Source organism: Arvicanthis niloticus, chromosome 22 (genome assembly GCF_011762505.2).
Source record: "Arvicanthis niloticus isolate mArvNil1 chromosome 22, mArvNil1.pat.X, whole genome shotgun sequence".
NCBI lineage: Eukaryota > Metazoa > Chordata > Mammalia > Rodentia > Muridae > Arvicanthis > Arvicanthis niloticus.
This window is the reverse complement of record NC_133429.1, coordinates 33,023,749-33,167,927: the sequence shown is the minus strand read 5'-3', so window position 1 is coordinate 33,167,927 and position 144,179 is coordinate 33,023,749. Positions and strand designations below refer to the sequence as shown.

The following is a 144,179-nucleotide window of genomic DNA, read 5'->3' as shown; positions in this document are numbered from 1 at the left end:
GGAAAATGGCTTCACTCCATCCCTGGGCTACTCCCAAAGCCTTCATAGCCTCCTTAGGTTTGAGCATTCTTCCTTCTGGTGCTGGTGCTTCTCAGCTAAGGTCTGAGCATCCGATTGGTCCCAGGCTTGTGCAAGTAAGAGATTACCATGACCTTGGTAAAACTTGAAGGGGGCTGGAGAGATGGCTCAGTGGTTAAGAGCAGTAGTTGCTCTTCCAGAGGTCCTGAGTTCAATTCCCAGCAACCACATGGTGGCTCATAACCATCTGTAGTGGGATCTGATGCCCTCTTCTGATGTGCCTGAAGATAGCTATAGTGTACTCAAGTAAGTAAGTAAATAAATAAATCTTAAAAAACAACAACAACAAAAAAAAAGACTTGAAGATCCCAGAGTTTTCAACTGGAGTGCAGCCTGGATTACTTTAGCCTGTAGCTTGTGTTACCTGCCTAAGCTCTGGGAACCAGCCATGCTACTAGCCCCCACCCAGGATAAAACACACACACAGGTTGTTCATTTTCAATTTGCCTTCTTGGCACAATTGCTGGCTGATACTATTTCTCGCCTGGAAAAGTGTGCTCTTATCAATATTCTTATCTCCTTACCTCCCACCTGCCCTAAACTTTAGTGGCTCAGATACATCTAACCCCTGCTAAACATTCCCAACCTCCCGCCTATAGGAGGGGTCACAGGCCACCACTCCTCCTGGGATCTCACATGGCTGCTTGGTTTATCTTGCTCCAGAGTCTGGCAAACTCCCCTCTCTTCCATTGCATCTCTCACTTTCCCTCCAGGGACCCGAAAGTCCCGCCTATTCCTTCTGCCCAGCAATTGGCTCATGGCTTCTTTACTGACAGATCAAGAACCAATTGAGGAACAGGACCTTAGCATCAGAACCCGCCCTACAGATTATTTACTGGATGTAAAGGGTTAAAGATCACGCTGGGCTGAACAGGACTTCCACAGTCGTTTCTGAGCTCAGGACAACTCAATTTTTTTTTTTTTTTTTCCAGAAAATTTTCACCCACAGTGGGAGATTTTTACAGGTCAGATGTTTCCATTTTAAGTCCCGTACAACCAACCACTTTCCATCAAACGTGATGTTAGATGTGACCATGTGGCCTTTCTGATTATTTAGAGGTGAACTTTGTCCTTTTTTTTTTTTTTTTTTCTTTCAATAACTACTTATTAAGTTCTTCTGATGGGGTGGCTGTATCAAGGACCAAGGCAGAACTGCTTCTGTGTTCATGGAGTTTGGGCCTAGAAGGAAGAGGATGGAGAGAGCCAGGGTTTATAGGTGAATGAGTTTGAGCTGAGTCTCTCTTGCTGATTACTGCAGTGCTGTGTGATCACATTTCAACCTCACAGAAACCCTGCATGGGAGATTTTTTTTTTAACTCTCCACACTTTATAGATAAGAATCTGGATTTTAAAGGAAAATAAAACTTACTTCAGGATTGCAGAGATTCTAGTGGCAGAAGTAATGACTCAACCCCAATTTGCCCAAATCTGAACTTGGCTACATAACCAGAGACATCTCTAACAGATGCATATGACTACAGAACATATGTATATATTTTCATAATTATCTATACAATGGAGAAAATGGACAATGTGGATGTTGGTTAGTATTGTCAACTTGGCTGGCTCTAGATCATCTAGGAGACAAACGTCTAGACCTTTCTATAGGGGAGTTTTTAGATGTAGTTAATTGAGGTGGAAATACCCTAACTATGCACTGGACCATTCCACTGGTTGGGGTCTTGGACTGAATGGAAAGGAGAAGACAAGCTGAGTGCCACCACCGTTCGTTGTCCTCAGCTTCCAAACCGTGGGTACAACGTGACCATCTGCCTCATGCTTTTGCTTATATCCCTTTTGGGACAGGACGGACTTAACCTTTGAACTGTGAGCCAAACTAGATCCTGCTTTCCTCAAACGGCTTTTGTCATGCAACAAGAAGAGTAACTAATGACACAAGAAGTGGAAAAATTAAGCAGAGAGAAGGAAACTGATAAAATACTAGAAAGTTTTTTAAATGATTAAAAAAAATAAAAAGAATTTCTTATAAGCTTTGAAAAGTAGCCTTGCCCCAATAGTGCCAAGAATCACTTAGAGGGTGGAAGAAAGATCATCAAATTTGAAGAAATCAAATCAAACACAAAGAAGAAAGAGATTTTTTTTTAAAAAAGACCATGCCATCAATGGCCTTGGGGCCATACAAAGGCTTTAAAACATGAAACTAGAGCCCAACCAAACGGAGCGAGAAAGGAGAATGGGAGCTTGGCCAACCATAGGTAAAATAAAAACAAAAGAAGCATCATGCTTGTGCCTGTCACAGCCAAGCTGCAGCATGGGGGAGGGGGGTTGGGGTGGATGACATAACTGCAGGAGAATGCTCAGAAAAAATGTTGTCTACAAAACAATACAAAATAAAGACATTTTTAGGTAGGTAAGCAGAGAGACAATTTGTTGGCAGTTGAACTACACTACAAGACGGTCCAAGGGATTCTTCATTGTAAAAGGAAGTGACCTTTTTTTACAGGTGGACAAAGGTATTTAGGAATTTAAAGGCCCAAGAGACCCAACACACTTTTTTTAATACTCAGTTCATCATACCTACATATATATCACATGCGTTTATATATTCCATACATGAAAAAAAAAATATATATATATATTTATATTTATATATATATATATGCACATGTGAGATGTGTATTTATGCAGGTATATAATAAGGAAAGAGTGTGTTCTGGCCAGTAAAACTGTTGATAAACATAATATAAAATAAGGTCCAACTTTTTAGGGCAAAAAAATTCCACAGGGTACTTTGCATAATGATCCAGGAATATATGGAATCATTGTGAATTCAGCTGAAATATTAGCAGGGTCCTTTCCAGTCTGGAATCCTGACTTTCATATGGGAGGGGCCCCACCCCCACCCTCACCCCATTCCTACTTTCTGAATTCTGTGAATGGATCTGTTCTTTTTTCTCACATTAACACCATCCAGATCTTAGCCCATGCTTTGTTTCCTCCACTGTTTCAATAGGAGCCTTTATCTCAATTCAGAGAGACCTCCTGTCCATCTGTCTGTGTCTGTCTGTCTCAGTCCTTTGGTAGACACTGGCAGAACTTTCCTTTTGGTAACATCAGTAGGGCATCCTTCTCTTCAGTAGAGCATCATCTCCCTACCCTGCACCCCATATGGGTTTGTATGGAGCTGCCAATCATGCTACTCAAATCCCTTGGCCTACGGATTGAGTATAGGCTGGGCCAATCAGAGTAAACCACCACCCTCTTGACTGGTCTAGGGTTAAGTGATAACAAGTCACTCAGAATTCCCTGGGAGAATTTTAAAATCAAGTGAGAAATATGACATCTTCTAGAAGCTGCTAGAATGTTTTGGAATGCTAGAAGATCAAGCTTGCAAGCAGATGGGAAAGCCCATCTGTTCCAGGAGACAATGAGGCCAAGCAAAAGTAGAAAAGTGTGAGAGTTAAGATGAGAGACACATGTCTGCAGATGCTGAGTCCCAGATAGAATTTCCAAGCCCTTTGGAAAAAGAGAGGAAGGGCTGAAGAGAGGGCCCGGTGGTTAAGAGCATTGGCTGCTCTTCCGGAGGACAACGGTTAAATTCCCAGCACACACATATCAACTCACAACTGTCTGTAACTCCAGTTCCAGAGGATCCAACATCCTCACACAGACATACATGCAGACAAAACACCAATGTACATAAAATAAAAATAAAACCCTACTTAAAAAAAATTCCAAGATCTACAACCTTTCTGATCCACAGAAGTCTTCTCTCAATTCTGCTTCTCCAACATACTTACAATAGTATACAAATGGAACTGCAGATACGCAAATAACCGAAATGAAATTTCTATGTCCCTTCTGCTAATCCTTTTCTTGCTGCCTAGATGAGGAAAGAAAGAGGTGTCAACCCCATTTACTGCCTGATGATGTCACTTTTAGTTCATGGTCATGGTCATGGTAGTGACAAGAGAATCAGTATTTCTATAAGATTTCCTGTATTTGTGATAGACTCATCAACTGTAACTTCTGTGACTGGATGTCTGTCCCTCTAGGTGTGGGAAAAAAAAAAAAAAAAAAAAAAAAAAAAAAAAAAAAAAAAAAAAAAACCTTTGGGTATTCATGGCTCTGAGGTTGAGGGGGGGCTCAGTGATTCCGGAAAGCGGATGTTAGATGCTATGGGGGATATACAGTGAGAGATTCTGAGGCCAGGAATGACATTTTGTGCAAATTTTGAGGGAGTCTTACTCAAGGGAAAACATTTTATAGGCAAGTACTCTGTTATTAGAAATAACGGGATCCTTTCTTGTAGTGAGCCGCTGTTTCAGTGGCTACACATTTGCATTTCCAAGATGGCGCTGGCCGCATGTTTCCCCAGCAGTAAACATTCATTCTGCGCAGCTGCCAGGCAGAAAGAGCGCCAGGTCACTGGCCTATCCCGAGGCGTAATATTGGGTGGTGAGCGAGCAGCCATTCAGAAGTGAATACGTCACTCTAGGGTGTATTTAAGGGAGCCTCTTCCGGTTTCTTCGGTCTTTTCCGCTTTTGCTGTTACAAGAAGTAAAGCATCGTCTGTAGTGATACCCGATTACTGCCTCCGTGTCCTTATTCGCGGGCGAAGGGGACACAGAAGAGGTGTGCGTAACACTTTCTGATCTGGCTGTATGGTTTTAGTTGAGTGTGTATGGTGCTTTCCTTAGGTTATGCAAGGAAATGGGACTTCCCAAGTGAACCATGCTACAGAGTCCAGTCATTTTTTTCTTCTTCCCTTCTTCTCTTCCCTTCCCCTTCCCCTTCCCCTTCCCCTTCCCCTTCCCCTTCCCCTTCCCCTTCCCCTTCCCCTTCCCCTTCCCCTTCCCCTTCCCCTTCCCCTTCCCCTCCCCCTCCCCCTCCCCCTCCCCCTCCCCCTCCCCTCCCCCTCCCCCTTCCCCTCCCCCTCCCCCTCCCCCTCCCCCTCCCTTTACCTTCCTCCCTCCTCGTATTTCTTCCTGTTCCTCCTTCATTTTTCTTCTTCCTCCCCCTTCTGCTCCTGTTCCTCCTACTCCCCCTCCTCCCCCTCCCCTTTCTCCTCCTCCCCCTTCCCTTCCCCCTCCTCCCCCTCCTCTCCCTTCTCCGTTGCCTCCCAAGTCCTGACATGCTTTGGGGACCTGGGTACGTTTTCCTTCAAATCTCTTGGGACTCTTCCTTCTAACGTTCATTCTTGAGCCATTCATGTATTCGTATCTCTATTTAATGAACGCCCACCACATGGCAGTTGTCACAGGGCTAGCTGAATCTAATTAAGCAGACGTAAAAGCAAATAGCTACACAGTCCAGTTTCATGGAGCAGAGCCCTGATGTTTTGGGGCTATGCTTTTTTTTTTTTTTTTTTTTTTTTTTTTTTTTCCCCTCAGTATCTCAGTGTTTGCTGCTCTCTTCCTCATCCAATCTCCTACAGGTACACAGGGGGCAAAGTTCAGCCTCCCAACCAGAAGTATGGCCTAGTAGCATACGCCCTCCTTATCTCTGTTTACAATACACTTGCCCCCACCACATCATAGGATGCTTTCCTGTTCAGGGGCAGTATATTAGCTTATCCAGGGACAATAAAGACTCCAAATGACCTGACTTCTTTTAGGGTAAGGATAGGAACTGGGAAAAATTCCATGCACCTGATCTTGTAAAATAGTTTCTACTGGCATTAGTAGAACAATATGGTTAAGTCAAGTCTTGAAGCCAAGATATAGATGTAACCTCACCATTGACTACTAAAATTATAATTCCGTACAATTCACTGGATCACTTAATATAAAACAGAATTTTGTTACTTATTTAATACTCATAGTATGTATAAATAGAGTCAAAAGTGATTAACCTTTTCTTTTCTTGAAACAATCTCACTCTTTAGCCCAGGTTGGGATGGATTCCCTGTGTAGCTCAAGATGGCCTCAAATTCACAGTGATCCTGCTTCAGCTACTTGAATTTTGGAATTATAATCACGGGGCATCAACCTTGGTTCACATCACTCACCGAAATTACCCTATTACACATAGTGCTCTTCAATGTATCATTCTAAAATACCACCTACTGTAAGGGTAGATTGTAGATGTTTATTACTGGCTAAATTTACAGCAAAAAAAAATTCACTTGTATTTTTTTGTGTTTTTTTTATGCATGTGGCATATGTGTGTGTATGTGTTTATGTATACATACTCACATGCCTGCCTCTCTCTCTCTCTCTCTCTCTCTCTCTCTCTCTCTCTCTCTCTCTCTCTCTCTCTGTGTGTGTGTGTGTGTGTGTGTGTGTGTGTGTAGGCCAAGTGTAAGATGTCTTCTTCAATCATTTTTCTTGTTATTTTTTTGAAATACTAACTCTGGGACTCACTGATTTGGCTGGGTTGGCTGGTCAGTTATCTCCAAGGATCCACCTGTCTTTGCCTCCATAGTGCTGGGCTTACAGCTGTGCCCAGCTTTTATGTGGATCTGGGGATCCAAATGCATGGCTTCAGGCTTACATGGCAAAGACTTACCGACCATGTTGTCTCCTCAGCTTTAATGGTGTTTTCTATTGTAGTATGAGTTGGATAGTATTGCAACATTGAGATCAAACTGAACCTATATTTTGTTATAAAAGTAGCATGCATTTATGTCAATGTTGCTGCCAGTCGCCAAGCTGGAAGGGAAAATATGAGCCCTTTGACATCAGACATTGAGCAACAGGATTTGCAGTTTTTCCTGCTAGGTTTTCATCTTGTTTTGTTTCTGTATTTCCTCCCTTTGGGATGGCAGTGTACATATTGTGCCAATGTATGTTGGATGTATGTAATTTGATTTTTTGATTTTATAGGAAAGTGACTTGAGTCTTAGAAGATAATTTGACTTCTGACTCTTCTTTCCTTCCTTCCTCTTCCTCTCTCTCTCTCTCTCTCTCTCTCTCTCTCTCTCTCTCTCTCTCTCTCTCTTTTGTTTTATGAGCCAAGATTTCTCTGTAGAAAAACTTACTTTGTAGACCAGGCTGGCCTTGAACTCAAAGATCTACTTGTCCCTGCCTCCAGAATTCCGAGATTAAAGGCATATGCCACCATGCCTGGGTGGGGAACTTTTGAAGCAGGACTAAATGCATTTTGTGTTATAATATGGCCATGAGCGTCTGGGGAAATGGGTGGAATGTGGTGGATTGAATGAGAATCACCACGTAGGGTCACATGTTTGAATGCTTGGTCCTTAGTTGGTGGAATTGTTTGAGAAGGAATAGGAGGCAAGGCCTTGTTGGAGGAGATGTGTCAAAGGGGTGGGGGCTGGGGGATGAAGGTTAAGGGGGATAGAAATAGGAGGAGCTAAGGTGGGAGGAGTAAGGGAGGAAGAGGAGGAGCTAAGGGAGGAAGAGAAGGAGCTAAGGGAGGAGTCGAGAGAGGCAAACATGGAGGTGGATGTTCACATGTCTCCCCCGTCAAAGGTAGTTGGTATATCTATGTTGGGTATTGGGTCACACTTCTGATTGTATGGGCATCTTGTTCTTGATCATTATCAAATATATAAGCCTTTGATTAATCTTTAAGCATTAGAGTCTCATTTTTCTACCTGGCCTGCGTGGATGGCGGGATGGTCTGGGCGATGCCCAGCCTTGCAGAGACAGTGTGGAAGATTGGCAAAGCCATCTCCCACTCTGGCGTCTCAAGGGTGGCAGGGCTGGTGTTTTCGGCTGGCCGGTTCTAGCTGCTGCAAGCACGTGGCCTCATGGCCTCGGAACATGGCGTCTGATCTAGGCAGAGACGCTGCAGCCTAAACAGTCAGCTAGGATGGCGGCCGCTTTTAAAATAATTATTACAACAGATAGGAGGGTGGGCTTGAACTTCAGAAGATTGGTGGTGCCTTCACATTGGGCTCTCTGCCTTCCGCTTGTGGATCAAGATGTGAGTTCTCAGCCGCTACTTCAGACACTTGCCTCTGTCCCTCACTCCGACAGGATAAACTCTAACCCTCTTGAAACCATAGTCGAATTAAACTTTTTTTTTTTTAAGGTCATATTGTTTTACTACAACAATGAAAAAGTAACTAAGACAAATTATCCTTTTATCTCTTCTCATTTAAACTTCACTCTCCACATAGATTTGGTGGCTAACACCTGTAATCCTAGCACTAAGAAGGCTGAGGCACCCATGAGCTTCACCAGCAAGGGCTATAGAGTGCGTTCCAGGCCAGTCCTGGGTACACAGAGATACCATCTCACACAAAAGAGCAAGCAAGCAAAGTCGACAAAAAGTCTACTTTCAGAAGCCAATAGCATCTCTCTGTCATTTCGTCATGGTTAATCCTATTCAGAATTCAATCCCTCACACATAATCTTATACACAGCCTTCCCCACCTAACACTCTGCCTCTGCCACACACCTCTTTCACAACATAAATTTCTTATATTAAACTGTTTCCCTGCTGAAATACCATTAGGGTGATTTTAGATTATTACTGTGACAAGCTGCCATAATAAATAACTCTGTAATATAAGCTCTTTCATGCTTGTGTGATGAATCTGTATATTTCTAGAAATGGAATTTCTAGGTCAAAGAAACAGATGTGTTTGAAATTTAGATATATACTACAAAAATGCCTTCCAAAGAGCTTATGCTGACTTGAATTTTTACCAGCAATATGTATCTGAGAGGGTCTGTTAGTAAGATATTATATATATATATATATATATATATATATATATATATATATATGATATAGTATACTATTGTTGCTTTAATATACATTTCCACAATCCAGATAGATAAATCTAGTAATTTATCATTTATGCATAAACTGTTTATATTTCTTTTTCTCTGAAATATATATATATATATATATATATATATATATATATATATATTGCAGATCATTTCCAAGGAATACTATACATGTTTTTGAATTTTATACCGACTTCAGGAGTCTTTAAAGCATGCAATTGAATTTAGAATTAGATTGGCAGCAAGGTCATATATAATGGATTTTTCATATGAGAAAATATACTCAGTTCACATTGGTCCCCAGGGAGTCTTCTCTTTCCCACAATGCAAAGCTGTAATCTACGTGCCTCTTCACTGTTGTTCTTAATATCCAGGAACCGCGGTCCCAGATTCACATTCTTTTGAAATTTACCACCTCTCCAAAAATACTATATAACAATATGGTTTATCGTAGCCTTGATACTCAAAACTATGAGAATTATAGAGAATGGGTTGGCTGAATCCCAATGACATACAGCAGCTTGTGAGAGGTTATGTAAGAAAGAAGACTCGAAATGTGTTGCCACGTGTGTCAAACTGAAAAGCTGGGGTTGGTCCAGATCTTAAGCGCAACTGAGAAAGAAACAGCCAAGAGGAAAATCTCCAGTAGTGGGGGTGGGGTGGGGTGGGGCGGGGCGGGGGAGCCTGAACGCCGGAGAGCCTCGTGAGGATCAAAAGAAGGTCCTATTTAAAGTTTCTTTAAAAACCACGATGAATACATCTCCAACGTGTGTGTGACAAACCACCGGCTTCAGCTTTTGTGTGTGTTGGTGGTGACAGGTTTTGTAGCGATCTTAGAGGAGCCTGACTCAAACTAGCGGTGGCTAAAAAAAGGATTCCCTGGATTATGTAAAAGGAAGTTAGGGGATTAACCATGTTCAAGCATCTGTGACAGGGGCTGGGCTGGCTCCTTAGAGCTCTCTTGTGTCTTCCAATCTCACCTGCCGTTTTCTGAGTGTCAGTTCGTTCCCCTCTCAGCGGAAACTACTTGACAGCATTAAGACTTTGCTATAAAGTCACAAACAGATGTTACGTGACATCTTAAACACTTTGAACACAGTTTTAAAAAGTCAACGACATACTGTCTATATTCTTTCTTTTATTTAATAAAAAATTATTATTAAGTTTATTTCCAGAGAATTAAAACTCTTGTTGCCTTTACTTATACCAGGGATTCCTTCACTTTTGCCATGTGTTACCCTTGTCTACACCTGTGAAATTTTAACAGAACTCGAGATGTATAGTTATATAAGATAGATATACAAATCAAACACTGCTGATAATAAATCATAAAGAAATGTATTCAGAATCAATTCTTTGCCAGCTGTGGTGGCACACGCCTTTAATCTCAACACTTGGGAGACGAGAGGCAGGCAGATCTATGTGAGTTCAAGGCCAGCCTGGTCTACAGAATGAGTTTCAGGACAGCCAGGGATACACAGAGAAACCCTGTCTGGGAAAAACAACAAACTCCAATTCTTTGGTGTGTAAGCAATTTTCTTGTTCCTTAGAGATGAAAAAAGTTTCCATTCTAATGACATGTTTATCTAACGGAATCTGATCCAAATGCAGTCACATGACATGTGCTGGGGAAGGAGGTTACTGTTTCCATCACTAGAGCATTCTATGTCCATGAGCTTGGAGCAGTTGGCCTGTATGGAAACTGACAACACAGGCATCCTGAATCTGGGCTAAGCTGCTTTGAGCAGCACTTACCGACACTGCATAGTGGAGGAATGAACAGGGCATAGCTTGTGTGTTGAGGTTCATAACACTTGATTTTGAATTCATATTTGGTCACTGTGTGTTCAGAAACCTTTGACTCTTACCAAATTATGCCCAGCCACCACATTCAGTCACGTGATCCCACGTGGAGTTGAGATCCTCGGCGTGAGAAACTCACAGCTGAATGACTTTCTTGATGGATTTTCAGTCTCTTTCCAAATGGGAACACTATGATAAATTCCAGGATATGTAGAATTTTTTGACATTAAAAAATAATAATAATAATGCCTACCCATGTCTATGAACTCAGCCAATATTCATGATCCAAGTTCAGTTTTCTTTAGGAAAATACATGCCTCCGGGTGAAAGAACTCTTCTAAGCAGGGTGTCCTGAATTATCATGAAAAGAAAAGACAGTGCCAGACAGCTCAAAACCTGTCCTTGGTTTGTTCCCCTCTCAAACATACATATACTGTCTTCTATGTGACAGGAAGCCTTATGCTAGGTGCTTAAGATAGATATACAAAGAGTAATACATGCATACGTACATGTATGGCTTCATATTTGTATACATATCCGTGTGAATGTATGTTAAAGATTTAAGTTTCATTTGGACATAATTTCCCCGTATCTGTACAAAAAAAAAAAACAAACCTACAAAATATCTTTCATATCTTCATTTTTTTTTAAAGTTTTCTCAAATTTTACAAGTTTTACTGTCACTTTCTGTTGGAAATTTTCAGAGACGATGTTCTATAAGCCTAATATGCCATGGTATATTTTCATAAAAACAAGGACCTTCTCAAACTACCCGAAACATAATAGAACAAATCAGGAAATAAACATCAATTCAAAAATACGTTGTTTAACCTATAGATTAGACTCAGACTTTGCTCATTGTCCCAATAATGTTTGTTTTAACAAAACAGAACCCAGACTCAATATCACATTTGGTTTTTAGTTAGCTAATTCCCCAGAGTTTGTCTTTCAGAACAATCATATGTGGGGGAGGAGGAGCAGGAGGACAAGGTCCCTTAATTTGTTCGCACTTCTCTTCCTGCGTAGATTTGGGATCTGGCTTTTGGCAGGAGCACCACGGAAGTGCTGCTGTCTTCTCAGGGCTCACAACACCAATCTATCCTGTGTTTCTATTTTTAATGTGTTCAGCATCTAAGATAGGTGGCAGGCACAGAGGATGACAGCCAGGGTGTAGTCTGTTAATACAGTAAGAGAGGCAGGCAGGAGTGTCTGACTTCCTCATATTTTTGCCCCCCCCCCCTTTTGCTGTGCCCTTGGTGCCATAGCAATTGTGTTCCGACATCGTTTTGCCTCAAGTGGATGAAGCATCTCTTGCTTTTTACACTGTATCTTCTTTGACAGAACACAAAATGCCTGGCAAAACTTGTCTACTGCCTTTCCATGCAGGCATCCAGTGGGTGGGTGGAGAGTTAGCACTGTACCACCTCTCACGACAGCAGCGCGGAATTGGTCAGCCGGTGTGTCCTCTTCTGTGCCGCCTGCTTTATTCTGACACATGCGTTCAGAGGTTCCCAGCAGGACCCGGCTCTAGGTGCCCAGCGAATCACGTGCATTGGAGTCCTTTCTTGTCTTCTATTTATCTTTCTCTCCAATTGTTCCTTTCAATCATTTCCCAAAGGGAACCAATTGTATGAAAACCCGCGTATCAGAGGCTGGCTTTTGGAGGGACTAAGACATTTGATAGTAAAAGTAGACTCGAAAGCAGACTTCCCTACCCTGCTCAAGAAGGATTCTGGTACTAGTGTCTCACAGGTCAGAACTCCTTCTACTGCTGGTAGAAAACACGTGTGGGCAACCCTGTCTCAGTCACGGCACTAAGACTTTCATTGATAAATGATTGGGATACGGTATAGGTTCAAAAGTGTGGTGTTGCCGGGCGGTGGTGGTGCACGCCTTTAATCCCAGCACTTGGGAGGCAGAGGCAGGCGGATTTCTGAGTTCGAGGCCAGCCTGGTCTACAGAGTGAGTTCCAGGACAGCCAGGGCTACACAGAGAAACCCTGTCTCGAAAAACCAAAAAAAAAAAAAAAAAAAAAGTGTGGTGTTTGAGTCAGAATGGCCCCCATAGGCTGATATATTCCAATTCCTAGTCGTCATCAGGGAGTGGTGCTATTTAGATGGATTAAAAAGATTAGGAGGTGTGGCCTTGTAGAAACTTTGTGTGTGAGGGTGGGCTTTAAGGGTTCAAAATCCCATTACAAGCCCATAGTCTCTCTCTCTCTCTCTCTCTCTCTCTCTCTCCCTCCCCCACCCTATGGATCCAGATGCAGCTCTTAGTTACTGCTCCAGCACCTGTCTGCACGCTGCCATGCTCCCCGCCATGATAATGGAATAAACCTCTGAAACTGTAAGCCAGCCTCCAATTAAATGCTTTCTTTGAGAAGAGTTGTCTTGGTCATGGTGTCTCTACAGAGGAACAGAACAATGACTAAGACAAATAGAGACGTCTTTGAACTTTTGAAGGTACAGGTAATTGTGAGACCGATGGACTGGCTCGCTTTTGACAAGGAAGCATTTGGATTAAAAAGAAAAGATGGGCTCAAGTAGCCAATTTTCAGTTCTGGGCAGGCCATGTAAAAAACAGAAAACCCCTGTTTTAGTTGTATTTCTGTTATAAAAATATCTTGATAAAAAGCAACTTGGAAGAGTAAGGGATCTGCCATTACAGTTCCAGGTTACAGTCCATCATTGCTGGGAAATCACAGTGGTGGGAACTTGAAGCAGCTGACTATATCATATCTATAGTCAAGAGCAGGGGACAATAAATACATGCATGCTGCTTGCTTGCTTGTGCTAGCTTGAATTTCTAATTTTAGACAATTCAGGGTCCCCTGCTTAGAGAATGGTGCTGCCCATAATGGGCTAGGTCTCCTAAGGTCAATCAGCTTGAGATATTCCCCCGACCACTATGTCCACAGGCTAAACCAATGTAGACGATTTGTCTTTGAGACTCTCTTACCAGGAGAGTATAAGTTGTGTAAAGTTGGCATTTAAGGCTAGCCATTACAGCCTCTGGACAGCATTTAAAGAGATGCTTGTTTTCTGTTATCTATAGAGCAAATAGTGCTGGCAGTTAGACCCAAGACTGAACAACATGGTAACGGAACTATCAAGGAGACAGAATGGACAGCCCAGAGAAGTTATCTATAGTAAAGGCCATGGCAGAGAAAGAATGGGAGCCTGAGACCCAGCATGATAGCATTCAGCCTGTGACATTTCTACTCACACATTTCAACATACATGCTCTGTTTAGCTTAGCAGTTCTCTCTCTACTTTGCCTAGAGCAGTGGTTCTCAACCTTCCCAACCCTGTACCCCTTTCGTACAATTCCTCATGTTGTGGTGACCCCCAACCATAATTATTTTTGTTGCCACTTCATAACTGTAGTTTTGCTACTGCTATGAATTGTAATGTCAATATCTGTTTTCTGATGGTCTTAGGTGACCCCTGTGAAGGAGTCATTCAACCCCCACAGGGGTCTTAACCCATAGGTTAGACCCTATGGTCTAGAGAGAGAGCAGGCTTGGCTTCTCTTGCCTGGGGACCCTGCACTTATCTCTGATGAGGTGAGAAACAGTGTTACTTATTTGAACAAAGGTATAGAGGTGGATCTTGATAGTAATAAGCCACAGAGGGCTGGATATAAAAGTGGACAAAATTATCATAGGCAGCATAGATTTTTATGGTGAAGCAAGACCACCTGAGTCCATTTTAATATACGGTGGGGAAAGGTGCCTGAAGCACAGATGAAGGGAATGAAGGGGACATGACTGCCCCAATTTAAGGACAGCATCTCAAGGAAGTTAGATTGACAGGGAGAAGTAGAATATAAAGTCTAAGACTCACCTCCTAACTGTGTTTCTCCTAAGAGCCCATAGGACATATTAAATCCCTAAGACAGAAATCCCGTGATGAGGGTGCCATTGGCTTCTTTGGGATAGTCAATGGTGGCTGTCTGCTGTATTTCACAGTGTGTGGTGATTTGAATAGGTTTGTCTTTTATAGACTCATGTGTTTGAATGCTTGGCCCACAGGGAATGACACTATTAGGAGGCTTGGCCTTGTTGGAGTAGGTGTGGCCTTGTTGGAGTGGGTGTGGCCTTGTTGGAGTGGGTGTGGCCTTGTTGGAGGACATGTGTCATTGTGGGGTGGGCTGTGAGGTCTCCTATGCTTAAGCTCCACCCAGTGTGGAATTCCAGTTTCCTCCTTGCTGCCTGTTGAAGATAGTCTTCTCCTGGCTGCCTTTAGATTGAGATGTAGAACTCTCGGCTCCTCTAGCAATGCTTTCGACCATGAGGATGATGGACTGAACCTCCGGAAACTGTAAGCCAGCTCCAATTAAATAAACATTTGCCCTTATAAGAGTTGCCTGGTCATGGTATTTCTTCCCAGCAATGAAAACCTAACTAAAGACACAGTGAGAGCTTCTGCAATAGAACTGGATTTCTTCATTCAGTCAATCAATAAGCATCCAAAATAGCAGAGGCCAGATGGCAACAGCCCTTGTCAGAGAGAAGGAAAGTGGACATAATTACAATAACGAGCTGCAAGGCCAGAGCAGCAATCCGAGTGCCTTGCCTACAGGCTTCTGAGATAATGGCTATGAGAGCGAGAGCGGTGTTCCTGGGGGAAAGTTAAATGAGCATCCTGGAGTGCCATTTGACCTACATATGTCACTTAAGAAGTGGACAGCTGGTGAGCAGAAGGCCCAGTGCTAGCTGTCTCTGTGGAAAATCACAGCCCCTTACCCATTACACGGCTAAGAGAGCTCTAGACCCAGAGCTTATCAAGCAAAAGGGACACTGATTAAATAGCGTGCAGTTCTAGCACAGATATGTATCCTGCGTATTCTTCCAACAATCCCCAAATGCATCTATTTATAGAGACACTACACCAAGAGAAGGAAAGCTCGCAGACATTTCAAGGCCTGTGCGCTACACTTCTAAGCTGACACCATATTGGGAGACAATAAGTACCATCATAGCCTGAAGGTAGAGAGGACATTCATGGCGACCAGCTAGCCTAGCCTCACTTTAGGGGAATTAGAGATTCACCCCACATTTGTACTCACTCCTAAATGTCTAGTTGAAATGTATATGATGCAGATGTAGCAACTGGCAGAACTCTTGTATTGGTTTCCCTATTGTGTAGCAAAGAATTATTATGATAGAGAAAGAAAAGAAAGAAAAAGAAACAGTGGAAAACCCTGAAACCGCAAACCTACTCTGGGTAAAACAGTAAATCAAAATGACTACAGCAGCCTGAAAGAAAACATAGAAATTCTTATCTCTGTAAAAGACTAGCATGTAGATTTGTTGGTACTCATCATATTCTTTTGTTTTGTTTTTGTTTTTTGTTTTTTTTCAAGACAGGGTTTCTCTGTGTAGCCCTGACTGTCCTGGAACTCACTCTGTAAACCAGGCTGCCCTCAAGCTCAGAGATAGATGCCCCTACCTCTACCTCCGGAGTGCTGGGATTAAAGGGATGCAGGAGCACCCCTGGCTAGGTATTCATCATATTCTTGTTCAAGTCTGTTATTGAACCTGTTTGGCCGCTGCAAAAAAAAGCAAGCTCCATCAGAGAAGACCATGGTAAACTCCCGGAAACAACCTAACAACAGCTCCAATCTCTGCTGCTATGCTGGGTGTGTACTACTTACTATAAAAGAAATTGCCTGGCACTCGGTTAATGCCCTTGGGAATAGATTCTTCTCAGTCCTGCCAATAAAGAGGGACAAAAGCTGCCTTTCATGTCGGAGGCAGAGCAGTGCACATGCACTTTATTGCCACAGACGTAGGTTAACATTCCTGCTCTCTGGCACAGTATAAAATAGTTCACAGGTCCTGGAGCAACATGAAATTTGGTAGGTTACCTCGTGACAACAACATGACGCTAACTGGGATTCTCAGTGCGACCATGCTGAATGATAAGTGTAAATGGGAAAAGGTAACAACCATTACTCGGTAAGGCTAATTGTTCCATACCCTCCGAGACAAAGAGCAACGTAGCCAGGCAGTGCTGAAAGGAATACACACCAAGCCTTGAATGAAAACAGTCAAAGGTTGTGCCTGTTCCTCCAACACTACCAGACTTGCTCTCTCACGGACATGTTCACCCACCACCTTGAAGGCCCTGTGACAGACCTACGAAGGCTCCAGGCAAACTGAGTAAAACACACTGGGGAATGGACCAGACACCTTGTAGCCATTTAGTATCCATAGTAACCAGTTGAGCCAAGATGACACATGATTGCTGCAGCGGGTATCTTTTGTTTTCAGCCCAAAGGCTCCCTTTTCTATGCAAACATAAAGGCGTGATTGCTTAGACAAAGAAAAGTAAGGAAGTATCGCTTCTCCTTTGAGCAAATCTGAATTCTCTTTGCTTGGAATCTTTCCAGGAGGATGGAGCCTCCTTCCGGGTAACAGTAAATGTGTTCTGTAACCTGCTACCCATTTTTGCTTTCTTTCTACTGCTTTCTAACTTTTGATCTCTCGTTCCCAACTCGTGTCCCCTGGAATTATATCACAAAGCAAATAAACACGAAGAAGCTCTTGTCTCTGGCTTTCTTCCCTCCACTCCCCAGGGAAACCTGGAAAAGATAGCAAAGTAAGGTAGAATGTAAGGGATGTTCCCTATGGTTCTTTAAAGGCGCGACACCTGAGTTAGGCCTTAAAGTTTCATCTAAGAAGTTGGTAGGCAAGAGGAAAGTGTACTCCAGGTAGATGCAGCGACATGAACAGAGGTTAGGAAACGTCTTGGTGAGATTGGAGATTTGTGAACATTCTCCAGGAGAAGCAGCATTATCGAGTGTGTGGCTGAGATGTCAGGGGATGCCAAAGAGATAAGCAGGGATCAGGTACACAAAAACTACCCATGTGGCATATGACACCGTGAGGGATGTTCTCTTGCATGTTCTTGTCATTATCCTAATGTTACAGCTATTTTTGTCATTGTAGCACACTTTGTCCTGAGACTGAAGCAACCTGAGCCAACTCTCTTCCCAGCAGGGAGACATTTTAAGCTGAATCTGCTCTCCACCAATCGAAAGTTCTAGAGAAAATGTGTGGCAAAGTACTCAGACATTGCTGGTCCTTATCTGATCCATTTATTTCCCCTCTTTCCAGCCTTGCTGGGAAGAGCTCAATTTTGTTTGTCCTCACTGACCATACAGCTTCGTACAGGAACACTCTGTGTCCCTGGTTGATATTGTGAGTGAGGGACAAGTACACGTTTCCTGTAAGTAACCAGATTAGTGAATATTTTGGATTTGTGAGCCCCGTGGTTTCCTGTAACGATTCAGCTCTACTACTGCAGTATGGCAGCATCCTTTATGAACACCTATGCATTACTATGGACACTGAACTCACTTTTTAAAAAATCATTTTCCCATGTTACAGCGTGTGGCAACGGTACCTCGAAGACTTCTATGGATACAATTTTTAATTAAATTAAAAATCCATTTTACTCAAGTAAAATGGCACAGAACTTGCAATGTAACCTGCAGACATCCTCCAATAAGCTTTGCCGTCTCTAAGTTACTTGTAATGCACAATACAGTGTAAATTCTACCTAAGTAGTTATACATTGTTCCTTAAGCAATGGCAAGACAAGAGTGTACATGTTTAACACCGTTGTATTTTTTCCTTGGTACGTATTTCCAATCCTGGGTTAGTTTACTCCACAGATGTAGAACCTACGATATGGGCTGGTGTAGTCTTGAACAACTTTAGTCCCAGTGCTCAGGGAGTAGAGGCAGGCAGATCCCTGTGAGTTGGAGGCCAGCATAGTCTACATAGGAAGTTCCAGAACAACAGAGAGAAACTCGGTCTCAACAAACAAAACCAAAACAACACTTATGTAAGATGGACTATTTCTCATTCTCTCCCTCATTTAAAATATAAAACCTGAGGCTGCAGAGAAAGCTCAGAAGTTAGGTGCACTGGCTGCTCTTTCAGAGAACCTGGTTCCAGTTCCCAGATCCCACATGGTTGTTTGCAACCACCCAAAACTCCAAATCAAATAGCTTCTTCTGACCCCCCTGGGTACCAGGCATGCATTCAGTGCTCTTACATATATACAGACAAAATTATACACCTTATACACACATACACACACACACCACACAAAATTAAAAAGTCTTAAAAATAAAAATATAACACCCATAGTTCATGGACTATGGAAAAAAAAAAAGAGAGACATATATAGCTCAGAAACCTGTCTCCTGTTTGTTCAATGTGACTTTGGTTCCTTTGCCAAAGATTGGTTTAGTATACATGTGTATTTAAACCTTGAGGAATGAGATCTGACTCAAAAAAAAATGAGAAGGAACACTTTTTCTTGCCTGTCTATGCTGCTGTGTGGTGAGTAATAGCTACAGCTGCTAGAGTCGTGTTGAGAACATAAAATTTCTCACTGTTATCCAAGAAGAGCAAAGCAGAGAGGGGAATCTGACAGAATCTTCACGACAGCACTGAGCCGTTGAACTAACCTGAAAAACCCTGGAACTTCAAACGTCCTCAGACTGTTGCACCACATCGACTCTAGAGTGCTTGTAAGAAATAATAAAAGTTCCTACCATCTAAGCAACCTCAGACACATTTTCAGTTGCTTAAAAACCAATATTGATAAATGAGCAAAAGACCTAAGGCAGTCATTATATGTGAGTCATTGTAAACACTGAATTTGAATAATATCTTAGAATGAATAAAGCTGTGGCATGTTTCACACAGTTAAGACGCCGTATTTTCAGGACACAGAGGCAGAGCTATATATGTATTTCTCAGACTGAGAAATGTGTGGGGAGCGATTTCATCATTGTGTGAACATCAAAGGGTGCTTACACAAACCCTAGGCTGTACGGCTTATTATATAAGTAGGCTATATGGTATAGCCCACTGCTCCTGCGACACAGTGGATAAGAGGGAGAGTAAACTAAGACAATTGTTTAATAACAATCAAGTGCGGCATCTGGGAGATACAGGAGACAGCTGCTGCTGTGACTTGGCCTGCTATTTCAGTTATAATCCTTTTCCTTGTAAGTGGTATGAGCACGGTCTATGGACTTAGAGAGATGGCTCTGTGGTTAAGAGCCAACATCTGTCTTCAGATGAAAACTTGAGTTTGGTTTTCAGCACCACTGTTGGCAGCTAACAACCACCTGTAACTCTGGCTCCAGAGCATCCAGTGCCCAGTGCCCTCATATGAATACAGAGACACCCAGACATACAGATACACAGATATAGAGACAGAGACAGAATTTCACACACACACACACACACACACACACACACACACACACACACACACACACACACATATATATATATATATATATATATATATATATATATATTCCCTCCCTGACCAACACCTCTTTATGTGTTGCAAGGTTACAGATTTAAGGTTTTAGGAAGACTAGGATTAACCACAATGAACTCTGGGAACTGTTGCTGAGTAAGCAGGGAGGCAAAAGAGACTAAAGCTTACTTGTCTTCTCATTTTATTGTTTAAAGACGTTAATGTACATGCAATCATTGTAGACTTTAAACATTGGTTGACTGGGGCTGGAGAGATGATTTAATGCCTAATAGCACTTACTGCTCTTCCAGAGGACCTCGCTGGGTTGGGTTCTCAGTACCCAGAGCAGGTGACTCACAACCAGCTGTAACTCTAGTTTGCATTCCCTCTTCTGGCCTCTCTGGTCACCTGTACACGTGGCATATACTCACACATAAAACACATTTTAAGAAGATTTCCTAGAAGAAGAGCCAGTTTACAAAATTGAAGAGAAAGAATTGTCGACTTGGGCCGCCATTTTGAATCGGATTCCGTGGGAATCTAGGAATTAAATAATTCATTGATCAATTAACTTAGAGCCATGATCTCACTATGTAGCCTAGGCTAGCCTTGAACATCTTTGTGCCTCCATTCCTGAGGGCTGGGATTACAAGCATGCACTATCATACCTCGTTTTAGTTTATTCTCTTAATATGGTACCTTTAGCCAGTCTACCCGTTCTGTGAATGTATCCAGGAAGCATATAATCCAGTCCAAGAAAATGGGGATACTGGATAATACACCCGAAATACTAAAGTTTCTCATCTCCCCCAGAGACACAATATCTAATGGGAAGCCTTTGGACATTATTATTGGTACTTCTAGTGTGAGCAATTATCTAGAAATGGGGAAAACAGATTTTACCAATGGCAGTCTGGTAATTTTATTAAGACTAAGCCTGTCTTAGAAAGACTTAGGTATAAGAGATAAAACTGGGCTTGGTGTCGAAGGCCTATAATCACAGACACTTGGCAGGCTGAGGTCGGGATTGCAGGTTCAAAGCTAGCCTGGGCTACAGAATGTGTTCAATGCCAACCTGAGCAACTTAGTAAGACCTTGTCTCAAAAAAAGGGAGAGGGTTAAGAAGCATATTGAAAGGACTAATTAAAAAGAAGAAGACGACTCACAGAATAAGGAATTTAAGATAGGAAGAGGAGGGCTGGAGAGATGGCCCATCAGTTAAAAGCACTGGTTGCTCTTCCAGGGGACCTGGGTTCAATTCTCAGTACCTACATCGAAGCTCACAACTATCTGTAACTCCAGTGCCAGGGGATTGGACACCCTCACAGAGACATACATGCAGGCCAAACACTAATGCACACAAAAGTAAATAAATCTTAAAAAAAAAAAAAAATAGAAAGAAGAATGTTTTCTGAGAGCAAAACCCACATTAGAATAAAAGTTGGTTGCAGAAACCATGGGGATCTCGTTATGGAAGTTCGAAAGAGAACAATCTAGGATGGTTCTTCCAACTGTTAAATTCCCAGGCCTGAAAGGGACTCCAGAGAACGCCTTTCTCAAGCCCTTTATTTTACAGCTGACAAAACAGGCTGAGAAGTCAAGTCGAATGATGGAGGTCATACCGCTAATTAGCGTCCCAGCCAGAGCCAGCATCTTGTAATAGTCTGTCTTCCACATCACATTTGCTGAGGGTTACATGTCTGAAGACAATAGGAGAGATGACTTGCCAAAGTCCTGTCCAGGTTCAGTGCATTAGTCAAGAAGTAAAATTATAAGACATCACTTGGGGGAGGGGCTGAGACGGCTCAGCAGGGTAAAGGACCTGAGCTTCACTGTTGGACCGTGTGTGAATACCTTCAAGTTTTGGAGGAAAAAAAAAAAAACCTAATGCCTCTGCATTTTTTCATTCTCTTATTCTATAATATTAGAAAAGATCGCATGAAAGCCTGTTGAGTTTGGGGGCATGGGCTAGAGGGCTGACTCTGAGGAAAGTAGAGAGGCTCGAGAGATACTCAGTGAGACTGGGAGCAGGTGGCTGTGTGGGGATAGTTTTCTATGGAAAGGACATAGAAACTTCACCAATATAGAGCACACAAACCTCAGAACCCAGGCTTTCTTCCCCCCACCTCGTCTTTCTTTTCTTTTTTCTTTTCTTTCTTTCTTTCTTTCTTTCTTTTCTTTTTTTCTTTTTCTTTTTTTTTTTGACAGGGTTTCTCTGTATAACAGTTCTTACTGTCCTGGAACTCCAATCCCACCACTCAGGAGGCAGAGGCAGGCTGAACTCTGAGACAATGGACAGCCTGATCTACAAATGAAACTCCAAGCCAGTCAGGACTACACAGTGATACACTGCAAAATAATAATAATAATAATAATAATAATAATAATAATAATAATAATAATAATAAAATAGATTTCTGTTTTCTGATTCCCGTTTAATCTCAGGCAAAGAGGTTAATCTAAGAAGAGCCTGAGGTTCCTGATATAATAAGCTCCTCTAATAACAGAAACTTGGAGAAGGGGCGGTGCTGGAGAACTTTCCAGAAATGACCTGAGATCAGCTAACAATCTGCAACACTTTATCCTAATGAAGCCCTGAACATGAATACTAGCATGGCCAAATCTAGGTCCCCATTGGTTCTCTCTCTCTCTCTCTCTCTCTCTCTCTCTCTCTCTCTCTCTCTCTCCCATGGGTCAGAATATAGCTCTCAGCTACTTCTCCAGCGCTGGCATGCCACCATGATGAGAATGGACTAAGGCACTAAAACTGTAAGCCAGCCCCCAATTAAATGCTTCATTTTTTTAAAATAAGAGTTGCCTTGATCATGGTGTCTGTATTGGCTGGTTTTTTGTGTCAACTTAACACAAGCTGGAGTTATCACAGAGAAAGGAGCCCCCCCTTGAGGAAATGCCTCCATGAGATCCAGCTGTAAGGCATTTTCTCAATTAGTGATCAAGGGTGGGAGGGTCCATTGTGGGTGGTGCCATTCCTGGGTTGGTAGTCCTGGGTTCTATAAGAAAGCAAGCTGAGCAAGCCAAGGGAAGCAAGCCAGTAAGTAACATCCCTCCATGGCCTCTGCATCAGCTCCTGCTTCCTGACCTGCTTGAGTCTTGACTTCCTTTGTTGATGAACAGCAATGTGGAAGTGTAAGCTGAATAAACCCTTTCCTCCCCAACTTGCTTCTAGGTTTTGTGCAGGAATAGGAACCCTGATTAAGATAGTGTCTTTTCATAGTGACTAAGACAGAAGCGAAGAGAGTGAATGTCAGGTAGGTTGGGCAGATTCCTCCAAAGCAACCAATGTAAAAGCCCTTTGGCTCAGTGACAGTATATGGGCATTAGTTCTGTAGACCAGTAGTCACTGTGAGGGACACGAGTGACTGACTACATGGAAAAAAAAAAAAAAAAGAGCTGGGTACTAGATAGAGAAAGGATGTGGGGGAATACTTGGGAACACGTTGCTGATTTTTCCGCAAAGTTTAGTTATAATGTGTGTTTTGTTTCCTCTTTAATGGACTTCTTACGAGCTTGTCTTTAGACATACTCTGACTATGAGGGAAGAACGGTTCCCACTTCATTTAAAGCAGGATGGTTGGTCCATGTGGGCCCTCGCCTCTGCCTGGTTCTCGGCAGTGGTATATTTTAGTTCTCATGCTGGCAGTTCCACTGACACACAGGAATGTGCACAATGGCTTATGTAGAAGTCTTATCATCAGTATACTTGATAGAATTCAAAGTATTGTGATTACATAACAGAATTTTACCAGTCCAAATAATTTAAGGACTAGAATTCAACAATTTTAAGATGAAAAAATGTCTATGTTATGGTTACTATTTCCAATATTTGTGCAGAAAAAATGTCTAATTGTCATATGTTAGAATAAAAAATAAAGCTGCATGGTGCAAAAGCAGCATATGAAAATCACTTGTCAAGTTGGCTCTAGTGGCCCTTACCTGTAACTCTAGCAACTCAGGAAACTGAGGCAGGAGAATTGCTCTGAGTTCCAGGCTAGCCTTGGTTACAGAATAAGAGCCTGTCTTAAAACAAACAAACATCAGTATGTTTATATGCACTAACAGCAAACTATCCAAGAGGAAAATAAAGAAAACAATACCGCTTAATGACAGCCATCAAAAAGGAAAAAAATTCGAACACTAACTAAGGAAATCAAATTCTGGTACACTAAAAAATTCTTTAAAAATTGATGAAAGAAATTAAGAAAGACAATTAAATGGAAAGACATTCATGTGTTTATTTTGGAAAAAATTACTACTGCAAAAATGTCTATACTACTGAAAATGATGTACAGCTTTAATGCATTCCTTCAAAGCCCAAATGGCTTTCTTTACAAAGTAGATAGAAAGATCCTAAAACTCGTAATTCATATGGGACTACAGAACGTCTACATAGTCAAAATCACTCCAGAGAAAGAGAGAGAAAGAATGAGAGAGAGAAAGAGAGAGAGAAAGAGAGAGAGAGAGAGAGAGAACAAAAATGATTCTGGGAAGAGTGTATTCCACGTTCAAAAACAATGAAATTAGATTCACAGTTTGCAAAAAGGTCAATTCAAAATGAGATGGACATGCAATAACTCAAACTTTACAAACTTCTAGAGGAAATCCTCTATGTGAAATCTTCAGGATACTGGGCTTGGCAATGACTCCTCAGATACAACACAAAGCAGCAAGCAACAAAGATAAAACTAGACAAGGGAGGATTACACGGAGCTAAAAAGCCATCTACTCAGAGAAGCAGTCAACGAACAAAGCAAAAAAAAACCAAGCTGCAGAAATGGGAGAAACATTGCAGATCATACGGAGCCGACATCCAAAACAGGCCGTGAATTCCTCCTGTAACTCAGTGGCGAAACCCCAGACAATCCAGTAAAAATGGACCAAGGGATAAACGTTTCTCTAAAGATATGCAAATGGCCAACGGTTTTATGAAAGGTGCCCCAAACTGCTATTTTTTTTTTTAAGGAATATTCAGATGAAAACTTATACATGTGTTAGTGTGGACACTAACAGCAAAAACAGCTGGGTAGCACGCACCTGCAATCCCAGCACTTGAGAGGTGGACAGAGAGGGATCATGGGTTTAAGTCATCCTCAGATTCACAGCAGTTTGAGGACACCCTTGGCTACATTAGATGCTGCCTCAAAAACAAACAAACAAACAAAAACCAACTGTAAGTGGGTGAAGTCACTAATCAGTGTGGACACTTCTTAAAACACTCAACATAAAACTACCACGTGACCCAATTACTCTATCCCAAGCCTGCTCTCAAAAAGCTCTGTATCCTACCTCAGGCACCTGCACATCCATGTCTGTTGCTGCTCTATTCACAACGGCAAGGGAATGGCGAAAGCTTAGATATATACAAAACAGACGAATGAATGATGAAAACAGGGTATTTATACACAACCAAATGTAAATAGAGCTATTAAGAAACTGGAAATTACGAAATTTGCAAGAATACGTATGGAACTTGAAAGTCTTTTATGAAGGTAATCTAGGATCAGAGAGACAAGTCACATAAGTTCTCTACCATATGTGGATCCTGTAACAGCTTCTCATTGTTAAATGTGAATATGTGGGAGTGAATGTGGATGGAGGCCAGGAACCTAGAAGATGGGGAAAAGGAGGCTTTACGGAAGGGAGGGGAGAAAGCAACCGAGCACAGGAGGTATGAAAATGGAAGGAGTGGAAGGGTTCATCAGAGAGGCGGGAACAAGGAGCCGGGTAACAGGAAGAGGGTGGGAGGGAAATGCTAGAAGAAAACCTGCTACTTTGTAACCAAATAAATAAATAAATAAATAAATAAATAAACACACACACACAAAAAAAAAACCCCAAGTAAAAACCAACCAACCCACCAGACACAGAGACTGAAAAAGGGAACAGGTGTTTGCAAGGATATGGAGAAATGGGAGCCCTTGTTTGTCACGTTGATCACATCTGGAATTAGCAAAAGTCCAAGCAGCTGGGCACACCTACGAGTTTTTTTTTTTTTTTTTTTTTGCATTTGATGTGGGAAGACCCACTTTTAATCTGGACCTTTGGAGATGGGAAAATCTACCTTAAATCCGAGTCACACCTTCTGAGGGCAGTCTAAAAGACAGGGAAGAGGGAAGCTTGCTCTCTTTGCCTGCTTGCCCTTGCTCTTGCTGGCAAGTCCATTCCTTCGCTGACATTACAGCCTACTTCAGAATTCTGGTGTCTACCGAAGACCAGCTGAGACATCCAGCCTCGTGGACTGAACAACTAGTAGATTCTTGGACCTTCCATTGGGAGACAAGTCGTTATTGGAGTAGCTGGACCACAGCCTGCAAGCCATTCTAATAAATGCCGTGTGTGTGTGTGTATGTGTGTGTGTGTGTGTGTGTGTATGTGTATGTGTGTGTGTTGTGTTCTGTTTTCCATATTGACTGCACCATTTTTCATTTCAACCAACTTGGTTCACAGTAGCCAAGATATGACGAGCATGTAAACACTCTCTGAGGGGTGGACAGATAATGCCAATATACTGTACTGCTACCACATACGGCATAGATAAGCCTTGGGTTTACATTGTGTTAAGTAAAATAAGCCAGCCACAGAAGGAATACTGTGCGCTTCTGCTTATATAAGGAATATGAAGACAGTCAAGCTGATAGAATCACAGCAGGTGGTTGGCAGGAGCTAGGGGAGGGTACGGAGGGAGCTGCTGTTCAGTGTGTATAAATTGTATCAACTGCCAGATGAGATCAAGGGACCAGTTGCACAATGTTGTGCCTATAGTTTAACAGTGCTGTGTTATGCATTTGACACTTCAGATCTCATGTTAAATGCTATTACTGTGATTTTTTTTTTTTACACCACTTAATAGGGGCTAGAGAGATGGCTCAGTGGTTAAGAACATTTGCTGCTCTTGCAGAAGACTCAAGTTTGGCTCCTAGAACCAACATCTGGCAAACTGTCTGTAATTCCAGCTCCAGGGGCTCCAACGCCTTTGACCCTCATGGACAACTACACTCACGTGCACATATCCACATGCACACACATACCTACACATTTTTTTCAAATAACCTAATAAATCAAATAATTCATTGCGGATAGTTATGACAGAAGAAATGTGGGATGGTGGTGAAGGAGCTGACGGGGAAGATCAGGCGGATCCTGATGTGGTTATGTGACAGCCTGGTTCTGTGACTTTCAGCAGGTACCCCATTGTTTGCCCATTGTGAGGTAGTAAAACCAGAGTAGTAGTGGACGGTGGCTAAAGTTGTACTTAGCTTGAGTTGTCTCTCAGGTTCCCTATGAAGCCATGTCTATACCACAGAAGCTCATGCCTTCAAAGGTTCCTCAGTCTAAATTCACTTCCCTGTTCTTTCCTTAAAAAAAAAAATCGCTGGCTCTCTTTGAATTTGTTCTTTTTTTTTTTTTTTCTACGAATGCCATTCTTTCGTCATCCATGGGATCAATATACTTACCTGCTGTACTGACTGGCTCTGGAAACCACTATCAGATTTAGGCTGTGTAGATAAAGAACCCTGCAGTTCACAAGGCAGAGTCTGAATAGAGCCAACTGCTTTGTTTCCTTCCCAACTAAACCTGGTTCAGTTTGACGTGATTTCTCCGCTGCTCTTTTTTTTTTTGGTCTTTTAATTGTTTTGAGACAGTCAGGCGACAGGGTCCAGGCTGGCTTATAAACGCCACCTCTTGAGAGTGCCTCTATCCATGAAAATGGAAAAATGGACACGCTTGCCCCCGGATTGCCAGTTGTTACTTCAGTAATTATTTATTTCAGCTGTACTGCAGTGAGGACGGAAGACATGAGTTTTTCATGTCTTCACTCTCTGTGTTGTTTTCCCTGCAGCCACTTTTAACAGTCATGTTTTTCCTTTAGAAGCTCTAGGTTTCTCAGAAGTTACAAACACAAATGTCTCCAGTAGTCAGTTGGATATTGACAATGAGTAAGAAGTCTATGTCCGGCAGTGACAGAGCAAGAAGGCTCAGGTGCCCCAGGTTTTCTAGATAGAGACCTAGGCTTTTTTTTTTTTTTTTTTTTTTTTTCTTTTTTCTTTTTTTCCAGATGAGTAAGGATTAATTTCCATCTATGGTTTTGGAGATTTCAGTTAGTCTTCTTTGTCTTCATTGATTCTTGGCCTGAGTGAAGCCAAGCATCATGGTAGTGGGAGTATTATGGAGAAGGCAGGTTGGCTCATAGTGGACAGAAAGGAGTCGAAAAATAAAAAAAACTACATTAAAAAAATTGAAATCTCTTGATTTACTTAATTTTGTTTTCTAGTTAACCTACATTTTTTAAAATTACCAAACTACCAACCATGTGTCCTGAACCGTAGATTTTGCTGATCCAATTGACTTTTACCGTTCTACCAAAGTGCACTGTGAACTCAGGGTTCCCAGGTTGAACACCTATTTTATGAATATTCCCACCATATACCTGCACTAATAATACCTCGAATCCATGGGCACTCATAAAATTTTTTGTTTTTTTTTGTCCTCTATGCCTAGTTCTGTCGTTCACTTCATGTTTGTTTGAATACCACAACCTCTCAACTGTTTCTTACTCTTTTTTTTTTTCTACATTTAAGTAAATGCAAAAAGCCTAAGGGTAAGGAGATCGCACCGGCAATATCCCAGTAAAAAGGATTCTGTCCATGCTGACACGTGACTGAAAAAATTTTTGGTGCTGAGAATGGAGAACTAGGAAGTCTGTTTAGGTTTGCATGGTTTCTGGTTTCTGCCAGGACAAAAATAGGAAGAAAGAAAAAGAAAAGAAAAATCGGTCCGTGCCGGAAGGAAAAGCGTGCTGAGAGGATACACACAGATAGAGCCAGCTCCAAGGAGAACAGAGATCGCTTCTTTCCCCCCACCAGAAGCAGCTATAAAATAGCATATTCATCCTTTTCTGAGTGATTACTGCCCCTTTACCGACGAATATTAGGTCTGCTTTGCAATTTTCATTTGTTACTGGGAGAGCCCAGTATTGAACGGTCCTAGCCTCATGATCTCGTCCAATGCCTTGTCACTCCCGGTTTTTTTCCTCACCTCCTCAGAATCGATGATGTCCAATCCAGAACCGATCTCAGCTCTCCCTAGACCCTCCTCAGATTCTTTTGGCGGGAACATAAACCTTACAAAGGGGTTTCCTCTTTCATCCTTATTCTTTTTTTCCTCAGGTGTACCTTCCTCCCGATTTACTATTAAATCTGGTTTTGTCCGACTGCAGGTTTCCCCTCACCCTCATGGTGATCTTTGGCTGATTTGGCTTTGACAGGGGACTGGTTAGTATCAGAATCTCTTAATCAGTCGGGTTTCACCATCGCTCTCTGCTAAATGTGCCCTGGCGTTATAGAGATTTACAATCCCTAGTAGCCGGAAACCAGAAACAAATCCCTTCTGCGAGTGTTCCATCAGCCCCCTCCCAACCCCAATATCCTCTTAAAGACGGCTTTAATCATTTTTTTTTTAAAAAATCTAGGTCACACTCTAGAGCTTTCATTTTAAAAGGTTTCACTTTTGAATTCCTGGGTCCTATTAAAATGCAGCAGATGGGGGGAACGTGTGGGGCTTTGACCTTGTCCAAAAAAAAAAAAAAAAAAAAAAAAGCAAACAATGATTTAAAAATGTCCTAGCTCAATTTGCAAAGAGGGCATCACATAACACCAGCTTTTCCAGGAAGCCAGTTTTTGTCCTTTGCAACTCCCGGAGTCCCCCCACCCCCAACCCCCGAGGCGTCACACCCTAAGTCCTGGGAGGGGTCCCGACCCTGTCCTGCGCAGCTCTGGATCTCGATCTTGTCTCTGCTCGCGGCCTTTCCCCAGTGGCCCGAGGCGAGCAGCCTCAGCCTCCGACCGGGACCCGCCCCCGGGGCCGCGGCGCCCACGCCCAGCGCAGTCCGCTGCCCCGGCGCAGTGCAGCAGTGAGCACACACCCGCCCGGGCCCGGCCGGCGCACGCGCATCGGGACCCGCGCCCTCCGCGGCGGGAGGGGCTGAGGGGGCGTCCCGGGGGCTCGGGGGAAAGGGGAGGAGGAGGCGGCGGGCCGCGTCGCCCTCATCCGGGCTCGCGCTCGCGCTCGCCCTCCGCCTTGCCGAGCCCCGCGAGGCTGAAACGCTCTCTCCCGGCATGCAGCGGGAGGAGGGATTTAACACCAAGATGGCGGACGGCCCGGATGAGTACGATACCGAAACGGGCTGCGTGCCCCTTCTCCACCCGGAGGTGAGGGACCTCGCCGGGCGCCTTCCGGACCCTGGCGGCCCCGCTCCCTCAGCCTCGCCCGGGGCGGTGGCCGATGCGTCCGCGCGGTGACCTGTGCGGGACCCGGGGAGGCTGAAGGAGCGAGTCCAGGCCCGAGCGCGGCGGCGAGCGGATAACGGGGGAGGAGATAGCGGGGCGGGCCCGGCCGGGGCGGGCTCTGGGACGCTGTCCCTGGCGGTGCCTGGAGGACAGAGGTGGGGATGGCGATGGTCCTGTTTTGGTCGCTGCGCTGCCTGCGGGTGCAGGGGCGACGGGGGCCTGCTGACACTTTGGAACCTCGGCTGAAGCCCTTGGTCTCGCTCCAAGCCTCTCTCTCTCCAGAGAGAGAGGAGGAAGAAGCCAATCTGCTTTTGATTTTTTTTTTCTCCCCCTCTTCCCCTCTTTCTTGGTGGTGAATGACACTACCCTCCCCATTAGTTCACTCGTACCCGGGGGACAGTAGTTTCTTGGGCAAAGTGATGCCCTTCCAGGATATGCCATAGCGACCAGCTCGCCGCTGGGGACGGCGAATTTGGGTGTTTGAGTGTTTGCCCTTAAGCTATTAAAAAAAAACAGCAACAGCAACAACAACAACAAAAAAAAAACAAAACAAAAAAGAGAGCGGGTCAGAACTTTGGCGAATAAACCCACGCACCCATTAGCTTGTCACTAAGTAGCGCTGTTTGGGGACTGTTGGGGAGGGTAGACAGCGCAACACGTTTCCCACCGTTTCTGCTGTATCTTCTCATGAAAGTGAACAGTTTTCTGTGCCAGATCGGTCACGTCCTGTAGTTGTTTACCTCCCTGTTTGTATCTTGAGTTTGTGTGTAGTTAAGGCCTGGATGCAATTCTTTATGCATCCAGTTTTTTTTTTTGTTTGTTTGTTTTGTTTTTTTTTTTTTAACGGTGCGCGGTGAATTGCGGGGAGGGCAGGATAGAGTAGTGTAGCTTCCCGCAGAACTCGGGTTCTGTTATGAGGTTGAGGATTGTGCACAGATCCGTGGTGTTCACTACATTGTGAACAAACATGGTTACTTTGCGTTGGATTGATTTTGTTTCTTTCTGGCTTTTGTGTCTTGCTTTTTTTTTTTTTTTTTTTTAAGTTGTGAATAAAAAGGACCACCTTTGTAGTAATACTCCGTTATCTTTTAACTTGATTTTATACACACACACACAGAGAGATACATACAAATATACTACACACATACATATAGACACATACATACACAAAACGAGACAGTTTCTTAGAAATACATGCTTGGACAAGTCTCATTGGAGAGGGCTATTTTGGGTTTCTGACACAGCTATGCAGTAAGAAGAAACTTTGAAAAATTAAAATGGTAACAAACTTAGAATTGGCATTAGAGAGGTTTCTTTTGGTTTACACCTAGGCCCTACAAATATGTCCACAAAAGTTTTCAGATGTTGTGTTGTAATTGGGGTTAAGGGATATTTCTGTTCATCAGTTCCTGTGGGTATGTTTTAAGCACTTAAAGTGTTTTATGTATTTTAATATACTGGAACACTCAGTGGCAGTTTGGCAGTAGAGGGATTAGGAGTTCAAAGCTATCTTGAACTCGGTACAATGAGTTGGAGGCCAGCTTGTGGCCAAACTATACACAAAACAGAAAAGCTTTCCCCTTCGTAAAAGTGTATGTTGTTTGTTACCCTAAACATAATTTTGCAGGGTGTGGTCATTCGCACCCAGTACCTGGGAGTCAGGAATATCTCTGAGTTTGAATTCAGACCAGACCACATAACAAGTTCTAGGCCAGCCAGGGCTGCATAGTGACACTGTGTCTAACAACTTTTTTTTTAACCTACTAATAAATCTAGAGATTGCTTGGTATAATTGAGAGCTTAAGTTTAGATATCATCAGTCTGCTAACAGATGGTATGTTACTGGAAAATCAACTTCCCTATTGTTCAGAGGGAAATTGGTAAGATACAGATTTCTTTTACCAAGTAAGCACTAGGTCTAGTAAGTTTAAGTTGGGGAACTTTGGGGACTGACTGAAATCATCCTCATTTTCTGTGGTTAGTTTATTGCACCTGCGGTAGACCTGGTGCTGTTCCATTCCTTACAGTGTGTTAGGAGCAGAGCAGGGCACGCGGTTTGGCTAGAGTTTGTGAAATTGAACGGCGGCTGCTGCTGCTGCTGCTGCTGCTGCTGCTGCTGCTGCTGCTGCTGCTGCTGCTGATACTTAACTAATGGCCCATTAAGGAGATCATGGAGAACGCAGGCTTTTGTGTCAGATTGACTGGGATTACTGTTGGCTGCTTCTGTTTTGTCTCCATCTTTTCTTGCTCTTCTTCGTCCTCTTCCAGGCGTGGTGTCTTGTAGCCTTCCACTCCCTTTGTATCCTAGAATGACATTGAATTTCTAATTCTCATACCTTGGATCAGCTATGTGCCACAGTGCCCAGTTTATGCGTTGCTGGGGATTGAACCCAGAGCTTTGTGCATACTAGGCAAGCCCCTGTTCCCAGCACCTGGATTCTAATTTGGAATCCTCAGTAATGAACTGATTTGAAGTAAAAACTTCTTAAAGCTTCTATTTGTTCATCAGGAAATATTGATGTTTCCAGACTTTGTTTAACCGTACTGGAATATATGTCAAAGTTCATGAATGAACATATTTTAGGCGCTCTGGTAAGGTCATCATTCCACTCTCACTACCAGAAGAAGTGGTGCTTTCTTTTTGAGTGATTTAGAAATCTATGTGTGTTGAGGTTTATGTGTGCTGGGGGGTAGGGTGAGACAGGGTTTCTCTGTGTAGCTCTAGCTGTCAGGGAACTCACTTTGTCGACCAGGCTGGCCTTGAACTCACAAAGATCTGCCTGCCTCTGCCTCCCAAGTGCTGAGATTAAAGGTGTACACCCCCTCCCAATTTACTTGTTTTTAATTTATTGGATCTACATTTTATAGAAATGTTTCATTTTACTTTTTTCTTTTGATTTAATACTATCACAAAAATAGTTTCTAAGTATTTGTTAATTGGATAAGTTATTTGTAGGGTAGAGAGTTTAGCTGTTAGCAAACATGGCAGAATACACCTGTAATACACATAGCTGAGGAACTGAAACGAGGCTTACAGGCTCCCAGCTAGGGGGCTACACAGCAAGACTGTCCCTCCATGTTAGGTAGATACTCTAGGTAGGTGGTTAGAATCCGCTGTTGCTGATTCACCAATTTATATGCAAATTGTCCACTACTAAAATTCTTTTAGGATGGGTATGCAATTATATGGACAATGAAACATTTTTAGAGGTATTTTTGGTAAGAAAAATCTTACTTTTTAAATGAAATGCCATTCATTTAGTGAGTCATATAAATAATTGTTTATTGGATTTGGATCAGGTGTGGTACTGAACTCAGAAGTAAGTGTGTGTGTTGTGTTGTCAAGAAGCAGCACTGTAGATACTTTTTTAAATGTGGGTTTTGCTGTTTACTGTCATCGAGGTCAAATTCTGTTTCCTCCTTTGTAAAGTTGGATTGCTATTTACTAAGCTCGTAGAGTCCTTGTGAGTGGTAGTGTTAGATAAGACACAAGCCACCGTTGGGACTGACAGGCCCATGGCCTACAAGCAGTGAATGCTGAAAGGGAAGTTGATATTACCCTTCCTTTGTGGAAACCGGTGCTAATTCATTTTATCACAGAGGAAGAATTAAAGGCTATCTGGAAATAGATAAACTGGCCATGAGGGGATTAGGGTGATGTTCCTGGCTCTGTGACCCGGAGTTAGCAGATGCTACTTAGTTTCTTTGCTTTTTAGATAAAGAGGCTAGATTAGATGATCTCCAAGATTTCTTTGAACTCTGATGTTCTGATTGAAGTTGTGATTTATTTTTTGGGGGTGGGGTGGGGTAGAATAATCAACTTGAACATCTAGCTGCTATGCACACAATAATATTCTAGACTATCTAAGTAGCCTGATGGAACCAGTGCTGAACCGAGCAGTAGCCTGCTGGCCGTGTCAGGTTACTGTCACTTGGAATACCAGTTAGAAGACTGGGAGGAGGGATACAGACCATATGTTGGTTTGCAGTCCAGCAGCCTCTTGTTTTATAGTAGCCTTCAGTAGAAGGAAATCACAAACCCTCTGCCAGCTCATTGTTGGAGCTCCAGTGCAGGGATCTGACAGCGCTGGACTGGATTGCCTGGGATCTCACTTTTCTCTGCACTGCTTACCTCATTTTCAAAACCCAGCACTGCTTCTTCCCGCTTCCCCACCCCGACACCTACCACCACAGTGTGTGTGTGTGTGCGTGCTTTAATTGGTGTCGTTTTATTTTACATTCGTCTTTATCCATATTCTCTTCTCGTTATTGGGCTCTGTTGAATGTTTAACTGTACCTGCCGTCTCACAGGCTTTCTTCTTCAGGCTCTGATAGTGATGCCTTTTTTCTATTTGTGCTTTTTCATCCTATTAAGTATTTAGAGATAGATTTGTTTATGTGTATAAACTAATGTCTACAGACAGGATTTTCTTCTGTTAGGTTACTGGCAGCTGTCCCCAGTTTGCAGATGTTAGATTGCATGCCTTAGGGCGCCTTTTTTCTTTTTAGGATTTTCTAATTGGGTGTGGTAGTACACACCTTTAAATCCAGCACTTGGGAGTATAGGCAAATGAATCTCTTGAGTTTCAGGCCAGCCTGGTCTATGGAGTTCCAGAACAGCCAGAGTTGTGCAGAGATACCCTGTTTCAACCCCCCCCCCCCCCCCCCCCGAAAAAGATTTATTTATTTTTATTGTTTGTGTGAGTCTGTGTGGAGGCCAGATAAGGGGAACAGAGCTCCCTCGTGCTGGGCAGCCGTGAGCTAACCCATGTGGGTGCTTGGAACTGACAGTGGGGCCTCTGGAAGACCTGAAAGGATGCTCAACTGAGCTGCTTTTCCAACTTCCTTTTTTTTTTCTTCTTTTTTAATTGAAGCAAAAATGCTCTAAATCATAATTGTAGTTTAGCTTTTTAAAGACATGATATTGACTGAGTCTATATAAAATGAAAATAATATCGTTGACCTTATGGAGTATAATAAATCCAAAGTTGAAAAGTAGTAGAATGGAATTTTTAACTTTGAGGGGGACAATGTCATTTTTCTGTCCTGTATTTTTTTTTTTTTCAATCTTAATGTCTTGTGTAGTCCAGGCTGTAGTCTAATTTACTGTGTAGTGTTGAGTGACCTTGAGTTGTAGATTCTTCTACCTCTCCTTCCTAAAGTACCTGGTTTACAGGTCTGGGCCCCATGCCCAAGGCATGGTTTATTTAAGTTATCAACTTGACACATGTAGAGTCCCCTGAAAGATTGTCTCACTGAGGAACTGTCCAGCTTAGGTTGCCTTTGCAGGACTGTCTTGACTTGTTAATTGATTCAGGAAGACCCAGCCTAAAAGTGGGTGGCAGTGTTCCTGAGGGTCTGGGTCCTGGACCTATAAAGTAAGCTGAGTAGGAGGCAGGTATGTGTGCATCCATTCTCTGCTCTGACTGCGCATGTCACTAGTGGCTTCAAGTTCCTGATTTCCTGACTCCCCTGTTACGACTAACCGTTGCCTGGAATCACAAGCTACTATAAACCCTTTTCTCTCCTAAGTTGTGTTTTTGTCAGGGCAACAGAAATGAAACTAGAACACCCAAATTCTCATCATCATAATTTGTGGGAATTATTTTAAAAGTATTAAGAGTGAACTCTGGAGTATGTAGATAGAAAATCATATCTATGAGCAATGAGTGATCTTAGGGTGCTGGTATGCAGATCTCAGTTCTGTTTTAGATGTGTGACCTGGGCAAACTTCTAAACTCTTGTGTTCCAGCTGTCTAAGCCAACACCAAGTTATAATATTATGAGATTATTATAATAACTAAACGAGCTAATTTATGCAGAGTTCCATGTCCAGCCATTGACAAACACAGTAGATCTTAGCTATTAATGTAATAATAGACAGCATCTCAAATTGAGCAGTAGTTTGTGTGTGTTCGCTTAGAGATAACAGATTGAATGACCACAGTAAGTAATGCTGGTTGTCTCAAGGATGAGTAGAGGACTTTTATGATAAGCCTGTTTGCTTTACTTTATGGTCTTAAGCAGTGTTTGTAGAACACCAGAGTATTACTTTGCCACAGACTTGAAGCCACAAAGTGATGCAGTGTACGAAGTAACACATGGTGAAACAGAAGACTGTAGGTTTTGAGATATCTCAGGATGGACGAAGATGAGTGAGATTGTGTGACTTTGTGTGTGTGTGTTAAATTAATGGACTGTAGACTATTAAGAGTTTGTTGAGAGTGCTGTGGTGGGCCAGCTAGGGTGTGTTAAAAATGTAAGATGGCTGAGCAAGGCTCATATTACCAAGCCTGACGATCTGAGTTCAATCCCAGGGACCCGCATGGTGGAAGGAAAGAGCTAACTCCTGAAATTGCCCTGTACCTGAGGGCTGTGGCACCCTCCCCCCACCCCCCAAAAAAATACTGATTTTTTTTGTTTGTTTGTTTTGGTTTTGGTTTTTCGAGACAGGGTTTCTCTGTGTAGTCCTGGCTGTCCTGGAACTCACTCTGTAGACTGGGCTGGCCTCGAACTCAGAAATCCACCTGCCTCTGCCTCCCAAGCGCTGGGATTAAAGGCATGCACCACCACTGCCTGGCTCAAAATACTGAATTAATGTAACAAAAAATTTAAAGATATATTAAATGTAATGTGCTTTACACAGAACTCCAAATGATTTCAATGCCAGTCACAAAAGTAATTTACTGTTAAGATGCATAACTTCTCTCTAAAAGCGTTATACATTATATTGCTATTAAATGTTGATGCAGTGGAAGGTTTAAGAGTAGATACATCAAGTATCTTAATTTTGAGTTTTGAAGGTCATGCTTCAGGATGATATATTTATAAAATATATGAGTAAGACCTTCCGCTCTGTAGGACAATACTTTCTTTTAGGGTTTTGTTAAAAGTGACTGAGCTGGAAGAAAGTACAGTGAACACTCAGCCTTCTGAGAAAGGAAATAACTGCAAGCAAGACCATGCCTTGAATTGCAAAGGGTTAAACCGTATTTTTTTCTATTCGGAAGAATTGCCACACTAATTGCCAAAATTAATACCACCAAAAAGTAAAAATTAACAAAAAAGAAAAAAAAAACCTTTCCAAATGAATTCTGCTTTCTTTAGAGTTATACTTGCAAGATGAGAGTATTTCTTTGGTAAGCCAGAGTCCTCCCAATGGACTTCTGAGTGCCTCTCATGTGTTGGTGTGGAGAGGAGACGGATGGCTGAGTGGAGCCAAAGGCTTACGGATGCCAAATGCCTTAGGTTTTTAATTGTTGCCACATTCTAGGGGAAAAAAACAAGGGAATGATTTTCTGATTATGGCCACTTTCTAATTTATGAAGGATTTGATGAGAGGTGAACAAAACTAATGTGATTATCCCTATTTTTATAGGAAAAAAATCTCGTTTTTACACTGATTGTGGAGTTGCTCTTTCTTTCTTTCTTTTTTTTTTTTTTTTTTCTTTTTTTCCAAGACAGGGTTTCTCTGTGTAGCCCTGGCTGTCCTGGAACTCACTCTGTAGACCAGGCTGGCCTCGAACTCAGAAATCTGCCTGCCTCTGCCTCCCAGGTGTTGGGATTAAAGGCATGCGCCATCACTGCCCAGCTTATTAGAAATTTCTGGTTGCAAATGTCAACAACTTAAAAATTAGCTGGGTCTCTGATAACCCATAAGGTCCTGTCAGGGCACAGTTGCACGGAAGGGCAGCCACAGCCTGGGCTGAGACTCTCACCTGTCTTCCTTTCAGCTATGTTCTCTCCTACTGGAGAGCAGCTTTCTATAGTCTATGTGATATAGACATGGAAGCCAGATTTATTTATTTTTATTTTTTGGCCAAACTGCTCAGACTATCTCAGAGAGGAGAGGGACTGTGTGTTGTCTCTTTCCATGCTGAAAAGTGTGTTGAATGGCTCAGATTTAGTTTCTGGGCCTGCTTAAGAGCACCAGTGTAGCAGTTGCTGGTTAGGACGACGTGACTGGAGCTGGGGAGGAATATCTGGGCAGACAAGTCCATGTCTGATGTACACTATTGTGATCTCTTTCTGTCCAGCTGTCGTTTATCTTTTACAAGCATGCTCTAAGAGATGTTAGCATAACTTAGTTGTGCTAACTGCATAATACAGTTTCTAATGAACTACTGGGTGCCATGTATTATGAATAACCTAGACCAGGAGTTTGTAAACCCTTTTGTGCAGTGCCACATAGCTATAATATTTTTTTCAAAATATTAGGCTGTATAGTTACCATAGCAATTGCTGGATGGTGCTGCTGTATAAAGCAGTTGTGAGCAGTATGCATGCTGAGTTCTTGTAGCAGCTTATTTTCAACTCAGATGATGGGGCTACACCTTACCAACCTCTGATTCAGAAGAAGACGCTCTGATTCAGAAGAAGAAACTCCAAAAAATTTATATTAAAAAAAATTCAACAACAACAAAAAAGCTCTTTATCTTCTATCTTGACTTTGTCAGAACTGTGTTCTTACATGGAGGACATGGGTTAGATGAAGAATATATGTATATACTCAAGTCCGAAAGGGAACTTTCCTACCATAAACATGCTTCCCTGCAGAATTCTTTACTATATGGGCTTGTGTTATATTTGTTTTAAGTTTCAAGAGGAGTCTTATAAGCGCCCCTCCATTTCCTTCAGTCCTCGTTTTGATACTCTGGCAAAGTTATATACAGAAGGAGGAAGGGTATTAATTTGACATTTAATGTATGAGGCATTGTGCCAAGTTAGTGTTATTGCCTCAGTGTGATACATAATAACAGCAATAATTGTTAACACTGACATGTAACAATGAGCTAAGTGTAGTACAACCTATTTAAACTCATCCCCAACTAGCTTTCAAATAAATGAGACTCTGACTATGGTTATTTTATTTGGCTTTGACAGTTACTGGGGGTAACCCCTAAGCTACTTTTCTAACTTCTGTCCTTGCTACCTCCCCAGAGGTGTACCCTAAAATACTTGCTGTTTTCCTGGCCATATGCTTATGGTACCTCTCCTCTCATGCTGCCTTTTTCTCTCCTCGCACCTCTTGCCTTTCCACCCCAACCAGCAAACTCCAAACCCAGCTACCTCTAACCCTTCTAGTGACTGGTTGTAGCCAGTTTTACTTAGTCAGAAGTTTTGAATTGAGGAACAAGGTTTAGACAACAAACGCTTGTAAATGTGAGAATTCACTCTTAGGTCTAGACCTTCTGCTACAGAATTTAGCAATATAATACAAAGCAGCAGGCCCGACCTCAACACGAAGCATTCCAATCACTTTTACATATGTGCTTATTTCATTGTCACTGCTTTGTGTGCCTGTCTTACAAGTGAGATGATTGGTGGATGTGGACGTGAGACTTAGAAACCCAGGTTGCTCTGTATTCGTATCATACTTCAATGTGATAGAAACAATGGAGTTACAGAGTTGATTATTGTGTGGTAGATACCAGACAGCTGTGGCTGCAAGTGTTTTCATCTATGCTGTTTTTAATCTTTTACAGTTTTTTCTTAGTTTAGGTTTGGCTTAAGTTATATTCTACAAAATTGAGCAGGAAGTGCAGTGAATTCCCATATCCCTTTCCCCCATTTCTTCGTAATTTCCCTCATTATTAGCATGCACAACAGAGGTACATGTGACAGTATTTCAGCTTCTGTTACTGTGCCATTGCCACTGAGTCCATACTTTATATTTAAGGCTTGGTCTTGGGTGAACAGCCTACAGATCTCAACAGATATATGTTTACTGTTACTGACTCCCTAAAATGTCTTTTGCCTACTGTGGAACATGCACTAATAGAAAGCATGCTTTACATCTTTATAGCGATGCGCCCAGTCATCCACGCAGTCACTAGGGCAAAGGATCAGTACTCAAGCTGGGCATGACATGGCTCACATGTGCTGTAAGCACACTCGGGGGGATATGGCACATGGTTATAGGAAGTTCGAGGCCAGCCTGAGTTACAGTGTGTTCCAAGCCAGCTGGGGTTACGTAAGATCCTGTCTCTGTTCTTAAAGAAATGGGATACTGTTGAGCTCTAATGAAAAATGCAGTCACAACATTTGTAGGAAAATTACTGGACTTAAAACATACAATATTAAGTGAGTTTATATAATCTCAGAAAAAAGCCCATATGCTCTCTCTCATATGTAGGATCTGGCCAATAGGATAGGTATACATGTAAACAGATGGTACATGTGGGTGCAGTGTAACATGTAGAAACAGGAACAAGGAGGGTAAATATTAGGGGATGAGGAAGGACTGAGTGCAGGAATGGAAGTGAGTTATGACAGAGGTTAGACAGCTAATCGTTTGTCTAGTTTTAAGTCTGTCTGGATGCTTTATTTTTGGTGGTGGATAACTGCGTGAAAATATATTCAATACTTAAAGCACTAAATTCAGTGTAAAGCAGTGCAGCTTTCATAGAATGACTACTCCACGTGTAGTTCATTGAGAACTACAGACTGGGCCTAGATATTGTGTGTGTGTGTGTGTGTGTGTGTGTGTGAGAGAGAGAGCGAGAGAGAGAGAGCGAGAGAGAGAGAGAGAGAGAGAGAGAGAGAGAGAGAGAGAGAGAGAGAGAAAGAGAGAAAGAGAGAAAGAGAGAAAGAGAGAGACTGACTGACTTACTAGATAGCCTTGGCTGTCCTGGAACTCACTATGTAGACCAGGCTAGCCTCAAATTTACAGAGATCTACCTGCCTCTGCCTCCCAAGAGCTGGGATTAATTAAAGGCATTCACCACTATGCCCAGCTAGCTCGCTCGTGATGTGATGTGTTTTTTGTTTTTTGTTTTTTTTTTTTTCCATTTGCCAATTTTTTTACAATAAACTTTAAAAAATCCTTTAAAAGGCAGCCAGTTCGGTCAGATTGTGTGTGTGTATACAGATGTGCATGTGTGCATGCATGTGTTGTATGTGGAGACCAGAGGACTGCAAGTGGTGTTCCTCAGGAGCTGCCCTTGTGTTTTGAGAAAGGGTCCCATTGCCATGAAGCTCAGTGGTTAGGCTGGGCTGTCCGGTGTGCCCCAGGATTTCTCCAACCCACGTCTCTCTCTCGCCAGTGCTAGGCTCGCTCATAAGTGCACTCGTGCTCCACATGTTGGTTATGTAGGTCTGGGGATCTGAACTCTGGTCGTCATGACAGCAGGGTATGACTTTTATTGACTGAGCATTTCCCAGCCCTAACTACATTTTAAAATTTTGATGTTGTTGAGTTAAAAAAAAAAAAGGATGTTGATGATCCGCTTGTTTAAGCAGCAGCACCTGATTCCCGACTCATCTTCCAGCCCCTGTGTAACCACGGTTAAAATTACAAAGCTGCGTGGGTACTAGAGGCCAATTGGGAAGGAGAGTTGATACTGCTTTAAAATCCCTGTGTCCTCATGTGCAATGCTGTAAAGGTCTGCCAGACTGCATCCTTGTGCATGAGAGAGCGTTGAGTTCAAGAATCGATGTGTTCCAACTGTCACATCCATCGCTAGAAACTCTGTGCCTGGGCACAGTACTTTTACTTTGGGTGTCTCGATTTTCTTTCCTGAAAACACTAGGATAATAGAAAACCTTCGTTTTAAGGATTCTTTATGGTATGCGTTAATGTACCAAGTGCTGTAGGCTTAACAGCTTAACATTTTCAAACTCTGGAACTGAGGTTTGTGTTTTGCTCTGAATGGCGCTTTTTGCTTTGGGCAAGAAGTAGTAGAAGAAGTAGCAGCAGCAGTAGCAGCAGCAGCAGCAGTAGCAGTAGGAGTAGCAGCAGCAGCAGCAGTAGCAGCAGCAGCAGCAGTAGCAGCAGCAGCAGTAGGGGTAAACGGCTCTCTTTGACTGTTCCTCACTTCAGTCAGCAATCCAGTCAGTTTCCTTCTCACAGACAGAAGGGACAAATGCTCTCTTTGGTGCCTGTTGGCCTCCAGGCTTTGTCTATATCACCTTCTTCAGCTCAGCAGCTCACTCCCTCAGCTACGTATGTCTCCTTATAACCCAGCTAGATTGCTTACACTCTCCCTATGGTTCTTTCTTGGTCTCTTCTTTGTCTTCCTCTCGTTCCCCATGTTCCTGACCCCGTAGCCTAATCTAGTCTGCTGGTCTCCTTTAGTGTGCTGCTTTCTCTCTCCGTTCTGGGCTCTTCCAGATGCCTCTGACTGCCCTTCCTCTCATGTCTGTAATAAAACCTTGCCCTCAGCCATACATTGGAGCAGTCTTGTCCTCTCATAGTCTCCAAATAAAGTTCAGAATAGTACTTAGGAAGTAAAATTAGCCATTCTTAATAATTTTTATTTTTTTTTAAATTTACTTAGTTTTAAAATTATGTGTATCTGTTGTGTGTTGGGATGGGGTTGTACATGTGAGCACAGCTGTGTCAGACCCTGGGGCCAGAGCTCCTGGACTTGTTGCCTTCAGGAGCCAGTGGGGTAGAAGCTCTGAGAGCTGTGCTCCTCACCTGCTGAGCCTCTTCGGTCCTCAGCTTGGTTCTCCTGTGCAGCTCAAGATGAGGGAATGGCTGCTTTGTCAATACTGCTTTTCTCTGTTGGTTTCTTTTTTAACTTTGATATTTTTCTTTGTCTATGTACCTTATCTGAAATTGTAAATATTCATCAGTCTTCAATGGTTTTGTAGTTTTAATTATGAACCAGTTGTAAACATTGATTTATTTGGAACATTTGAATACCATAGTATAGATATGCAGGATCTTACTTATTTGGAAAGTTAACTAACTTGATTTCAAAAGTTCCCATTATTTAACTTTCCTGTGTGCATGTGAGAAAAAAAATCTCAGTTTATTTCAGGTTTTGAATTTGTGACCTTGAATTTTTGAGCCTTTTGTCTTAAAGTGCTGAGATTACAGGAGCTCCGCAACCCATGACTTATTGGGGATTGAACCCAAGGCTTCATGCTTATATCAGGCAGCTACTCTACCAAGTGAGCTACCGCCCCAGTGCAGCATTTGAGTGTACGTGCGTGTGTGTGTGTGTGTGTGTGTGTGTGTGTGCGCGCGCGCGCGCGCGCGCGCGCGCGCGCGTGTGTTTCTAATCGAATATAGTCTAGTAGAAGAAAAGGAGCATACTTGGGAGGAAAACGAAATAGCCTAGACCTAGCATTATAGCATTGTGGGCTGAATATAAATTTACACTTTATGAAAGATCTATCACTCTAATGTGTGGTTTTTTTAAAAAATTGGATAGCATATGAGTTTTGAAGATATGAGAAATTTAAGCCACAGAACTTTTTAAGCCTTAAGAGTTAGTCACATAATTGTCACATTTTAACAACTGCAGCAGGATGTGTGGTGGGAGAGAAGTCCTTCAGTGAGTGCCACTTCCCCAACAAAAATGCTTCGCTCTGGAGGTGATGCCTCCACTACTGGGGGCATTTGCTGAGAAGGTTTTTTGGCAGATAAAAATATTTCAAGCACATGCTTACATACAATTATTTTCTTGTTAACATGTAAGTGGTATAATGTGTTTTAAAATTTGTAGTGTTTTCCTGAACCCTGTTTGGGTATAATTCTATTTCAGAGTGTCATAATCTTACTTTTATGGGGTTTAAACTGTATTTTCCCATGCAGTATCCTCCAGTGGCATGAGGCTGATGGAAATAAGTAAAGTTGATAAAATAAAAATTCACGTTTCAGTCATAAAACTGACATCTTGAGTGTGTATTGGTGTCATGTGACGTGACTAGCAACTATTGCTTTTGACAGCATGAAACTAAGGGCTGTCCTCATATTGCACAAGTTGTATTGGACAACGTCCACCTGTGTAGGTTTTCTACATTTTCTACATTTTCCACAGACATCTTTTGGAGAAATTGCTTAGTTGTTAAAAGCTGTATGTGCTAGGATGAAAACCTGAGATGACCCCCGTACCCATGTAAAAGTAGGGCTGAACAGTGTGCAAATGTAGGCCTGGAGCTGGGAGCAGAAACAAAAGGGTTCTCAGAGCTGGCCAGCCAGCCGGTCTGTCCAGATGCTGAGCAGGTTCGGTGAGAGACCCTGTCTCAAACAGTAATGTGGTTAGGAGCAGTTACTGCTCTTCCAGAAGGCCCGTCCCCACCACCTACATCGGGCAGCTCACAAGTGCATGGAACTCCCGTTCCAGGGGATTTGGCACCCTCTTTTGGCCTCTGAGGATGCCATACATAAAAATAATAAATTTAAGAAAAAAAGAAAAAAGATGGAGAACAATTGAGACAGACACCCCATGTCAAGTTTAGGCCTCAGAACCCATACACACATCTCCATGCATACCCATACATGCACATGCACACACATGTGTACACAAATACACATTTTCACAGACAAGTAGTACATGAGTGGGATCATTTAGAATGTGCCATACAGGATTGATTTTTTTTTCACATTAAGCATAATTCTTGGAGATTTGTCAGGTACTTGTGGTTCTTTCCCTTTTGTTGTTGACTGCTGTTCCATAGTATGAATATACGTACACTGTAAATGACCTGGGTTCCCAGCTTTCAGTTATTATATTTGTTATAGAACATACACACATATATATGTATATATAAGACATACTTTTAAAATTTAGTTATAAGTATTTGTATACAGACATTTATGTAAGCAAAATTTTAATTCTCTGGGGAAATGCAGTTACTGGATCACATAGTTGTATATGAGTGTTTTTAAGAAGTCAAGCTGTTTTCCAGAGTGGCTATGCATTTTACATTCCCATCAGCTGAGTATGTATGATATAATCTCCACATCCTCATTGGTATTTGATGATGTTGCTTTATTATTTCATTGTTCTGGCTTCTTTCCAGCCTGATTTTCAGAATTCTTTTGTAATTCAGTTCAGGTTCCACTCTGTAGAGATTGCTGGCAGGGGGACGGGTGTGGAGTTAGGATCAGGCGTGTGTTAAAAGGCAAGACAGGAGTGCATGAGCCAGAAGAAATTTTCAGTCAGTGTGAGGGTAAAGGTGCACTGGAAGTAGGGAAAGAGGAGAGACAGCTTTTGATGCGCCTTTATTAAGGGTTACGAGTGCGGTGGTGTTGACCTTCTCCTGGGGAAGGGAAGGGTTGTGGATTTGCTATCCAGTCAGTACCTTTACAGTTATTGAATGTGCATGCATGATGTGTGGTGTATCACATGATTTGCCTGTATCACAGCACGTGTGTTCAGAGGACAGCTTAAGAGAGTTGAGTCCCCCACCCTTGTGTCGATTCCAGGGATTGGACTGAGGTTCCCAGGCTTACCCACAAGCACCTTTATCTGCCAAGCTGTCTCTCAGCCCCCAAGACACACATGGATGAGGAGCTGCTTTATACGGGCACTAATAACTGACCCTTAGGTTTTATCATGCTTAACAGCTGTGGGGTTGTTTGATTTAAGATTAGAAAATACGGAACAAACTAGTTATATTGCAGTCACTCAAGTAGGGAAGCTCTAACTAGGCCAAAGATGACAGGGTAGGACTTGTTTCAGATACTTTATGTCAAGCCTAAAAATAGCTGTGGAGACAGCAATTCTATTAAATTATGACCGACCCACCTACCCACCCTGCCTGTCTCTCTCTCTATGTGGGGTGTGTATGTGTGTGTTGATACTGGCTTTCTTGGTTGCTCTCCACCGTATAGTTTGAGATGGTCTCTTGCTGAACCTGGAGTTGACCATTTGGCCAGGTTGGTCGGCTAGTGTGCTGGGGAACCTGCCCCTTGTGTCCCAAGGGTTGGGATTAAAGACAAGTTTACCATACCCATATGGCTTCAAGTTTATCAGACGCATATGCTTTTTTTTTTTTTCTCTTTTTTCTCGAGACAGGTTTCTCTGTGTATCTCTGGCTGTCCTGGAACTCATTCTGTAGACCAGGCTGGCCTCGAACTCAGAAATCCACCTGCCTCTGCCTCCCAAGTGCTGGGATTAAAGGCCTGCGACACCACTGCTCCGCAGGCATATGTCTTTACGTAATCACTTTATCTGAGGAACCATCGTCTCAGCCTGATACCTACTCCTTTCTTAGAACACATCTTTCTGTGTAGCCCTTCCCGGCTTCCACACTGGCCAGGAATTTGTAATGCTCCTCCCTCAGTGTCCTGGGCGGTGGGATTACAGGGCTGGGCAACCACACCCTTGGACACTTTTAGCCCATCCTCATGTTTGTGATGTAAAGCCATTGCCTGATAGCCAGATAGCCACTTCCCGAGTGGCTGAGGATAGTAGATATCTGTTCTCCTGCATATTTTCGTTCCTGTATCTTTGGTCAAGTATCTCTTGTCTGTACTAGTTTACTGGGGCTGCTGGTATAAAGTGACACAGACCAGATGGTTTACACGTGGAGAGCCCTCCCCAGTTTTGGAGGCTAGAAAACAAAGGTCCAGATTAAGTTGTTGACTAGCGTGCTTTTTCCTATGATAGCTTTAGCTTTTAATGTTTTTCATTGACTTTTAGTTTTTTAGTAACCTTTCAGTTAATTTTTATATAATTTGGAGTTTTAAAAATTGGTTGATCTTTTTTTAAAAAAAAATCTTAGTTTTGCCTATGGATTCCCATTTATTTCCAAAAACTCTTTCTTTAACTTGCTTTTATATTGTTTTTCTTCCCCCACCTTTTTTTTTTTTTTTTTTTTTGGTTGGTTTTTCAAGACAGGGTTTCTCTGTAGCCCTGGCTGTCCTGGAACTCACTCTGTAGACCAGGCTGGCCTCGAACTCAGAAATCCGCTTGCCTCTGCCTCCCAAGTGCTGGGATTAAAGGCGTGGGCCACCACTGCCCTGCTTTTATATTGTTAAAAAATAGTTGAGCAAATACCTCGGTTTTAATTTTTAGGTTTTTTTGTTTTGTTTTGTTTTTTTGTTCTGTTTCTTGAGTCTTTTTGTGTCCAAAACTAAGCCAGCCCTTTGCGATGTTGGTAACTTTTGCTTTGTAATAGTTCTTAAAATTGACTTTTAGAAGATAGCAGGTATCTTCCTATATAAATTTAGAATAACGTTTTCTGTAGCTACAAAGAATCCTGAGGAATTTTGATGGAAATTGCATTAAACCTATGTATAAATTTGAGAAGAATGGGCATCTTTATGATGAATAAATAAATACAGTATGTATGTCTGTTTATCCAGATTTTGATTTCTTTCATTGGTATTGAACATTCAGTGCTGCATATGAGGGCCACACTAACTTGTGTCCCTTATTTGCCACCAATTCTTGTCACCACACCATTTCTATTAGTGAGGAAAAACTCGATTTTTGAAACCAAACCAAACACTATTATTTTCCATTGGCCTCATTTCTGTTGTGACTTTTAGGCTAATTTATTAGTTACAAAACTTCCCTAAAAGACTTGTAGGTATTCCGTGTTCTGTCCATCCTTTCTTAAACCATCTCTAGTCACGCACGCGCCCTCACCTTGTAAAATAGTCTGACCTCCTGCTGCTAAGTCCCCAGGCCAGTTTGACAAGCTTTTTTTGTTTTGCTGTAGGGAAATAGAAACCGAGGTGGTAAGGTTTGGTGTTTCTCAGGTCTCTCTGAAGAAGTCTGGTAAATCTAAGCACAGTGAGAGGAAAGCGTTTGTATTGTTAGTGAAGGTATAAAGTGATGCTGCCCCCTGGAGGGCAGTTTAATAGTGACGTTCAAGAAACTGAGTCATTTTATCTGCAGATAGGTGCTTACCTAAATCTAACTAGCACAGTTTCTAAAAGAATAAGCAGGGGCAGTATTTTTTGTGTGATTTATTGGTGCAGTGAAATACCATTTACCATTGAGTGAAGGAGAACTATCTGTATCAGTGCTGATTAATCTCAGAACGATAGTGCTTGCTTCTGGTGTTTGAGATAAAGCTATCTGATACACTTGTGCAGAATAGGGTATTACGTACAGCTTTGCTTGTCCTCTCAGCTTTTTTTTTTTTTTTTTTTTTTTTTTTTCCTGGATCATACCACTAAGAATGAGATCTGACAAGGGTTCCTGCATTTTAAAGAGAGAGGTTGAACTTGCTGGAAGTAGCAAGTTGTGTTCCCCACAACTCTTTATGACCTCCACCCTGTCCAATATAGAGACAACTTAAGGGAAGAAGATTCTTTGAAGAATTTAAAGCTATTCTCTCTCAACTTACCCAGTAGTATTCTTGCTAAAATTGGGCTGTGGAACCAAACCAGGACAGGAGTCTAGGTCAAGAAAGGGGCTCAGCTGAACATTGTTGTTCACGCCTGTAATACCACCAGCATGCGGGAAGCAACTTGAGGTTCACAAGTTTGAAGCCAGGTTGGGCTTGTTAGTGGGCCAGTTTTCAGTGTTCAATAGAGCTTAAATAAAGTTTGTTCAGGGAGAGGGAGTCTATGAGTCCTACAGAGTAGACTACAGAACTCTTAAGATGTCCCAGTTGAGAAAGTAAGTACTTGAGTATCTCCATAGGTATTAATAACTGAGTGAACTACACACAGTGCCAACCCTGCAGCTTGGACTATGAAGGAGTCTGCAGAGATGACTAAGGATCTATGCTGGGGCAAGCAGGAACAATGGTTTTGGATTTCTGATCCAGTAGCCTAAGATAATAAATTTGTGTTGTTTTAAGCCACTAGGTTTGTTACAAAAGAGATACCAAACTAACATAATCCCTTCACACAGTGCCTAACGATCTGTTTGCATAGGAACTGGAGCTCAGGGAGTAGGGTAGCTGGCTGGGTGTCTGAGGGAGCTAAAGTGCTATTTGAATTGTGAATTGAAGGTTTTAAAAGTCAGCCTAAGCCCAAGTGTGTCTTCTACGTAGGATGGCTAACGTGAGCTAAGGTATAAATAAGATAGCACCGTTTTTAAAGTACACAGCTTGCGGATGTGTAGGGAGGGTAGAGAGGCGTGATAGATATTAGAGTTGAAGGAAAAAGTCAGCGGGGACAGGTCCATGGAGGATCCTGTAAGACGTGTGGGGCAGGCAGAGGCCTGGGTGGACCAAGAGGTGCTGGGAAGGGACACAGAGAAAGGTCAGGAGGGGTTTGTCCAGAGAAAAGTATTCTCCAGAGTTAAGGGGGAGTGAGTTATCTAGCTAATACTGTTTTGTTTTGTTTGTTTTGTTTCATTTTGGTTTTGACACAGGGTTTCTCTATGTAGCCCTGGCTGTTCTGGAACTCTGTAGACCAAGCTGGCCTCAAACTCAGAGATCTACCTGCCTCTATCTCCTGAGTGCTGGGATTAAAGGTGTGTGCTACCCGACCTGGCTGCTAGGACATCCTAGCAAACAAGAAAGTCAAGGAACGTATTTCTTGGACAGCTCTAGTTCATTCCCCCCCAGGACAGGAAGGAGAAAGATTGATTGTGGAGGGTGTCAGAATACCTTTGTGTTAGCTGGAAGGATTGTGCATCTAATCCTGTTATTTCCTCTCGTGAGTCTTGCTGATCACGGTGGTATGTTGAACTGGATGTGTGATGCTTTGTTTATTGTCCTAAGAAATCACCCATCATTTCTCAGGATTTTCCCTCGGTTCCTGCACCACTTAGATTTTGGTAACAGCTTAAATAGCAATGCACATATGTATGTAAGTCTTACATTTTAAAAGGAAAAACAACTTAAAAGGCACTTTGTCAGAATCTCTCAGAAGCGTTTTGTATCTGACCCAGTGTTTTGGGACCTTTTGGAAATGTGTTGAGGATTTTCGTTTAGGATCCGGTAAGTGCTGTTGATCACGAAGAAGGAAAAGAGACTTCCAAGATCATTTCAGCTCAGCTAGGAGATGTATTAAAAGCATGCTGTTAGAATCTCGAGTTGGATGATAAAACTGATAATTATTGTCAAGTGGGAAGCCAAAAACATAGTCTCACCCAGAAAGGAGTAAGACAATTTATTAGATGTAAGCCCGAGTGACTGTGGTCTGGACACAGATTGAGGTCCCCAGGTACTGTGTTCTAAGAGTACAACAAACCTCCCCGAGTAGGGATGTCTTTCCCATAGGCCTCAGATACTTTCTGAAGTCTATTCATACATTCCGGAAGGATTTGCTGAATAGTTAAAAGGTTAGCACAGGTAGAGAGGTAGGCTGTAAGGAGCTGTTTGGGGAGCTAAGCTAGCCTAAGATAATTTGTTTCAGAACCTGCAGCAAGCAATCCAATTCCACACAGTCATTGATTAGAATCAGCCTTGCAAAATGTTTAATATATGTAATTTGATAATTTTTGCTAGTGCTTGGGCATGAAAATAAAAAAACAGTACCACCTATTTTTAGGAAATTAGATTGTTCTGTAGACTATTCAAAGAGATATTCTTATCTATCTCTGTGTGTGTATACACACAAAGATACATACATATATATATATATATATATATATATATATATATAAGCAATGATTACTTTTATAAAAATAGGAAATTTTTTTATATAAGAAAACTGTAAACCTAAATTAGCAAAACCGTACAGTAGTTATAACCATCTTTTAAAAATAAAGATGACTTCTAGAGATCTATCTACGTATTTTGTGTAGTACTTCACAAAATATGTAGCTCTTAGAACTGTACTACGGTTCTGCTGACGTTTCCACCCTGACATGCTAACAGCTTCAGTGTTACTGGTTCATGATACACATACGTTTTAGGGTAAGCAAGGGCTACTTTTAGACCCAGAATTTTACTGTTTTGCTCTTTAAAGGATTGCCAATGTCTGTGACCCAGAGAAAGTGAGAGTGAGGCATATATTTGTTGTTCATATTCAGCTAAAAATAAGGATCTGTCACTTACACTTCAGATGGCCAAGGTTGTAGAATCTGTGTGCTTGAGAAGCGGGAATACTTGGACAATAGCACTAATGATTGCAGTTGTATTTAAATATAAAAATCAAAACCAGAGAAGCCCAAGGAAAAGGTTAATGTATGTGACTGTTGTAGAATGTCAGAAATACATCAAAGCTATAAATCAACAGTACTAGAAATGGTACAGATATCTGTAAGTAAGAAAATGGGTAATATGTAATTGTGCATATACAAGTCTAGTTCAAACATGTTAGATGAATCTTGGAACTCCAGTAAAGTTCTTCTACTCCAAAGGATGTGAATGGGAAATTTTCAAAAATAATACAGTAGGAAAATACTTATTTTAATTAATTAATTTTTTTATTAGACAGCTATTCTAGGTAGTCCTTCCTGGCTGTCCTAAGACTGACTATGTAGACCAGACTGGCCTCAGACTCAGATCCACCTGCCTCTGCCTTAGAGTGCTGGGATTAAAAGTGTGTGCCACTACAACCATCATAAATGTTATTTTAAGTAGGGAGAATTTTCAAATAATGTCCATTGCCATGGGAAAATAGTTAATAATATATTGCAAACATTGTCATGTAACTAGAAATACTCATATCCTCTTCAAGAAATGAAGAAATGTTAATTGAGTTAAAGGGTTTTTTGGGTTTTGGTTTTGTTTGTTTGTTTGTTGTTTTTTGCCAGGGTCTCTCTAGTGTGTAACTCTTGTTCTGGAACTTGTTATGTAAACCAGGCTGGCTTCAGACTCACAGAGATCAACTGCCTTTGCCCTCCTAGTGTTGGGATTAAAATGTTTTTCAATATGAGAAAAAAAAATCCTGTCCATTCTTTTATTTATTTATTTTTTTTGGTGGTGCATGTCCAGTTGCTAGTATTGGGAAGTTGAGGCAGGAGCATTGTGAGTTTGAGGTCAGTCTGGGCTACTCAGTGAGATTCTGTCTGATAAAGAGGGCACTAGTATCCTGGGAGGCTCTGCTGTGCTGTAGATACTGCGATGATGCGTGTTTCGGCCCTGTTGTATTTAAGCCTAGTGCTGAGGAGGAGTTTAGAGGAGTATGTGGGAGAGGAGCTGAGTACAGAGCAGAGAGGTTGTTAGCAGCTCTCGCCTGAGAGTTCAGCCATCAGGGAGGTAATGCTGCTGCATGTTGTAATATGTCTGTGTATGGAGTGCCTAGAAGCTATCGTGAGAATACCAGGCGATAAGAAATTATCAGCCCTAGGATAGGTCCATGTAGCTACAGCTTTGTGTGGCCGTCTGTTGTTGACTGAAGTGTTATCGGATGCATAACTGGATTCGGGCAGTTAGACATTTTATTAGAGTTGCCTGTTTACTTAGAACGGTTAGGAAAAGCCAGTACCGGAGAATAGAAGATTTTTGTTTTTTGTTTTGTCTTGTTTTGTTTGGGTCTCATTATGTAGCTCTGAGTGTTTTAGAACTTAATGTGTAGACCCGCTGGCCTTGAACTCAAGAAGATCCGACTGCCTGGGATTAAAGGTATGCTGTACCATGCTTAGAGAGGAATGCTCTTGCATGTTTTCCTCTGAGCGCGTGTGAGCTCTTCCCTTTCTTAGTGTCTTAGGGCGTGTCGGGGGCAGTGCTGGACCTCAGGCTGTTCTCCAGTAGAGGACAGAAGGGTTGGTACAAGAGAAGAGAATAAGACTCTCACAAAACCTAGAGTTGACTGGTATGAGAGACAGTTTCTAATTTACTGTTAATTTCTAATTGCAGAGCTTTTTTAGTTTGGGGGATGTATACAAGGGGTAGATTTATCATTTGACCATGCTTTTTCCCTAGAATATGGATTTTAAGCATAATTACTTCAATAATGAATATTTGTCAAATAGCACCAAAATAAAAGTACTAAAATATTTTCTGTGGTTTTCATTTCTTGTTTATGTGCTTTTTCTCTTTAACAGGAAATCAAACCACAGAGCCATTATAACCATGGCTATGGTGAACCTCTTGGGCGGAAAACTCATATTGATGACTATAGCACATGGGACATCGTCAAGGCTACACAGTAAGGTTTCTTGTTTCCCTGAATCTGAGTTACATATTAGAATGCCTTTGGGGAAATGCCAGTATCTCAGTTAATTATTGTAATTTCCACCAGCTGTTAGCTTTTGGTACTTGCTATTTTGTGGAAATTTATTATTTTGCTTTAAGAATATTGAATGTAAACAACTAGAAAACATTTCCAACTTTAAAATCATGGGATTCTATCCCATATTCCCTATCCCTCAGCCAGGTACACAAATACAATAGTTAATTGTTGTGGCCTTTATTCTGCCTCAATGCTTTTGGGGCTAAGTGCTCTGGTCAAGAGAGAGAGTGGGGCTCTTGGGGCAGGTGACGCGAAGAATGGAGACAAGACAGAGGTTCTGATCAAGTCTCAAGTCTCATACCAAATCTCTTTTATTGAAGGGAATTCTGAGGTATTTATACGCTTTTGCCACGTGCCTTGTAGGCTTGTGGATACCACGTGCCTTGCAGGTGTGGATATGACGTAAGCCTTACAGACGTCTATAACGTGGACAGCACATGCACCGTGCGCCTTGCAGGCTTGGATACCACGTGCACCTTATAGGCATGTATGGCCTGGATAGCACGTGGACAGCACGTGAACCGCATGCTTTGCAGGCGTGGCTACCACGTGTGCCTTGCAGGGGCAGTAAACAACAACACAAAATATGTGGGATATCACAGTGTGCTTCAGCTGTTGTAGGCCATTGAAAACCAAATCTCTTATCAGGGTATATGGTTCCAGATGGCTGCAAAGATAATCTAGCCGCTTTCTGCTAAAAGTAGGCTCCCAGCAGTTAATGTTTTATATATATTTTACTATACTAAGGGATACCACAAAAATGTTCAGAATATGGTCTTTAAAATGTCAGATTATGTTGGTCTGTGAGATTGGACAAGGAAATGATGCATGACTCTAAGAATGTTATAATTCAAATCATTTGGAAGTTGAAATACAACAGCTGTTTTTATCTGCAGACAGGAGAAACATGAATTGAGTCCTTCAGCATTTTAGAATTGTTGAAGTTAGGTATATATATCACAGTTAATAGTCATAGTATACTTTGATCGCGTCTTGATCTTTTTGATCATAGGAAAGCACATTAGCACCTGTTAATTTTATAAAATAATAGATTTATTATGATATATCCATGTACCCATATAGTATACTTTAACCCTATATTGCCTCCCTCGCTGTCCTTCCTCTTCCCCTGGTCTTCTTCCCAATGTGTTTCCCATCTATTTTCTTTTTTAAAAGTCTTGATATTGTCAATGGGAGAGGAAAAAGGCTTTTGTTTTATTTTTGGGTCTCATTATATGTTCTTGGCTGGCCCGGAAGTCACTCTGTAGATGAGGCCTGTCTCAAACTCAGAGATCTGCATGTCTTTGCCTTCTGAGTACTGAAATTAAAGGTGTGTACCACCACCATAGTCTGCCTGAAAAGTGATATTTTAATGTATCAGACTTCCAGAGCAGCTTCCTATGTGGGAACTAAAGCATTAAGAACATGGTACTTGACAGATCTGCTCCTCTAGCACATTGACTAATTCAAGTTAGACACACGGAAACTATCAGAGGAGCAAGGTCTCTCTTGATTTTTTTCTTCTATTAAATGTTTTTACTAGCATATATTTTTGTATACTGATACATACTAATTATACATAATGGTGTGTGTGAGTGAGTGAGTGTGTGAGTGTGTGTGTGTGTGTGTGTGTGTGTGTGTGTGTGTGTGTATGCGCGCGCACACACATGCATGACAGAACCAGGGATGGCAACAGTATGAGGGCTCTATAAATGTGTGTACAGTGTGTTTCCCTTTTAGGTACACTGTACATACAAGCAGAGGCTCTAATGTTTGCTGTTAGTGTCTCCTTGTTGCTCATTCTTCCTGTAACCTTCCCTGTGGAGGATCGTCCCCATTTTTGACTTGCTGGGAAAGGACTGTGGGACAGGTGACAGGGAGCGGGCGGTGAGCAGGATGTAAAGTGAGGAAGAAGACATTGTCTGGGTGGTGGCATATGCCAGCCTTCAGTGCTCAGCTAGGGCTCTATGCAGAGGGAGAGACTGCAGGAGTTTGTGAGGTCAGGGCCAATCTGAAAAAACAAAATCAAACAAAAAACTCCAAAGAAACAAAGATTGCCAAAGTACACTTTGTCAAATTTATGCAAGTTAGTTTTTGTGTTACATAATTCCAGAGATCTAATATTTTGACTAAGAAAATGATGGTATGTAGCTTGTTAATGGAGTTTTGATGGCTTTTCTGATTTTTAAAAAAATTTTTTTTAATTCTTGAGATTTTTTATATTAAGTGGCAGCAGGGTTGGAGGGGTGGTGACAGGAGAGGTGACTCCGTGGTCAAGAGCCTGCTACTCTTGGTTCTTAGCACCCACCTATAGGATAGCTATAACTGTAGGTCCAGGGGGATCTGATGCCTCTGACCTCTGCAGTACCTGCACACACATACACAGTTACAGTTAATAAAAACAAGTCTTTAATAAAAGAAGACATTAACAGGCTGGCTAGATGGTTTCTCTGGAACTCAGAGTGTCAGGAAAATGACTCCCGTAAACTGTGCTCTGACATGCACTATGGATATGCACACTTACGCATATGTATACAATGGATAAAATATACTTCTAAAAAATTAATTAAAAGTTGTTAACTTTGTGGCCGGAGAAGTGGCTCATTGGTTAAAGCGCTTGTTCTTCAGCAAGCCAGTGAGCAGCACCCCTCCATGGCCTCTGCTTCAGCTTCTGCCTCCAGGTTTGCCTTTATAGTGATGGATGTGATACAGCCATAAACTATGCTTGCTTTTGGTCAGCATGTTATCCCAGCAACAAGAAGCAAACTAAAATAATGTTAGTGAAATTTAAATATTTTCTTTATGCAATTAAAATTAATATGGTTTTCTACCTTTTCCTGTTAGATTAAAATCAGTAGCTCCACTGTCATACAAATTATTGCCTTGGCTTACTTTTTTTTATTATGACTTTTGTTTTTTTTCACAAAACTTCTTTTTAATAGTTAAATAATTGAGCTTTGAACCTGGAAAATACTAATGAGTAAAAACCTCCTTAGGGGGAAACCAGGACCCACGTGACAGCTCTTAACTGTCTGTAGCTGCAGTTCCAGGGGATTCAAAGCTCTCCTGGCTTCCAAGGTCTCAGCACACACTTGGCATATATAAGTTCATGCATGCAAACACTGATGAAGTAAGAGTAAATCTTCAGGACAGTATGTGTTGGCACACAGTGATGAGGGTCACTCTGTGCATTTACCTTCCTTTTCTTAGATGTGAGCCTCTTCCTGAGCTTTCTAGGGGACCTTCCCTAGTGTGTCATGGATTGACCCAAATCACAGGACTTTCCAACCCCCCTCTCTACCCCACCACGAAAGTTTTGTTTGCCTTCAGGAATATCAGCTAAATTTATAAATGGAGAATCCTAGGGTTCATATAAAACAGCATTTATTCTTGATATTCTCTAATGTCTTGTGTATTTCCTATTACATATTTTCTTAAAATTTAACATTTTTTAGCTTCTGTGTAATTTTTAAATCTTTATAGTTTTCTGAACTAAGTTATAAAGAAACTGGCTGATTTATATTTTTTCTGAGATCTTTTTGTCTTGTACCTCATGAAATTTTACGTTGTTACAAATGAAATATTTTAGAGTTGCAAGGGTTAGTAAAAGCTGTTGAAATACTGTTATTTTAAGTAATGTATGTTTGAAAATCATTTTAATTTGTAAGTAATGACAATGAAGCATTAAGTCAAGTGTGATTCTAGCAACTTGGGAGCTGAGGCAAGATGTTGCTGTGGCCCTAAGGCCAACGTGGACTATCCTGTCCCATCTTCCACCTCCCCCGTCACTGCCCCAAAGCAATACCTCAGAAAATACTATGCTTAGTTTTAAACGTTTTTAAGTACTGAGACAATTACTTGTTCTCTTTTCCAGATACGGGATATATGAACGCTGCCGAGAATTGGTGGAAGCAGGTTACGATGTACGGCAACCAGACAAAGAAAATGTTACACTTCTTCATTGGGCTGCCATCAATAACCGAATAGATTTAGTCAAGTACGTGTTCTGCGCTCTTCATTAATAGGCTTTTGGCTTTTCTATTGCTTTATATTAAAATTACTTATCATAAGAAATAACAATTTCTGCCGGGCAGTGGTGGCTCATTCCTTTAATCCCAGCACTTGGGAGGCAGAAGCAGGCGGATTTCTGAGTTCGAGGCCAGCCTGATTTACAGAGTGAGTTCTAGGACAGCCAGGGCTACACAGAGAAATCCTGTCTTGAAAAATCAAAAAAGAAAGAAAGGAAGGAAGGAAGAAAGGACAATTTCTAAAAATCAATACCTTTCATGGTGTTTTCTGTATACCTAAAAGAAAAACAATACCCCCCAAAACTCATGTTTAGCCTATTGAAGAGTTACACGGGTCGAGTCCTATAGAATACTTTCGCACACACATTTCTGTTTGCCATATTGTTGAGATAACCCCATTTTAGCTGTAACAACTGGTTGAAGAACTCAAGTAGAAAGCTTGACTGCTGCCCAATATCACAATAAGGGAAGTGCGAAGCAAGGGTAGAGTCGGACTGGAATTTATTCTTAGTAAGGATTCTAGAGGGAAAAGCAGCAAGGAAAACAATGATAGGTGACATTCTTATATTCACAGCAGGCAGGGCTGTGTGATAAGTGCTTACATTCTAAGTATAAAATGGTTTCTGTCCTTTAGTGTGTATCTGTTTATCATTAATAAGAAAGAGATAAGAGCTGAGTGGTAGGAGTCTATTAGCAATCTTTGATACTTTGGACCAAAGATATTTATTTCAGGTGAGGATATGAATCTAAAACAGACTGCTTTAAATGGACAAGTAAACGCAGCACAGAGAGGGAAGAGCAGACAGACACTAAGGCCAGGGCAAGCACTAGCCACTAAATCCTAGAAGGTAAGACAAGAGACGGCCATGGAAGGCCTGATGTCCTGAGGGGCGGCTTCCTGTAGAGTGTGCTGTTTGCTCCTTCTCCCTCACTCAGTTTCTTGAGTCTCCTTAGTCTTGAGTGCACTCGCGTATCTGATTCAGGTTGACTAGGAGGCACTGTGTCTCATCTTATGAGGGGACGTTCACTAGGGTGGACATCTACGTTGACAGATGTGTATGTCTGCTTTTCTGTGCCACCCATCCCAGAGGCTAGTGTACTGTTTCTGGCTTTTGCTGTTGAGAAATTGATATAAGCATTATGCATTTGAAGTTTGTTTTGTTTGGTTCCTCTTAAAGTTTTCCATTTCTTTCTGCAGTTTCACATGATATATCTACAAAGTATGGAATTTATTAATCTTGAATTTGACTTAATTTTGATTTTGTAGGTTTGGTTATTTGAATGTGTTTGGCCCGGAGAGTGGCACTATTAGGAGGTGTGGCCTTGTTGGAGTAGGTGTGTTACTGTGGGGTGGGCTTTGAAACCTTCCTCCTAGCCATGTGAGAGCCAGTCTTCTCCTGACTATAGTTAGATCAAGATGTAGAACTCTCAGCTCCTCCAGCGCCATGCCTGCGTAGATGCTGCCATGCTCCCACCTTGATGATGATGGACTGAGGTTCTGAACCTGTAAGCCAGCCCCAGTTGAATATTGACCCTTATAAGAGTGCCTTGTTGGAAACCAAAGCTAAGACAGTAGCATTTTTTGTTTGTTTGTTTTTTTGTTTTTCGAGACAGGGTTTCTCTGTGTAGCCCTGGCTGTCCTGGAACTCACTCTGTAGACCAGGCTGGCCTCGAACTCAGAAATCCGCCTGCCTCTGCCTCCCAAGTGCTGGGATTAAAGGCGTGCGCCACCACTGCCAGCTGACAGTAACATTTTTATCAGTTCTGGAAAAAATCTTTTTAGCCATTGACTTTTTTTTTTTTTTTTTGCCTTCTCTTTCTTCCTCTAACCTTTCTTATATACCTCCTTGCTCTCTCTCAAACTCATGGCCTAATTTTTATCATCGTCATTACATATAGATTGTATACATTTCTAAATAAATAAATGCAAAGTACTCAATCCATACAATGTTAGTGGTATGTTTGTGATTTCAGGGCTGGCCACTCTTTCATGGATGACCAGCCAGTCCGGGGCTCTTCTCTGTAAAACACTCTTTCTCTTCGCCCAGTGTTCTTTAGTTCCCTGTAGTACTTTTAGGGTTGAGGTCTCATGAGCTTTTCCTCTTCCATGTCAGCATGTCTGTTGGTGTGCTCTAGTGTTTGGGTCATGTTTAGACAGCCATGTTGATGGAGTTTCATAGGTGTAGCTTCTCTGACATCTAAGAGATGCAATCTCTTACACACAAACAGACTTATGTTCCTTTAGTTGTACAATATTTCTTTTTTCTGCTATGATCCATGAGCCTTAGGGGCAGGGATTATATCAGCTGTGGCTGGATACCACGGGATCATTGTCTTCGGGGTGTTGATTGGTTGTGGCTTTCTGTAATGGCCTTTGTCTGTTGGAAGATGTTTCTTTAAGGAGGGGTGAGATCTATACTTACCTGCGGACATAAGGGTAAGCATTCAGAATGTAGTTCTAAATCATGCTGGTTTGGTAAAGGGATTGTTATTAGCTTCTCCAAGATGGACAACTTTGCTAGCCCTGGGGAGTTGGCTAGGTTTCTAGGAGGGACCTAGCATGATTTCCATCTTGTGTGGGCCTTAAGTCAAAGAGCTGATGGTTTCCAGCAAGGATTCTAAATGGTTAAATGGTGAAGTCAACAAGACGGAGTCCAGAGTCATCACTATACAGTGATGACCAGGGACACACAAAAAAAGGACTCTACACATTAAAAGATGAGTTTGGATTATAACTGCAGTTATAGTTTGTAGTCATGTTCTAAGATTCAACACCTTAGAACCTTTATTAGCACTTCCAGGAGCAAGATTGCTTTCTTATTGCTAACATACCTACCTGTGATGCTGACTAAACTGTGTGTTAGGAAACACACTTTTAAAAGTGACATTTATGTGGCCCATCAACCATTGTCTTTGTTATAAGCTAATCTTTGATAATTGCTTTGGTGGCAACAGTTACTGCCAATTCCTTAGCCTTCTAGAGATTTTAAAAATATGGCCTAGATTGATTCTAGTAGGTGTCCCTTCTGGAGAAATTTGTCTTGTAGCTATTGGCTTTTGTCTTTTAAATACCTGTTAATGTTCTTGTTAATTGGTAGTCCCTCTTCAAAACTTAGAGGACATTAGTGCCTGCAAGAACATTCTCTGATGATACCCTATAAAATGAATTTTAAAGTCTTGCTAGTCCATATAAAAGGCACACATATAAAAGACACTGGGTATTTTATTTACAAGCTGTCCGTCTAGACTGGGCAGGCCTCGGAGCTATTCTAACTTATATCCCAGCCACGTGTCCCTTGTTGCTTGCTGTTTCTCATGGCTGTGTGCTCATGGCCCATCTCCTCTCATGGTGGCCTCTTCCTCCTTGGCCTTCTTTCTTTTTTTTCCTTTCTCTACCAGTGATCTCCAGCCAGGTATCTGAAAGCCTGCCTACCTGTATCTACTGGCCAGTCACAGACCTTATAGTCTTTTATAGACCAATGAACTTTGGGAGCAGGTAACATAACATCACTTGGTGTATGGGAGGATCTCCTTGTCAGGGGCCAACCAGACCTTAGGGCTTAGTATTTAGCATTTGAATATATAGCACTACCAAACCAATCCCCTACAATAACCTTTTTTGTAGTATTGAACAGAGGTTTGAATATAAAAATAAGTATAAAAATAAGAGTGAGTTAGAAGGTAGTTCAGAGGTCCGGCACCTATGTGGGCAGCTCCCTACTGCCTGCTTCTCCAGTTTCAAGGGAACTGACATCTTGTAGCCTCTTGGGCACTTTACTCATGTGTATAACCCCACACTCATATACATAATTAAAAACATAAATAAGTCTGTACAAGCTATGAGTTTAAATGCTTGACATGTTGAGCTCAAGGCTTACATCTGGGGTAAAAACACCGTGTTATGAAAACATGGTACTCTCCTGCAGGAGTTTACAGTGAAAGAAAAGGAATAGAAGTCACTCTTCTTGAAAACCATTTAATAATTACCCAACACTGACTTGAATCGTATCAAATTCACCAAGTAAAAATGTCCCAAGATGTACACTGTCTCTATAGAAAAGAACAAAATTGTTTAAAAAGAGATCCCAGTTGAGGTTTTGAAGTAGTTTTTTTGGCTTTAAATTCTAGTCTTTTCAAAACATTTTCAATCAGACACTTTAAGGACTAATTCACACCTATGTAAACATTTGTGTTCTTTTTTTAAAAAAAGAATAATTTATTGTGTATACAGTGTTCTGCCTGCATTTATGCATGCAGGCCAGAAGAGGGCACCAGATCTCATTATAGATAATTGAGCCACAGTGTAGTTGCTGGGAACCTCTGAGCCATCTCTCCAGCCCCCACCATTTGTATTCCTAATAGAACCCAGGCATGATGATGACACATCTTTAATCCAGCTACTCCTCCTCCAGGTCAGGTTGTGCTACAAAGTGATACCTTGTGTCCAAAGAAAACAAGAACCCCACATCCTGGAACTATCTTGTTGGGTTTCTTTAACTCTGTTGCATGATAGAGAACTTGGTCCCTTTATTATATAATGCTTACAAGACCACTTTAATGCATATTTAATATGAAGCAATATTTTCTGAATTAAACATGTAAGTATGGTTATATTAAGAATTTAGAACTGTGTGCCTTAAGAATGAATGCATTTGTTATTTAGAATGGCTTTAACGTCTCAATTATACGTATCTATCTATGTGTGAAGTGTTTACCGCATGCCTTAACGGCATTTGTATTTAAGATGCTTGATTAGTCCATAGTTGAGCATCACAGGGAGCGGCTGGGTCCTGTTGTTTCAGAATATATAAAAATGCTGTATCAGCAGTGTAGGAAGTAACAAAGCTGCATTTTCTCTTTGGAACCATGTCTTTTATAGCAAATAGGGCACAGTGAAGGACCTTTACCTTCTCGTTTATAGGTGGTAGCTTTCTTTTGTGTCTGCTGCTTGATTGCATCTTTACTCACCCTCTGAGGAAAGTCAAACTTAAAAAGTTGCTCTACTCAAAGTAGACTATGCCTGGGCTGTTCTTACCTGCTCTGTGATCAACTACTCGACCCCAGAAGTTTGTTGTTGTTCAGATCTTGGTGGTTGCCTGAGTACCTTTTTATATGATTTTGAGGTTTTTTTACTCTTTTTTTTTTTTTAAATTTTAACTTTTATTCTTTATATACATTGCATCCTGACCACAGCTTCCCTACCCCTTCTCTTCCTAGTCTTCCCCCTCTCCACTTCACCTATGTCTATTCCTCCTCTGTTTCTCTTTAAAAAAAAAAAAAAAAAAAAGCCTCACAGGGATATTAACTGCAAAACAAATTACAATAAGATTAGGCACAGACCCTCGCATCAAGGCTGGATGAGGCAACCTATTAGGAGGAGAGGGGTCCCAAGTGTGGGCAAAAGAGTCACAGGTACCCCCTCCCACTCCCACTGTTAGGGGTCTCATGAAAACAACTATGCAACCAGAAGGTATATGCAGAGGCCCTAGCTCAGAGCCCGTCAGGGATTGTGATTGTCTTTTCAGTCTCTGTGACCCCCTATGAACCCTGCTTAGTTGATTATTGGGCTGTGATCTTGGTGCCTGTGGACCCCTCTGGTTCCCAGAATTCTTTCTCCTTCTTCTTTGTGGGGTTCCCCTACCTTCACCCAGTGTTTGGCTGTGAGTTCTGCATCTGCTCCTATCCCTTGCTGGGTCTGCCTCTCTGATGCTAGATGAGCTAGGTGCTGAACTATGGGTATAGAACAATATCGGTAGAAATTATTTCACTGGTTTTTTTTTTTTCCCAGTCATATCTGGTTCTATCCTAGGTTTCTGGGCTTACCAGGCTCTGGTTCTTGGCCATCTACATAGTGTTAGACGTGGGCTCCCTTTTGTGGTGTAGCAGTCATTGGTTGGCCACTCTCAAGTTCTGTGTTGTCATTACTCCAGCATATCCTGCAGGCAGCACATATTGTAAGTCCAAGGCTTTGTGGCTGGTAGATGTCCCAGTCTCCGCGCTGGGAACTTTGTCTGGTTTGGGCTCTCTATTGCCCATTAGGAGACTTCACTAGGGTCACTCTTATAGATACATGGAGTTTCTTCTGCTCGGGGATTCTACTTTGTCCCCTAGATGCTTCCTTTCCCAGTTCCAGCAGTCTCTCCCAGGACTTCCCCACTTTCCCAAGACCACTTGCAAAATCTTTTCTATTTCTCCTTTCCAGTGAGATCCATATGTTCCTCCCACTCCCTTGAGCTTTCTTTGTTACTTACCCCCCATTCTCTCTCGCTTTTAACTTTTAAACTTTCAACTTTTAAAAGCATTTTAAATTTTAAAAGCATTTCTTTTTCTTCTAGAACAAAAAAGTGATGTGTTTAATATGAAATTGTATTAAACATGTTTTTTAAACTTTGAAAAGACTGTTTATCTTCAAAGGCACAAAGTAGGTTGATAGTGGAAGATGTTTTATTTTTCATATAATTTCTTTTTTTTTTTTTTTTTTTGGTTTTTTCGAGACAGGGTTTCTCTGTGTAGTCCTGGCTGTCCTGGAACTCACTCTGTAGACCAGGCTGGCCTCGAACTCAGAAATCCGCCTGCCTCTGCCTCCCAAGTGCTGGGTTCATATAATTTCTTAAAGTTAAGATGAAAACTCTATAAATTACTACAAATTTTATTTTACAGATACTATATTTCGAAAGGTGCTATTGTGGATCAACTTGGAGGAGACCTGAATTCAACTCCATTGCACTGGGCCACAAGGTTTACATTTACTTCTATGTTGCCCTTCGCCTTAGGTTCCTTTATTGTTTTTTAAAGTGATAATGCTAATACTTAATATAGTTAATTGTTTATTTATTGCTGCCCAGAATTGTCTTCACTGGAAACAAAGTTACAAGTTGTTCTTAGGGAAGCTAATCCAGTTGTAAATGTGATACTTTGGAAGTATTTCCATTTACAGTTACACAGGTTAGTTCTTGGGGTTTCTAGGGTCATATTGGGATGAACTCACTTAGTAGTTACTATGTTTCACTAACTTATCAAAGCTGTTGTTCCAGTTAAGTCTTTCAAGAACTGTAAACTCCTGTGTCTTGTTTTAAAGCAACTTCATAGAATTCGTGATCTGACTTCCCATTCTTAACTCCCCCACATATATTTTTAACCAGAAGACTGTCTTTGAAGTAACTTAATGTCTAAATGTTTGTCTTTCTGTTTTTCAGACAAGGCCATTTATCCATGGTTGTACAGCTAATGAAATATGGTGCAGATCCCTCATTAATTGATGGGGAAGGATGCAGCTGTATCCACCTGGCCGCTCAGTTTGGACATACCTCAATTGTTGCTTATCTTATAGCAAAAGGACAGGTAAAGACGTCTTAATAGTGTGTGTCTTAATCATGTGTTATTTATGGCTTAAATGCCTGATCTTTGTAGCATTACATTTTTAATACCCGAAAATACTTAAGTAGTAGTTTCTGATGGATGAGGAGAGTTAAAAAAAGTACTTGTTTTTGTACTGAGTTTTAATGTACTTAAAATAAGAGCAAATACAGTCACAAATTAAGATAATTCTCTGTTAAATGGTTTTTAAATTATAAGTGTGATAGAAATAAGTAGTGGAAAGTAAGGGAAAAATACATAATCTATTTTTCTTTAAATATTTCCCTTAAATATTGTCTTAATTAGGATTTCTATTGCTGTGATAAAACATGCAAAAGTGAAAGCAACTTGCAGAGGAGAGGGTTTATTTACTTACATCACATCTCAGTCCATCCCAGTCCTGCCCAGTCCTGCCCAGTTTTGCCCAGTTTTGCCCAGTTCTGCCCAATTCTGCCCGCAGTCAGGGCCGGAGCCGACTCAGAGCCCAGGGAGCAAGCACTGCTTACTGGCTCACTCCCTACAGTTTGCTAAGCCTGCTTTTTTATAGCACTCAGGACTACGAGAGGATCAGGTGTTGCACTGCCTGCAGGGAGCTGGGCCCTCCCACAGTAGTCATTGATCAAGAAAATGTACCACAGGTTTGCTCATGGGTCATAGTCTGGGGGGAACATGTTTTTCAATTGAGGTTTCCTCTTCTAAACTGGCTGTCATCTGTGTCAAGTTCACATAAAACTAACCAACATAATTGACCCCATGTCAACGTGACATGGAATCATTACAATTCTTTCTTTTCTCATTTGTCACCAAGATGGTATGTTAATATTATCACAATATAAAACATATTCTAAACCTTCAAAGTTCCACAGTCTTTAAAAAATTTACATGTTAAAAGTTGTGTTCCTTTAAGATATCCAGAGTGTAACATACTTATTATAGTAATATAGATTTCATAAAATTAGTACGAGAACAGTTTATTTTTTAATCAGCTGATTCCACAATAACCACACAGAGAGACTAAGATTTATTAAAATATCAGTGAGGCAGATACCGTGTAGTTATTACTGTGTGTGAAACCTCCAAGCTTTCAGCTTCCTCCCAGACAGTGCTCCCATCCATGTTTTCACCCTCTCTTGATCCAGTGCTGATGCTCCTCCACCCACTCACGACTCCTCCTTCACTCCGAGTCTCTCCACCCCTCCTTGACTTTTATTGGCAAGTCAGAGAATGAATGAAGAGCAATGTTTACACAAGCTTGAGATTGGAGCTTTTAAGAATAAACATAACAAAGCCATGTCCATGCTGAAAACAGATAGTGTGATAGAGAAAACAGCATTTGAAATAATACAAGTAATACAAGGGTAAACTTTACACAGTGTACAAAAACATCATGCCTACACCAGAGTCCATCTAAAATATAGTAGGTTTCATAAATACAGGCTTCTGCAAAAAAATTTTTTTAAAAAAAGTCAAGCTAAAATCTTGTAACTCCAAGAAGGAGGAACCAGGATATATATAATCACAGTCTGAACAAAGCAAGATCAAACTGGAGCAGTTAGTGTGAAGAGCTCGGGGTCAGACATCTGGCATTCCCTCACAGCACTGTGGGCTCCGTCAAAGGCTTTTCACAGCTGTCCCCACCCCCCACACGCGGTGGCTTGTCTTCTAGATTCAGGCCGGCTTCAACTTACCTGCTGCTGACCTTGGTGCTTGTCCATGACTCTGGTATCTCTAAATACTACAGTCTCTGATGCACTTGGGATGTGCTTATACCTCTTCTGGCCTCTCTTCAGGACTCTAGTCCCACCACACAGTGCCAAGGCTCAGTTGTTCTCTCTGACCCCTTCATGCCTTCAAACCAGTACCAGCTGGATGATTCTTACACTGCCAAGTTCAGCTGCCAGCATAAGATATACCTCTGCCCCTTCTGGACCACAGTTTCTGTGTGCTGACCCTGAGGAAATAGTCCTACATTTATTACGCCCGATAATGCTGGTCTCTTCTTAATCACTGCTAATCTCTAACCAGCTAACCAACGTAAATCACTCTAGAAGAGCACATGTTTGACTTCAGTGGTGCTGGTCTCTTGTTAACCACAGCCAACTCTTTAGCTCCAGTTAACCAGAACTGCAACTTCTTAAAGCCCTGGGCTGGGTCCTCTCTAGAAAGTGACAGTGTGGGCAAGACTTGGTCTTGCAAAGTAAACGTTGCTTAGTATTACTAATATTTACTCTCTTTGATTCTTAGTTATATTGGGGCCAAAAGCTGATGGCCTCACCTTTTGTTTAACAACAGGGGATTAGGTAAAGGATTTATTGCCAGCACTCCCTTTTCTGGCCAGGTAGCCAGAAGCCCTTCACTGCCTAGATCTGTGAACCAGAGAGGAAGAAAAAAAAAAAGAGTTATGATACTTTATGCAGGTAAATATACACAGACACATACATCCATACATTCTCTCTCTGGCCTGGTCAGGCTGTCTGTCTCAATCAACTCCACATGTATTCATGCATGCTTACATGCATACACATATACTACATACACACATGCAAACAAGCAAACATATACATTGGATAGATGGATGGGGCAGAGCTCCCCAAGTTACCACAGCACACCACACCACCTTTATTTCTTTCCTCTGGCCTTTCTATAAAAAAGTTCTTAGACAGTTACCTCATAGATAAAATGTGACACAAAATGGGAGTTACAGAAGGATGCTGATACTAAGTTCAAAGCAGTGTGTCATTCTACATGGTCACATAAGTTCAAAGCAACAGTTTCTCATGGCTGTGTCTTACCATTCATCCTCGGACCTGAGTGCTACTCCTTGAACAGGAATTTGTCCCAGGCCTGTGTCTCTTTCTAGTGTGAGTCTGAAAGCTTATTGTGTTCTTACTGTTACGAGGAGTGGGCATGTTCTAGTCTTGATTCTAGCTTTATTACATCTTTCTAGCAAAATAACTAAATCTGTTAAAATTTTCTCCCTAAGATTATTTGAATCAAATTATGAGTTCTATAAAATCATTAATTCATCTAAACAGCATTAATTTATGAAAGTTATGTTGATCTGCAGAAAATCTAATCATTAGGAGAGGCTAATGCCCAGGGATTATTATATTAATTTAATAATGACAGAAAGGCATGTCAGCTGCAAGAAGCAATCCTGAGATGAAGTCTCTTTTTGATCTTGCTTGATAGAGCTCATCCAGCACAGACCATGCAGAAGCTGGGGGCCACCTTCAGAGGCCGCCTGCTAGCCTTAGCCTATCCTGGAGGGCTCCTGACAGTCCTGCAGGTTCTTTAAGGGACTCTGAGAATTTCTCTCTGAAACTTCAGAGGCCAGGCAGGGCTCCATCATTTCCTTTCTTTCAACATTCTTATTTTCCAAGCTCCGTTAGAACAACTCTGAGCAGTCAACACCTATTCCAGCACCAAGTACAGTGTCACCACAGGCCTCCCAAAAACACACGATCAAGTCTGTCACAAGTACTCCATGACCTGGTACAATTTGTTTTAGTGTTCTTATTGATGTGATAAAGACCAAGACCAAAAGCAGCTCGGGGAGGAAAGCCTTTACTTTGCTTACACATCCAGGCAACAGCTCATTGTCAAGGGGAGTCAGGGCAGGAACCCAAGTGAGGAGCCTGGATGCAGGAGCTGATGCAGAGGCCATGGAAGAGCATTGCTTACTGGCTTGCTCCTCGTGTCTTGATCAGACCGCTTTCTTATAGCACCCAAGACCACCAGCCCAAGGTGACACCACCCACAGTGAACTGAACCCTCCCAAATCAGCCCTCAAGAAAATGTACCACAGGCAAGTTTGGGGACATTTTCTCAATTGACATTCCTTCTGAAATGACCCTAATGTGTGTCATGTTGACCTAAAACTAGGCAGCACAAATATTCAAACTTGCCATGTGAATTGATGCAAACTTCTGAAGCTAATTTTATTGACTGATAATTGTCTTTTTTAATAACCTTTTGAGAGGAATGATTTTAAATAACAAAACACATTTCATCTTTCTGCTGCATCAAATAATGCAGTTTCTGTCAGGAAACATAGGATTCAAGTTCTTGATGTTGATTTTTTTTTCCTCTTTTGAGTGTGCATCAGTAAGCATAAAATCACATTAATTATATACCTAGTCATTAATTATGTACCTACTCAGCACATTGTGCTTGTCTAATCTATTTTATTAACAGAAGTACCACCTAAGTTCTCTTCTGCTTCTTTTTTACTGATTGTATAAATCGGACTATGTTGTGTTTTGGAAAGTGAATATTGTAAAACAATGTCATGTGTCAAGTTTCATTCTGTGACAGATTAGTAAAAGTTGTCTTTTATTCTAAATTAAGATTGTGTCACAATAGTGTTTGAAGACTACTGATAATTCAAAAATTGCAAAGGTCGTTAAATGTAAACCATGACAAGGGAAGGGTAAGACATAATGTCTAAACCACTTAGCTAGTTAATGGCAGAACTTAGCTGTAGTTAAAAGTTACAAGACAAACTTGCATAAAGCATTCCCAGCTGAGTAGTAATGTATTAGATTGTATAATGTATAAATTAGATGTTTCCAACTAATTTTGGTTAGGATCTTAAAATTGTGTTGTCTGGTTTATTATCAGGATGTAGATATGATGGATCAGAACGGAATGACACCTTTAATGTGGGCAGCTTATAGAACACATAGGTATGTAATTGTTCCGGACTCCTTAGATCATTCAGCATAACTCAGTGTGGAAAGGAGGGATTACGGGATGCTGGCCCAGTGCTTTGGAGCCTTGTGCAGCAGTGACTAACGAGCACAGAGCACAAGTTACTCAGCCTGCTTCACTTTCTGGACTTTGGCTCAGTAATCTTAATTCTCACAGTGGAAGAAGAGGTTACTTTTTTTTTTTTTTTTTTTTTTTTAAAGTAATTACCTTTTCGTGTGATTCTGTTGTAAGTTTTATGTATTCATTTGTAAGTTGTCTTGAATAATTTTTGGACCAGTCTAAATTGAAATACAATTATTTTTTATTGTTTAAATATATAGGTGTTAATAGTACAGCTTTTCAGATTAAAAATAGGAAAGTTAGGTCCAAGTGTGCTGTCTCTCAGCACCATACTAACTTCTCCAGGGTTGTGCATACATGACAGGTCATGTTGGAACATTGCTTAATTACTGACTATAGCAGGAGCGAGGCTAGACTAGATGTGTTCTGAGATGGACTGAGAACACAGCCACAGTCAGTGTAGTCTCTGTAATGATTTCGATTATTGAAATTAGGGTTGTTGTTGTTGTTTGTTTGTTTTTTTTCCTTTTCAGTGTGGATCCAACTAGATTGCTTTTAACATTCAATGTTTCAGTTAACCTTGGTGACAAGTATCACAAAAACACTGCTCTGCACTGGGCAGTCCTAGCAGGGAACACCACAGTCATTAGTCTTCTTCTGGAAGCTGGAGGGAACGTGGATTCCCAGAACGTCAAGGTAAATATGCCGTGCTGTGGATGGAGAAGGAAGGTGTAGCATGAGCCCTGGGAACATGGTCTTCTCTGAAGACTGATAACTAGAAGAAACTATTATTTAGTTCAAACCTTTGCTGCTTCAGAATAATTTGTTTTTAAAACTTAGGTAATTTAATGTCATCTTAAATATTAAGTTAGTTTTTAGTTCGTGGGTAGCCTTTTTATTAGTGAGTTTGTACTGGATTTTAGAAATTACATGCTTCTAACTTACACAAATGAAGGACAGCAGCTGTCTGGTTTCTTAAAATCATTGTGTATAAGTTTATAGTAACAAAATACACTATCTGGTCAGTAAAATGGCACAGCTGGTAACATCACTTGTTCATAAAGGCTGACAACCTAAGTTGAACAACTCCTGGAACCCATCTGTGTAAAGACGTGGCAGGAGAGAGCCATCTCTCCCGGGTCCTCTGACCACATGCGGGCCACGGCACAGCGTGCTCCTGCGCATCTACCTCCATGCACAGGGATAATAACAGCAGTAGTGAAAACGCACTGTAGTCTGTTGGAGTCATGCTTTGACTTGGTCATTTTACTAGCTTATTTCTTTAAAGAACAAGACTTTTAACTTTGATAAAACACTTTATGATGTTTATAGAATAATGGTGAAGTAATCCAGGATAAGTATACAGAATTAATCTAAGCGCCAAGTACAAGATTCTGCTCGGGGACTGGCAAGGTGACTCAGCGGGCAAAAGGCGCTGGCAGCCAAGCCCTGATAACCTGAGTTCTACCCCCAGGACATGGTGGAAGGAGAGAACTGACTTTTTCAGGTTGTCCTCTGACTGCCACATGGTCCGTGGTACTAATGCACTCACACAGACACATCAATAAGTGGCCAAAAAAAATTGTTCTATTGGTAATGTCAAGTTTTTGATTAATCTGCGTTTTCAGAGGCTTAGGCCCTGTAGCAGTAATCTGAACGACTGCAAATACTGTCAGGAATCACGGTCTTTGGATAAACATCTTTAAGGATTAGCTGTGATTGGTAGTATGTTCTGACCCGTGTTTATAAAAGCCTAAAGGATACATGCTAATTAATGTAAAGGGAGTTTAAGTATATACTAACCTGAAATAGCCAATCAAAAAGTAGGTATCTTGCTGGATCAAGGCATCTCTTTATGTTCTAATGACAAAATTTTCCTTTATTTGTTTACTTTAAGAAGAGAAGGTTAGATTGTTAAAAATGGGTTGGGCTGTGGGTTGTTTTTTTTTTTTTTTAAACTTTTATTTCATAGCTTAGTGAACTTTTAGAAACTAGCCTAATTTCAAATTTTGAGTTTAGTTTAAATGTTATAAACTATAAAATTGATTTAAAAATCATGTGTTTTCTTTCTATTTTTTAACTTTTAAGTCTTGTTCCTACCCAGGATGATTAGAATGGTCCACTAAACACTTGGAAAGAGGAAACCTGGTGTACTGTAGTGACTGGCGTTTACTAATTACTATAGGCTAAAAAAATGAAGATTTGCAGTCTTTAGTTTTACCCAAGCTGGCATTTATGGTAGCCAGGATACCATTCTGCTACTTCAGAAATGATAGATTAATGTTTGCCTTTGCAAAAGATTTAAAGGGAATGCTCTGAAAATTCTTGACACTGGCATTAGTAAACTCTGCTGAGCTCGGGACAAGAGACTACGGGTGATGTGTGACTAAGCCGACCACCCTTTAGGCAAGGGTGACTGGAGTGTTCTGTTTATCACCTGCATTCCTTTCCATCTCACTCTCTGACCTTCAGAGTCCCAGTCTTAAGGGTCATGAACTAGAAATACATTTCAAGATATTTTTTATATCATTGAAAGAAAATAGAACCAATTTCAGTACAGCAAGGAATTAGTTTGCTTTGTCTTAATTGCTATATTAACATATTTGGACTACAGTGTACCAAACGGTTATGAAAGCAAGATGGCTAAACAGTTTCCTAGCTTGAACCAGTGCTGTATTCATATAAAACCTTAGGACAGGTTTCTTCAGTCATGATCTTTAAGTATTTGCAGTATGTTTGAATTTTTTTAATATCTTTCAAATAATCAAAAGTTGTGTTCTTCAATAACCATTGCATAAACCTTTAATGTTGATAAGACATAAAAGTCCAGAATGAGCTTCAGCAGAAAGGTAATGGTGAGAGTGGGGGTGCTTGAAAGTATTCACAGTAGTTCCCTTGCCCCCATCTGTTCTGGGTTCAGGCATAGTAATGGTGTGGTACCCTGAAGATCAGAATACCCTGAAGAGTCCACAGTGCCAAATACCCAGCCTCCCTCAGTGTGCTTATAGACATTTTACTTAAATTCATGCCCTTTAAAACTACTCACAAGCTTTTCATTGATAACTTCATTTTATCTGACACAAATTCAAAGTTGGCTGTTGGTTGTTAAAAGTCCCGTTCCCATATTAGAGACTGAATCCAGGACTTCATGCATGCTGGGCAAACATTCTACCACTGAGTAGAAATATCCTCTAGCCTAAAACAGTGATTGAGGGTGTAATGCTCTTGATAACTTCTGGAGTAACATTATAGCTAAAGGAAATTAAGTCTAAATTCATTTGCTTATGTAACATTGACAGTTTTGAGGGGAAAATATCTCTGTCTACTTTGCTAAGAAAGATTTTCATTCCTAAATATTCTTTTCATATAATTAAAAATAGAAAGTAAGCATGAGATACTGTTTCTATTGGGATCTAGCATTCTCTGTATACTTGAAGTGTGCTCACCACTTTCAATAGAAACCATTTCTTCATTCATTCAGTAAATATTGGTTCATTGGTAGGTTGTCTGAATGTTCAAGACAGATTAAGCTTTGTGTTGGTCTCAGTACATACATTCTCTTGAAGAAATAAAATAGTGAAGAAACGAATAATCAGAATCAATTGAGTGACGAGCCTGAGGAGGTGATAGTGATGTGAGGATTCCTCTGAGGTGATGCATTCATTCCTTGGAGGTTGTGAGGAGAAGGAAATCGGTTATGTGGAGATAAGTGGTAAACAGATTTTTTTTCTATAGAGAAATCTGCACTTTACAAGGCCTGGGAAGATAAGGCTGAGTTATAAGTGCAGATTTGAGGCTGGCTTAGAAGTAGAGTGATCGAGAAGTGACCTGAGAGACAGGTGCCAGATCAATGAGACTCCGTGATAAGAAGCTTAGTTATTTATGAAGGTCTAGGACACAGACAGGTTTGTATAGACTGCCATAGGATGTGCTGTTTCATTTAGACGCTTTTTTGGTTGGAGAAGTGATGCAATCGTTAAGACAGGACAGCAGAAAGACTGGAAAGTCAGTCGGCTGGTGTTTTTGTTGTTGCTTTCGAAGGACCAAGTTAGCCAAGCATGGAGCTGGCTGAGAGGATTTGGAGAGACCGTCTACAATATTGTTAGGTAGGGTAGGTTTGAGAATGAGAGAAAGCATCACTGGTGACACAGCTTTGTTCAGTTCACTTGTCTTTGCACGTGTGCTGAGATGGTGAGTGCTGAAGGGAAAGTGCTCTTTTGAGGGGAAGATGATAGGATTCATTCTGTTGGATAATAGTTAGCGTGAAGGTGATGTCTGTCCCCTGTGTACCACTTAAAGCTAATTAGGCTACTGCAGATTTTGAAAAGGAAATTTTATTTTAAAATCTTCAACATGATTCTTTGTCCATAATTTTAACATTTATTATTTCATTTTTCATTTTAAGTACTAGGAAAGATTATTTTATTAAAAATGAATTACAGAGGCTGGAGAGACGATAGCTTACTAATTAGGAGCATTGTTGCTCTTGCAGAGGACCTGGGTTCATTTCCCAGCACCTACATGGTGCTTCATCCATCTGTAACTCCAGTTTCAAGGAATCTAACATCTTCTGACTGGCAGGCACCACGTATGCAAGTGGTGCACATACATACATGCAGGCAAAACACTAATACACATTGAATAAAATAATATACCTTTAAAAATTTTAAAGTAAAAATAAATTCCAAGGGTGGAATGTGGCTACAAATCTAGACTTGATTTTAAAAGGTATAAAAAGTTATCTTCTTTAGACAAGATAAAACAGACATTCTCTGCTATAATTATTTAGCTATTTGATCCTATCCCCAAATAATTACTTTAAAAATATGGTTAATTTATGTTAACTGAAAATTGCTTTTGCTGCAAATTGCTTATTTGAAAAAAATTAGAGTCCTTCAGTATATAAAATAAAATTTTCTATCAATATAAGACAATTTACTTTGAAGACTATTTTAATAACTTAACACTTACATTTGGAAGCATAAGAAGTAGCTAAATACTCTAGATCAGGTCACTGATGGATCCAGGACGACATGGACTTGTTTAAAATACTCCTTGTGACAGCATTGGGGGGGTGGGAGGGGGAAGAGATCATTTTCTTTCGTAAGATAAGGGTCAGGAGAATTTTACAGTCCTAGGTTATGGCTAAATAGCAACCATAGGGTAAAAAAGTAATTTTGTACTAAGAATAACAAAACAAATTTATGGCTTATGTAATTTTTTTTTTTTTTTTTTTTTTTTTTTTTTTTTTTTTTTTTACTATGGTGGTTTTGTTAAATTTTAAGAATCTTATTCTGTAGTTATAGTTTCATAGATAAAGTTAGAAATTTAATCTGGGAAGAACAATTCATCTGAGTGTTACCCAAGCATTTCCAGAATGTTCTTTCTAAAACTGTCAAGGGATGCCAGTAGACAGAAGGATCTCTTGCAGTTTCTTGGAAGGAGGTGAGAATCTCTGGAGACGAAGTTGTTGATCAGCTCTTGAACACCCGACCTCGATGGTCTCTAACCTGGTTTAACAGTGAGAGTCAGTCCCACCGAGACACAGCTTCAAGTGATCTTCCACCTTAGCCATGGTTATTTAACCAAAACCCTGAAGAATTTCTTGTATTTACTACCAGTGACGTAGTCCATAAATACTCCATGTGGATTCTTGCTGATGTTACTGTTGTTAGTAATACTGACTATTTTGGCTATGACATGGAGTAAGCAATATAGACTTGATTCCAAACCCTGGTTTTAGTATAACTCTGGAATTGTTTGTTTATTTTACCATCGGAATAAAAGAACTATGCAGTCAGGTGACTAGAGAAGTTGAAAGGTTTTTTAAAGCTCCCTCAATCTTTCTGTCTAGGCAATCCTTAGGTGTCACATGGCCCTCTAGTGGAAGGGGTGCTGAGCTGGACCGAGCGAGGCAACTGCAGGATATTCTGGGAGTTGTTACCCAAGGGATGGCTATTATTCAGGTAATATTTATAGTTTGGATTAATTAGCTGATTCTGAAAACGTAGGTGATGAAATTCTGGAATAAGCAAGGAATATCTAAAATAAAATATCCCTATTTGTTGAAGGCTCGCCTAGGTTAGCCCATTCCTTATTAAATACCATTGGTTTTTCTATTAATAATGTGCTTGGGCTTTTGAAAATTTTTATTATTGTTGTTTGTTTATAATTCTTTGTTGCTATATAATAGTGTTATGCTTAATTTTTATGTTTTTAAAAGTATATTCCATGCTTGATAAATTATTATCTCTCCCCAAAATGGGATTCTGTTTTTTTTTTAATCCAGCATTTTGAAGTAAAATTTCAGTGGTTATTTTAAAAAAAAAAAATTGAATATCATTCTTCCCATTTTGGCAGCTTTATCTTTTTTATTTAAAGAGTCAGATAAATAGAGGACATTAAATAGATTGGAAATGTAGGTGTCTAATTTACAAAAGAAATTGAAGATTTAAATTAGGAAAAGCAGAAAAGGAACGTCTAGGAGTGAGTTGTGTATTTCTTGTCTCTGGACGTGTTACTGTGTTCCTGGCGTTCTTGTTTTAGGGTTAAAGGACCTCATAGCTTCTCACCTGAATGAAATGCTTTCCTCTCAGTCTCTCTCTTGCTCTCTTTGGGGATTTCTGTGTGGGTGGTGACTTCATGGTAGGTCGAATGCCAGTACAGTGGTAGAAGTAGATGCTGACTCTTTCTTTCTTCCCTAGTCTCTTGTTAAGGCGATCACCATCCCTGAAATAAAACAGATTTCTGACAGCTTGGTACAGTGTTAGCATGTTTGTCACACTCAGTGTTAGGAGTGTGTACTAACTGATACATTTAATGATAGCCTCTGATCCAGCAGGTACTAAAATACCTACTTTTTGATTTGCTCTCTAATTTGTCAAAAATACAAGCAAAAATAGAATCTAGAGTATAAGATGAGAAAATGTACTTTCTTTTTGTGTTTTGAATGGGAATGATAACAGGTATGTAATAATTTAGTTTTTTAAATTGATTTTACTCAATGTAAGAAATCATTGTTGATGAATTTATATAGTCAATTTATTTTTATGGAGTTTCTTTAAAAGTTATTAGTGAAAATATTAGTTGTATTTTTCATGTGAGTTTTTTGTATTTACTTTATCAGGGTGAATCAGCACTTGATTTGGCAAAGCAAAGAAAAAATGTGTGGATGATCAACCATTTGCAGGAGGCAAGGCAAGCAAAAGGGTACGACAACCCACCCTTCCTTAGAAAGCTGAAGGCTGACAAGGTAACTCGGCGCTGAGAGGCTTTCAGCCTGCAGTTGTAATTTACTTTGCACAAATATTCACATGCCTTAAGGTTCGCATTTCTCATTGTATGTTTAAAGTATCATTTCATCCAAAATAAGATGAGAGTATTTAACACAGTTTCTTAGAATTATTTATGGTCTGTGTTTGACATGTAAGGAAGATGGATGCACATACGTGGGTTTAAATCTCAGTTGATGCATAACGTAAGTCCCACCTAACTGGTCTTTAGTAGATAAAAGCATTTCACGGGCATTTGTTGATGTAATAATGAATTGTGAGCCATCTTAGTCTTAATGTGAGTTTTTCTAAACCAAGTACTATAGCTCTATTTGATTGAGCTTTTTATTCTTCTTGATGTATTATAACTTTTAGAGAGAAAGCTTCCATTTTTGTCGGTTTCGTAGAAAGTCCATTTTCTCCCATGAACCTTTAGTTTTAAAAATTTATGGCTGTTGGCTTAACTGATTACTTATAATAGGATTCTGAAACTTAAAACATTTCCCCAAATGCAGAGTCTACGTTCCTTAGAAAACATTATTTCCACTAAAAAAGGAAGATATTATTTAACTGGCATTTAAAAATATATATGCTTACATAAAAAATAACACTATATATTTTAGCTTGAGAGTAATCACAACTTGAGTGATATTAAGTTGTTCTTTCTTATTTTTAATAGAAAAATTGAGTACTTAAGCTTTACTGATGGCAATACTAAAATCATAGACGTTGATATTAATCCATTTAGGAGTGTGACAGAAATAAAGTGTGATGTCCTTGAAGGCAGCAGCAGCTCATTTCTTTGTAAGGATGCAGATGTCCTTACTGAGTGGAGAGTCCCTGGTTCTTCACATGGATGCCAGAATAGCTACATGTGAAGTTTGTGAACTTGTACAGGTGTTCTTTTATACTAACTAGTCTGTAGTAAGGAATTTGACTTATTCTAGAAGGTTCCATAATCTGACTTTGCTGAATATTCCAAACTTTTATTTTTTCTATAGTGTCAGATGAAAATTGGTTCTTAATTTAAAGATAATATATTAATATATAAATTTAATTTTATTAATATATTTGAGGTTATATATTTGGGTATTGTTTCTCTGTAAAAGAGAGCTTTGGGGGCTGGAGAGATGGCTCTGTGGTTAAGAATACACGATGTTCTAATAGAGGACCTGGGTTCTTTCTGTTCTAGCAGCCGTGTAGGGCACCTCACAGCTCCCTGTAATCCCTGCCCCTCTGGCCCTCAGACACACCTCAGTTATTTGCTTCCTCTCCAATATTTCAAACAATTAAAAATTAAAAGGAAGTCCTAAAAATGAGAGAGAAAGAGCCTTGGGGGCCACAGAGACGACACAGCAAGTAGAGTCCTTGTCTCACAAGCAACAAGCGTGAGGCCTGGAGGCCGGGTCCCTAGAACCCCATGCAAGCTGGGTGGGTGGGCCATGTTCCACAACCCCGTCATTCCAGTGCACCAGTGTGTGTCTTCCAGTGGCTTCAGCTTAGAAACAGAGTTCTGTGGTTTCCCTTCAGTAGCTTTAAACATGTCAGAGTTTGTTTCTCTGTAGTCTGGAACTGCTTATGTATGTCAGGCATTTGAACTCACAGACACCTGCCTTTCAAGTGCTAGGAGTAAAAGGTATATGCTAACCTGTTTTTTAAAAAAGGATACTGGAGGAAAAGACACGATAATTGAGCGCTTTGTGACATTAAGTACCACGATTATATGAACTCTTTTTGTTCCACTGCACATAGAAACTTTTCAGTTATGAACATTGTTTTGTTTGCCAGCCCTTTGAAGTGTGTGCTGTGTTTGAGGTGGATAGAAAAACTAAACAAGACAGTGCTGACACCCAGGCTTCACTAGCACTGTACTTTAAAAAGTCAGCTCAAGGGAGGATACCATTGGGTAGTGGGAGTAGACAGACTCAGAGGGAGCTTGGATCTTCAGAAACAATCTTAAAACTACTGAGATTTTGAAAGTTAGGATATTTTCAGTGTGTGTGCACATGCATATACGTGCATGAAGAGGAATGCACAAAGCATGTGCAGCATGGAAACGCCATAGATTGATAGCAGATGCCTTCTTCAGTTGCATCATCATCATCACCACCATCACCATCATCATTATTTTGAGATGGTGTCTCTCATTTAATCCGGAGCTCTCAGATTTGGCTAGACTGGGTGGTGGATAATTAGCTCAACAGATCCTCTTGTTTTCACTCAGTGCTGGGACCACAGGCTTATCTGACCACACTTGGCTTTTTTTAAATGTAGATTCTGGGGATTGAACTCAGGTCCTCATGCTTGTCTAGCAGGCACTTTACCAGCGGAGCCATTTTCAGAGCCAGGCCCTGGAGATAGAGGATTTTAAGCAGGCAGGCTTATGGTTCAGTGAGTGAACTGTGTGATGATCAATTGGAGGAAAATCTTTAGTAGTCCTTTTAAAGTTTAGATATATGAAGATAGACTAATATAGACTACTCATTTTGAACATGCTGTATAATGTTTTATGGAGAAATGTGAACACTTTTGGATTTAACCCAGATAACCCAGGAGACCAAAGAAAAAATTCCAAGTTAGTTTGGTGACCCAGTGAGTTTATTGGGACTGCTTATAAGAACTTGGATTAAAAACCTATTAAGAAAATAAAAAATTATCAACAAGCTACAAACTAGAAGATACTACTAACAAGTCATATGTAAAACAAAAGACAAACATACAGACTGTAGAAAGAACTGTTAATAAAACTCAACAGTGAAGATTTGTCCAAGAATCCCATTTTAAAGTGGGCTAAATGAGTCTGGTAATGTACGCCTGCAGTTCAGGACCTGGGAGGCTACGGCAGGGGGATCTCAACTTTCAGGTCATCGTGGGCTACGTGGCAAGATGGTATACATGCATACACACAGAGAAAGGATGAAGTCTAAAGACATCCGATGATGCACAAAGACTGGATTCCTCAAATGTTTGCTGGTGGGATTGTAAATTAATATGAAAAGCAACTTGTGATTTGTATAGTGCAGAATTGCATTTATCTCAGAGGCATGATAACCTAAGGTCATAGAAATCTATATGCCACTATTTATTGCATCTTTATTCATAATTCCGAGTTGTAAATGTTTTGATGTTCCTTAATAGGTAAATGATTAAACAGACTGTGATATATATATACCATGAAAGTTAGATCAGATAGAAGCCATGTGTGGTGGCATATACATTTAATCCCAGTACCCAGGAGGTAGAGGCAGGCAGATCTCTGTGAGGTTGAGGCCAGCCTGGGTTATACCATGAAACTAAAACAAAACAAGACAAGAAAACCACAGCTAAGTATGTGGATGTACTTTTGTCACCTAAGATGATTCGGGCAAGATACTGAGGTTTGTGAAGAGCTAGTCTGTAAAGAAGACCACAGGTACTGCTCATTGCTGCTGTGAAGATACAGTTGTGATAGGTATTACAGAGAGGTGTGTGAGTTTGTACATTACAAGTGTGGATTCTGACAACCAGCACAGTGTACCGACTGCACAGAAGCGTCTCTAGAGTGCTGATCACTGTGGGCTGGGAAGCCCTGAGGATTCATTTGATGTTTGTCTGTTTACTTGTTTGTTGTTCTCTGTGTGTGTGTGTGTGTGTGTGTGTGTGTGTGTGTGTGTGTGTGTGTACATGCATGCATTTGCACTCATCTTTACAGATAAGGGTACACATGTCGAGGTTAGAGGACAAGCTTTGGGTCCTCAGTCCTTCCCTTCACTGTGGGTTTCAGGGCTCAGACTCAGTGGTCAGCTTTGTGTGGCAAGCATGTTTACCCATTGAACCATCTTACTGGCCTTGGTTTTATTCTTTCATTTTACAGTTTTAATAGACTGTTGGTATATATGTCTTCTCCAATTTAAGCATCTTTAGCTGTCTACTATGTGATAAAGTCATTATGATTGTCCTTGTTAGCAGGTCCTCTACTAAAACGAGGTGTTGAGCTATGTTTTTATGTCTGGCTGGGTAGAACTCACTCCCAAAATTTCAACTTCACAATTTCTACTGCCTTAACAAATTCCTTTTAAATGTTGAGTTTTGTGTAGTACCTAAACATCCTAGGCAGATTTGAATGAATGAATGTTACTTTTGGTTACATACTTTTATAAAGATAGCAGTGGTTAAGATTGAGATCATTTGAAACATGCAAAAGCTTTGTAACATTTGTGTTGTTTTGTTTATAGGAATTTCGGCAGAAAGTCATGCTAGGAACTCCATTCCTAGTGATTTGGCTGGTTGGGTTTATAGCAGACCTAAACATTGATTCTTGGCTCATTAAAGGGTTAATGTATGGTGGCGTTTGGGCTACAGTACAATTTCTTTCCAAGTAAGTGTGTTCTTTTTAACTTTAATTTTATGAAAGAACATAATTTGTACCCTACTATGTCAAATTAATGTTTTATATGTTTAGAATATTGTCTGTTTTGATAATATTGTGAAATTGGTTTTTAAGCATTTATTAAAATTATTCAAAAAGTTCCTTAATGACAAAAGTCTAGCATGTGATTTTTGAAGCTAAAAGAAGTGAACTTGAGTTTGTTGAACTGTAAATGTGATGTATTACTGTATTCTGCTTACCTTTCTGTAGGATTGGTTATAGATAACTAACAGTTCTGGCTTATCAGCAGAGTGACTGTGGTCTGCACAGCCACAGAGCAGGCCTTTCCTATTGCTTTAAGCACCGACCATTTTCTTTCTTGTTGAGTCTTTTTTGCCCTAAATGTTGCCTGGTTCAACAGTCCTAGGAAGGTGCCTGTGATCCATGGCTTTCTATTTACCGCGCCTTCTTTAAGAATCTTATTTTCACTGGGAATTTAGAAAGACTTTGGAAATAGTTCACACAAGAATAACTCGTCATACGCTGATGTTAGTTCTAAGAAGGGAAGGGGTGACTTCTGGGTGATTCATCTCTGTAGTGTTTCTGGGAGCTCTGACAGGTTATTAAATAGTAAATAGGAAATCATCAAGGCTACTTGGTCTACATGGATAAAGGGTCCTGTTTGTATCAATGAGATTCATTGGTATTTCTTCCTAAAGTTAACTATTACAAACGCAAGCCTGAAGTTACACTGAATCAGCCAGTTCATTTTACTTGAAAATACGTGTCCATACCGTAACTCAACTGGGCAGGTCAGGAATGATGAGATTGTCTTGTCTTACTTGCCAGAATCGTAACGTTCTTAAATAATGTGCTCCATGATGAAGTTGCTGTACACTGCAGTCAATTACTGGTTTCAACAAGTTGGAATACACTGAAATTCTAAAGTTGCAGAGTATGTGGAATATAGTTTAGTTCTTGGTAGGCCAGAGGATCTCGATGAACTCAGTACTGTAAAAACAATCCCAGTGTTTAAATATTTTCGACTTTCGTGACTCTAATCTCAGTATTCATTTTGTAATGAAATATACCACTTACATTTTATAAAATCTGTGTTTTACAGGTCCTTTTTTGATCATTCAATGCACAGTGCATTGCCCCTTGGGATATATTTGGCAACCAAATTCTGGATGTATGTGACATGGTTCTTTTGGTTTTGGAATGATATCCTTTGTTGTGAAAATGTATTTGGCGCAGTATGACTCGAGCAGCTGACGCGACGTTAGGCGTGAGCTGCGTCCAGGAACGTGTGTGCTGATGTAGATAATGTGTGCACTTTATACCTAGTGCAGTGTTTTTAAACTGTAACAACCCAAACACTAATTCAGCAGTACTAATTTTAAAAATCACCTATGTCTTGTAAGCTAGTGTTACTTCATTTTGTTGAGCCCAAGGCTATATAATATAGTTGGTCCTTGGTAAAGGTGGGATTGAAAGCTGTTGAAGTCTTTGAGACATTGTCAGAAAGGTATGTTCATGTTTGTAGTGTCCAACTCTTCTGAAGACCTTTGTCTTCACCCCGCCTCTTCACGCTCTCATTTGCAATAGGGTCTTGTTATATACTACAAACTTATGTTAAATTCACAGCAATCCTCCTGCTTCAGCTTCCCAAGTGTTAGGAACTTTATTAATCTTAATTTTTTTTTTTACTTAGTCTTTACTGAATATCTTTTACTTCATTTTTAAAAAGTACAATTACTGTATCAAGGATACACTTCATACATTACCAAATTATTGACATAAAATTCTTTTTTTTTTTTTTTTTTTTTTTTTTTTTAAAACAGGATCTCTCTAAATAACCTTGACTGTCCTGGGACTCACACTGTGAACCAGGCTGGCCTCAAACCCATACAGATTCACCTGCCTCTCCCTCCCAGATGCTGGGCTTAAAGGCATGTGCCACCACACCCAGTATAAAAATTACTTTTTAAAAACAGTATAGTTTGGAACTGTAATTACACACAAACCTGTTTACCACACCATCTGGCTTATTAGGTTTTGAGAGAGCCTTATCTTGTAATCTAACCTGTGGTAGAATTCTGTCATCAAGGGACTCCTGCCTCAGCTTCCAAGCACCTTGGACTGAAGGCCCGTGCTGCTGTTTTTCCTTTAACTTCATCATTCGTTCCTTTACTTTTTGTAATAGCAGCAGGTTAGAAAGCAACGCTCTGTGCTTCTCCAGCACATTCTGCGCATAAGACCAAGTGTTCAGGTTCTTCAGGTTGTTCTGTCATTGCGGAAACACAACTGGGGAGAAGAGTTGTGTTGGGTTTTCCAGTGTGTTCTTATGTGTAGTCAGCCGTGTGTTGCCGGTCTCCAGGCATTGCTGTGTGGACTTTGCTTTGGGTTTCTCTTGAATCCGTTCAACCCTAGCATCGGTGTGTAATAACGCAAAGTCAAAAGCACTGATACCTTTTTTTACATCAGCATTTTATTTTTGTTTTCTTCTTCTAAAAAAGATCATTTTCTTCTGAGCGTCGTAAGGCTGACCTTTAGAAATGAATCTTATAAGCATACAGGTGTAAGTGCACACCCAATAGGGTGTCGATAGGTTGTTGAGTATCGATTTCTTGGTCTCGGTTTTCTTATTTCTAGAAGCACCCATTTATCTATCTTATTATGCCTTAGCCCTAAATTTCTATTTGGTGGATTTATATTTCATTTTTTATTATTACTATTGTGTATGGTGTGGTATGTTCCTGCCATGGTACCTGGTCTGTCGGGTCAGAGGCGCTCAGTGGGAGTTGGTTCTCTTCTCCACACAGGTTCTGTGGGTGGGACTCAGGTGGTCGTGCTTGCACAGTATGTGTCCTTCCCTTTACTGCTGAGCCATCTCACCGGCCCGCTTAAATGAATACTGCAGCATTTCATTTTGTTTGTGAGTTTTGTTTGTCTTTAAGACTGGATTCTTTGCCTTGTGGCTGCTGTGAACTTTTCTCCTTTGATTTTTCTCGAAAGTATGCTGGTGTAATTGTTAAGGCATTACTGTTCATCTTTCATCTTTTCTATGATTATCTGAAGTGAACTTACTCAAACTTTGATGTTTTCTCTGATCGGCTTTAGAGTAATTGTTGTGTTTTCCTGTCTGCTTTGGTGTCTGGATAATACCACTTCACCATCTGATCTGGCTGTTTATACCCACCAATGTGTGTGTGCATGCGCGTATGTGTGTGTGTTGACGCTCATAGTTAAAAGACTAAAATAATGCTTTTTTCCAGAAGAATTGGCAGTGTATTTTTTTTCTTAGTGCTGGTGCAGTGGTCAGTGTGTCACCGAGGATGGGATTAGGTCAGTGTGTCACCAAGGAATGTGTGCTGGGATTGCTTAGCAGGTGCTGAAACGATTCCCTTTTGTGCTTTTTTTGTATTTGATGTGGTTGTTCAGTGTTCAGATAGTAATCACACACGTAGGATTATCTCATTCAAGTTGTCTTTTTTATAACTGTCCTTCATGAAGCACATAAGCAGGTCATGTTCATGTCATCGTTCAGCATTTTTGTGTATTAATTATCTCCATATCATATCTTAAAATTGCTATTGAGTCAACCAGATATTCTCTATTCAGGGCTGTATTACGTTAGCAATATTTTTCATAGTTTCTTTTATATTTATAAATGCCTCATGCATTTGTTGTAAACCTTGCTATTTTAGGAAAGTTTAAAAATGTTTTCTAAAGTTAATGTGTTTACCTGCTTCTTTGCTTGTACTCAGCTTGATAGTCTTACCCTACACTGTTCAGGACCCCAGCTAGGGGACAGTTCTTCTCAGCCTGAGCTAGGTCTAACCATATCCCCACTGAGACAACTCCCCGATGAGTCTAGGTTATGTCAAGTAGACAGTTAAGGCTAGTCATAGCAGATATCTGAAGAGTTTGGTACCTGTTCATATTTATATAATATATAAAATTCTTGGTGCAAGAAGAAAAGTATGTGTCTAACGTTGAATGTGAAAATAAATTCATTTTGTTAAAAGCTGAGTTTTTTAATATTTGCTGACTTTCAAAGTATTATATAAGGTGTTATGAATTAATAGAGAGTCATATTTTTTCCTTTTGTACTTAGGTATGAATATTATGGGAAAGTATAATCGGATTTAGAAAACTTACTCTTTTGGTCGATAGAATTCTTGTGTGGTAAGAGCATCTGGACGATAACCCTCTATAAAAGCTGGTTTATCACTGCTGTCTTGGATTCCTTAACTTGGACACATCTCAACTTCCTATTCATCCACCTCCCCTTCCTTGCCAACAGTGTTGCTCTTTTCTACAATTTTGGGAAGTCTTGGAAATCAGATCCAGGGATTATTAAAGCTACAGAAGAACAAAAGAAAAAGGTGGTGATATGCCCAGTTAACTGGCAGTTTCTCAATATTTACAGCAGAGAGTCAGATAAAGGCAGAAACTCTTAGACTTGGTGACAACTTAAGCAGAATTGTGCTCACCCATATTTTATGTGGTGTTCAGCCTGGTGTCCTTGTGATGCCAGGCTTTCCATTGTGTGACTAACACCCCTTTCCTTTACCAAAGATGCTCTGGTGGTTTCCAGAAGTGAATGTTATATCCGAAATGTCTCTTTAACACCCACCCCAAGGGCACAGATGTTAAGTTATCCATTAAACTAGAAACTCAGTCAACTGATAGTACAGATACCCCACTCCACTAGCCAAAGTACTAGATATGACTGGCATAGGCATCATTTTCTTTTGACATGGTCTTGAGGCTAGCTAAATGTATGTCAAGTTTTCTGTCAATAGGGAACTGGACTGGGTATTTCAGATTTTTTAAGAACTGTTTAGCTGAAATACTGCATGTGATCTTGGCCCTCGGGAGGCAGTGGCAGGAGGACCAGGAAGCAGACCTGTCTGAGTTATGGGAGACTCTCTCAAGAAACTAAAAGAAAATGAAACCAGAAAGCTCTTTTAAAAAGGAAACACATCTTATTGAATCATTTTTGTCCATAGTTAACTGATGTTAGCAAATTCTGTGCTGTCCTCCCTTTCTGAGTCGACTGCATAGAAACTGCTGTGCTGACATTCTTCAGTGGTTACACAGTGATGAAATAGCAAAGGCCAGTCAGTCAGTTGGTCTCATTTGAACTTAACAAGGTTGAGAAGAATGGCATATTTATTGATTCCTAGTAATAATAAAAGAATTGGTGAGCATTATTCAGTTTTGAGTAAAAAAATGTTTTTGGTTTTTAAATCCACAGACAATAGTTGAACTTGCAGAGACTGGAAGTCTGGACCTTAGTATATTCTGCAGTACCTGCTTGGTAATAGTCACTGTCTTTTCTTTCTTTTCTCTTCTTCCTGTTGACAGCGTCACAGCGTAGAGGGAGTATTGGGTATGGGGAGAGCCTTACGCCCTGTGCGCACGCCACACATCCTGTAGCCTGGGTAGAGGGTGAAGCCGTGAGGGGTGCCTACATCTGGGCTGTGTCTGTTCCCAGTAGCAGACCCCGACTGCACATCAGAGTCCCCCTCATACCCGTGCTCATCTTCTTTATCCTTCAAAATGTGGCGCAGTGAAACCCACAACTACTTAACAGCAGACGGTCTAGCTACGGTTGAAGTTTTTTTTTTTTTTTTTTCTGAGTTTAAAAGTCACAGTGTGAAAATTCCATAGATTATTTTTCAGACAGATAATCTTAAGTACACTTTGAATGTTTGTCTGAAGTGTCTGTGCAACTTGGAGTACTATCTCCTCATTAAACTGAAAAGTGGTTCTTTTCAATAAAGTCATACATTAAAACTTGAAAGTAGTGTTTATGAAGTCAACTAGTTACCTTATGATAGACATTTTAAACTTAATTTTTTATATATTTGTGAAAATACTATAAGCATTGCCACAAATGTTAAAATTCCCGAAATCATACATCAAGTTAAAAGCATTTAAATTATATCATGCAGGTAAACTAATGTCTTGTTATTAGTACATAATAGTAAATAAATAAAATAATTGATATAACTTAGGATTGTGGGAAGGTTTAGACAGCTTAGTTCTCCATTTATGATTAGAATGTTTGTGCCTTTTCATTTTCTGTCAGAAAAGGGCATTCCCACCTGACAGAAGACAGCTACCCGCCTCCATGTTCTTCATTAAACTAGGTTTTTTTTGTTGTTGTTGTGTTGTTTTGTTATGTTTTGTTTTGGTTTTGGCAAGTTGCTCAGATTCTTTTTAAGTGGTGTTACCTAAAGGAGACTATAACCAAGTGCTCCAAGTGGGGAGGCTTTGATGCACCCTGGGCCCCCTTAGTAGATTTCCTCACAGCTGTGGGGGGAGGAGCGCATCCTTTTCCTCAGTCCACGGACCATGCTTGTTGGGATTAAGAGCTACAGGCTACCTTGTCCTGGCTACCTCAGGAGAGTATATTACTTGTGAATTTACTTTGTAATCATTTATTGTAACAGAATTATCTTTCCTTCTTACTTTTGGGGAGTTAGTACAGCAGTAGGCCACTTCCTGTACACTGAAGACACAGTGTTCAGAGCTCAGTTGTTACTCTGTAACATTCACCATTGGCCACTCTTTTCTTTCTTGTTAACAAACTGTTTTAAGATTTCATATTATGGAGCACTCTTTGTTGCTATAGTTTTTGTTTTGAACAAATTGACAGTAATTTTGTTGGGTTTTCTTGGTTTGGAAATGTTGATATAACTCCCAAAAATATAGTACTGTCTTTTCAGTTGTATTTTGACAATTTCAGCTTTTACTTTCTTACATACAGTATCTTTATAATACTTCACTGTCTATCATTAGATTCGGAAGCCCGTGAGGTCCAAACACTGTGGTGTGTGCAACCGCTGTATAGCGAAATTTGATCACCATTGCCCATGGGTGGGTAACTGTGTAGGTAAGTTACCTTAGCGACCTCTAAGTGTGCTGTTAGTTTAAATTACTTCAGGTAACTAATGAAGTACAGTATTTAAATAGATAGTTCATCCTTACACCCCCCCCCATGCTTCCTAAATTCACTTCTGGTTGTCTGTATAGCAACTCACTGAGTGCATGTCCGTGTATGGGGTGTGTGTGAAAGCAGTCTGAAGAGTCTAATTGTTTCACTGTGCATTCTGTCTGATGTCTGCTTTGTCCTCCTTTCTCCATCGAGTAAGAAGAAAATTCATCTGATGAGGCAAATACTATTTAAGCATTAAGTGGAGAGAGTAAAGCAATCGTAGTATGTGAGAAGCTGTGCAGAGGCAGGGAAGGAGGACAGCTGGGGTCAGTGCTAGTGTACACTCTGAGAGCTGATGTTAGCCACCTGAAAGCAGCCTCAGGTGGACGCGCTGATGCAGAGGAAATGCTTACAAAGACTGCATGGCCTGGGAAAGCAGCTCTTGGAAATCTCCATTGCAAGGGTTATACAAGGAAGGTGGGAAGGCTTAATGGGACCCTCCTACCTAAAGAGTGGGGTTGAGGTCGAGCAGTGGTGGTGCGCACCTTCAATCCCAGCACTTGGGAGGCAGAGGCAGATGGATTTCTGAGTTTGAGGCCAGCCTGGTCTACAGAGTGAGTTCCAGGACAACCAGGCTTACACAGAGAAACCCTGTCTCAAAAAACCAAAAAAAAAAAAAAAAAGCCACAGTTAGGTTTTATCACAGTTAGGTTTTATGTTCTTTTGGGGACTCCCTTTCCTTCATCATTGCTCATCACGAGTGTATTCTTATTTTAAAACTGTTATTACAACAACTTCCTCAAACCGTTTTTACAAACTAAGTAATGTATATGATTACTTCTGTCACACCACGCCCTCATGCATTCCTGGTGAGGTGTGACCAGTTGTTTTTCTCTTAGCTGAAAACACTTGCTTCTGTGTTGTTTTAGGTGCAGGCAACCATAGATACTTTATGGGCTACCTATTCTTCTTGCTTTTTATGATCTGCTGGATGATTTATGGTTGTGTCTCTTGTGAGTACAATTAGTTTCTGCCTTCTTAAAACATAAATGTTTATATACTTAACATTTATTGTGTTAACAAATTAATGTAATAAAAATCTTTTAACAAAAAATTTATTGTTTGGGGCATCTAATGAAATGTAAAGGAAAAAAGTAAGGTAACCTATTTATCAGATGTATTCAGTGTCTAGTACAAGCAAACAATGGTCAGTGAGGCCCCTTCCAATATGAACATTCTTTGTTGGTTTAATAAGCTTTGAAAAGTTTCTGGGTCAAATACACTCAATTTCATAGTCACATGCTTGCTCTACTGGCCAGTGTGGATCCAGTGACTGTGCTAGCTCCTCTTTCCCACCAAACAGTTGAGAAAACAAACTAACCATTAAGTTTGCATAAACTTAAAATATTCCGCAAAATGTGGCATCAAGTACTGCCTGCTGGGCAGTGGTTGCGGGTTTCAGAAGTTACTGTTTAAAGGTAAATTGTCACTTGTTTATCAATGGGCTTAATGCCTTAAGAGTTAGAGGGAGATGCTGCTTCCTGTGATTCTGGGCATGGAAACATAAAGATAGCAATAAATAAAAGAACAATAATAAATGCAATCCTCAAAGAGAAAAAGATGTGGTCCAGGAACGCCACCTGATTTCTAGACCAACATACCTAACAAGGAGCACTTCCTACCCGCAGACGTCAGGAATATCCTTGTTATTCACTGTAATCCAGTGTTACTCAGTTATAGCACTGCTGTGTTAGCAAGTCCCTCCTTACAAGTTGCCTTGTATCATTTCTGTTTCTCCAGTACCGGGAACATGAAATAGCAGCCTAATACTGTTTATTCACATAAGACAGGAATGTTTTTTAAGTTTGGCAGCCATTTTCTCAGTTTTTGCTCTGGTACGTTTTTATTGATGTATTATAGATTATTAAGATTAGAGAAACAATTGCTGTTTATATGATGAGATAAATCTAGACTGTTGTCAGTGTACGCCTGAGGTGACTAGAAGAGTAAATGTGGCACTTGTCTTCGACTTTAGACTGGGGACTTCACTGTGAGACCAGTTACACAAAGGATGGGTTTTGGACATACATCACTCAGATTGCCACATGCTCCCCTTGGATGTTTTGGATGTTTCTGAACAGTGTCTTTCATTTCATGTGGGTGGCCGTGTTACTCATGTGTCAGATGTACCAGGTATGTGCAAGTGCTTTTTCCTTAATATGGTAACAGTAAAACTTGCAGAACTTGTCTTTCCATCCCCTCTGGCTTGTTAAGGAGCAGTTTTATTTTTTATTTGCTTTTTCTTTTTGCCTCTCTTCTTTCATATTCTAGTTTCAGAACTTTTCTTCTTTACTTGGGTATTTGCAGTGGGACATACGTGAACTTACATTGTGAGACTGTTAACTTTGTGTTTATTTTAATGAGACTGACTTGTTTATAAAAGTATTTATTCAGGAGTCTATGGATTGCCTCTTTGTCTTCAGTTTTCTTGGGACGGTATCCCTTTGTAGACCAGGCCGACTCTGAATTTGGGGTCTTCCTGCCTAAGCTTTTTGAATACTAAAATTACAGGCATGGGGGAGGTGGGCTGTGTTCACACTGTCTGTTGGTGTGTGCGCAGTGCTCGGCAGCCTGTTTGTACGCACACTTTCATAGTTAATTGGTTGCTTTTCACGGTTGCAGTGATTCTGTGTGAAGTAGTCTGAGCATTTGTGGGACACTACACTTTTCTATGCTAGAGAATTTTGTTTCTATTAAATGTTCAGAAAGGATAATGGGTTGCTTTTTCCTTCTTAGATAACATGTTTAGGTATCACTACAAATGAAAGAATGAACGCCAGGAGATACAAGCACTTTAAAGTTACAACAACATCTATTGAAAGCCCATTCAAGTATGTATATATTTATGAATGTAATATTTTCCTTCGTTATATGCTTCCTTAGGAAAATATCTAGTAAATATATCAAAGGAATGTGTTTTTCCTAGGTATATGTATTTTCTATAGAACAGCAGCTGAAATCGGGATGTTTCTTATAGCTATACTTACACTTGATTTAATTATTATTGAGTCTAAGGTTTTGTGGAAGTGACATTAGTCAGTTCATCATAACTATGATGTAGAATCCGTCACATTAACTCAATATACAGTTATACTCCTAGTATATACTGTAAAGTTAACCTCTTTCCCGATGCTTAGAAGTAATTGTGCATAATTACTTGAAATATTTCAAGTTCAGGGTTCTTTTTTAAGGCTACTACTGACCTTCAAACATCTGTAGTATGATTAGTTATTGTATACCTCTGGGAGAGAAACAAACTTTTATATAAAAAGGAAGGCTCATAGTAGAGGTATGATTATTATATAGAAGGTGTAAAGTGGACTGCTTTTCAAGTGTTATTGAAGTCTTAAAGTCCCTAAGCTCACCTGACATTCTTTATATAGTCTGTTAATTTTATTAAAGATCATTGTTAAATTTAGACTGTATAATTAATTTTTCCACATTTGCTACTTTTCTCAATTTTGGACCTAGTTTGGTTTATTGGCAAAGAGCCAGTAATCAGTGAAGTGTGGGTTTGTTTTTGTTGTTGTTGTTATAGAAGCAGATAATCTATCTGGCACTGAAGTGGAGCAGTTGGGTCACTACAGAGTATAATAGTGTAGTGTCTTCAGTTAGCAGAAGAACAGTGGAGATGTGGATATTCATTTTGTAGTGATACATTACTTCTTTCTTGCAAACAGCCTGAGTTTTTAAGCTTAGAAAAAAAAATGTTAACAGGAAAAGTGGGTGGACGTCATTAAGTCATTCTTACTAACTGAATTCTCCTTTCTCTTGGGGTCTGATTTTAGCCATGGATGTGTAAGGAATATTATAGACTTCTTTGAATTTCGATGCTGTGGCCTCTTTCGTCCTGTTATCGTGGACTGGACCAGGCAGTACACTATAGAATATGACCAAATATCAGGATCTGGGTACCAGCTTGTGTAACAGCGTCTGTATGCCAGAAAACAATGTTGCTGAGTGGTGCCTGAAGATTGTGTCTGTCCCTGTCTCTCTCCCTGGAATCCACATCCTTGGAACAAATAGCATGCTATCTGTAGGGCTAACCGTGAACTTTACAGCCTTTGTTCAGAACTTTTATTAACAAAAGCAAACATGGACAGAACACACTGCCGCGTCTAGGAAGAAGAGGTCATAAAGAGAATTTTCACGGTTCTTAGTGTTTGAATTCATATCATACTCAACTTTTTGGTTTTGTTCTCATAACATTCTTTATGAAAAAGGGAACTTATTCTGTTACTAGAGATGGCATACCGAGGATAAATGTTGGTATAACAAAAACTAAATTTATGTTATACAGCTATAGTATATTATGCAGTACTTAAGAGTATTGCATTTAATTCCAAGAAAATTGTCTTAAATCGATGACTAGTATTATGTACATTTTAGATGTACATGTAAATACTGTGATGAAAATCATGTGGTTTCATTAGAGGTCTACTGTACTGTGCCCCAAAGGCACGGAAAAATAATGTTCATGGAAGCGTGCTCGCTCTTCTGTTGCCACCAGCTCTCGGAATGCTGGTTTATTTCTAGTTCAGTGAAATAATTTCTAGTAACCTTGCTCTGAGGTCTCACGGTCTGATAATAAAGCGCTTGCATGAGTATACTAAGTCATAATATTTTGTTGAAATTTAAAGCCCTACTAAGTGCATGATACACTGCATAGAATGTACACTAGCAGATACTGCCCAGTGAAGCATAAATTAGCATTTACTTTCATGTGCAAAACAGCCCAAGTTTTTAAAGAGTTACGGTGGATTTTCAACAAGAAGCAAAACAAATAAGCTAATGCAAAATGCTTTATTAATAGACATGAGTGGATATGCTTTTTAAATTCTGAGCTGAAAAATAAATTGTAGACAAAATAATGGAGTCTAGGCTAAAGATGGCGCCTGACCTCTGTACATAGCACATGTGGATGAATGAAAGGCTAACGGAATATTCTTTTTTTTTAAAATGACCTGTCAGAAAGTGCAATTTAAACCCCAGGGTTGTTTCAATTTTTCCAATATGGAATATGTTTTGAAGTTGGTAACACTTTCTGAAGCCTTCTCAGATCTTACTGTTAAACGTGACACACTGATCACGTTCTGTTGCCGCGTTTCCACACCTCAGGATTGATTTGTCACTGCTTCCATGAATATTGTTTACAGGGAGACTCTGGTTAGCCCTCATACATGCTCTAGCAAACTGTGGTTCGCAACCTGTGGGAGGGGCTGGGGGCGGGGTCAGACTGACATCCTAGACCAGTGTAAAGAATGTGTATCTGTATATAAATAATTTATCAAATAGTTTTCTCTGTGTCTATATGTATTAGTGTTTTTAAAGCTGCTCATTTCATTTTGTCCAACCAAAAAGAAAAGGGAGATATTAATGAGCTTCTAGTGATGTTGAATATTGCTGTTAATAGGCACTATCCCCTGCAAGTTCACTGCATGTCCAGTGCTAGGTAAAATTAGTATTCCCTGTAAAATGCTGGTTACAGGTATTAAAGCAATCTAGTGGTACACCCGCCCTGCCTTAGGAAGAGGAGCAGCGGACACGTACATAGTTGATGCTCAGTATTTCCAAGTACTACCATTTTATAGTAATCTCTGTGACCATACGTCACCCCCACAAAATACCCTTATTGTACTTGAGGGTTTTAATATTAGAATTGGCATACGTACTTTATTTTTGAAAAGGGAAGAGATGGGTGTGGGGTGGTAATAGCATTGTATCATTTTGTCATAGAATGTAAAAAATTGGTCAACTGTACAAATGTCTGCTAGTTTTGGCTATTAATGGGGGGAAATTTTAGGTAATTTTTAAATTCAAAGTTTATAAAATGCTAGGATTTGTTTTAATTTTATATTTCGAGTCACTTCACAGGAAGACTCAGTTGCAATTTTTATCAGATACATTTTTATCAACAGTTAAAGACTATGGTGGTTTTCTCAGTTTGAGTAAGAATGTTGTTACCATGTTCTTTCTTTGTGGTACAGTATTCTTTCATTGCAAGAGATGCTTCTCAGTAAAGCAGACAAGCCCCTGTAGATGTGTGACCTCATGGAAGATATGTGCACGGAGCTTTCCGGACTGACTCAATCTGCAGGATTGTCAGGGGGTCTCCAGGCAACTGTGCAGCATGTTTCCTTACTCTGTAGGACTTGTGTGTAGGCCAGTTGAATCCAGTCCTCAGGCTGTTGGAAGGGTTCCCCTTGAGGGATGGTTCTTACTGCTCAGATGGATTCCTTCACGAAGTAGGGACTGAGTGCTTTGGAGTTTTTCCATACATATTTTTGTTGTTTGTAGGAGTTTATTTTAAATACTAGGCATAAAGAAGCATCCTACTTAAGCTATGAATGTTTTTGTTTTATATTTTCTTTATTTATAACTGTGCCAAGTATTATTCTGCTACTTACTGTGTTACTCTGTGGAAAGAAAACCTTGTAAAGTGTTTAATAAACCAGTCCTCCTTACATAATTTAAACCTGTCAAAATTTTGTAAAATATTAATCAAAATAAATATTGACTCTTAAATGTGCTGTTTGCTCAGTTCACTTAGAAGAAATAGATAAAACTGTGAGATGAAGATTCTGTAGTTCTGTTTTGATCAAATTGAAGTCAAGTGCAGGATTTATAAGGATTTGCAAAACTGTTGGTATTCTAAAATTTCAAATTCCCTGATTGTGCATAAATATTTTTCAATAAAAAGACAACCTTTTTTCTTAGTATATGTTGGATTTCATGAAGTTAATAAGGACCCCAGGAAGCATAGAAATCTGAATTTTAAATGTATGTCTAAAGCATTAATAATTTTTACAAAATGCTTCCTACCAAACTTTGATCCTGGTTGCTTTAAATGCTAGGTATGGCAGACAAAAGCATTTTCTTTTTGCAAATTTGAAAGGCAAAATTATGAGACTTGTCCCTGTCATTAGTCTCATTTCCTGAGGTCTCAGAGACTGGGACAGTCATCAGGTGGTTTCAGGTTGGACTAACACTCAGTTCATAATTAACTTTATGGTATGAGATAGAAGGGCTCCAGAACAATCTAGCGCTCAAGACAATGTTTTGGACTCCATGTTCATGTGATGCACTCTCTTCATCATTTACGTGTCTCTGTCCTTGTCAGATTGGTAGGTCTTTCCTATCAGGTGTCTGGTTCTAATTTATAGAAATGTCTGAAAAAGTGGTACATCTGGGCTTGTTAGGAAATTGGCCCTCAGCTTCACAAAGTGCTTATACGTTTGTTAAATACATGTGGCTTTTAAAGTAGAAAATGTGTAGCTGCAAGTAGAACATGCAGTGTTGGTCTAAGTCACAAACTCAAAGCCAGCTCGGACCCTCAGGAAGCCCTTGCCTCTGACCTGGATGTGTGCTTTGCTGAGTAGGACTCGCTCAGGTTACTCGGTCGTCACCATACATTGCTAGAGTTGTAGAGCTTTTGCTTTGTTGCTGGCTGGCCATGAATCCACCTGCCTCTGCTTCCCAAGGAGCGATGGTTATAAATATTTGTCCCCACTCCTGCCTTGATGAGGTTTTAATAGATGAACTTGGTTATTTGCATTTATAGCATCAAAAGGGGTCCATAGATGTACAGCTTTACCAAATTTGGAAAGTTCTCAGTTATTCTTCAGATACTTTTCTGCCCCCAGCCCCTCCCAAGAAATCTCAGTTAGGCAGTTCTGGTCACTCACATGGGGCAGCTCGGTAGCAAGTCCTGTTTGTAGGACTTCCACTGGTGACTAAACAGTTTCTAGCACTTCCTGACAGTTTCTCCCTGCAGTGTGTTTCCATAACCTCCTCCCCCACTTCCCCCTTCCATCTTTGCCAGTTCTGGTGGCTTTTGGTAGTTCCCACCCTCATTACAGATGATGTGTGTTTGATGAAACTCTTCCCCCTTCTTTTCATACCTAGTAATTTTTTAATTAATGCCAGGTATTTTTGTAAACATTTTGAACTTAGTTCCATAATTCAGTTATGTTACTTGGAAAAAGTTTATCTTTTTGGTTTTGATTTTAAAATTTGTTAGGCGGGGCTAGAACGTTGCTCACTTTAGTGATGACTCTGTGTAAAGCGCACCAGCCACAGCTCCAGCTGCTCTGTTCACCGTCCTGCCTGTGGGGAGTGGGGACCCTGGGGAGTCGCCAAGGTTGACATGAGGTATTTCACTGGATCGCCTTACTTTTGAGGCAGGGTCTCTGAGCAGGGCACTGGGGACCCAAAAAAAAGTCCGCACCTTCACCAAGCCGCCTCCCCAGTCCACAGTTCGCACCCAGGTGTTACTAATGTAGATTATTTCCATCTGCACTCTGGGGAGCTGACCTGACAGAGTCGCCACCAGCAGGCTCTAGTGGGGCAGAAGGGAAGGAGGTGCCGAGTACTAATGCCAGCCCCGAGGATGACGGTTGTAGCCTGGCAACCAGGAGTGGCATCTTGACAGCTAAAGAGATCCACCCACTTGTGTAGGGCTATGGAAGCCTGAAGAACTGAAGTGAAGCACACTTCAAAAAAGAGTGTCCTGGGGTGGTGGTGGTGGTGGTGGTGGTGGTGGTGGTGGTGGTGGTGGGTGTGTGTGTGTGAAAATCTCAAAAGTAAAAATGTTTTTTAAAAACCTTGTTTAGCTCTCAAAGTGCAGATGTTAGCCTACTGCCTAAAGGAATTGATTGCCTTTTAAACAACTTGATGTGTGTGTTTTTGTGTTTAAGTCAGGAGGCTGCTTTTCATTAGAGGAACCAGATAACTTCCCACCACCTAAAATCACAACAAACCCCCCCCCCAAGGTTAATTAAGAGACGGTACCCAAATCAAGCCAAAATTTTATTTCACGTGTAAAAGAATGCTCTTAGATGTTAGTGAATCGGCGGGAGCCTGTGCAGGCAGCCTGTGATGCTTGGTGCTGAGGGTTGGAAGGCCGTCTGCATTTTATAATGGAGATTCTCTGTCCTGCTTACTGGGTTTACACCATTACTGAGCATGAACAAGGGCCCCTGCTCCTTGACCATAGCCAAATCCCTTGGGTCCAAAGTTCTTTGCGTAGCACCCTACAAAGGAGAGGGAGAGTTAGTCAGAGTTTATTAACAGATGTCCATGGACTCAAAAGCAAACTGGAGGTTCTGCCAGAGGCCAGTTTAAGATATAAATCGTGCTTTGCTGTGAGTATCCTTGTTTGAAGCAAGTCCAGGAAATCCCACTGCAGCGTAGTTACCATCGTGCTGAGTTGCAAGTGTGAAATCCAGCTAACATATGTGTTTCCTTCACATGCTCATAGGCTTGGCCTAAAGCAGGAAGTCAGAAGATTTGGGGGAGAAGGGCCGAGCATGGGGCTACAGAAGCGCTGTACCGTTCAACCAGATTCCCAGCCCTGTGTGTGGAGTTCTGCACACAGAGGAATGGAAGGGTGTAATCACTGTCCTAAGATGTCTGGGTCTAATTTTCAAACAGTAACAGTACACTATGTTTCCTTTTCGGGCGATACTAACAGATAGCAGAGATGAGTTGTTACCTTTACAGTAGATTTCACCTTCTTTCTCAGTCAGAGTTGTAGACTCCAGACTCTTCCCACACTTGGCACATCGGAAGCAGTTTTTGTGCCAGGGCTGGAAGAGACAGCTGTGTTAGGATGTTTAAGAGGACTGTTCCCTTTGGTATGATCTAGATGCAGCAAGTGGCTGGGGAAAACCAGTGCCCAAGCAATCACCTTGTCCTATGGTTTGACTCAGCTACAAAGCTGGCCCTCCTTTTATCCATATGCTAGCCACCCATAAAGGGCTGTTGGCTAGGAGCAGACTCTGGCCTTGTCACAAACCCAGTCTGCTCCTTGGAAGTTGCCGCCTTCCTGGCTTAAAATTTAGCAGCTCGAAGGAATTAAGTGGTAATTTTTCCAAGTCTACGTATCTAACTACCATCTGGCGTCCTGGCCCTGATTACACTGCAGAACCTGTACACAGCAGATTGTTCGCAGTTCAGCCATTTATAGGAAAACAGGTTCCTTTAAGCATTAAATGATGGTTAAGCATTACTCTCACTTCCAGAAATCAGTGATTCCAATGGAAATTTTGTTGGAAATGCTTAATCTTAAACCAGAACACATTGCCTAAGTGGGAAATAGAAGTGTGCATGTGTGTGTGTGTGTCTGTCTGTCTGTCCATGTGCGTGCATGAGCGTGTGTGTTATAGTTACCAGTTAGAGACAGCACACTACCTGTGTGTGTGTGTATTTGTGTGTGTTACAGTTACCAGTTAGAGATAGCACCCTACCTCTGTGTGTGTGTGTGTGTCTGTCTGTCTGTCTGTGTCTGTATGTTACAGTTACCAGTTAGAGATAGCACCCTACCTCTGTGTGTGTCTGTCTGTCTGTCTGTCTCTCTCTGTGTGGATGTTACAGTTACCAGTTAGAGACAGCACCCTACCTGTGCGAGTGTGTTACAGTTACCAGTTAGAGATGTGTGTTACAGTTACCAGTTAGAGATAACATCGTGTGTGTGTGTGTGTGTGTGTGTGTGTGTGTGTGTGTGTGTGTGTGTGTTACAATTACCAGTTAGAGACAGCACCCTACCTTCCCAGCGCCAATGATCTTCTCCGCAGCATACACAGAATCCCCACACCTGGAACACTTCTCAGCACCTCCATATTTCTGGGCAAATTTAGAAGTGTTTGGATTCGTTGTGGGCCTGTGAGGTTGAGCACTGGAGGGGAGGAGACAACAACTGAGGTGGTGTTTCTCCCAATGTCCTCATAAGCTAACAGGAGCTTCGCAACTTCACTGCTGGCCAGGGGCCGTGTCAGAAGTTACAGAAAATAAAGAAACACCCAAGTGCTCACAGCAGGACTGATTGCCTATGTCTGGATTCACCAGTACTAGATAAAGTCAAGCCGAACCTGAAACCTAAGTGTCATTCCCTCTGAGTGTGAACAGAACTTGTTATGTCCCTAGCACTGGCCTTGCCTACACAGTTATCTCTACCCCATAAACATAGCAATATAACTTGATTGTAGCTTTGTGTTTCATGGGTGACTGCAAGGTCAAATGTAAACAATTCTGGCATTAAACATACCCATAAACACATTAGCTGATGTAAGTGGTTCACAACTAGGGAAGGTAGGCATGTTTTCCAGATTATCTGCTCACTGTATCTTTAGCAGGTGACGTGTGACTCAACTGTTTTATTTGTGGGAAGTACTTTTGGAAATCTGCCTGTTACTCTGCTGTGCTGCTTTATGGTTTCTAGTGGCAGGATGGCATTGTTGTCACTGTTGACAGGTCACGAGGATGAGTCATATTTAACAGGCTTGATTTCCCTCATTCATAAGCAGCCATACTAGAATATGCAAAACATCCTTCTGGCTGAAGGGCATTTCAGAACCTGAAGTCAACAGGTGCACTGCGTGACAACTCTGCACTGTGTAATACCTGTTAAAATACTCACATAACAGAAGTCAAAATCTTAATACAGAAGTGCTGATTTTTGGTGAAATTATTTGTCAAAGACTTTGCTGCCCCATCACCTCTCTTCGCTCTGTGTTTGAGGTCACGCAGGAGTTTTCTCCATGAATTGTTGGCTAGATTGCTGTCTTGGAGTTTATGTGCGTGTGGCTAATTCACAGTGTGTTTCTGCAGTTGTACCTAACACTGGTGTATGTTCAAATCATTTCCAAACCTACTGATGCTATTATTTTTTAATATGACCTTTAAAAACTTGCTAAAAATGACATCTAACACTTAGAGTCCCAAGAAAATTCCCAGTATGTCATTAGAACTTTACAGAGATCACCATCCCCTGGCCTTTTAACAACTTCACAGGTTATGGATACTTCGTATTACAGATTTTAAAATGGAGGCTCAGATGTTAACTATCTTGCTGATGGGATATAAATTACCTCAGTGCTTCCTCTCGAGGAGCCCCTTGTGAAGCTCCTTAATCTGTGTATTAAAAGGCAGGCGGGCCATGGTGTTGAGTCATAAAGAAGACCTCTGGGAGAAGGAATTCCTTAGACCTGGTCCCAGAGGAAGAACAGAACCCAGCCCAGCCAGAAGGAACAGCCAGGATTACCCCTGCACATAGGGCGTGCGCACAGAGCCTGTTTATTGCTGGAAAAGGTGGAGACAGAGCAGAAAGAGCAGCTTCCTTCGTCATCGAAATTTTCCAGTTCTGGCTTCAAACAAGGACTTTTGGGGTCTTAGATGAATTTAGTTTTCACTGATGGGAGGATTTAGAGAGAACACGTATTTTGAAAAACTTGAAATTAAAACCTTTGGAATCAGGGGCACACTTAATAATCAGGAACTGAACATAATAAGTATAGTACATTTAACATTATTTAATAAGTATTTAATTATAATAGGGCTCTATTGGCTGTTTCTGGACCGTACAGGGAGAGCCTATTTCAAAGACAGGGAGAGAGGAAAGAGGAAGAGGACATTCCGAATGAATTCCCGAACGTGGGAGTGAAGCACTGGATAACCTGAACAGATTAACACTCTGGTCCTTTGGTATCAGTACTGAAAACATGTTTCCCATTTGTCAACCCTCAAATAATCAGAAGCAGGAAATTGTTTTAATTTCTAAATTGAAGGATCGTAATTTCCCAAGGAAACAGTGACTAAGGACCTTCCGTGGATGACTTAATTGCTTACAAGAAGCAACTCATAATTTAGACACTTATTTCAAGATACTTGATCTTCAAAATGCTATGGAATGTTAATTTAAGTCACGTTCCTTGAGACTTATGTTTTTCTCATACCAGTTAAAATGCTGTAAAACCAGCACTAGAAGTTCCTGCAGTAATTACTAAGATTTTAAACACAAAACTATAAATATTTTGATGTGAAAGAACAAAATACTGTTTACATTAGTTATTAGTAGGGGTTACATTACATCTTGCTTGCTTCGTTTAAGCTAAATATGCAGGCTCCTGGTGCCTGAGCGACAGCAACTGTTCTACCCACTTTTAAGAGAGTAACAAACACTCTCTCACCTCTCTGGCTTGATGCCCAGCCTCTCACCACGGTCCATGTTGAGTGTGCCAGCGCCCTGGCCGTAACCATAGCCTTTTGGTCCATACTTCTTTCCGTAGCAAGATTTGCAGTAGATCTCTTCATCATGAATTGCCACTGTTGTGCTGTCTAAATTTTTCCTGCAAACCACTAAGCCCCGGGGAAGACAGATTTTATACATTGTTAAAATGTTATTAATTATGTTAATGTTATATATATTAATTATGTGTATATATATATATATATATATATATATACACACACATACACACACACATATATATATATCTTTAACTTAAAACAGCAGTGCCTAAGGCTGTCTCGGTCCCACAGTTTTTATCCTGAGGTTTCCCAAAAACCATGAGCCAGCATCTGCATTGCCACTTCACCTGAGGATGCAGTAGCCTTCCTCTGTGGTATGTATGGTAGCTGCTTCACAAGAATGTCAAAATTTCATCATCAGAGATGCAAACTTTCCTGCATAGAATCTGCCTATTGACAGGAGAGCAGGAAGTTTTAGAAGTGCCTATTAAAAGAGAGAATTAATAACGCCCTGCTTGCAAACCCTTCCTCTCCACTTTTAACATTCATCCTTTCTGCCTTGTCACACCAAACATTGCTACATCATAACCTGATAAGAACCAAAGAGCGGTGAGTGAGTGAGTGCCTGCAGTTGCTTCTGCTGCCCGCTCTCCGATAAGAGCATCCTCTGGATTAAAAAAATAAATAAATAAATCCCAAATTCTAGTTTTCATCCCTAGTCTGGAATGAAAAAAAGAAAACCCATCCTTCCGTCTCCCCACCAGCCTTCCCGGCAGTGATAAGTAGGTCTGAGACTCATCAAGTGGTTTTGGACCAGCGTTTGCGTTCCCTGTCTCAAAGGAGACTGCATTCTTTCGAGATGGATTCCTTACCGCAGGACATTTCTACAGACCCCACTTCATAAAACTGCCAAATGTCATCATGCTATATCCAGACATTATTTCACTTTCTAAAACTTCAAATTGGCTTGAGAGAGAGAAAAAGAAAAAAGAAGAAGAAGAAGAAGAAAAACATTGTGAGGGAACTTGCTGGTGGCAAATTGGGAGGGCCGGCTGGAAATCAAACCTTAGTGGAGTAGTGAGAGAGAAGACGTTTGCCCCCTTAAAAAGAGGGAGGGGAGGTGGGCAAGAGAATGGCTGGCTGGTTTAAAATAAAGTTAAATGCCGGCTTCCACTATCTAAGATTAAAGTGTTCTCTGGGAGAACAGACTGCAGCTACTCTGGACCTGAACTTCAGGCTCAATATTAAAATGCAGTTACTTAAAAGGATATTGACTGCCTGTCCTTAAGGCCAAATAGCCTTAACGTGGCGTGAATGTGCACAAAATGTGTTCTCAAAAACCCTTGTTAGGGCTGGGGATATGGCCCACTGATAGAACACTTGACTAGCAAGTACAAGGCCCTAGGTTCAGACCCTAGGCCGCAAAACCCAGAAAACTCCCATGTATGTTACCACGGCCTGTTTCAAACCACGACTTGCTGCCTGGCCATTCCTCTTCCCTCTGCGGCCCTAGCCTCTGCAGCGAGTCCTCAGGATCTGTGCGTGTCCCTGAGTTACCTTGTTAAGGCTTCAGACAGCAGGGACAGGTATTAGGAAAGAGGAAGACTGACAGTGGAGAGCCTGACAGTAAATAAACACTGGTTTTGTTATGGTGCAGAAGAAAATGAGAACAATTTCTAAAGTGTTTGCATTTCAGACCTCCAACATTTTGCTTAGTTACAATGCCTGTTGAAATCCAGATTCTCTTAAAAAAAAAAAAAAAAAAAAAAAATTGGAGAAAAAGATCTACTACCTTGGAAAAGAAAGAGTTCTACCAAATCTGAGCCGTTATGAAGTTACGCCTTCCCAAAAAGGCACGTGTAATAATTTTACTTTTCATAATCACGGCTGTTAGTTTTTACTGCCTGTGAAACACACATACTATACATGGGTCCAGACAGCTTGAACGCTGGCATCTATGGAAACAAGACAAGCCACATTTAAAAGTTTCTTTCCTAAAGTTCAGTTATTAATGTAGGCAATTTTTGGAGACAGGGTCTCAGTATCTTCTTTTAGTGCTACCTAACTTGCTTAGAATTCTCTGGACCAGGCTGGCCTCAATCTCAGGTCTGCCTGCCTCTGCCTCCCCAGTGCTGGGTTTAAAGTCGTGCGCCACCACACACTGGCCCAGCAAATTTATGTTTAAAATGTAGCTGTTTACAGTACTTTTCACTGTATCACCTATAAATAAGGCAGATCTCTGCGTGGGTGGATCCTTCATTAAAGAAAGTTCTATTGTTTGACTTGTGGTGAGTTTCTCAAGCCATGAGGCTAAGGCTTTTGAAATGACATATGTGTCTTCTGAAGGGGTTTTTTCCTCTTGTTTCTCTCATGGGATGTTTATTCTTCAGAACACACAGGTAAGTGTTGTTTTATGCCCTACTTCCTTCTACACCACACACCTAATAAACTACGATAATCTCAGTGTGCCTGTAGGGACCTACATATCCCTATACTCTTCTTCCAAATTAAAAATACCAATTGCCATGAGCAAGTAACAAGCAATACCTTAGGACAGAGATTCTCAAGCTGTGGGTCGCGACCCTGCCCCATATCAGATTTTCTGTATATCAGATATTTACATTACGATTCATAACAGTTTGTGACGACTCAACTGTATAGCTGGGGTCATCACAAGACGAGGAACTGTTTTATAGGACCGCAGCATTTGGAAGGTTTAGAACCACTGCCCTAGAAGGTCAAATTGGAAGGTTCTGTAGAAAGCAAGCTTGTAGACTCTGAACTTCAGCCCTTGGTGTGGTAAGAATGTCAGAAAGGAACCCAGCTAGAAAGAGAAAACTGGCAAAGATGAACTTATTAACCAAACCAAGCCAAACACACGTGGTGTGCCAGAAACTTTCAGTAGGGGGCCAGACTGTCCCGGGGACACAGAGGTGACAAAGGCAAAGGCCAAATGGCCAGAACTGAGGGCTAGGTGGTCTTCTTCCCTCTGGCTTAGTGCTCTGTCTAAAAATCAAAGACATGAAAAACCCCTATCGGGCTGGAGAGATGACTCAGCGGCTCAAATAAAGAAGAGAAAAAAAAAAAAAAACAAAAAAAACCTACCACTCTAAAACTATTACTCTTAGCCAGTGTTCATTTTCTTCGAGGTAAACTGGAGCTTTTCGCAGACCAGTTTTGGAGGGGGAGGGGCCATACTCACTGCACAGAAAGCAGCAGCGATGGAAGCTCCGCCCATCACACTGCACCTCCTCCGCATGGTATACGGTTCTCCCGCAGGCCCCGCACTTATTTCCACCGCCCCAGACAGGCATTCTGTGGAACAAAGGATGCATTAGGATGCTTGTTTTACGAGTTCCCTACGGGTTGTTTCGGCCCAGGAGACCGTGCAGATCGTGCTGCGCGATCCACCCAAACCACATCTTTCAGAGGCCTGCGTTCCTCCAAAATAGCTCCATCTCCACTCCCAAATTATAGCCCTCATTAGGAAACTGGCTCAGACAGCCTCTTTTTTTTTTCTCTAGAAGACAAAGGAATCTTTGCATCCAGTGCAAGAGACAGGTCACCGAAGTACAATGCAGAATAAGCCCCTAGGATCCCCAGGAATTAATACGGAAGTAGAGAGGCCGACACTGTCCTCTCTCCCACACCCAGTTTTTAATGAGCCTTCTAAAAACTCGGCTGGAAAGCTTACATTTAAGTATACTTCTTTGCTACGCGTTTATTTAATTCACTACGCAGACACTGGATTCTTAACATGTAATGTACATAAGCGATGAACACACGCGTATGTACCTGACAGTGTGTTCGGTCCAATTACAGCTCACAATTGTGGCTTAGTACAAGCGCATGGAAGCCCCACGGTCACCACAACAAACATGTCCAGATGGCTGCCAAGTACGTTAGTGTGCGCTTCACTAACCCCAAAAGCCAACAGTTGGTTTCCCCACTGTGGCAGGTTTGCCAGGCCTACAGATAAGGCTATCAAGTACCCTCCTCAGCAGTGACCGTCAAAGGATGTGGGGACAGCCTCCAAACATGGTCTGATGTGATGTAAAATCCCAGACTGTCATGATGTAGGGGCAATATTCTCTAATCCCCCTTAACAAACTGGCCTCCTGGCTGATTTCTGGATACCAGCATTCTCCACTGCCCGGGCCACTACACGAAGGCAGCCTGCTAAGAAGGGACCTTGTTTCTGAGGTCCCCTGGCTGGTGTCTACTGACACTGTTTTTGGGCTTCCCTTCTGTGAGGGGTATTTGCAGTCTTTGCCTGCAAAGTTTCTGGATATGGCCCTTGCCTCTTTAGAAAATGGCTAGTTATAGAAAAGCTGACATTTCCTTTATAAATATAAACTAATTAGAACACACAGTAAGCAGGGGAAAGCTTTAATCTTTGCCCTTAAAAGAGGTCGATTTCCCATGCAACCATTAAGGTGGGTCCAGATCTCTAGTAGGTTTCCTGATAATACCTTTATTAAATATTTATACAATTAATAAGAGATGCTTTGTCCCTCTTCTGGTTACCGCCCTAGACTTACATTTATCTATCCAGCATAGCGTTGAGAAAACAGCTCTCTTTGCTCACAGAGATTTGAAAGGACCACTTCAAGCCAAAATTCAGGCAAGCATTTAAAAACTTGAGTTTGAGTGTCTGCCATTAGTGTTCACCAAAACGCATGCCGGAATTAAGTTTCTCCAAGTGGCAGCATCAGGGGGTGTGGGCCTAGTGGTAGAATCTGGCTCCTGGGGGTTCCACGATTACACATTCAGAGGGGGTGAATTAATCCTCACAATAGAGACCTGTTAGAAGGCACCTCCACATCCTCAATGTATAAAGGCACCAATTTACTACCACACATGGGACAGCAGAACTATCAGGCAAAACAAACTCCTTTATAATGTAACCCAGCTTCGGGTATGCTATAGCAAAAGCAAATGCACCAAAGACTTAATGCTATGCCACAGTGTCCATGAGTGTTCGCAGCCATCTTCTGTTTCAGGAAAACCTACTCCTGGTACACAATAACGTGTCAGCAAAGGGGCCAGGAGACAGAGGCAGGGCAGACAGATCCAGCATTGTACGATGCAGGCTTGTGGACAGAAGCATGTTTTTTGGCAATAACAAGAAAGGATGAGCACAATGCCACTACCCACCCCCCCACACCCACCCCCCACACACACACCCAGGCAGGAGGAAAGGGCTTACATGCTGAGCCAGCCAGATGGGCTCTGGCCAACCAGAATATATCTGGAGTTTCTCAAAAGCCCTGATATCTGCTAAGAAACAATCCCAGCATCTAGCGTCTTGTTTATGCTGTAGGAGGCTGGGCTTGTGCCAGGTCACTTAGTGAGCAAAACAGGTCCTATTAGCGGGATCCCTGCATAGTCACCACACACAGCTTGAAAGCACTGGTTTCCGGGGCACTGACTCTGCTGCTCTTAGCCTGTTTCTTAGCCTGTTGCTGTAACGGATTGGGGGTGGATGACCTGTAAAGAACAGACATGGGTTTTCTCAGAGTTATCAAAGCAGTAAAATTCAAGACCAAGGCGCTGGTAGGCTTGGTGTCTGGTGAGGGACCCAGGTCCCTGCTTCTAAGATTGTGTCTTCAACACAGAGACACAAGGCAGAAGAGCAAGAAAGGAAACCCATTCCACAGCCTTTTTTATAGTGCAATTAATCCATTTAGTCTTCAACTTGTTGTGCCCTGCCTGGGGACTGGGTTTCAACAGGCCTTCTGGACCAAACCAACCACTCACACCATGGAAACCCTCAACCAGGTATGAACGCAAGACCTCCTCCAGCTCAGTGAAAGGTAAGCCCAGAGCTGTGCTTTAGAACGGGGTGAATAAAGAGTGCTGGCTACGGTAAACAAAAGACCCAGGGCTCCATGGTGCCAGCCTAGGAAGAGAGCCGTGCAGAGTCTTTGAGCCCCTGATTTGACTGTACTCAACTTCTCCTGAACAACTGAACTTGATTTTCAAACCATGTGAGATTAGAGCCTGCTCCTTAAAATAAACAGATTGAACACACAAAGGTCTTTCACACAACAACGACCTGACTGATATCACTAGCTAGCACTAAGTCATGGGTATCAATTTGCAAAAAGAAACCACTTCTGCCTAGACAGGGATAAAAGGAATCCAGGGGTCTACACGTGTTACAAAGCTTCACTCCGGCTTTCTCTTTTGATGTTGTGTCTATCTCTTCCGCCCTTCTGTGAAAACAGGCGCTTCTTTGTTTAAACTCTGATTGAAACTTCAGCCTGACTATAAACCCAAGACACAGAATACTAGCACCAACAGCCTGCACTGGCTTGGTTTTGCACTGCAATTAGTGATTGCTACCAACTGCCCTTGCCTCTAAGGTTGCGTGTCTGTGTTCTGCAGTGCTCCTGGCCATAAGAGGCATGTGTTGGCATGTGCTGGAGGGTCCCTCATGAGACCTAAGGACACCAGAGGTCATATAAGACCAGGCTTATAGGTAATCAGTTGGCTATTGAGGCACTACTGTTATCAAGGTGTGTCCTATCAATTTAATATCATCCTGGTACCTGGTAGCCAGCCTTTTTTTTTTTTTTTTCCTGGTATCTGTCTTTGGAGCAATCTCAATGAGGAAACAGAGCTCCATCAAGACCAAGGTTAGGTCAACTTGTCCTTGAATGACACTCAAACATATTTAACTGACCACTTATGTTGCTCTGTCCAGTGAAAAGCAGTCTGGATTTCTTTTGTTTAAGGAGTAAATACATCCCCTCTCTTTATGTGGCAGCAGATACCATAAATTCACTTATAAGTCCGTTCTTACACAGGTGTGCATGCCGCTGCAGCTGAGTGTGAGCGTGCCTACGTTCCGGAAAGCCTTCTACAGAATCCTGCTTACTCTGTTCTTAGTTTTTTCTGCTTCTACTACATCTCAGTTTTCTTGTTCTAGCTACCAGTCGGTGTGGCTTGTATCTAGGCATTCAGGTACCATCCAGCTTAAGGGCTTTCGTAAGAATTTTTGAAGAACCTCTTCTTTGCTATAGGCAGGAAAACAAAACAACAACAACAAAAAACCCAACAAAGAAAAAAAAAAAAAACACATCCTGAGGAAAGCCTCAGTCAGACTCAGTCAGATTTATGTTCTCTGTTTCAGAAGAGCCCATGGGTAGTTATAGTCAATTGCTATGTGTTCTGTATGTATAACCATTCTAATAATAGAAAGAAAAGCAGAAAGACAGGCTGGTTTGGGCTCTTTTTGTTTTTTCCTCCAATGCTGCACTTGTTTATAAACCTGGAAGTTTCCACTACAAAAGTGCCTTAAACATAAAATCCTACATCCATAAGGAAACCCAGAGAACAACCCTCAAACAGCATAGCTGTAGAGCCACAGAGGTTTTTTTTTTTTTTAAAAAAAAAAAAAAAAAAAAAGGAAAAGAAAGACAAAAGGAAGAGCTTAGCTGATTAGTCACTCATAAGCATCTTTCCTGAGCATTACAATGTGTAACAACTGTCCGGCTCCCAGCACTGGCTGTCGAAAGAAATGAAGTCCAACCTCACACATTCACTCTGAACCCCTATGGACGGGACCTGCACTTGGCAGGAGAGCGCACGATAACCTTCCGTTTCTGCCGCTCTTGGCACTGCTGTGCATATTTTGAAGAAATTCGAGGCTTCCTTTTCCCTCCGAGTCCTTGGCTCTGCTCCTCCACGACAGCTGTCGTTAATCAGAACAGACCGATCTGCACGGAGCAGTCCACGCTTCGTGCCTTCCCCAAGCCCACGTGCTCACTTACACAGTGTTAAGGGCACAGATAAATTCCCACTTTGCACACACAGTGTCGGCCAAAGACAGGCTTTTCCTGCGTTTAGTCTTGTTCTTGGGTTTTCGACGTAACTTCCAGAACTAGAGGTTATCCGCTGCACTGGACTAGACTGCCTGGTTTACATGTCAGTACCAAGGTGAAACCTTTCCTGCTCTTCCTGCTTCTCCTCAGGCTAAACCACCAACCCAAATCCAACAGAGCTCCCCTTCTGAGACAGGACTGGAGGCTAAATCTGACTCATCAGGTGTGACTTTCTTACTCTTTAGGGAACCAATAAAACCAACAAAGGGACCTCAGGGGTCAGGTCTCTCTCTCTCTCTCTCTCTCTCTCTCTCTCTCTCTCTCTCTCTCTCTCTCTCTCTCTCTCTGTTTGTGTGTGTGTGTATGATCTAGTTTTATTTTATGCACATGTTTATGTATTGGGTATAGTGCCTGTAGAGGCCAGAAGAGGTCAACAGACTTGTGGAACTGGTATTTCAGCTGGTTTTGAGCCATCGCGTGGGTTCTGGAAAGGAAACCCCAGCCCTCTGTCTGCAAGATTAGCAAGTTCTCTTAACTAATGGGCCTTCTCTCCAGCCCCATAGACCAAGCCATTCTTACACTGCTGGTTCTGTATTTGGTGCCTTAAAGGAACGAACCTGTGCATTTAAGTGTACACAGCCCCATTTAGGAGTTAAAGCCACCTGATGTAATACTAAGAGTTCGGGTGTCTCTGTGAATAAATCCAGATTTTAAATTTAAATGCTTCCAGCTTTCATTGTTACTCTAGAAACTTGGCTACTCTCTCAAAAGGAAAAATGTTTATAAGCCAGCCTCATCTCGAGCCACACTTGGGGGGGGGGGGAGTGGCTTGTTAAAGGATACAAATTAGAGGTACTGTCCCCCTAATACAATGGCTCTTGGCACAGCTTGGATTTAAACGCTGTTGTTAACCAGAAACTAGGCTGCAGCTCTCACTAGTCTGAGGATTTTTCTTCTGCTGCCCCAGCTACCTATGCAGTCTCATTCTCTCAGCTACGAAACACAGCGCCAAGAACGGATCTTGCCTATCTTGGTAATTTGCTTACCCATTCCAACAGCGTCCTTCTAAGAAAGCCACTTCTTCACCCTGGCCCCGAGTAACCATGTAGCAAACACATTGTAACACAGTGTCTGCCATTCTCCTGGTGAGAAACCGGGACAGCAATACCTTTTTTACAGAGCTCCCAGAATTTGCTAGAACAGTACTTGGATAGCAGACACTCAAATGACAGTGTCTCTCCATGTTTCACGATATTTAGCTTCCGCACACACAGAACTGAGTTACAGAGGACTGAACTCCTTGCACATGCGAGGCAAGTGTTCTACCACTGTGACAGCCCCCAGCCTAATTTTTACTTTTAAAAATGTTGAGGCACTAAGCTGTCTACATTGTCTCTGTTAGCCGTGAACCTGCTCTTAGCTCTGGGAGGCTATGAACTGCGATCCTCCTGACAGCCTCTCAAGGAGCTGGGATTACAGGCCTATGCCACAAGGCCCAGAGGAGTGTGTAAACTTCATTATAAATAGTCTACTCTCTCTTTATCCTCCTAGCCCTTGCCTAGGATGGCATCTGATCTCCCTCCCTCATCCAGGGATTCATTTGTTTGTAGGTTCCTCCGGGAGAGGTGAACCATAGGAGCTGTGTAATTAATTGCAGTTTATGAAGAACTCAATATAAACAGAATTCGACACTCTATCCTGGGGGCTGAAGGTGAACTGCATTGAGCACCTGTGTCACACAGACGGGACAGACGATCTGGACTCCAACCATAGCACCAAACAAGGCATTACGAGCTTCATACCATAAACTGGCTTGGGGGCTGAAGATAAGGAGTTAGGGGCTAGAGAGATGCCTCAGTAATCGAAGAGTTTACTGCACAAGCCTGAGGAAGGCCCTGAGTTCAGATCTCCAGCGACCACGTGAGACTGATGGCTTGCACTGTATTCCCAGAGCTAGGGGTGGTAGAAAACAGGACCATCTCAGGGGCTCTCTAGCCAACCAGTCCGGCCAAAACCCAAACCAACCAAACAAAAAGCACTGAGCTCCATGCCTGGTGAGAGCTTGTCTCAAAAAGTATAAAATGGATAGCGTAAGTAAAGACACTGTCAACCCTGGGCAAACACACCCTCCCACACAGAGACACACAGATTTATAAGGAAGCGTGTCTGTTTTTCAGGGATTTGTTCTTTGGTGGTAAAGATATACAAGCAGGCTGGAGAAGTGGCTCCATGGCTAAAAGCACTTGCTGCTCTTCCAGAGGTCCTGGGTTAAGTTCCTAGCATGCAAACAGCAGCCGACAACCTTCTGTAACTCCACTTCCAGTGAGCCTACACCGTCGCCTGGACTTCTCAGGAGCCAGGCACACCTGTGGTACATATACCTACATGCAAGCAAAACATCCATACACAGAAAGTGATTTTTAAAATTATGCAAACAGGGCTGAGACAGCACAGTCTGTAAAGTGCCTGGCAGCATAAACTCATGAGGACCTGAGTTTGGGTCCCCAGTACGGACACAAAAATTGGCCATAGCAGTGTTCTTATGGTCTGAACACTGGGGAAACAGATCTCTCGAGTTCATTTGGCTAGCCATTAGGGTTGAATCGTTAAGCCGGAGGATCATTGTTTATCAAAAATAAATAAACAATAGCCTTGCAGTGGTGGCCCACCAGCACTTGGGAGGCACAGGCAGGTGGATCTCTTGAGTTTAGGGTAGCCTGGTCTACAGAGCAAGTTCCAGGACAGCCAGAGCTACAGAGAAACCCTTCTCTGGAAAAAAAGCAAAATAAATAGGTAAACAAAGAAACAAATAATAAATAAATAAAATTAAAGTAGACAGGGATCAAGGAAGACATCCAAGTTGACCTCTGGCCTCCACCTGCATATGCACACACCCATACAAAAGAATTTACATATCACACACACACACACACACACAGAGAGAGAGAGAGAGAGAGAGAGAGAGAGAGAGAGAGACAGACACACACACACACATACAGAGAGAGAGAGAGAGAGAGAGAGAGAGAGAGAGAGAGAGCGAGCACTGGCTGTGTGCACTGTAACAATGTCTGCCACGAACAGTGAAGTACACACTACCTCAAGACACTCCTGGTCCGACACAATGTATGTGGGAGTTAGAATTTGAAGTACTTAGGACTGAAAGCCAGTTCCTATCCTTGTGACTCTAACAAAGTCCATAACCTCTGAGCTTCGACACCTTGACTGAGATATGAGATAGCAAGTGTAAGTACCTGGGAAAGTGCCAGCAACTCAACTAAGGCCACCTTTTCTTCAGGAACACCTCCTGGCCTGGATATGGCACCAAGTTCAACCATGCATGCTTGCTGAAGTCACTGACCTCCAAAGTAACAAATTAGACTCATGTTGAAGCCATCTCTAAAACTCTCCTGTTTTTTTCCCCCCCTACAAAGATTTTAAAGGTTGAGAGCATTCAAATCACCAAGAGTTCTCCATCTCTGAATTCCCATATTCCATGCACAGGAATAGGTTCCGGCCCACCAAGATCTCATCCATGCAGTGTGGTCAATGGACTCAAACTGTTTCTTTCCAACAAGAAGCTCCTCCTTGTCCTCTCTGCTCACCAAAGTCTAATTTCACCATAGAAAGAAACCTCCCTTCCACCAAGTGACCTTGGCGTCTTCATGTTAAGTAACGTGCATATGGTCACCACAATGCCTTCATCGGGAGGACAGCAAAATTCTTGACATGGATGTGGGAGGAACCTGGCCAGCCACATTCTGTAATTGAACGCAGCTATGCTGTAAATTTGGTAATCTCTGGACACAACATATCCCAGAGCAATCCTCAGTCTGGGAGTATGACCAGATACTTGACTATTCAAACAATTCAACATTTTCACCATCTTTACATGGAGTGAGAACCTAGATTTAGATGCCAAGATTCCTGCTTTTTTGGCAAACAAAGGTTGGTAACGTTTTATCTGCTAGCTCTCTTATTTTAAAAATGAAAACAATGCTTATTTATATCATAAAGCGGTTCTGAGATTAAACAATATATGCAAAACACCCTTACAGCAGAATCTGTTACATAGCAGGTACTCATAAATACAAAAATACTCCTGTAATGTTTACCATATTCATTTCTGTTAAGTCGTTTATTAATTTAGTCTTCACAACTGAAGTAGGCGTTACCATGATTCCCATTTTTAATTGAAGGAAAACCTGGTAAATATTAACTATAAAAACAAGATGGCCAATTTGATTTAGAACACGAATAGAACTCACTGCTAACCACAGAGATAGTGGCACTGTTATCTGTGGCTATGCCAAAGATTCGGAGTATTTGCTATACTGGATTCAATTCTCTCTTCATTTTTCTTTTGTGAAGAAGCCACCAGGAAACCTTTCCTACAGTTAACTGTCAGGGCCTTTCGCCTTTGCTGTACCTATCATAATCTGTCTGAACTTTTATTACTAGTCAAAAGCAATTAGTTCTGTTGGCCCAAGAGCTCCTGAAAACCCAGTTAAGTCTTTGCAAGTGATTCACATACAATATACATATGGTTCTTCCTCTACAGCTTTCAACAATTAAATTTAACAGCCAAAAATCGTGCCTTGCTTCCTTAGAATGCAGAATGAGAAGCAGTCCTCTCGATCTTGATTTTCAATGTAAGATATTCAACTCCTTTAAATCTGGGGACCAGTGAACTCAGTCACACATGCTGTATCTTATATATTTAAAAACATTTTGGACCAGTCACAGATCTATAATCCCAGCTAGTTGGGAGACTCTGACAGGATGATCTAAAGTTCAAAGCCAGCCTAGGAAACTCTGCAAAACTTTGTCTCAAAATGAAAAGGGCTAATTGTGGCTCCAATCAGAGTCCTTGCTTAGTATTCACAAGGTCCCGGGTTCAATCCCCAGTACTACACACAACACACAACAAAAAGCCACAGGGTTGGAGAAGAGCCCAGATATTCCACAGGCCTGTAAAAAGGCCCGAGACACCGAAACAGGATTCACTAGGTGTTCCCCAACTGACAAAACCCAGGAGGTGGCAAGCAAATGCCAGTCTAGGCAGAGATGGAGTCCTGAGAAACCTCTGAAGGTCTGAGGATGGAGGGAAGGACTGGGAGATAGATGTTCAAGTGGAAGTCACCTCTCTCTCTGGGAAGACTCCCACCAAGAACCATTTCATTTCGAGTTTCAGAAAGCACAGAATATAGTCTAAAATCACGAGGCATCCACCATATAGATAGCCCTAAGGCTGCACCTCGTACTTACACATTCCTTACACTCGCACCCTACCCACACATACCCTTTCTCTCCTCCCAGCCCCCAGCAAGGATGCTTTTAGACCTAGTTCATAAGAGGAAGTGACTGAGACCAGGCAAGAGTAAACTTGGTAGGGGCACCAAACCAAGGGGTACGAACTTGGGGGTCACACTCCAGACTTGATTTCTGCCCCCCTCTCCCTTAGAGGGCTCCCTCTCTCCATTTCATCCATCCATCTCATTTGTAACAGAACAAAACTGAAAATTAAAGGGCTTGAGCTCTCCATAGCTACATATTGACAGGGTTAGGCCTGGACCTAGTGTCCTGTCCCCCTACTTGATACCAACATATGTGCTATCTTTTTATAAAGATACAATTTCCCCCAAGTCCAAGAGTGTGCAACTTCACCAGGATGGTCCTCCAATCAGTACTAATTTTAGCATGGTCTTGAGCATATTCCATGTCAGTCAAAAATTTCAAAACAAGATTGGGAGGAATTTGTCAACATTTTATGGTGTAAAAAAAAAAAAAAAAAAGTTGGCTGAAATCTGTTAGTGAATATCTACTGCTCCCCACAAAGGCACCTCGTCTGTTCCCTCCTCCTTTATTCAGTTAACAAGTACTGAGGTGTGCTCCAAACATATTCAAGGTAACTAAGCAAACAGTATTACAGAGACTCCTGGGATGTATATGTCTATGGCAACCTGGCTATAAAAAGCAGCATCAAGGAGCCTTGAGAAGTAGTGAAGGAATTATCAGTAACAATTACAAGGGAATGGCAGAGAACAGAATCCCAAGAATAGTCACTTGTATGCAGTGTTGAGACTGTATGAATCTTTCTTTTGAAATCTACCGTTTAAATCTTTCTTGAAGAGTCTGGGGACAAGAATCTCGTCCCTTTTGCATTTTTTGTTTTTATGTAAGGGATTTAGCACACATTAGGAAAGTCAATAATTGAACTAGTTTCGCTGCCCAAGTTAAAAAAAAATTCCTACATTCACTATGTCCCCCCTCAACCCCCCGTAATGAAAAGTATTTATAAATAAAAATGTATGCAGACCAAACAAAACAGGTCAAACTTTTGAGTAATCATGTAAACAAATACAGTTCAAAGTCCCTGGCTTCCAAGGGGGCAGAAGTTTCAAGAGCACTACACACACACACACACACACACACACACACACACCCGCGCCTCCGGATGCCTATACCAGAATCTAGCTCTGAACCCAGACAGTGACTTTTAGGACCTGTTGCAGAATTTCAGAACCAAGCAACGTTGTATCCTTGTTTGTATCTTAAAGGTAGAAAGCGCCAGGAAACGCTAGGTATGTTCAACTGGAATTTCTCTATGGTTTCTTCTGTATTTAAGATTCTGTGCCTGGTGGGCAGAGACCACCGAACAAAGGCGATGGCCAGGAGCTCCGTTTGGCCACAGAAGAACTGGAACTCAGTGGGTTATGGAGACGCCCATCGCCCCAGAGCACCCACCCAATTCCCGAAAAGGTCGGCAGAGCTGAGCATGCACACCCTTGGGGTACAGGAGCCCTGAAGCCTCTAACCCCACTCCTACCCGAAGGCGAGAATCAGCCCTGGGAGGGAGCCTGGGACTACAAAAAGAGAGACTGGCGGCCACGAGAAACTCCCAGCTTGCCTCTCCCCAAGAGAACAGGATGGGAAATTAAAGGTCACCGGGGATGATTTACCTGACCCAAGGACGCGAGGTCCCAGGGCAGGAATGGCCTGGGGGCGACAGCAGGTGAGGTAGTGGACCCCGCAATGGGGAAGAAGTGGGAGGATGGGTGGGAGCACAGTCAGGAGCAGGGGTGGGGATGACAGGGACCGCGGGGCGGCAGGCTTCCTAAGACTCACCCGAGTGGGAGGTGGGAGCACGCGGCGGGCGGAGCTAGCGAGGTCGGGACAGCTGAAAGCCGCGGGCGGAACTGGAGACTGGTGGGAGCGCGCGCGCCAGCTTTTAAAGACATGCGCTGGGCGTGGCCTTATTAACCACGCCCATCGTTATGTCACGCCCCTCTGGTTGTCTGATGCTCTCCGCCCTGCGCGCTGAGCTAGGCTCCTGCTGCGGGTTCCGAGCTCTGGCCCCGAGACAAAAGACCGGAATCCCGCCTCTTCCTGCGGCTTCCCGCGCGTCGGAGTCTCCCACCATCCCCAGCTGCTCCAACCCACCGGTCCCCGGGCTTCCCGAGCACTCAAGACCGGCCCGGAGCCACCGAGATTGGGTGTCGCCCCACGGGGTTCCAGCCATCCTGTATTGCGCAAATTCTATATGTTAGCCTCTGGGGTGCAGGACTCCCTGGTGCAGGATAGTGTCTGATCTGAATCCCAGCTTCTGGAATCCAGAGCTTTCCTGTCGTGAAAGAGCCACATTCCTCATCTAGACTAAACAAATGACGTTATGAAAACACCTCATTCCCCAAGTGTTTTGCTTTCCCCACCACTCACTGCTGAGGGGGAAGAAACCCACAACCCACGCAGAAACCCTGGCGCCAAAAGGCTTCGGGTTTCGGTTTGCAATTGTCAGAAAAGCCCAGGGAGGCCTCGCCAGCGAAGAAAGCAGAAAGGACCTAAAATCTGGGCTAGACAAAAAGCTAAATAATATCATCTCTATCTGGTTTGTAGTCCAGGACATCTGGTGAGCCACTTCTCTGTCATCAGTAGTGGGTTGGCCTAAGAATTAGTATTTGAAGAGTGGTGACCCACCTCCCAATCCCCCACCCCTCACCCCACCGGGCAATAGGCAAGACCAAAACTACTCCCTCCTGTCACAAATCACCCCTTTTCATCCAGGCTCAACAGCCTGCTGTTAACAGGCTAGTTGATTCTTTGGTGGGGGTTAGGATGACTTTACCTGCTAGATGCCAGCACCCTCACGTTGTGACAATAAAAAAATAAAATAAAATAAAAAATGTCTCGCTTATGTTACCAAAGGCCCTGTTAGGGGGGAAGGGGAGGCAGAGTTAAGGAACGCCCCTCTGGGGTATATGTCTGGTGACAAAAGTACAGGCCTGGCTTATGATACCATTTTATGTTGTATGCTGGCTCCATCCAGAATAAGCTCCTAATTGCAGCCAGATTCTCTGTCCACCAAGTACTGTACGAAAACACTGCAAGTAGTGATTGACATCTCTCCAGATTGTGGCAGGAGTTTGAAAGCATGGGTGCCTACTGTGAGCTTTTCTAAATACCAGCAATTCTTACATTCACGATTCGATTTGTTTGCTTTACCTTGGCATCTTGCTGCACTTCTCACTGGGGAGCTTCTGGTTTGTTTTCACTGAAGGAAGCGGGGTAGTTCATGTTATGTTTTTTAGCAAGCAATAGTCCTTTTTTCTGCTACTCCTGAGGTCAACTAGAGTCTAGTTTCTTTGCGGAAGTGGCCTCAGGACTGGACCTGTTGCCTTTCTGTCTAACTATCTGTCCCTATATTTTAAGGTCAAAATCTATTATGAGAAGCAAAGTTATTTATGAACGTTGTGGTGGGTTTGAATGAAAATGGTCCCCATAGGCTCATAGGCACTCCTAGGAGGTGTGGCCTTGTTAGAGTGGGCGTGGCCACGTTAGAGGAAGTGTGTCTTTGAGGGGGGCTTTGAGGTTTCAGAAGCTCAAGGTCCAGTGTGTCTCTTTCTTCCTGCTGCCTGTTCGTCTAGATGTAAAAGTCTCAGCTGCCTCTCCAGCCTCACGTCTGCCTGTGTGCTGCTATGCTTTCCGCCATGATGATAATGGACTAAACCTCTGAACTGTAAGCCTGGTCCAATGAAATATTTTTCTTTATAAGAGTTGGGATGTCTTTTTACAAAGAAATAGACACCCTAGGACAAAAGTAGTTCTGTTGTCTCTGTATATATTTCAGTAAATCTGGGACTGGTATACATTGCTTTTTTAAAAATGCATTTGTATTTAACTATCAATGTTTTGTTTTTTTTTTTTTTTTTTTTTTTTTTTGGTTTTTTTTCGAGACAGGGTTTCTCTGTATAGCCTTGGCTGACCTGGAACTCACTCGGTAGACCAGGCTGGCCTCGAACTCAGAAATCCGCCTGCCTCTGCCTCCCAAGTGCTGGGATTAAAGGCGTGCCCCACCACCACCCGGCAACTATCAATATTTTAAAATAGCATTTACTTATTTAAATGGTTTTAAACTTGGAATTTCAGTTGTGAACATGAATACTTTTTTTTTAGCTTTTAAAATAGAAATGATGGTAAGAAAAGGTGCGGCTTTTGAGCAGAACATGTGGTTTCAACATTCAGCTCCGCAGTGTGCCAGCTTGGCTCTGAAACAGCCTCACAGGCTGCTCTCAACCTTCCTAACTAACGCTGCAGTCCTTTAATACGGCTCCTCATGTTGTGATGACCCCCCTAACTGTGAAATCAGCCCCAGTGACATACTTCCAACAAGGCCACACCTCCTAATCCTTCTCAAACAGTGTCTCTTCCTCAAGACTAAACACTCAAACCTATGAGCTTATGGAGGCCATACTTATTCAAATCATCACATCTGTAAGATAATACTATCCAGCTTGTAAGAGAACAAATTGTTTGCCGTGTGTAAGATACCAGCATAGCAGCTGGTCCAAGGTGAATACTCCCTAAATGATTGTTATATTAGGAATGGATATCATAAAATCCTTTTTTTTTTTTTTTTTTAAAGAAAGAAACAGAAGTTGTCTTCTGCTAACCAGTCCTGATGCCTTCTTAAAGGTTTCAAAGTAAAAATCTATTAAGTGTTCTCTAAAACAACTAGGCGGACTTAAGAGAAAGATATTTATGTGTCTGGAGAAGGGCTAGTTTGGAAAACTTCGCCTTTGTGGACAAGAATAAGTCCTACTTAACTGCCTCATAGTTCTTGTCTGTTTGATCTCTTCAACCTCGAAGGCAAAATGGAAGGTTTAAAAAAATGTCTAGAAGGAGTTTTCATTTCCCCACTGAAAACACACAGTGCCTTTGTAACAGATCCATTTCTGGAACCAATTTTGAGTCCAATTCTGTGTCAAGGTCAGTGTCCTGAGGCGACTTGAACGAAGGCTCGTGCTTGAAGCTTAGATTTTTCAAATAGTCATACTGTTTCCATTTCTTACCACCTTTCTCAAAAGCTGTCAATCAACCGGCTGTGAGTAGAAACCCAAAGCCTCTTTATTTTAAGGCTGAGCCTTCTTTTCCCGGAGCCACCTAGACGAGATGGGAGGAAGTTTTTTCCATACTAAACAAAGCAGAAGGGTCCCATTTTGCTAATGGACAACACAGAAAACAAACAAACAAACACAGCTGCTCTATGGCTTAGGTCAAGGTGGGATCTTAATGTGTTAGCCGTGATGCTTGCTGAGGCGTTTTCTGATAGAAAACACGTTCCCCATGTTTAAATTCTGAGAGCAGAGAATCTCATTCTTGGTACTTATCCTAGCTGTGAGTTTTTAAATTCTGCCACGGACTCCTGTTCCCTCATCTGTGATTCTTTTTTTTTTTTTTTTTTTTTTTTTTTAAGATTTATTTTATGTATATGAGTACAATGCCGTTGTCTTCAGACACCAGAAAAGGGGATCAGATCCCGTTACAGATGGTTGTGAGCCACCATGTGGTTGCTGGGAATTGAACTCAGGACCTCTGGAAGAGCAGTAAGTGCTCTTAAACGCTGAGCCATCTCTCCAGCCCTGTGATTTTTTTTTTTTCTAACCCACTCTCATCAGTGGGTACAAATCTTTCGTATTATTATCTTTTCTTACCATGCTTTTTATGCCTTCTTTTAGACAAGGGTTCCCTGGATTTCCTAGCCATGAGCAGCGTTGTTGCTGTTGTTATAATTGAGTTCTTCTAGCTCCACACGTGTGAGAAGGCAACACATTTCACCTGTGTTTCAGCCCCTTCAATGCTGGGTCACTTTGCTGTATTTTCGATTAGCCGCATCAGCTTCTTCATGGACATTCTCAGTCACGTGACAACATTACCTCGGCCTCCATCCACTTCGTCTCAAAATGTCTGCCTATGTTTTTTCGAGAGTTGGTATTTACCATTCCTGGGCTTGGGAAGATGGCTGGTTTTCCCACTTCACAAATGCTCCTTGGATTGTTTTGAGTGTTTGTCGTCTGTTATTGTCTGATTTGGTTGGATTTTGAGCCATGTCTTGTAGTATACAGAGTGGTCAAGTTCCTGGGCTTAAGTGGTCCTCCTGCCTCAAGGGGACAACGGGTGTCTCCCATCATGGCTGGCTTATTTTGCATTCTTTAACCCTGTCCCGCTGTTTCTGGAGTTTCTTTTCAGACAGTTAAAAATGTTGTCTATCTTATAGTCTAAAAAAAACCCGACAAAAGTGTCCTCAAACCTTGTGTTAGGTATTTGGGGTCTCTTCTCAGTATCCACTCCCCTCAACCCATTGAGGGTCTGAATGGTTTCAAGGAAGTGAGACCACCAACCAGGGCGTCCCAGCCACTGGTTTATATGAGGATAGAGAGCAGAGGGAATCTCAGAGCCCTCTGGAAAGTGTTTGATGCATTAAAAAAAATACTACAAATGTATGGCTTGCTAGGGAACTGTAACTCTAGGAAACTGGCCCAAGAATGAGTCTACAGAGAAGGCAAAAACAGAGCTGAGAACAACTCTTTGCAAAGTTTACCTACCTGCAGTATCTCTTCATTAGGGCAGCCAATGAGTTCCTGTCAGTCTATTTTGTCATGGGTTTTCTGAGACTTCAAATGAAGGCTCCTGAATAACCCATGGTGGTGGCTACAAACCACATTCATATTTTTTTTCCAACTCCCATTACCTTTAAAATGCAAGACTTAATATTTCTCTTCTCTTACAACTTGCTTCTAGAAAATAAAGTATGTAGTTCTGAGATATAAACTTAAAAAAATACTTCATGGCTAGACATGGTGGACAAACCTGGGAAACGGAGGCAGGAGGATCAGTTCAAGGTCATCTTTAGATACACACATTTAAAGGCAGCCTGGATTGTGTGAGATGCGACCTCAAGATAAACTAGAAACACAAGGCTTCTCTTCCCTCTTCCCCCATTGTCACGCCCACTCGACCAGCAAGGAAGATGCGAATAACCGGATCCTTCTCAACAGCCTTTATTGTAGAAGCACTCTTAGTTTTCAGAGAGAGACCTCGAATGCCCAGGGTGAGCTGCTTATATACCCTCAGCCCTGGGCGGGGGGTGGGGGGTGGGGGGGTTGGGGGTTGGGGGGCAGGGGGTGAAGCACGTGGAGGTGGGCGATTGGTCAGAATTGCAGTGCCTCATTAGCATACCACATTAGCATACCCCACCTCGAGGGGGTGATTGGTCAGGATCGTGGTACCCCATTCGGGAGGGGTTTGGCGCCAAACTGAGTTGATGAATGCGCAGTGCACTAGTAGCCGATACCAGAGGCTGAGGCCAGCGCCATCTTGGCCAGCCGAGTTGGGTCAGCGGCCTACACACCATTCTCTTATTCCCCGTCCTATATCTCTTTCCTGATCTTGTAACTGTAACTGAATCCACTGGGTTTGTATCTTGGTGAATAAAAGGCCTGAAACAAGTATGTCCCTGAAATAATTGGGGAGAAAAAGATTTAACACCTATAATAAGCCAGTAGAGAATGAAAGTTTCAGAACAATCTCCCTGCCTTGTGTCTTAGTGTTCTGTGAAGAGACACCATGGTAATGGCAACTTTCATAAAAGAAAGCATTTACTTGGGGCTGGCTTATAGTTTCAGGGCCTTAGTCCATTATCATCATGGTGGGAAGCAGGGCCACAGGCAGGAAGGCATGGCACTGGAGTGGTAGCTGAGACGGGGGGGGGGGGGGGGAGAGAGAGAGAGAGAGAGAGAGAGAGAGAGAGAGATATTTTAATCTCTGAGTCATCTGCCCAGCCCCAAATAGCCAGAGGAAAAGAAAATCTCTTTATTTTCTTTTATATTACATTTTTTTTTGTTCATGCTAAGATTAAATGAAAACATTCATTTATCTACCAATTTTTAGACTGTGCAATAGGTCTTATCACAAAAAAAAAAAAGTATTTTTCCCTGCTCAGGAAAATGCTAGAAAACTCAGTGTTACTCAGGATTTTAAAATTAACTTATAGGTATATGTTTCATTTTAAATGTAGGTAATGAGATTTCCATATATCTGGGTCACTGAAACAAAGTCGGGAGAAAACCTCATAAAAATTTAAGGGGTGTGTGTGTGTGTGTGTGTGTGTGGTGTTTCTGTGGGAAAAGAGGTAGGGAAAGTTGGCTCAATTTTAGAGACAATAATGAATTATGTAATTAATAGGTACTGTATTGTCTGGGGCATATGCCTGCAAGGATTTTTGTGCAATCCTTACACATAGGATTAAAAGTCATTTGTGAAATGAACCTTTCCTTGTAAAAGAAAATAAAATCTGTCGTTACCGCCACAGCTCTCACATCGTAAGAACAGTGTTGAGCTACGGAGGAAAAGTTAATGCTTAAAAAAGAAAAAACACCCAATTTCCTATAAATTGTGCAAATATGTGCTTAAAAAAACTACAGGCTTAGAGTTTACTTTAAATGTTATTAGGCTACAGTGTTCCAAAAAGAGTGTAGGACAGTAGTTCTCAACCTTCCTAATGTTGGGACCTTTTAATACGGTTCTTCCTGCCTTGGTGACCCCTAGCCACATAATTGTCTCACTGCTACTTCATAACTGTAATTCTGTTACTGTTGTGAATTGTAATGTAAATATCTGATATGTGACACCCCCCCACACACACACCATGAGGTTGCTACCCTCAGACTGAGAACTGCCAGTGTAGAATGATGTAATTCCCTTTCCCAATTCTCCTTATGGGGATTTTTTGGTTGTTAGTTCTGTTGCTGTTGTTTGTTTGTTTGTTTGTTTGTTTATTGAGACAGGGTTTCTCTGTGTAGCCCTGGCTGTCCTGGAATTTGCTCTGTAGATCAGGATGGCCTCGAACTCAGAGATTCCCCTGCTTTGCCTCCCGAGTGCTGGGACTGGTTGCCACCTCCACCAGGGCACTATTCCCAATTCTTAATCTTGTACGCTGACATACTCAGGTGTTTTATTTCCTGTCCATAGTTTCTCTTCATGTACACAGCTTGAAGCTCTGTAGGGAGATGAACACCACTGGATCTCAATGACAGAACTGGCTTTGTCCTCTGCTTTTGTATCAGGATGCCCTAGGTGTGGTAATTTACAAACAACAACAAACAAGACAGGGATGAATTTCTCATAGGTCTGGAGGCTGGAATTCCAAGGCAAAGGGCCCTTCTACAGAGGGCAAGAGAAGGCAAAAGAGAGAAGGAGACAAGGGAAGGAGGGAGGGAGAGAAAGAAAGAAAGAGAGAGAGAGAGACAGAGACAGAGACAGAGACAGAGAGACAGAGAGACAGAGAGAGAGTCCTAACTGGGCTCATTTTTTTAAAATCAGGAACCTAATCTTCTAATCACTAACACACTCTCAAGAGAATAACATGAATCATAAGAGCAAAGCCTTCAACAATTATCTCTTTTCTAACTTCCTGGAAGCCTCCTTACAATACCCAACACATAGCAACGAGGTCCAAAGCCGGTTAAGTCTTCTGTGAGTGGGGTTGGGCCATCTTGGAACCTGCTTATGATCTACTTCATCAGCTGTAAAATCATAAATGAGAAAGGACCAAAAGTCACCATTGGCTGTTCCTCAAGCCAACAATATTTCAGTAAAATTACAATAAGGATTCTTTAAATGTTGTTTTGCACGTACAACGCTGTAGGGATATTTTTCATGTCCTTCGCATGGTCTTGCAAGTTTATTATTTTACATAAAAAGGTGAGATATTGAATAACCTCTCTGAGCGCTCGCATAGTAAATAAGGGGCAGGGCAGGGATTTAAGTCTAGTTTGGATCCAGTACCACATTCTTTTCACTATTAAATCCTTTCAACAATGGTTCTTTGATGTCAAACTAGAAGAACTTTAAAAAAAAATATTGGGTTCCTCTTAGCTCAGAGAACTTGTTGTAGAGCATTGGCCTCTTGGGAACCTGTCTTCTGGAAACTGGGGCATAGACCTACATCTTCCAGAGACCTCTATATGATGCACTTTATAGCAATGGAGACCAAGACCAATGGTACCAAGCAGCAGTCTCGGTAGGCTTCAGACAAGGGAGCAGGTGTGGAAACAGGGCCTCTGCTGTGGAGGCAGAGGATGAGGTGGAAGGAAAAAGGAAATAAACTCATTACAAAAGCATCAGATTCCTTCTGTCCTCCAACTGAAGCCAGCAAGATAGCAGGTGAACACATTAGGCTAACACACACACACACACACACACACACACACACACACACACACACAATGCCCAAGTGTAACTGGGAGCACAACCGGCTGGCCTTTTGTCTCACCTCCTCTTTGGGGATAAGGATGCTATACATTCTTTATGTAGAGCCAGAATAAGAGGACCGTATGTTGTTTAGCCTCTGCCTCCATTTATTGGTCAATTATCGACTTGGTTGAGATTAATTAATTAATTAGAATTTATTGCTAAGGTTCTACTTAGCTTTAAAATTCTACAGTTCAACTCGTAGTACCAGTTATATATTATGTTCCTGTGTTTTTGGATAAGGAAATAGGCTCCCATGAATACACCAAGGTTATGAATCATGGAATTACTGTAAATAAAAAAGCAAACGGTGAGTGAGGCAGGGTGACACACTCCTTTAACCCCAGTACTTGAGAAGCAGAAGCATGTAGATGTGTGTGAGTTCTAGGTCAGCCTGGTCTAGATAGCAAGTTCTAGGCCAGGCTAGAAGTTAAAGAGGGAATGGAGGTTAAGAAAGCATGTGTGCCATATCTATGTGTTACAATGGTGTACAAAAAAAAAAAAAAGAGAGAGAGAGAGAGAAAGAAGCATGTATGTCATAGCTCATTTTGATATATGTCATGTTTCATTTAATGATTAGGTCATATTTGGAGGCGTGCATAGTCAGGAGTTTCATTGCATGCACATGGTAAAAGGCAAAGTAAGACAGCTTAATGTCATCAGGTAGTGTAATTTTGTTAGAGCATCATTGTATATGTGGAACATCACTGAATGAATGAAATAAACATTGTTATATGGCCCATGATTTTATACATATACATGTGTGTGTATATATCTATATATATACACACATATATACATGTATATATACACACATATGTATCTACATGCACACATATATAGACATATATAGACATATAGACATATATAGACATATAGACATATATATGTGTATATATATATATGTATGTATGTTCAGGGCTAGGACACAGCTTGGTGATAGATCACTTGCCTTCATGATTAAGGTTCCATATTCAACTTGCAAACCTGCAATTTAAGAAGCACACAAAGTCTGATTTTTATTTTTGTTTGTTTTTTTGTTTGTTTTTTCTCTGTGTAGTCCTGGCTGTCCTGGAACTCACTCTGTAGACCAGGCTGGCCTTGAACTCAGAAATCTGCCTGCCTCTGCCTCCCAAGTGCTGGGATTAAAGGCGTGCACCACCACTACCCGGCCAAAGTCTGATTTTTAAAAAAAAATTTTAAAAAAATTTAATAAATATTTAATATTTATTATTTAATAAAATAAAAATATTTAATAAAACTGATTTTTTTAAAAAATACTTTTTAAAAATATTTAAAAAAAAACTTTTCTCTTAATCAAAAAGCTTTGGGTGGCCGGATAGTGGTGGTGCACGCCTTTAATCCCAGCACTTGGGAGGCAGAGGCAGGCAGATTTCTGAGTTCGAGGCCAGCCTGGTCTACAGAGTGAGCATTGACTGATCTTTTTTTTTTTTTTTTTTTTTTTTGACCAAAAATATTGTTTGGTGCTCGAGTGATGGCTCGGGAGTTAAGAATGTTTTTTGCCTTGCAGAGGACACAGGCTCAGTTCTCAGCACCCATATGGTGGTTCACAAGCATCTGTAACTCAAGGTCCAGGGGATCCAACCTTCTCTTCTATTCTCCACGGGTACCAGGCATGCACATGGCACACATACATACATGCAGGCAAAACGTTCACACACATAGATACAGCCAAAATACCGAAAAATATTACTTGTATAATTTCATGACTACTACCTATGATTTATCTACCTATGATTTTATGTAGCATAAAGTCAACACTCTGCTTTGGGGGTTGTATAGACAACCATATTTAAGACATAAGCCATAGGATTAAGCTGTTGAAAACAAATCTGAAGGGCATTTAAGACATTATTCCAACTCAGATCATGCATACAAAGTCCTATGTGTTTGAGTAAACTTTCTTTATGGTGATTCTGAGATAATGTAGTAATATTGGAGATGGAGGGAAGTTTAAGGTATAGAATTTTTTACTTGTATCATTTCTCTCATTGCTCATATTAAAACGTGCCAATTTATCCAATGCAATAAAAATCTGTGGTATTGTGTGTTTGTTTTAAACAGGTATAGGGAAATTCGAATGGCATATTATTTGCAGGAAGATTGCACAACCCTGTCATAGCGATGGAGAAACACAATGAACAATGAAGCTGAAAAGGGAGACCTTGGTACCATGCTAAGGATTTGAGATGTGAGCCAACATTGGTCCCTTCAAGATCCCTAAATAGATGCTGATTTATCTTTCCAACTAGAAAATGATAAATTTTCTATCTCCCGAGCCATCACTCAAGCACCAAACAATATTTTTGGTCAAAAAAAAAAAAAAAAAAAAAAGAGATCAGTCAATGCTCACTCTGTAGACCAGGCTGGCCTCGTCTATGTTTGGCATTTTTTTTTTTTTCAACTTAAAGCCTCAATTTCAACTTGGGAGAGCAGTTTATGGATTTTCTGAACTTGTATATGATTGCAATTCATAAAACCTTGCTTCAATAATTTGATTTACTCAGTGCCATAGAAGACCCAGCTATTTGGGTATGAGAGGTGAGAGCCGTTTTTCTTTTAAAAATTCACAATTTGATTACATCTAGGATTTTTTTTTTCCCTTTTAAAACATTATGTGTTCTGATCATCATTATTAGTGTGTATTTCTGTGGGAGCACACATACCACCGTGCACATGTAGCAGTCAGAAGTCTGAGTGGTGTCAGTGGTTCTTTTACTTTGGTTCTGGGACCAAACTTGAGTCTCTGGGATTGCATAGCAAGCCCTCTTACCCATCTTGTCCACCCACATCTAGTCTTTTCCAGGTATTTGTTGTATGAGAGAGTCATTGTTAGGCCCTGAGAAATGTAGCAGTTAAGTGTTCTGTCCTTAAGAGTGTGTCGTTTAGGAGAGCCAACACAGTCACAGAAGATAGTGATGTAGAGTTTGAGGCTGGTCATAACAGGGGAAAGGTTGCCCAGATGAAGAAAGCATTTGTTTTGCACAGGGGGAAGGTAACATTATCCGGAAGTGAACAATAAGAGATGATGGTCCAGAGAGCCGTTGAGAAGCAGTTTTTATAACTGTGAGTTTAATCCCTTAAGAAACCAGGAAGTGATGTGGACTCAGTGGGAGAGCAACTCTGCTCAAGTAGCAAAGAAACTGATGTGTTTATTCACTAGCCCCACCAGCTTTGGGCCTGGCTCTGTTCTGGAGAAAGCTAGCTCAACCACCTGCCATGCAAACGGGAGCAGTGGTCCTCCCCAGCTTGGGAAGAAGTCTTCAGCCTAGGACAGATGACTGCTGTTTGCAGTCTGCCTGGGAGCCCTGAGGGTAAGGATTGAGGCTTAGGTGTGAGAATTTCCTGGGAAAGAGATTGATTCCAAGCACGGGGACATAGACATCTTGTCACTGCTTAAATGATGGAATGTTCCAAGTGAGCTTTATTGTGATGGGGACATCACTAGTGAAGGGAGGAAATGCCATCCCAAATGGAGAGAATGCTTAGTATGAAGACGGTGAGAAGGGTAACGCCAGGATATGCCAGTTAGTTGTTAGTCCGTTAGACCTTTTTAACTATTAATTCTTCTATTACTGACGTTAGCTCACTCCTTGCTTAGATATTCTCCTACATTGTAAACATCTAGGCTGTTTTCAAACTTATATTTAGTCAAGTGTTTCACAAATACGAAGGTGAATAAGACTGATTAAATCCATCCTTCTAGGGGAAACATTTTATCAGGGGATAGGGCCTGTCAGGCCACAATAGTTCCCAGTAGTTCTCCCCTTGGAAAACAAGCAGGTAGAACAGAAGGCTGGCTGGGAGCTCCTGAAAGGCGGGGCTCCTATTCTTCACACCGGAAGCCACTACAGCTATCACACCACCTGGCACATAGAGGATGCTGGGTACAATTTGTTAATTAGGAGAAAGAAGTCATAAAGTAGACTTTGAAAGAGTGAATGGAACAGTGTGAGATCAGATTCTCATAAAGGGTCATTCTGAGTGACATCACTTTCCCTTTGTAACTTTCCATGTATCCTGACACATGAAGTTTATTTCTCTGATTTTTTTTTTTCCTTGTGAGAGATTGAGTTCAGGGGCAAGTGTCTCCATGGGATATAGTCAGTTCAATATTAGTTAATATCAGAAAGTGTAGTGAAATTTCCCCTTTTGTCATGCCCCACTCGACCAGCAAGGAAGACTCGAACAACCAGATCCTTCTCAACAGCCTTTATTGTAGAAGCAATTCATCATTTAGTAGGGAACCCCGAGCCCCCAGGGCGAGCTGCTTATATACTCTCAGCCCTAGTCGGGGAATTCACGTGGAGGTGTTCGATTGGTCAGAATTACAGTGCTTCATTTACATATCCCGCTTGGGAGGGGCGATTGGTGGGAATTACTATGCCTCATTAACATATCCCGCTCGGGAGGGGTTGGCGCCAAAACTGAGTTGGTCCAAGAGTGATCGCATGCGCAGTGCACTTGTTTACTGGTAGATCATACGAGAAGCCGGCGCCATCTTGACCAGCTGAGTCGGGTCGGTGGCCTACACCCTTTGAGTTCTAGAACTGGAAAAAAGATGCATTCCAATGGAGCAAATTAAGCCTCTGGGGGGTGGGGGTTGGAGGTTGGGGGGTGGGAAGTTTTATTTCCCACCAGCCAAAGAAGATGCATCTCCTCATTGAAGGCCTCAAACTTTTTCTGCTTGAGACCCCATTTTGTCAAATGAATTTTTACACAACCACAAGCATACAGGTACATAAAATATGTGCATAAGTCTAACATTTATTATTAACGAATAATTAAACTATTATTTAAAAATGACTCTTCAGTATACATATTCTTTTTATTACCATGCAGTGGAAAGCCAGTTTGCATACCAATGCAATGGACGTGCTAATCTAGGATAAATATTTGATATTATAGGAAATGGAGCTTATTCCATAGTTTTCAGAGTTGAGTGATATTTTGATTTTTATAATCGTCAGTGCTGAGAGTGTCATTTCCCATAAACACCTAGAATCATAATAGCAGTATATTTAGACCTACTTTAGAAGCTGTGGAAAAGTCCATCCTAATCCCAAACTAAACTCAGTTAACAACATTTTATGGAGCTCAAGCCTGCGACCCAATTTGTAACCTTTTGTTATTTGTTTGCTTTTTTGAGACAGGGTTTCTATATGTAGCCACAGCTGTCCTGCATAGACTTCTGTGCAGACTGGCCTCTAACTCACAGAGATCTGCCTGTCTCTGCCTCCCAAGTGCTGGGATCAAAGGCACGCATCACTACAGATGGCTTTAAGTTGCAAATTTAAAAATCAAATATTCTAAACCAAACAACCCAGAGCTAAATTAATTTGATATGTGCTGAGAGATGATAATAGGAAAATATTAAATGTTTTTGCTTTCTGCACTTGTCACTACGCTTCTATAGAAGCAGAAACAGATGCATTTACAGAAAAAAAATATTTCAGTTCTTAACATACAATTGAATCTGAACAGATGTGTCAGGCAGCCAGCATTGGCAGTGCATGATGTGATAACATGTGCAATGCATGTTGGGTACTCAAAACCAAGGATGTAGTGAAATTGTAATTTCATCTCAATATTGGTGAACAATACAACATGGATGAACACTGCCATAAACGTCTCAGATCTACTCTGCATTTGACTTGAATTAATTTTTTTATTGTGAAGCATCCAGAGACCTTTTTTTTTATCCTCACCCAATTTTCCATAATTTCCATGTTCAGTCATGTGACCCCATAGGATTATGGACTGCAGTTCTAATGCCTGGAGCTGTGTTCTGATCCATAGAGCAATGGTGGAGTACCCTGAGGTATTGCTTTAGTAATGGAAGAAAATTAGCTCCCAAAGTTTGTGCTAACCCCATTTAAGCTTAAACAAGCCAGTCTTGTAGAGAATTTAATAATTTCCAAATCGCAGGCCTACATCTTAGGACGAAGCTCAGGCATACTGAGAGAAAATTCACAGTGACTGGGATCACATAAAAATGTACTAGGAAAATTAAATCCATAATGATAAGAAGGTAAAGTAAGTAAATGGAAACAGATCGACAAAGAAGAGAGGTTAGTAACAAGGGTGGTAACAGTGACAGCCACTTTCCACTTGTTCATGTGACAGAAAAGGTAGAGAAAGGATTTAGCACGCATGGGAAATACAAGGTAACCCAAATGAAATGTAGAATAGAAAAATCTAATGTCTGAGATGAAATACGTTACATGAAATAGAAAAAAAGCACCCATGCTACTGCTGGCTATGTTCTACTATGGCCATTTCCCCGCCCCTAAGGTCTCCACGGTTCCCATGCAGGGGCTGGCCAACTCTTGCTGTGGATCCTGCTCGAATTCCTGGCCATCTGCCCCCTATGGTTAGCTGTCACAAATCCACTTAACCTGGTAAAATCAAAACTCTAGAGGCTTGTAATTTATCAGTCAGATTTATATCAGTAAATTCTCAACCCACAAAACGCCCACACAAAGAATTTAAGACTCAATTGATATAAACACAAGCTGCACACCTAGATAAGGCAAATGCACCCTACTTATTATTTAATCATCTATCTAAGAAATCCCCAATACTTATGGCTCCCAGGACTGCATGGTTCTGGTTCCTCTTCCTCTACTGTGGGTTCCATCTTGTCTCCTCATCACTGTCTCCCTCTCTATGTCTCTCTCTGTCCTCGGCTTAAAACTCTCCACCTGCCTTCTTTTTCCACTGCCCAATCACAGGCTCTATCCTATGCTCTATGTCTATGCCTGTAGACAGCATTCCACATAAATATAATCTACTCAGTTCTGCAGGATGAAAGAGTAAGTAAAGATGTAGCAGTGGGAACCATCCAAATAAAATGAAGAAAGACCAGGAAAGATGGGTTGAGCTTCAGTGACTCGTAGGACAGTTTTCAATGGCCTAATGTGTGTATGTGGAGTCCCTAGCAGAGAGCCTCAGCAAGAGTATTAATAAACAACTAGAAGATAATTTCCAAAAGGCACAAAAACTAGATTGCCAAATTCTCAGACAAAAACCATGGAAGGACACTAGGGAATATAAATTACTACCAATGAAAGCCAAGGAGCATCTGAAGAGGAGCTGGGGCAATGGCTCAGTGTTTAAGAGCACTCGTTGCTCTTGCAGAAGACCTAGGTTTAGTTCCTAGCATCCACATCACAACTCGAAACCATCTGTAACTCCAATGCCGGGACATGTGACGGCCTTTTCTGACATCTGGGTACTAGGCACACACAGGCTACACATATACACGTGCAGGCAACCTCTCACACACTTAAAAATAAATAAATAAATCTTCTGAAAAAGCAGTTGAACAGCAAATCACTGGAGTACATACAGAGCAGGAGAGAGTAAGAATGGGGTCAAACATCTTGTTAGAAATAAGTTGCTGGATGGTGGTGGCGCAGGCCTTCATTCCCAGCACTCAGGAGGAAGAGGCACATGGATCTCCAAGATGAAGGTTGATTTGATCTACACAGAGAAACCCTGTATTGAAAACAGCTGAAAGAAAGAAAGAAAGAAAGAAAGAAAGAAAGAAAGAAAGAGAAAGAAAGAAAGTAATTTAACAGAGTTCATAATAGAGCAATATCTTTACTGAAAGAAAAAAAAGTGTCAACTTAGATTTCAAAACCAGTGAAAATGCCCTCAAAATTGAAGGTGAAATCTCACTTACATGAATACTGAAAAAAAAATTCATCACAGAACATGCAATGATAAAAAAAAAACAATTCCTTCTCACCAGAGGAAAGTGAGCATAAGGAGAAACCATTGCCAACAAAAGGCGTAAGATCTTGTTTATAGATTTTTTTTAAAAAGGCAGATAAATGTAAAAGGATTTGGTAAAATAACCGGTTTCAAAGGTATTTGGGTAGTTTAACAAGGTAACCCTGAAAATGTATACAATTGTATCGTGTCTAAAGAGTTTATAACCTAATGTAAAATGTAATTTAGAGTGTGTGACAGTCACTTCAGAAAAGCCTTGAGGTGAGAGAAGAAAGGGTCTGTTAGTACGTAAGGGTCTGTTGGTTACTTATACAGTGATATGTTGTCATTTAAGGTAGATTGTAGTACATTTAGGGTAAACCCAAAAGCAATCACCAACACCAAACAACATAAATTGTCTTAGCAAATAGGCCACCCAAAGGAGTAAAGAGAATCATAGAAATATCCATGTAATCTGAAAGAAGGCAGAAAATAAGGGAAAAGGATCAAAGAAGAGAGATGAGTCACACCAAAAACAGATAGGGAGATGAGGTTGTGTAAACCAGGTTGCTTGGGCAGCAGCCTGAACTCTTACGAAAGTCAACAAGATGGCTTTGATCTCCTCTCCGCATCAAATTTCTCTCCCAAAGTTAAAGAGCAAAGGATTAGAAACTTGCATTAACTGCGGTTACAACAGCAAAATGCTCCTGGCAGTGATTCCTTTTCTGACTTAAGCGTTTCACCGAAAGACACTTAGCAGGTTCAGCCAAGAGACGCACACGGCGCCCTTACTTAATTCTGGTTGCTATAGCAGAGCCACCCAGGCAGACTTCAAAAGGGAAAGACTTTCCCTCTGTCCTTTTGAGGTTCTGAGACTCTGTAGACCTTCTGGCCACATGGTTGTCCTGTGGGACAACGCCTGCTCTTTTGCAGTTCACTGCTTAGGGGCTACCCCTAAGGACCCTTCTCTCTGCCGTGTGGGATTCCGAATCCATCCGTTTCTCTTTAGTTCTTGGCTTCCTTCAGTGGCACGGTTTTATCTAATGTTCTGTCTGCTTCACAAACAGTTTTATCTTTCCCCATCTTTCTCATTTACTTCATGCCTATTTGCTCTTTGCATCGTCTTTTGTGATGTCCAGAGGTTAAATAAGGCCCCCGTGAGCACATTCTATACAAGATCTACCACTAACGGGCTGGACCCCAGTCCCCTCGATAGCACTGCAATTCAAATCCTGCCACTGCCCAGCCCGTAGCTTCATCTGATCCCGCATGTTTGTCACAGTCTGAAACTACAGCGTGTGTAGCATGATCGGATGGCAGAGGTGGAGGCAAAGACATTCTGAGTGTTTACTACCCGCATAGATGAAAACAGTCAGTCTTCTGCCTCCAAGTCTCTCCTACGGCCACTGGTTAGCAAAATTGGTGGGCTTCATTATGTAGATTGGGTGAATCGATGAAGGGAAACTTGAGAGATAGGAAAGCTTAGAAACCAGGGAGGAAAGTTCAAGGCTGAGAGAGTAATGGATCAAAGGAAGCTGAGGCACCATCTGTAAGGGCCAGACAGCACGGAAGGTGAGCCAAGGCTGGGATGTGGGCGGGGCCTGGATAGCACTATGTTCAGTGAGATATTGGGAGAAACTACAGAACGCGTAGGATGTTGAGAGCAAAGGAAAAGGAACGTGGACAGGGGATGTGTCTCTAGGCCGCTGAATCCCCTTTGATACTCTTTTGAGAGGCACCAGGAAGGACGGAAATGACCTCGGTAGAATTTCTGTTTGTACTTTGCCCGACTAGGGAGCACAGACTGTTCCCCAGGGACACTGAAGTGGTCAGCAACGGAAGTGTTGGGTGGCTGATAGCCATTTCTGTTCTCTTTATAAGAATCTCCATCTCTTATATTTTTATAGAGACTGAACCACTTGCCATGGCTTCTCCTGGCATTGGTTCTAATCCAGAACCAACGAGGAGTGTATCACTTAGGCCTGTCCAGTCAGAGAACCACATTCTGCTGGCTTGGAGCAGCTGAGAATGTGTGTGTGTGTGTGTGTGTGTGTGTGTGTGTGTGTGTGTGAGAGAGAGAGAGAGAGAGAGAGAGAGAGAGAGAGAGAGAGAGAGAGAGAGAGATTTTGAACTGACAAGGTACATCCAAGGCAGTTGAGAAAGTAATTCTGCTGATTTCAGATTTGTCCATGATAATAAACACAAAGGAAGGTAAGCAGGCCAGGTCACTCGGTGACTTGACTCTATACCAGCTCATGCTGCAGCTGACCCTTGACTTTCAAACTAGATGAGTCAACTGCCCACCCCCCACTTTGGTTTATGTTAGGATGAGCAGTGTGAGTGGGATTTGAACCAGCCTAAACTTTAAGACATTTGCCTTACATTTTCTGTCACCTATGATAACGACATATCCTCACAATAATTAGTTATAGCATGAGGGCAAGAAATGTCTCTCTGTGTTCTCTACTATATCCCCATCACTTATATTTTTCATTAAATGCATCCTAATCTGTTCATTATGTTGTGCCTGCAAGACTCTTCTCCAAGTCTCTGGATTTCTCTGAGAAGAAAATATCCCTAAAAGCCCTGGGGAGAAAGCAGATAGTATCTCAGTAGTGAAACCTTCAGTTTGCATGATCCTGGAGGGTTGTTATTTTCCTAGCCCAAGGGCTCACAGTTTGAAAGTACAGTCCAGTATGGTAGGAAAGCCGTGGCTGCCAGAGCTTGAGGTGATTGATCACATTGTGTTCACAGTCAGTGTGGTGGTTTGAATATGCTTGACCCATGGAGAGTGGTACTGTTAGGAGGTGTGGTCTAGTTGGAGGAAGTGTGTCACAATGGGGGTGGGATTTGGAGGTTAGCTCAGGCTCCACCCATTGTGGAAGAGTCAGTGTCTTCTGACTGCCTTCGGATCAAGATGTAGAACTCTCAGCTCCCCAGGATCCTGTCTGCTTGGATGCTGTCATGTTTCCCACCATGATGATAATGGACTGAACCTCTGAAACTGTAAGCCTTGGTCACTGTGTGTCTTCACAGCAATGGGAACCCGAACTAAGACAGGAAGAAGTAATGTATGCTGGTGTTTAGCTCATCTTCTCCTTTTTCTGCAGCCGAGGTCTCCAGCCTCTATAGCGTGGTGCTGCCACTTAGGGTAGATCCTCTCACCCCGATTAACCTAGTGTACGTAATGCCAAGAGATGTATCTCCAAGGTGACTCCAGAGCGTGTTGAGTTGACAATATAAATCACCAGAGATTTTTTTTTTTTTAAAGGGTGGCTGCTTAACCTACTATCATATAGTCTGTACATTTACAGTATCTGGAGAATACTGTGGGATTGACAAAGCCTGAGGAGTGAGTTCCTGATCCTAGGCAGAGCACCCCTCTTCTCTAAGCAGCTCAGCCAAAACCAAAGCAAAGTTGGGTGGGGGGATAGGGGGTGGGGAGGCAGAGAGCAGGGGGGTGGGAGTGGGAGGGGCAGCTTAGCCAAAAGCAAAGTGGGGGTGGGGGTGGGGGTAAGGGGTGGGAGAGTGGGAGGTGAGGGTGGGAAGCAAAGAGGGTACAAAACAGGGCTCACCTTTGCCAGTTTGTAATTTTGTAATTTCTTCTATCTGTTCCATCTTTTGGTCCTTTCTTTTTAAAACAAAGAGTTCAGCCAAGTTCAAAGTGTTGAGCCTGCCCTGCACAGATAGCTCATATTTCATAGGTTGAGTGATCAGGTGAAGCATGGTGTGGTTGGAAGATGTGCTTAGTTAGGTCCTAGCATATTGAGCCTACTAAACAACTCCTCTAAATTCTAATCTAGCCTTTTTTTATCTTCTCTGTTTTTCTCAGCCTCCTCCTCCTCCTCCTCCTCCTCCTCCTCCTCCTCCTCCTCCTCTTCCTCCTCCTCCTCCTCCCACCCTCCTTACTGATAAGACTAAGACTAAGTGAATAGGATAAGCTGTGTACTTCTGGTCCTTAACAGGATACCTGGACAGTCCTCAATTATCTGAAATCTCTCTGACAAACCTTCCGAACGTTAAAGCGTTAGCCAGCAACATTTTAGCTCTACATGCCAACATTAATGTTTATTTCCAGAACTCATACACAGGAAATGTTTCTTCTGGCAAACTTTGCTGAGAATTTGCAAGGAATAACCTTGTTCAAGCTGTTTAATCGACCAATATTTCAAAGTATGTACCTACGTAAGAGAGAGGGGGAGAGAGAGAGGGAGAGAGAGGGAGAGAGAGAGCCCCAGTGGGGTAGAAATAAAGAAAATGTGGCCCTTGTGGGCTGGCCAATTGGAGCTAAGAGCAGCCCAGACGAAACATAAAAAATAATAGGTAATAATTCAGTGTTATCGATAGGGAAGTTGATTCTAACAGCACAGAGGGTAGGCAGCTGCCTAGCTATTGTGCTGCCTAAGGCATATTTAAAAATATAAAGGCTGTGTGTGTTTTTTATCCAGGAACATGAATGGTCTAAAGATGGGAAGAAACCCCGAGTCGAGATTTATTAATAAATGTTAACTACACACACCCCTCCATGGACTCTGCATCAGTGTCTGCCTCCAGGTTCCTGTCCTGTTTGTCCTGTTTTGACTTTGTTCAGTGATGAACAGCGATGTGGAAATTATAAGTCAAATAAACCCTTTCCTTCTTCAGGTTGCTTTGATCATGGTATTCCATTATAGTAGTGATAAGGCTAAGACACAGATTGGTACTGGGATGTTAGGATATTGCTGTGACAGACATGACCATGTTTTTGGATAGATTGTGGAAGGACTTCGGAGCTTTGGACTAGAAAAGCCATCTTGGTGAGCCTTCTGGGGGAGCTTGGAAAATGAGAGTGTTGAGCGAAATGCAGACGATGGAGGCCTGGCTTATGAAATTTCAGAGGAAAGTTTGGGAGTCCTGTAATGGGTCTATCAGAGCCCTTCGTTAATTTGAGTTAAGCTGGGGTTCTGGTTAGCTGCAACTGAAGAATCAGCTGTGATTAACAAAATACCAGAACTACTAAAGTGAAACCTTTGTTTTGCTTGGATAATTGATGCCGGTTATCCGGAACTGAAAAATAAATGTTAATTAAGAAGAGACTAGCACCATTGAGGTGAGATCTTCTGGGAAGCATTTCCTCAGAGTCAGCGCACAGAAGCTGTGGTCAGAGTTGCACCTTGTGCTGGCAGTTGAACTTGGTGGTGTAAAAGTCACCCAGATGGTACTAGTTTTGAAGTCATCAAGGGGTCATGGAGAGCAGATTCTAAGGCTTGCTACTGTGTAGCCGGTCTGGAGGTTCCTGAAGAGAGGCCCAGGAGAGGATATTGGTGAAAGTGCAGCCCAGTTGCAGTAAGAGACCCCAGCACTTCAGAAATGTCAATACCGTGGGATACCAAGCACAGCAGCAGTGTGGAATGGGGTGAGCCAAAACCTAGAAGACAAGCTGTGTGTTCCACAGGGCAGAGCCAGAGAAGTGACTCAGGCCCTGTGGCGGACCCCAGAACATTGTGAATGGATCTCAGACACTGAACACTGAGTTATTTACACACCAGGAGTTTGGTTTTTCTTTGTTCAGATTGTGACTGTGTCCTGCTTCTTTCCTCTTGAAATAAGGAAATATTTAAATTAATTTTATTTTAAAATTTTACAGGAGCCCACACTTGAATGACTGAATTTTTAAAAGAGATTTTGGATTTCAAAAGAGACTGTCTTTTTTTTTTTTTTTTTTTTTTTAATTTTGTTTTGTAAAACGTTGTGTGTAAAATGTTTTATAATGACAATTTTAATGTGTGATCCTGGGCATCAACAAGAAAGGAAAGGTAGTGGCTTAATAGTTGATGTGTTTGTGTGCCAGGTTGGCAAGGGGACAATTGTGTGATTAGTCAATTTGACACAAGTTAGAGTCATCAGAGAGAAGGGAACCTCAATAAAGAAAATGCCTCTTTAAGATTGGCCTGTAGAACATTTTCTGAATTAGTGATTTATGTGGGAGGGTCCTGCTCATTATGGGTGGTCCTTGATACTATAAAAAAAGCAGACTGAGCAAGCCAGGAGGAGCAAGCCAGTAAGCAGCACCCCTCCAAGGCCTCTGCACCAGCTCCTGACCCCAGGTTCCTGTCCTGACTTCCTTCAGTTATGAACAGTGACATGGAAGTATAAGCCAAATAAAACCTTTGCTCCCCAACGCACTATGTGGTAATAGGCTATTGGAACAGAACGAGTCTTTTCTTTAGTGTCCTAAGTAGGCTTTAGTGGTCTACGATAGTCCCCATTTGGTGGGGAGAAGGGTTTCTTTTGATCACACAGCAACAAACTATAAAAAGATAAGTCAAATTAGGTTTGTGTAGCACATAATAATCATCTTAGCTCTTAGCTCAGTTGAGCCTGTGGGTAAAAAACACAAGAGCCTGACAAAATGAGAGCTATGCTTCCAAAAGCTATGACAGAAAAAGCCAGTTACACACTACACACACACACATATATATATAAAGATGATGTCATATTTGACTTTTAAAAAATGTTTTTGCATATATTTGAGCTTGTTGTGAGCATAGATTTTTGTCTGCTTTTATTAACATTATACCTCTGAAGCTGTCGGGGGCATCTCTGTCTATACACTGAAGGCCTGGAATCAGCCATAGGCCTGAAGACAGCGGTAGGCCTAACATGCATGCCTGCTAGCACAAAGTCTTGGTCTCTGTGGAAAAACACTAGAACAGATGGCTAGAAGTTGTTGTAAACAAACAGCTTTGATAGATAGTTGTCAGACTCTAGTCATAGACCTTGTAGATAGGCGACCTTGGGTAGATAGTACCAACTTAGATTAGGACAAGTGAATCATAGGCGGAGTCATAGTGACCTGTCCCCTGAACCTTCACCCAGCTGAGACACTGTTCTGGAAGATATCTGTACTCCCCCTGAACACCTACGCTCCTGCGTCATCCCCTTCCCCACATCCTGCCTTTTTGTGTATATAACCCAAGTGTGAAAAAGTAAAAATTGCGATCTGATCAGCCTATAGACAGGTCGCCATTCTTTGCGTCTTTGCCTGTTACCCCCCCCCCCCCCACCTTTCAGATGATCTCCCTGGACCCCTGTTTAATGTCCTGCTGGATAGGACATGAAGCCTAGGGGTTGAATTAATAAGTGAATGACTACTGGTGTTAATTGTTAATTTGACAAAAATCTGGAACTACCTGGGAGATCAGTCTCTGAGAATTGTATGGGGAGGGGGCAGTTATGTTCATTCTGTCAATAGAGGTGGGAAGACCCACTCAGTGTGGGTGGCACATTCCCTAGGCAGGGAATCTTGAACCATGTAAGAGTGGAGAAGGTAAGCTGATTGCTAGTGTGTATGCATTCACTGCTCTCTGTTCCTGACTGTAGATGCAACATGACCAGCGCCTGTTGCTGTCTGTGGCTTCACAGTTACTGTAACTGTGAGTTAAATAAACCCTTTCTCCTTTAAGTTGTTTTTGGAGAATACATTATTACAACAACTGGAAAAAAAACAGTAACAGACTAAGAACTAGGCAAATGTTAAGACAGTTGGCAGAAAACACCAGAAAATGTGTTTCTGGAGGGTAGAATTATATGCGGGTTTTGTTTGTTGCTTTCTTCTCCACCGTACTCATGGACTGCTTGCATAGCATACTTATAGAATGCAATACTTAGAATACATAGAATACATAGAATACATAGTACTTAGAATACATAGAATACTTATAGAATGCTTTGTTTTAGAGTAACAGCAGCTCTAGAAAGGCCCTGGGAGAATTTCTTCTTGCTGTAAGTTTTTCTACACAGGAAAACAGAGCTCAGTTTGTATTCCAACTCTGATTGGCTATTCCTAGTGTTGATTACCCAGCAAGCTCTATGGAGGATTTTAATGTTACACCTGGTTGATTAGTAATGTCTGCTGTGGAGCAGCTGTAGAGAGGAAGGTATACTTGTGAATACATGCCTTGGGCAGTTATTGCTGTTTGATATCTTTAGAAAACAGTGATCCTCACTTAGCTTCTCAGGTGAATTAAAAATTTAATAGGTATTAGCACATGTGTGTGGGCTTGTTGAACGGTAGACAAAGACATAAAGCACATTTGAAAATAAACCCTCTTTTCCCATCCAGAACTCAACGGTTCAGTATGAGTTTTGACACATATAAAAAAAGAGTATGACATCCAAGACAGTTCAGTGTGATGATGCTGTCAATAATGGGGTTGATCTAAGTATAAAAAGCTGATAACTTAAAAGCATAGAGAGGCAAGAGAGATGGCTCAGTGATTAAGACAGTGATTCTCAGCCTTTCTAATGCTATGACCCTTTAATACAGAACTTCATGTTGTGGTGACACCCAACCATAAAATTATTTTTGTTGCTACTTCATAACTGTATCTTTGCTACTGTTATGACCTGTAACATAAATATCTGTGTTTTCCAATGATCATAGGTGACCCACAGGTTGAGTATCCTGGGTTAAGAGCACATACCTCCCTTAAAGTTGACAGTTGACCTTGGTTTAATTTTCAGCATCCATGTTGGGTGGCTCACAACTACCTGTAACTCTAGCTCGAGGGGCACCTGCCACCTCTGGCCTCCATTGAATACTAGCACAGTTGTTCACATACCCACAGTAGACTACACACATAGGCATTAATATAAATAATAGAATAGTTCCAAAAATAAAAGCATAGATGATGGTGAAAACCAGATGCACTGGATGAGCATTCCACATTTCATGTAATAGATGAAGGTTTCACCCCACTTTTTTTTTTTAAGGAAGTAACATTTTAATATCCTAAGGCAGACTAACGTCCACCTCCTCCCAACCAAGGATGCTTATATCCATAGTCCTTGGATTTGAAACATAGTAGTCAGTCTTGAAGGAACTGAGAGCTGTGTGTTTACTGCCTCTATGTGGTGGCCAATCCAATTTGACTTGTCTTTGCATTGTTGTTGCTATGTAACTATGTTAGGTCATGTGACAAAGTGAAATTAAGGGGTGGATGAAATACAGTTGCAAATCATTTAAGATAAAAGTAAGGGAAGACCCTTGTGTTCACACTAAAATCACAAGAGTCTTTAAAAGTAGAAGAGAAAGGCAAAACAAACCAATAAAAAAAAAATTCCAATCAGAGAGAGATGACTTTTTTTAACTAGAAAAGAGAACCAGGAGAGAGAGAGAGAGAGAGAGAGAGAGAGAGAGAGAGAGAGAGAGAGAGAGAGAGAAAGAAGAGAGAAGAGAGAAGAGAGAAGAGAGAAAAGAGGAGAAGAGAGAAGAGAGAAGAGAGAAAAGAGGAGAAGAGAGAAGAGAGAAGAGAGAAAAGAGAGAAGCAAGAAGCCTAAGCAGTCTGCTTAAAGGTAGATGAGTGGAGCCAAGAATTAGGGACTGGACAGCCTTTGGGAAAAGGCCACAAAATTTTACCCCAGAACCAGGAGAGAAAATGTAGTCTGCTGCCACATTATTATTAGCCCTCTGGGATCCATGCTAGACTTCAAACCCACAGAACTATGTAATAATACATTTGGGTTGTTTACACCACCAAGTACCTGATTAGAGCCAAAACAGGAAACTGGTCTATGAAACACTCTTGTTTTACTTTAAAAAGGAAATGATGGTTTTTCAGCCCCTTCCTTTAGTAATCCCTTGTCTCTTGGAGCTCTCCCTGTACAGTTTGTCTTTAGTTGGTTCTAAAAGTTTTAAGACCAGGTCTCTTAACTTTGACTGCTTCGTGAAACGAAAGCAAGTTTCAACCCTGCTGATAAAACAAATGGTCTTTGATTCTCTTATGTCTATCCAGTAAGACCACAGTCATTGCATAATTGTAGTTCTGTGTGGCATAATGCTGGGGTTGTATTCTGAAAAACGTTACTTAATTGTGTCATTGTGTGAACAAGAGAGCGTGCATATTCTAATTGTGGAGCTAAAATGTCTCAGGTGATGTACTCCTGGGGTCCCATCATTGTACACGATGATGACCAAAACAATGGTTTTTTGGTGGGTGACAGATGGTTGGTCCTTAAAGGTGCAATAGTCCTAATAATATTTAATGATAGCCAAAGCAATGTCTATAGGATTGCCTTTTTTTTTGTCACGATCTATCTATCTATCTATCTATCTATCTATCTATCTATCTATCTATCTATCTATCTATCATTTTTGACAAGATCTCTTGTAGCCTAGGCTGTCTTGATACTCTCTAAATTGTTAAAGAAGACCTTGAACTCTTTCTTGGGTCTCCTGACTTTTCCTCCTAAGTGCTTGGATTACAGCTGTTTGCCTTCCTTGTCTGTCCAATTTTAGATACATGTGAGAAACTTTTGAAAATGAACATCTAGGCAATACCTCACAGCAACTAAGTCTGAATGTTTGGAGTAAATTTAGAAACTGGCATTTTTTTTTTTTTTTTTAACCTTCTGAGATGATTCTAAGCTTGGAAACTTCTGATCTATGGAATTGCAGACTAATGTTTGGGTAGATACCATCCCAGCCTTTAATGGGTTTGTTTTCTGGGACTACATTGTTTATATCCATTTTTTGTATATGTATATGCATATATATATCTGCACGAATTATGACAGTTGTACATTCATTTATATAAAACTGGCTTGTTTTACAATTTACCAGAAAGTAAGTTCTCCGATATTTGAACTTAATGACATTCAGTTTCTCTTAAACTTTAGAATTGTGTATGTGGTATATCTTTCTGTGTGTGAGTGTTTGTTTGTGTATGTGTGGTGTGGTATATGTGTATGTGTTTATATGTATGTAGGTGGTGTGTATGTGTGGAATGTATGTGTGTATAAGGTGTGTATGTGTAGGTATGTGTATGTGGTATGTGTGGTACCTGTGTGTGTGTGGTATGTGTGGTTTATGTGTAGGTATTTGCATATGATCTATGTGTATGGTATGTGTGTATATGGAGTAAATATATGTGTGGTTTATGTGTGTATGGTGTGTGTGTGTGAGAGTGAAATGTAGTTGTGTGTTTCTGTAGGTATGGGTGTGTGGTATATGTGTTTGTGGAGTGGTGTTGAAGACCCCCATACTCGGGAGACCCTTCCTCAAGCCTCCGGAATCGCGACCACCCAAAGATCACAAGAAACCATACCTGGATGCAATCAGCAGAGGTTTATTAGGGAAAGAGCTGGCAGCCAGCGGTCTGACCAGGTACTCGCGCTGGAGTCAAGGTCCGACCCCCTCGGCCAGTCCTTGGAGGGTTTTAAAGGGAAAAACCACAAACCAGGGGAGTGGGATGGGGTTGTTAAAGATACAAAACATGAAAACAGTGGAACAATTCAGAGGTATTCACTCTAAATGATTAGTGTCATGTGGAAATCGCCCTGCATTCTTCTCAAAAATGTGGTTTTTACCATGCCATTGTGCCCTATCCGGCCATTTCAGATTGCTATCTTTACTTTTTCCGGCTATAGGGCTAGGGCCCCACCTAGGTGGTAGCATCTTTATCTGTAATCAGGAATGCCTTCCTGCCTTGGGCGAGGCTTGAGGAATGTAATCCAGCAAGTGTCCTTCACCTGGAATGTGAAGGCCTGAAATCTTATTTTCAGTTCTGTAAGGCAAAAAATCTACACATATTTCATAAAATGGCCTTTATAATTTTTCACTCTACAGTGTGGGCATATGTGTTGCAGAGAATTAAAACCAGAAATATGTCCTGTGCACACCACAGAGTTGCTTTACCACTGAGTTATATCCTCTGCTCACAGATTTGTTTATAACAAGTTTCTTGAGTCGGCTGGGGGTATTTATGACTTTTTTCCTTAAATTTGGATATTAGATGCTTTTCCACTGCAATTTTTTATTGCTCCTGCATTGTCTATATTACTAGCATATATCTAAGGACTATCTTTCTAGTAGTCTATTTGTGTTGAGCCAGCCATATTCTACTGATACGAGGACAAAAACTCAGAAGCAGGAAAACCATTTAAACTGTTCAGTAAATAAAGGAAATCCCCACGAAGACGGATTCTAGCCTTGTGACCTTTTGTCTTTTAAGCAGGTCTGGAAAATTCCTGCTTCCTGAGGTTAAGCAGGAAATCTAAGGAAATGAAATGGACACATGTTTAAGGTGGGGTGAGAGAGGAGAAGAGGTGGACAGTTTGCTGGACAGCCCACTTTTAAAAGAAGTCAGTTAAGAACCCATTTACAGTATTTCGTCATTCAAATCAAACGAGTTTGGGCCTGAGACTTCATCTATTGAGGTCCAATTTGCTTTAACCACAAACAATGGTGGTTGGGTGGGGTGATCGTCCTGAAGTCGGTCTCCTCCTTGGAATTCAGCCTTGATCAGAATGAC

The 144,179-nt window shown here is 41.4% G+C and overlaps 2 protein-coding genes and 1 non-coding gene across 5 annotated transcripts; 2 read left to right on the top strand and 1 right to left on the bottom strand.

The window, feature by feature from the left end:
* The first annotated feature begins 29,838 nt into the window (after positions 1 to 29,838).
* Zdhhc17 (zDHHC palmitoyltransferase 17) lies at positions 29,839 to 94,234 on the top strand. 3 transcript variants are annotated; one of them, XM_076920192.1, is made up of 17 exons: positions 29,839 to 30,072; positions 52,734 to 52,837; positions 56,796 to 56,918; positions 63,610 to 63,687; positions 64,146 to 64,290; positions 68,929 to 68,993; positions 69,612 to 69,774; positions 76,205 to 76,330; positions 80,564 to 80,706; positions 81,821 to 81,921; positions 84,964 to 85,088; positions 85,964 to 86,026; positions 87,514 to 87,607; positions 88,579 to 88,662; positions 89,685 to 89,842; positions 90,446 to 90,540; positions 91,498 to 94,234. In XM_076920192.1, the coding sequence occupies exons 1-17, from the start codon at positions 29,980 to 29,982 to the stop codon at positions 91,634 to 91,636; spliced, it is 1,899 nt and encodes a 632-aa protein (XP_076776307.1). In that variant the 5' UTR covers positions 29,839 to 29,979; the 3' UTR covers positions 91,637 to 94,234. The 3 variants fall into 3 exon arrangements, with proteins under 3 accessions (XP_076776307.1, XP_076776309.1, XP_076776308.1); XM_076920194.1 differs by lacking the exons at positions 29,839 to 30,072; positions 52,734 to 52,837 and adding an exon at positions 74,933 to 75,044 and having other exon boundaries at positions 69,653 to 69,774; XM_076920193.1 differs by lacking the exons at positions 29,839 to 30,072; positions 52,734 to 52,837 and adding an exon at positions 74,933 to 75,044.
* A 2,265-nt stretch (positions 94,235 to 96,499) lies between these two features.
* On the bottom strand, positions 96,500 to 115,823 carry Csrp2 (cysteine and glycine rich protein 2). The gene is made up of 6 exons (XM_076920191.1): positions 115,690 to 115,823; positions 103,938 to 104,050; positions 100,675 to 100,843; positions 98,255 to 98,384; positions 97,203 to 97,296; positions 96,500 to 96,741 (listed from the first exon to the last, which is right to left on the bottom strand). Exons 1-6 carry the CDS (start codon positions 115,800 to 115,802, stop codon positions 96,665 to 96,667), a joined length of 696 nt encoding a protein of 231 aa, XP_076776306.1. The 5' UTR covers positions 115,803 to 115,823; the 3' UTR covers positions 96,500 to 96,664.
* A 24,090-nt stretch (positions 115,824 to 139,913) lies between these two features.
* Positions 139,914 to 140,038, top strand: LOC143436502 (small nucleolar RNA SNORA40). Its single transcript, XR_013106472.1, has one exon. It is a non-coding gene; the product is annotated as a small nucleolar RNA SNORA40 (small nucleolar RNA).
* The last annotated feature ends 4,141 nt before the right edge of the window (positions 140,039 to 144,179 follow it).

Excerpts from the sequence above, each read along its gene's own strand:
- Csrp2 (XM_076920191.1), bottom strand. The coding sequence starts at position 115,802 with ATGTCTTTAAAAGCTGGCGCGCGCGCTCCCACCAGTCTCCAGTTCCGC. Across the intron at positions 97,297-98,254 it reads AGATCATTGGCGCTGGGAAG|CCCTGGCACAAAAACTGCTT; the intron begins GTAGGGTGCTGT and ends TGTCTCTTCCAG. Across the intron at positions 96,742-97,202 it reads AGGTGAAATCTACTGTAAAG|GGTGCTACGCAAAGAACTTT; the intron begins GTAACAACTCAT and ends TCTCCTTTGTAG.
- Zdhhc17 (XM_076920192.1), top strand. The coding sequence starts at position 29,980 with ATGCAGCGGGAGGAGGGATTTAACACCAAGATGGCGGACGGCCCGGAT. Across the intron at positions 81,922-84,963 it reads GTTCTTTTGGTTTTGGAATG|ATCTCAACTTCCTATTCATC; the intron begins ATATCCTTTGTT and ends TAACTTGGACAC. Across the intron at positions 90,541-91,497 it reads TCTATTGAAAGCCCATTCAA|CCATGGATGTGTAAGGAATA; the intron begins GTATGTATATAT and ends GTCTGATTTTAG.